Source organism: Platalea leucorodia, assembly GCF_965183815.1.
Source record: "Platalea leucorodia genome assembly, chromosome: W".
Taxonomy (NCBI): Eukaryota; Metazoa; Chordata; class Aves; order Pelecaniformes; family Threskiornithidae; genus Platalea; species Platalea leucorodia.
Window position 1 is genome coordinate 46,246,233 of NC_138859.1, and position 144,179 is coordinate 46,390,411.

The 144,179-nt window shown below is 45.7% G+C and overlaps 3 protein-coding genes across 7 annotated transcripts in view; 1 reads left to right on the forward strand and 2 right to left on the reverse strand.

The window, feature by feature from the left end:
* Nucleotides 1-1,308, forward strand: part of LOC309601886 (one cut domain family member 2-like) — a gene marked incomplete at both ends in the record, with an annotated part of 18,853 nt that extends 17,545 nt beyond the window's left edge. Inside the window, one exon of the mRNA XM_082335130.1 lies at nt 1,022-1,308. Within this exon, the coding sequence (XP_082191256.1) occupies nt 1,022-1,308 (287 nt within the window). The remainder of the gene's footprint in view (nt 1-1,021) is intronic.
* Nucleotides 1,309-22,759: 21,451 nt separating this feature from the next.
* On the reverse strand, nt 22,760-43,877 carry LOC309601863 (ferrochelatase, mitochondrial). Of its 4 annotated transcripts, none has more exons than XM_082335076.1 (11): nt 43,760-43,877; nt 41,449-41,554; nt 40,082-40,201; nt 39,557-39,705; nt 33,203-33,337; nt 32,581-32,687; nt 30,446-30,544; nt 29,554-29,661; nt 28,391-28,555; nt 27,899-27,958; nt 22,760-27,440 (listed from the first exon to the last, which is right to left on the reverse strand). In XM_082335076.1, the coding sequence occupies exons 1-11, from the start codon at nt 43,827-43,829 to the stop codon at nt 27,306-27,308; spliced, it is 1,254 nt and encodes a 417-aa protein (XP_082191202.1). In that variant the 5' UTR covers nt 43,830-43,877; the 3' UTR covers nt 22,760-27,305. The 4 variants fall into 4 exon arrangements, with proteins under 4 accessions (XP_082191202.1, XP_082191204.1, XP_082191201.1 ...); XM_082335078.1 differs by lacking the exon at nt 43,760-43,877 and adding an exon at nt 43,553-43,567; XM_082335075.1 differs by lacking the exon at nt 43,760-43,877 and adding an exon at nt 42,595-42,685.
* A 5,029-nt stretch (nt 43,878-48,906) lies between these two features.
* On the reverse strand, nt 48,907-64,375 carry LOC309601817 (asparagine--tRNA ligase, cytoplasmic). 2 transcript variants are annotated; one of them, XM_082334971.1, is made up of 15 exons: nt 64,286-64,375; nt 63,333-63,415; nt 63,066-63,131; nt 62,866-62,958; nt 62,333-62,422; nt 61,019-61,097; nt 59,941-60,011; nt 59,568-59,654; nt 55,761-55,982; nt 55,165-55,364; nt 54,572-54,707; nt 53,403-53,516; nt 51,764-51,895; nt 51,026-51,157; nt 48,907-50,383 (listed from the first exon to the last, which is right to left on the reverse strand). In XM_082334971.1, exons 1-15 carry the CDS (start codon nt 64,326-64,328, stop codon nt 50,252-50,254), a joined length of 1,680 nt encoding a protein of 559 aa, XP_082191097.1. In that variant the 5' UTR covers nt 64,329-64,375; the 3' UTR covers nt 48,907-50,251. The 2 variants fall into 2 exon arrangements, with proteins under 2 accessions (XP_082191097.1, XP_082191098.1); XM_082334972.1 differs by lacking the exon at nt 64,286-64,375 and adding an exon at nt 63,542-63,941.
* Nucleotides 64,376-144,179: the final 79,804 nt, after the last annotated feature.

The following is a 144,179-nucleotide window of genomic DNA, read 5'->3' on the forward strand; positions in this document are numbered from 1 at the left end:
GGGAGTCACCCGCATTCGCTGGCAGACAGGAAAGCAGCCCAGGGTGCTGGGGATTTCAACTGGTGCCCGGAAAACACCCCACAGCCCCAGACCGAGGGCGTTTTTGTTGCAAATCGTGCAGGGAGCGTGGGGAGGGCGGGGGCAGTTTCTGCTTGCTCAGCTCTTCTCTCCCCTGTAGTAACAAAGCGGGTTTGGGGGGTTCCTGCCTTCACCGTTGTGCCGGGGTAATTGTTTTAAGTATGCGTTTGGAATGGCAGATCAAAGCAAAGGCTATTTGTGCCAAAATATGGACAGATTTATTCTAAATGCATGAACAGCAATTTCCAGTTGTGTTTCCTCTGTCCTATACATTACCCGGGGGGGGAGTTTACATTATGGAATAGTGGCCTGCACAGTTTTGTTAAAAAACAGTAATCTGCCGTTGTTATATGCTATGGCACATGAGAAGTTTCTGCAAAGAATTAATCTTTGTCTTAGCTACTGCGGAGAAAAAAAGGATGTGCTTTGCGTTTTCTTTCCTAGACTGACATGAGATAAGCTAAATTGCTCATTGTAATGCTGCTGTAAGAGAAAAGCAACACATTTCTCGGATAGTGGCTTTATAAAAAGTGTGGAAAATCTCAAAGTTGTGCACCGTCCAGAAATGGCAAGTGAATTTGAGGGCTCTGTCTGGGGATGGTCGGGGGGAGCGCTCCGAGTGCCTAGGAATTCAGTGCCCGAATGCCTAACAACCAGGTGCCTGTCCAAAATAATTCCTGAAAACGCAGGTCTCTGGAATGCGAGCGCCAACACCAGCGTAGCCCCCCGGGATTCTTCCGCGCGCCCTTGGGTCCCGCGTGCCGGCGCGGCGCCGGCTCAGCTGGCGGCTGTGCACCGCTGGCTCTGCGGGTCCCGCAGGAGGGTGACAGCTCGCGCCCACCGCGCACCGGTCTCCGTGCCCGGAGCGGCCAGCGGGGTCTGCGGGCAGCCACGCGCGTCCTGACGCTCGCTTTCTCTCTGTCTCTGCCCACCCCTTCCCCAGCCTGCAAACGCAAAGAGCAAGAGCCGAACAAAGAGCGGAACAACTCCCAGAAGAAATCTCGCCTGGTTTTCACAGACCTCCAGCGCAGAACGCTTTTCGCCATCTTCAAGGAGAACAAGCGCCCCTCCAAAGAAATGCAGATCACCATCTCCCAGCAGCTGGGCCTGGAGCTCACCACCGTCAGCAACTTCTTCATGAACGCCCGGCGGCGCAGCCTGGAGAAGTGGCAGGACGACCTGAGCTCCGGGGGCTCCTCCTCGGCCCCCAGCACCTGTACCAAAGCGTGATGGGGAGCGGCCGGCGTGGTGCGGCACGGCGCGGCACGGCGGAGAGAGCGGCTTCGCAGCGGGGCCCTTCACTGGTGACTTAAAGCACAATCCTCCTGGAAACGAACCCCAGCCCAGCTGTAACAGAGGACACTTCTTACGGCTTTTAGTCAGTCTTAGCAGGCGCAAGTTAAAAATTAACCTCTTTCTATACAATACTATGCTCAGGATAGGCGTAGCAGGTCTGAAACATAGGGGAGTCGTTTGTGAGGCAAGTTTCTCCTGAGCCCCAAAGAGCCGCGGCCGGCGGGGTGCCGCTGCGAGCCTGGGCAGCCTGCCCATGCCCAGTGTTTGCCCGCAGGGCGCCGGTGCTGGCCACACCGCCCTGCACCAAAGCTCGCCGCCGTGGCGCAGCCACGCGAGAACGGAGCACAAAGTCTGACACGTAGACGCTAAAGAATCCAAAAACCTGTTTTTAAAACTCAGGCATGGTTTTGTTAAGTGTTTTAAGGGAAAAAAAAAGATCAAATTTCAGTTTTTGTTTGTTTTTTTTTTTTTTTTTTAGTTTGTTTAATTTAATCAGCGAGTATAGCTTGATCTCGGATCAGAAAAATTCAGTTCACTTGAGCTCAAAGTATCAAGCACAAAGCCAGTAGCTACAGGAATAGGTACGATCCCGGACTCACTGCAGGGATTGTTTCGAGACGCAGTCTCGCTTCCCGGGGCGGTAGGGAACACCTCCGTGACCACACGAGCCTCAAGCACAGTTTGCAGTTTGTCACAAGTTCCGTGTTTGTACCTAACGCAGATGCACACTCAGGAGGTCAATTTAACTGCTACAGTACATGGAGCAAACACAACGTTTTGAAAGATCTAGATTTTTTTAGGTCATTAATACGTTCTTTTTTCGTTACCAGGAATCTAGTTTCTCCTCGACAATGTCCTTGTTACTGAAACGTGTTCAGCGTTCAGTGTATTTTTGTTCATTTTTTTGGTATTTTATGGTACTTTCAAGCAGGAAAAAACCAGAAACAAGCCCTTCAGATGCCACTGACCATTTTAGATGTGCCGCATATGGCTTCAATATGCCATCTAGATCTGTTGCATCCCTAAGTTCCTTTCATCCACCAGTTACCCAAGCTGGCGGGAACACAGCACACCAAAGAGACAGGATTACTGCAAGCCAAAGATGTTTATAACTTGCCATTTTCTTCCCGTCATCGCTGGTGCGGCTGGTTGTTCGGCGATGGGGAAGCCTCACAAACTCCAAGCCCTCTCTCCACCGCCGGCAGCTGCCATGCAACGGAGCGGGCAGGCAGCGCTGGCAGCCGACGTCAACGGAGCCCCGGCCGCAGCCGCCGCGCTCGCAGCCACACCGACGCCGCGGCCCCGCCTGCGCCTCGCAGCCCCGACCCGCGTCGCCGAAACGGCCGCGGCTGCTCGATGTGCGCACTTACCAGTGAATGGCCCCTCCTGGACCACCGGCCGAGTCCCCGGCAGCAAGCCAAGCGCGGTCGTGGATCTTTAGAGACACTTGAGACTTTTTTTATGTACTACTTAATCGAAACCAAAGAAACGTTTTCTGCACCTACTTCTTCTGCAACAAACTGTTCCATTTAAAAATAAAATAAAAATAAAAAAAACAAGGAAGCACGTCAGGAAGCAAATGAGTAACACACTGTGTTTTGACAGACATCTTGGACATTTTAGGAAGCAGATCTCAAAGAAAGGGTTGACAAGGACGAGAACAAAGCAAAGCCAGTACGATTGCTGCTTCATTTGACAACTCAGTCATCTTAAAGTTGAAGATTGTCTTTAATTTGTGCCTATGCAGTTTTTTCAAAAGAACAAGGAACAGAGCAACCAAAACCTCAACAGCTACAATACCAAAGATGAGGATTCTCACTACTTTTGTTTCAGTTCGTTGTCTCCTCTTGCACGACTAAATGCATATAGTACCATTGATCTGTGTACAGGTAATCACTTCTGTTTCTTTGAGCAACCAAAAGGGTGGGTTTATTTATGTTTTTCCTGTTTCTGCCCCACACGGGATCTCTCCAAGAGCTGCATGGACTCCAAGTGCAAGATGTTGGGATACTACGCTGGTATGTCTCCTCTCTCCAGAACCACGTAGGAAAAACGTGTCGGTTGGGTATGACTTGTTTTGTCGGGTAGAGTTGGTCTCCTGTATGTCTAGAGCTTTGAACAGCCATCCTTCTGTATGTGAAATCGGTTGAGTAACCTACACCCTTCTTTCTCTTCCCCAGGGATAAAACTTGCAATATATATGTACCGATTTATGTCATTGTTAAGTGCCGAGCACCACCACAGCCTGGCTCACTGAGATCAGATCCCGATCTGAACCGAAATTGAGGTTTCAGCAGTTCATGTGGCAGTTCAGTCGTTCGTTTTGTCATATTAGACATGTTGCGTTGGTTGATCAAAGTCATGATGATCCAAATCACGGCACGCAGCCTTAGGTCCAAGTTTATCTTTAGAGCAAAATCTTCATTTTGCTCCGTTTCTGCCTTTAACGAGGGCTTCATTTTAACTACTTCGCAAAACTGCTGCAATCATTTTCCAGTGCTTACACTTAAAAAGAGGAATAAAATCCAAAAGCCTTGTCTGCTCAGGACAGGAAAGGTTTCTGAAAAGTAAATTCAGGATCCTCACAGCTAAACTGACAGCACATACCAGCTCTGGGAATCAAAACATCCTTCAACATAGATTTCCAGAGAGATCGTGCATGATTTGAAAACAATCCAAAGAAGCCTCGTGGTCAGACATGGAATAAAGCTGCCAAAAAACGGTTCAGGTCTGGGCTGATGCGTACCGACACCTCCGGGCATTTGAGTGAGAAGTTCTGCGTCAGCACGCTGTAGAGCAGGCCCAGCTGAGGTGGTTTGGTCATGTTGAAGTTTCACCTTCATTCCCACCCAAGAGGGTCCCCTCAAAACCAGCCTCTCCATGTGCATTTTGAACGTGGCATTGCCCTCATGGGAAATGTCTCATTCTGAACGTGTCCTCCCGCGATCTGCAGCAGCGTCAGGCGATGCTGGGTTTCAGTCGCTTTTCTCATGCTCCGTTCCATCGTGCCCTTGCAGCCGCTGCAGGAGATGACGCGCCACCAGTGAGACCCAGCCTGCCGTCCCTTACCTCCCCTTCCCTTACTGCAGCCGCAAGGCAGAGAAGTGCATCTCGGGTGAAGAGAGTCCCAGGCTTCCTCTAGGGCGTGCGCTTGGCCGTCGGTGTCCCACCCCAGAGGTGGGCACCACGGACGCTTCACGGTAGGGACATCCACAGACGGGCGGTTTTGCCTCCCGAGGCAGCGAGGAGCCTGCCCTGGGCTTCTCGTGAAGTCTGTGAGCAAAGACCTGGGCTTTTTATTTCTCTTCAGGGTTCATCCCAATAGCCGTAACGAAGTAAGTCCAGATCAACTACTGAATTATAAAAGTATGTATATTCAATGAAATCATTAATTTTCTCCAAATTGTGGAAGTTCTTGTTATGCAATACTATAGCTTAAGTTCTTGCCTCAATCTTTCAAATGTTGATCCGCAGTCTCACACTGGGAACAATATAATTCCACGGGCTGAGTAGTACTGACCCTGATGTTACTGCCCGCGCGGCATCGTTTGTTTAGCAAAATGCGTGAGGCTTCTCTGCGCTGGGGATTGCAAAGATATCAACGCCCACGCTTCCTCCATATTTGACAAAAATCATTTTCATTTGAACAGCTGAAAATACTGCTGCATTTTTTATCCCTGCATCTTTCATGGCCCTGTGTTACGTCTTCCATTTCACTGTCAACTCTGGTAGGCTTTTATGTAGCAGCTATCTCAGAAGAGGAGTGTCGATAGCATATACTGTGGGTAGATATATTTGTATGTACATGTATGAGCATAATATATGCTATATTCTGCCCATACTAAAAAAACTCAAATAGATATGTTACGTTTATATACCATATATTTATGAATCTATAGAGCCGTGTAATGATGTAACTTGTTCCTTTTATTTATTCTGATACGAAAGACTAGTATGTACAGATAGTATCCCAGCATCTTCCGTACCGTGTACTTGGAGTTACTACCATGGGCACATCCAAGATGAATTCAACTTTCAAGAAACCTTGGATATTGTTTAATCATCCGTGAAGGAACAAAGAATGTGCTTGATGACTTCGGTTGAATAGCTTTATTCTGGATCTCTCTTACCTAAAGCTGAATCCAAAGACCTGAGAAGGACTAAACCAGCAAACTACGCTCAAACCTGCATAAGGGAATAGGGATCTCCTCTTCCAAAGCAAGACACGGTAACGACATGGTATTGCAAAGGGTGTGCTAGCTTCGGACAAAAACCCATGTTTTTCTTGCTTGTCACAATACCTAAGTGTTTTTAAGACATGGGGAAACTTTATACTTGGCCTCCTTTATATTTATTAAGGGGAATTTTTATTGTTTAAATTTTTTAAAAAGGCAAAGCTTAAAATGGTTTTATTTTTTTCCAGACATTTGTGGGTTTTAACCCAATATATTATCTATCAATAATGTAATTTATTTAATTTAGTCTTAGAGTAGGTCCCGAAATCTCTGTTCAGTCTAAACACATCGAGTTTCATTTTAGCTTTAAAATTCAATGGGAGTTTTGCCTGAATATAGGCTGCGGGATCAGGCTCCAATGTTAGTTATTTGTAACTATTTAATTCAATGATTTATGAATTAATTTGGGATTAATTTTGCTTATTTATCCATTTTACTGTTGCAGCGCATCAGAGATGCGAAGCCTATGTTAGTAAATACACTTAAAAGTTAGAATTGCTTCACAGAGCAGCCAGGCTCTGTTACAGACGGGAGAAAAATAACAAGTTACATAAAACAAAAAAGGAGTCTAGTTTTGATTTCTTCTTTTAATTGATTTTAATCGTTGAAATATCAAAGTTTAAATTATTTAAGTTAATCTCTTCCCATCTGATTAGAAGTGTGATGTACCTTTATTATGGCACATAAAGCCTTCATAATATAACTTATTTATTTAACTTATTCATCATCGTCTGAGGATGCCCTTGTATAGTTTTTATTTTTTATTTAGAATTACCTTTAAAGCACTACAGCTGATTTTCTGTAAGAACAACAGAGCGAATTTGGAGGACAAGCAATGAATATTCAACCTAAAACTGTGCATTCAGAAACAATAGGGAAAAAAAGACACTGGGATACTTTGCCTGAACTTTGTGGCTTCTTAAAACTTAAGCTGGGGGCAAAATAATACACGCCAAGCAAAAAGAGAGAAACCCTTAACCTAGCTGCTTCCAAGAATGAACTTCTGTGTGTGTAAAAAAAAAAGAAAAAAAGAAAAAAAAAAGGAAAAAAGAAAAAATGAAAAAACCTTTCTATTTCTAGTGAGAACCAAAGAGGCTACCTCACTGACTTTTTCCATTTGTAATTTTAATCGTGTTGATGATACCAAAGATACCAAAGATTTCTTTCTCTGTGCGGTCTGCATTTTGCTTGTGCTCTTTTATAGTTTCAACTGTTCTCTCCTCCATACAGTAATGTACCGCTGCAACCCAGATACCCAAAGAAATACTTCTTGGGGAAGCTGCCAGTTCTGGTGACGACGTTTTCTGTGTTGCCCTTATGCCTTCCTGCCAGCCAAAAACGTTTGGAGACGTGAAACCATTTCACGTCCTTCCCCACGCCAAATTCCGGTGGATGGAGCAGTTGTGTTGACCTGGAGCTGAATCCAGGCTTTGTCCGTCAGCCGATTCCTCGGGGAGAGGGATCTGCACGCTGCCAGCTGCAGAGGTCCCGCTGAAGTATTTATGAGTGTGCATCGGCAGCAGAAAGTAACATTAGAAATTATTATTTTCAAGCAATACCATGCTTGAACATAATCTAAGGGGCTGGTCTGTGGGCCGCCAGGCTAGCAGACCCACTGCTGACGGCTAGTCCGAGGGGAGGGGGATTCTTCCTAATTTTGGCCATCTGGACGCCAAGCGGCAAGCCCTTGGCTGGGACGCGGGCCAGTTCTGCCTGGCCCCCGCGCCCACGCTGCGGCTCTGGTGAACCCGGTGGGCACGGCAGGCACAGCGGCTGCTCTCTCCTGCTAACATTTGGTTGTCGTTGTTCGCAATTACCGTTTTCGTATGAAAATCAATTAATTCTTTTTCTCAAGTTAGCAATGAAACAAAGCTACATTAAGCTCCATTAGTATCATGTTCCTAAGCGATTACTTAAAAGTTGGTTGCTTGTCTTTGGGGAATTAGTGGTGCCCTTTAGCATTTGTTTCTTTTAGCCTGTTTTATCCTGTTTATGCGACTGAACCAAATGCCCTGATGAGCTGACTCCGCTCCTGGGCACTGCCTGTCCTTCCCACCGCTCTGTACCTCCGCAGCTTCCCAGGGGCCCGTTCAGACGCAAGTTCAGCTTTTCTTTAGGCGCCCCGCTGATCCTGCCGTTAGCAGAGCCTGTTCCGCAGTAAAAACAACAAGGCGGCGAGCACTGGCTGGTAGGTAAATTGAAAAGAGAAAACCAACTCAATCAGATTGCAGGTATGCACTTTTGGCTGAGCTTAAAAGCTGGTTTATAAGTGTCTGGCCCTGCCCCGCATGGGTGCAAACACCTCGATTTAAGGACAAGTAAGGCAGGCGACGCTCACCCCAGCACAGCAGCTCCTGCGCTGGTGAGACCCCGCCTCGGCGCAGAGCGCGGATGAGCCGCATCCAGGGCGGGACGGGGGCCGTGGGCCGGCGCCGCCGGCTGCTGCAGGGGCTTGAGCCTTTCCCTAGGAAATCGGCCCGAGCAACGCCTTTGGATTCACACAGGCAGGTTACCAACAGCTCAACACAAAAGCTCCACTTTAATTAAATGTTGCCTTTTATTTTGTATTTCTTTTTGGTTTTAAGTCTGTATTGGAAAAGATAGGGACTTGACAAGTGTGCTTTTTATATCTATCTATATATATATATATATTCCTTCAATAAAAAGCTATAATGATTCTCAGGATGCCTTCTGGGCGTGGAGGAGACGATCTGTCCTTGTGGTAGGTGAAACCTTCCCGCCGTGCCCCTCGCACCCCCTGCACAGCACGGACGGGTGGCAGGCTGGACACAGAAAATCCCCAGAGCTGGCAGGGTCCTCTGCAGCAGTCACGTTTCTTACCAGACTCATGCTTCACTTGCAAAGTGTGACATTACCACGGGACGAGTGCCTTGCTTGAACCAAAGCAACGATTTTGCCAGTCTAGACCTCTCTGTGCTTTTTTTTATTCTTCCTGTGAATACCTCAGCTTCAACTGGGCCGCCGAATCGTACCTGGTGGGCTTTTTGTACTGTGGTGCTTTGCAATGCAGCCCTGCAAAGAACAAAACTCCTACTAATACCAAAGGCTCCTCTCCTGCCTCCTCTCCTCCTCCTTCTCCTCCTCCTCCTCCTCCTCCTTCTATTCTCCTCCTTCTCCTTCTCCTCTCCCTCTCCCTCTCCCCGTCTCTCTCCTCCTTCTCCTTCTCCTTCTCCTTCTCCTTCTCCTTCTCCTTCTCCTTCTCCTTCTCCTTCTCCTTCTCCTTCTCCTCTCCCTCTCCATCTCTCTCCTTCTCCTCCTCCTCCTCCTCCTCCTCCTCCTCCTCCTCCTCCTCCTCCTCCTCCTCCTCCTCCTCCTTCTCCTTCTCCTTCTCCTTCTCCTTCTCCTTCTCCTTCTCCATTTCTTCATGGTTCCAAAGCTTTAATATAAAACTGGGCATGTTGGCAACGCAGACCGTGCAATCCCTTACCGAATTTTCTCAGATATACCTCATAGAGAATAGTTCTTTAGAGTAATGTTATTATAGCGTATGTAATAAATTATTCACTGTTTCTTTTTGGTAACTGTGATTTAAAAAAGAAAAAGCTTTATACGTTTTAGGTTGTGCTTTTGTAATAGACGGAAAAGGTGCGCTTAAAAATGTACGTCAGTCTTTCTTCCCGTTGGGTTTTTTTGTTTATTACGGATTGGGGAAAAGTTGCAGAATGAGCCCAAAGTTTACAGTTTCATATTTTGCTGAAGAAACAATCTGTGTTAATTTGCTCTGTTGAAAAAAAAAAAGAAAAAAAAAGATTATTTTCTACGTTTGTGCTACTTGGTCTGAACAGCTAATTGTTCTGTGTGACGGTGTAGTATTATAATTAGCAACTGCCAATCAGCGCTACCATTTTTATGCATGAGGCAAAACCTTAGCAGTGTGATGCATCGTGGTTCTTAATGGCAACTTCCTTTTTTGAATTTGAAAATAGGTCTTTTGGTTTGATGGTATTTATTTATGCATGGAGCCTGTTATCCGTTAGCAGTTGTGGCGCAGTTGTGTATACATTTCAGCTGTGAAAACATGCACAGTTTTGCCTCATACGATTAAGAACTGATAAGAACCGATACTTAGATCAGTTCTCATCTAGCCGTGTTTTAAACACAGACTCAAACTGAATTCCAGTTAAATTAAATTTTTATTAGAGGAAAAGTTTGGCCGACTAGCAGCTTTTTCCCGGCCAATTCGACGCGTCAGTCAGTCAGTTGAAAATACGTCTTGCTCAAAACGGAGCCAACTGTGCGTTTTTTCCCAGGAAGAGGAGTTACTTTGGCTTTATGGCAGACCCACGGGCACGGCACGGGGAACCGGGCACGGCAGGCGCGGGGGAGCCTCGCCTGCACCCCTCGCCCCGCCGGTGGGCCCTGCCCAGGCCGATCATCCCCCGTGCTGCGACGCGGCGGGCGCTCGGCAGGACACAGACGGGTTGGGGGTCAGCAGCGCTCTCCCAGCCACGTCGCCTGTCACGACGGACAAGCCTGTCGTGGAGCGTCGGTCCGGGCGGCGCAGCCAGACCCCTTGCGTCGCTCCTGCCTGCGCAGCCCCGCTGCCGCGCTCCTACCGGGAGGGAGCACGGGCGCCGGCTCTGGCAGCCCCGTCACTCACCCCCCTCCGCTCTGGGTTCAGATTTCTTAAAATGTGTTCTGCCCCCTTTGATTTGTCCCTCCTGTCCTACACCGGTCCCACGCTCAAGACCCCCGGTCTACCAGTACCGCTAGCGGACTGGCAAACTGGTTGTCTTTTATATCTGGGTCCAGCCTCAGGCTCTTAAGGTAACCCTGACTCGCTGATCGTACTGGACATAAAGCCAAATCAACTACTAAATACACTTTACTCTGTGTGGAAGAGTGCCACTTGGGGAACCGGAGTACGAAAGTCGCAGTCTTCTAACGAGGCATCTGAAGTAACGTCGGTAGAGTGTTTCTATTGTCTGTCATTAAGGATATATTAGAGATGTGCTTTCATTAGTGCAAAGACACATATTTTCATTTGGCCTTATACGGTAGATTGTGATAATGAAAGCTTTGTAATATAGTCTGTTTATTTTTTTTTCTTATTTATCTGCCAAAGACAGTAATGGATACAAGAATTTTAAATAGGTTTTTTTGTAAGACAGTTAATGATTGTAATAGTGTTTAATCTTCCAGAAAGCTTTATATGTTCTTCCGCAATAAGCAGACTCGATATTTGTTTCGGCAGACTCGACTCATGCTAGCAGATCCCAGACACTACTCAGACGACACGCAGTTGTTGTAATACCTACACGCTGAGTTCACCTGCATTTTTCAGTCCAAAGGCAACAAGGGGTATGTGAGACGATGACAATGTTCACTACTGTGGCCCACAGTAGATGGTCCAGCTTGCTAAAATTTGCCAAGGTACTTGTATTATGAAATTTAAGGTATATTTTATTATGTCATTTTATGTCATTTTTTAACTTTGTGGAAGGTGATATGTTGAACTGAGTGTAAGCTGAGTTTTTCAGACAAATAAAGTAGCTAAAGAGTGAATGTTATTTTATCATTAAAGGGTTTTTACTCAATGATTTGTGCCAATAGATGTCCTTTATCTTAATGACAAGTATTACATTGCTTTCAAATTTTTATTTATAGCTATTGATGTAAAACCCACACACACATATTATTTGCCAAAGTTCAATAAAGGAGGAAAACAACGCTTTTGCTTCCTTGTGCGATGAAAAGTTCCTGTTTTTTTTCCAGGTGCCTTCCTAGAGTCTGGCTGCTGACGGCAGCCCGATCCCGCGCCCCGGGTGGAGCGGGGCTTTGCTGCTCCGGCCCCGGCACAGGCGCGGGCTGTTACCACCGTCGGGGTAAAGCAGAGCCGAGCGCGGCCAGGCTAATGCAGGCCCTACATCGCGTGTAAGGTCTGGCCAAGCATGAGCAAAATGTGCTTGAAAAAAGATCTGACACGTTCTTTGAACGCAGCTCGTGCAGCTCGTGCCAGAGACCTCGTAGCAGCCTTCCAGTACCCAAAGGAGCCCTGCAAGAAAGCTGGCGAGGGACTTTTTACAAGGGCCCATAGTGATAGGACAAGGGGTGATGGCTTTAAACGGGAAGAGGGGAGATTTAGGTTAGCTATAAGGAAGAAATTCTTCACTCTGAGGGTGGTGGGCACTGGCACAGGTTGCCCGGAGAAGCTGTGGCTGCCCCATCCCTGGCAGTGTTGAAGGCCAGGTTGCACGGGGCTTTGAGCAACCTGGGCTGGAGGAAAGTGTCCCTGCCCATGGCAGGGGGTTGGAACCAGGTGATCTTTAAGGTCCCTTCCCACCCAAACCATTCTGTGAATCTACGATTATAATGGAAGAGGGACAAACCAGAGCACGGAGAGAAGCAGCGTCGTTATCCCACAGATGAGCGTTTTGCAAACCTTCTCTCCCACGTCTCCTCTTGCACAGACTTTCCAGTGCATTAACCTTTACTCCTGCTTATCATGCGTGGTACGATGCATACACATTGACTTCAGTGCCACTGCTCGGGGCAGTGAAGGGACTCGGGGCTCTGGCATGGGAGTATTCAAGGTCTTTTGTAAAGAAAAATCCTATAATTATGCAGGCTGACTGAAAATGAAACGGAGCACTGCAGTCGCATCTGTTCACGCCATAGCTCCAGAGCAGAGGGTGATGATACGGCTTTGCTCTAGAGGCTGAGAGCAAGAGAAGAAAATGGGATGAGCCCTGCTGCCTGCTGAGCACCCTCCTTCCCACTGCAAGGGTCTCTGCCCCCCGGGCAGGGGGTGACAGCGCTGGCAGCGCTTCGGAGGGGAGGCGACGGGAACACGGCCCGTCTTTCCTCTGCTGTGCCGGGAGCGGGGTGCGGGACCCACGCGCTCCCACCGTTTTCCCCAGGCATTTTGATCTCAGCGCTGGTTTGGGGGAGGGCGTTGGGTTTGGGTCTCGCAGGTGGGACAGGCAGGAGCAGCTGCATTTATAAGCAGAGCTTAATTACTCATGTGCAAAATCCTCTCAGCCTGGCCAGGATGGATCAGGTCCTGTTCAGAGAGGGTCACGCATCTGAGGAACCACCCGTCCTTCAGCAACAGTTGCTGGCATCGCTGCCAGAGGGGCCCGCGCCGCTACCCAGGGCAAACCAGCTGAAGGGGGGACCAGCAAAGACAGAGGGCATCAACCTCAGCTCCTTCGTCCTTTTCCTTTTCCAATGGCCTCTGGTTTTCCCAATAAATTTCCAAAAATTGGTTAAGTCAGTGGTAATTCGCTGTCTACATTGCAGCAGTGAAGGCGTTTGTTAAAGAAGAAATCGCCTTATATTTATGTAGATCATGGAATTACATGATGCACTGCATCTTAATTTACCATCAAATTAAGTAAATTCTCACACGTTCACTCCCTGAAGCAGCACTACCGGAGGAGGCAGGAGGTTCCTCCAGCTGAAATTTCAGGGCAAGGAGAATGTAGCAGGTTTGCATTCATTCCTTCCTTCTACTCCAGCTATGGGCAAGTGTTTTTTGTTTTTTCTCCTTGAGTAATCTCATCATAAGTAGATCAAATGCAAAACTAAACGAACAAGGAAAACCACTTTCCTATGTTTAGCTGCTAAAAAAAACCCTAAAACATAAAAATGGCCTTTTCCTTCCTTAACCATTCGTCAGCGTTGGAAGAGCCGCTCCAGACGCCACGCCGCTCTCTGCCCCCCCGAAGGCACCGGCAGGGGCTGTCCCTCGGCCTCGGGACCCCAGGCGTAGCCCTGGGAGGGCGCGGGCGGGCGGGGGGGACGCTGCAGCCCCCCGGGAACCCCCGTGTCCCGTCCCCGGGGCGGCGAGCACCGTGTGCCGCACGCAGGGCGGCTGGCTGAGCTGCGGCACTGTCGCCGGTAGAAAGGCACTGTGGGTTTTATTATCTTGAATCTAACCTTAGCACTGATTTTTAACCTTGGGGTTAATGAAATCACAGAAGAATTCGTTTTCATGCTCATTCTCTTCATATCCCTCTCTCGACACTGACCCAGATTCTGCCATTAATTACATTTACGCTGCTTCATTTAACTTTGCTGAGTGGCTACCGGTGCAAATAAAAGCAGACCTGCCTCTTCAGCATTTTGTGTCAAAGAGCCCAGAACGCTGCCGCTCAGGTCTCCTTTCCACCTTCACCCTCTGGCGCGGGGTGCGGTGGGGAGTCCCGAGGAAGGGGAGGGAACCGAGCCCCCCGAGCCCCGCGCTCCCGGCAGCTCCCGCACCCACCAAGCATGGGCCTGAGCATCTCTGAGCACCCTGCCCCTGCCCCACGCTCCCCTCGCGCCGCCACGGCCGGCTGGGCCACGTACAGGGGCAACGGAAGCGAGAACGCAGCCTCACCCTAAGCCCGCTGTCCCCGCGCACCCCGCGTTGACCCAAACCAGACCCTGGTGCTCAGGCTCTGCGGTGAGAGCACGGAGGAACAAGCTGGGCTTAGGTGTGTTTTCCCGAGCCCCCTCCCCGTGCAGAGCTCCGGGCTCCTGCCATGGGTAGCAAACCGCCCTGGCAGAGGGGTCTTCTCCGAGAGAAGGCGGTGGTGAGGACCGCGGGAGCGAGTGCTGCCGGGATGGCTGCCGGTTCCGGGGAATGGCCGGGAGGGTAGCTGACCACGGGAAGGGTAAAAACACTTTAACAGCAAAAAGATAAAAGCGATGACATTGAGACTAATGCAGCCCACAATAGGTCATTTCCATTTCACTTGCGGGATCATTCCCCTGGGAATGCATTTTCCAGGCACTTAGCAGTGGGCACATCTGGAAGAAGGAAACAGGACCATTTCATTAAGCTGACAAAAAGCTGAAGGATGACCTGAGTGTGTGGCAGGATTTCAGCCGGGCTGCAATGCTGTGTCGGTACGGCACGTTGGTCGGCTTCTCCTGCAAATGCTTTAACTGCAGAAAATCCCCCGGGCAAAGGGACGCCTCCAGCTCTGCCGGTGCTCAGCTGCGCTGACACTGAAGCCGCTGGCCTTGGTGGGCACCGGGCTGTGCTGCAGCAGTGAGCGGTGCTGCGGATGCTGGGCATCACTCACTGACCCGTGAAACCGGGGTGAGGGATCCAAGCCGGCACTGGCAGACTTGCCGGAGCATCCGCAGCACAGCCCACGAGCGGCCGCGGCCAGGCCCCCTGCGCACACAGCAACATGCGCTTCCAGGGGACGGAGAAGCGACCGCGCTCAGCCGAGGAACCCAAGGAGGATTCGACGCTCTGGATCCTCCCGTTGTCCCGGCAGAAGCTCCTGTCCACACACTGCAGCCACGGCAGGGCACCCACGGCACCGGCTGTGCCCCGTGTGGCACCGGGGGACCCACACCACCTACACGAGACTCTTCTTCACCCACCTCAGTTTATCGGCTTATGTTTGAGTCACATTTGGGCCTGCAAAGCACGCCAGTATGAACCCAGAACGGCGTTAAACAGCTGCGGTGTGTTTCTTTGCACGCCCTCCTCCGACCCTTCCTGACAAGCCGAGGGCAGGGAGCACAGGAGCTGCAGTGGTTGGAGCGGCGTCCCCGGAGCAGAGCTGCCTCCACCTCCCGATTGCGCCTCTCCCATTCCCCTCCGCCACCTCTCCCGGTCCCCTCCGCCGGCTGGCAGCAGCTGGAAGCCTCCCAAGCCAGGAATCGCTGCTCTCTCCTTTTGCGGCTTTTCCCAGGGCCGGGCTGTAACCTCTGCGCTCGGGTCCATGCCAGACTTTGCGTCCCGTGGCGAGGGCACCAACTTCCCTGTCCCTGTTGCAGCAGCTCATTCCTGTGAATTCTGCTCGACTTGCTGCTTCTTAACCCTGCCGGGGCTCACACGATCGTTCCAGGTTAAAATACCTTAAAAACCCTCAGTTTTGTCACCAATGTTAAACTCCAAAACACCGCACTTACATCACGGGGACGCAGAGGCACCCAGGGAGCCCAGCCCGGCTGGTGCCCCTGCTCCCTGGCTGGGCTCCACGGTGCGTGGCGGGGAGCCCGGGGTGCTCCCCAAAACGCTCACCCCCAGCTGCCCCCGGCAGCACAGCCCGGCCCGAAGGAGCGGGCGTCACGCTCTCCTCCTCCTCCTCCTCGGGCAGGCCGGTGTGCGGCAGCGCCGGGGACGGCAGTGCATCCATCAGGCTGAACTTGACAGTAACGATCCGCTGCGTCGGACCCCGCAGTGATCATGGCACGGGTCCCTCCTGACTGCAGATGAAGTGCTGCCAGCGGGGTTCTTAGCTTACAGCAGTGCCATCTTCTTCGATCCAAACGCTCAGCCCCGGTTTGAAGCCTTGTAGGGAACCTGAGGGGAAAAGGCTGGAAGCCAGCACGCAGGGGAAGCTGCACCCCGTTACAAAGCGTCATTATAAGGCAGCTGGCTTTCTTTTGGGGGAAAAGAGCAGAAGATTGTGCAATGCCACTGATATTTTTTCAGCACATGTGGCATGGAGGTGCTTAAGCAAAACAACCGGGAGGAAAAAACACTTGTGCTAGGCAGCGCGGTGGGACACCGCAGTGGGATTGTCGATGCTCAGGTGGAAACAGCCAGCATCAACGCACACGTGCACACAGAGGAGAAAAAAAAATAAGATTAGCTCTGCCTGCCATAAGATGTACCCACTGGAAAAATGCCTTTCAGCTTCTGCACATATAAAACCTCTGCGAGTGACTCCAGGGCCCATCTCAGAAAGGCATAATGGCAGGAAGCCATAATATATTAAAACAGTAGATTAAAACAAACAAGAACACTTTGGATCATATTACACATCACTTTCCTCACGCCTGACAACAGAAGAAATCAAAGGCAGTAAAAGACAATCGTAGACCATAATGGGCTAATAACTCTGTGATAAAAGCGCTTGTGGGAGTTGGCTGCGAGGAGCCCAGCGGCCCGCAGGATGCGGAGCCACCCTGGAACCCGCAGCGCTGCACTCAGGAGCATTACAGCTTAAGTGCTCGTTTAAGGCTTCCTCGAAAATGCAACGTGCTCACTTGAGAAACGTAATTAGGCCTGGATTGCGGGTGATGTTCACACGTTATGGATCATCCTTAAAAATGACAGGAAAAGAATGACCGAGAGCTCTGGATTCTGCATTACAGCTCCCTCCCCGTCATCCCGGGAGAAAACCCAAGCCCCCGGCAGCGCACCCGCGCTGTGCCCCGCGGGGCGGCCCGGGCTGCTGGCAGCGGCAGAAGGGGAAGGGCCGGGTGCGCCACGGCTCCTTGGGCCGCAGGGAAGGGCCAGCCCTGCCAGGGCTCCCGGGCGGCCGCGCGGAAGGGGACGGGGCCGGTTCGCGTGGCACGGTCGCTCCGTAAGGCTTTGCTTCCTGGCGCTTTTCGGAGCACGAGCTGCGTGCACACACTCTCTGACTCGCCGTGCACACACACAGCCGGGTGAAGCCTAAGTTTGTCCCCAGACACCTTCACACGTACGCAGACGTTTAAAAAGATCTAAAGTGCCAGCAGCCATTAGGGCACTTCTTGCACTCTTAGCACCTCACGCACAAACGTCAACTAACACCAAACCCAGGGTCTAAACCTCCCAGTCATCCCACAGTAGCTGGCTGGTTTTTCCGTGCAGAATTCAAGGAGAAACTCCCTTCTCCAGGGTCCTCCCTACCGTTCCTCTCTCTGTAGCCCCGGGACACCTGGGCCCTGTGCTGGGACGTGGGGCCGAAGCTGCAGCTCTCCCCCAGCTCTGCCCGGCACCCTTCAAAGGGCACAGCCTTTTTGCGCTTTCTTGGCTGAGAAGCTGCAATCCCCCTTTCAAGCCGTTTTGGGCTACTGGGTCCCCGATGAGCAGTGAATTATTCCCAGACTCTGTTCTGCCAACCAAAGGAGCGACAGTCCTCTCCGTGAGAGCAGGCGGTTGCAGCAACTTCACTATGAACCATAAACCTGCAGTGCCGACTCGGCTGTTGGGTTGGATTTGGGGTGGTTTGCAATGGCTGCTAACACCGTTCTGGTGCCCACCGCTCCTGTGTAAGCTCCCAAAGCCTCCCCAGGGACACCTCTCGTTCAGCTCCGCATACAGCCGTCTTTTTCTCCATCCCTCAGCCCCAAATCCGCTTTGTCTTCTCACCTCCGCAGCATATTGTACGTCCTAGAGCTGAACTGAGCTGACTGCAGCATTGCTCTCGCGTCAGCTGGCATCACGGGTTAAGCGTTGACGATGCTTCCAGAGGTTACAACTCAGATCACCTTCCTGCTGTCTGCTCCTGGGTCCCACCGCTGGGTCCCTGTTCGGTCTCTGGGCAGGAGCGGTGCTCACACCACGCTGTCAGCAAAGCATCTCCCGGGCGAGACGCAGTGGATTAATGCCGACTTCATCCATCAGAGAAGATCTGTGTACCGCCAAGCAGGCTCATGTCCAGATCCCCCTCCATTTCCAATAATCCACTGGCAGGCCTCGATGTTCTGCAGGCAAGCTTTTCAGTCTCCACCAGTTACCAGGCAGGGAGGCATCGGTGCTGGGAGCACTGGGAAAGAGCCAGCTTGGAGCAGGGCACTGGCACAACACACTGCCTCCGTGCCAAACGTGGGGCATTTTCCTGGAGAAATGTGGAATATGGAAAATGCCTCAGGCATCTTTTGAAGGGACCTGGACATAACATGGATCGTGAAGGAGTCAACAGAGTTTGCCAGAGAAGATAGTTTGCCAGCAAAATCCCAGCGATGGGCTGCCAGGCAGCACTTTTTTTCCTTTTTGTGAAAGTAGCATTTTTCTTCCGTATGAGCATCCATGTCAGAGGGAGAGCATACAAATACACCGGCTCTAAGCAATGCTCAAAACTACAGAGCTTGTGGTTTATTTACTACAATACCAAGCCTGCCCTGACCGTAAAGCCAAGGGAAGGGAAGAGCTCAACACCTGCAACACCCCGTTGCCATCGTCTGAAACCGTGCTCCCCGTCACCTCAGGGCCTGGCTGTAGCCCCCTGGCATGGGAAGACCCCAGTGATTCAGCAGGCGCCAGCCCGGGTCTTAATTAAATTCCTGGTAGCTGCAATTAGCAAACACATTCGCAGGGGACATCAGGACATTATTTACTGGACATTTAAGTCCCATCTGTCCCCACTGCCTGTTCTGAGCCCACCTGACACAGCATCAGAGCGTTTCCAGCGATTTCACAGAAACATGGGGGGGTTTTGCCATGTTTTTCTGCATTTGAGTGTGTTCTACGCCCGTTGGAGCGGTTGCAGCTCAGACCAACGCAATGAGGCACTGCCGCGCTGCTGGGAAACAGCGCATCGTTTGGCAGGGTAACGCGAGATACCGTTAGTCTAAACCATACGCACAGGCTGAATAATCCCAAAATCTCACTTAATATCTTCAGTTTATCTCTCGCTCTGTTAATGGAAGCACGGTGCTGCAGTTTAATGTAGCAGGCTCTCTTCTGATTGAAGTTATGCTGACATAATTATTCAAGCAGGGATATTGACTTTGAATTATTTACCCCAGCCAAAATTACCAGCAGCAAATGATCTCAAACACCAACATAAATTCTGAACGCCTTGAGCAGAATCCTGCGCTCACATGAAGCTCTGCCATGACGGCGGCTCGGGCAGGCTCCCCTTTGCCAGCGGTGTGTTCGCAGGCCTGCGGTGCGAGTCCGGCGACGCCTGCGGTCCCCAGCCGGCTGCAGCATCCCCAGCAGCCCGGCCCCAGCCCCTGCTGCTCGGAGAACCATGTTTGATCCGTTCCTCTTCTCCCTCTCAGCTGCATCCATCTGCTCTGCGGTTTGAGGTCTTTCAAAGCCTTTCTGGCACTGCATTAGGTGCCCAGCATCTTGGCCCGGGAGCACTGTTTGGGGAGAGTTTGCTATTTATAATGGCTTTTTCCAGGCGCTGCAGCGTATGTGCAGTGGTTATGCTTTCAGCTCTGCCGGAGTACTTCTGCTCTCCGCCGCTGTGTCAGGTTTTCCTCGCCACCAGGGAGTGTAAATGTGTCTTCACATGCATTTCTGAGAGACCCTGGAAACCTTGCCATAAATCAGCCGGAGGTAATGTCGCTCGTTAGTACTTTGTGGATAATGTATTTTGACATCAAGGTAATGAGACGGAGGTTTGACTTCGAACTCTGCATCCTTTGCGATGGGTCCGGTCCTGGGAGGGACGAGCCCTCGCAGCCGCCCTTGGGGCCGGGGAGGAACGCCCGGCACCGCCTGGCATCAGCTCCGCTGCGCTTTACGAAATGCAGCGGGGCGTCCCCGTCCCCGTGGCGTTCGGCCCTTTTTCCTGCCCTGTGAGCGACGCGATCGCAGGCGCGGCCCCCTCCTCCGAGGACAACGGCAGCGACACCTTTAGCGCTTTCTCCCCACGTTACGGCCTCGTGATCTCTTGGCCTTTGGGGTTCAGATGTCAGTGGCGGCCGCTCCCGATGCAACCTCTGAGCCCGGGGGGACAAAAGGCCGCGTGTGTCAGAGACGATCCATCTCCAGACGATCCATCTCCGTGCAGTCACGTAAAGGACGCTGCACGGCCAGGCCAACGGATGCAAATTAAATAACCTTTGCCTGGCACTTACAGATGAGCACAAATTTAGCAGGAAAACAAAAGACACATTTTAGACCTCATCCAAATTTACAAATCCCTGTGCTCCATGTGCAAGAGCAGAACTTGCCCGTGAGGGCTTGAAAGTGATGAACTATAAATAAATCACTTGCCCAGTGCACCACGGGTGGCAGCGCTAAAAGATGAGGACTTTTCAGAGAGGACGAAAGACAGCGCAGCCCATACGTGCTCGGATGGCCCCGATGGTGGTCCGACCCAGCCAGGAGGTACAAATCAGTTCAAGCCTTCGACCAGCCCGTGCTGAGCGTAAAGGTGCGAGGACCCAGTTGTCGGCCGCAGTTTCAGGGTCTGCCCGCCCTCCACGAGGAAAGCAGCGAAACAGGAAAGCGGTGGACACGTTACCTCTGCAGTTACCGGCAAATACACGGGCCGTTCCTCGGACTCTGAAACTCTGCACTCGCAGCGGGTACGCTGGTTTTCATTTCTAAGGGGTTGCTGTAGGGTAGCAGGGAGTGCAGCTTACCTGCTGCTAACAGGACACGAATATTCATTCGTCCTCCTGCAGCCTAAACCCCCGACTATCCAACACAAAGCAACCTTGCTGCCAAGACAATCCCGTCACTTCCCAGGATTAGTTTAGGGAAAACATGCGTTGTGCAGCCCCGTGCAGCCGCCGGGAGCCTGAGCTGCCTCCGCCTGCAGCATCGCCCGTCGCTCGGTGACACCCCGCGGACGCCCTCGCCGCCGGCCCCAGCGGGGCACCGAGGAGCGCGGAGCCCACCTGCAGCTGCGGAAGGGACCCCCTGAGGTCACGGCTCCCCATACAAATCTCAGCAGAAACCAGCAACGAGGTGATTTACCACAAGGCGAGAAGTTGCCAAAAATCAGCTTCTCTGCCGCGAGAGCAGCGGAGGGACCCTCGCTCCTGCTGAATACGGAGGAACTTCTCTCTTCGCTGCCGCCTTCGGGAAATGAGAAGGTAAAAGCCAGCAGGCAGGCGCTTGCCACAGACTAACTGATGCTTGGCAATTTTTTAGCCTACTGTAACTTTCTAAAGGGAGAGGGAGCCAATGCTTCCAAACAGATTATTTGGATTCAAATAAATGGGATGTTGCTTAAGTTCTGCCATGCTTACTCAGCCAAATCTCCATTCAAATGCAAAATGGCAGCTACTGACTTAAATACCAGAGGGAAGAAAGGAAGTAAATTCATGGCACTCCTTCATTCTTCCCATCTGCCATCCGTTCAGCGGTCTCCCCATCACCATCTCGTAATGAGAGTTCACTAATGGACCAGCTTAAGTATACAACAACTCTCACCACTGTTCTAGAAAATAATCAATCAAGCACTTAATTTTTAACATAAGAAATAAGCTGCCTAGAGACTGCTAATAGATAACTGACTAAATTAACAATCACAGGTGGGATTCAAAACTAGTGCAAATCTTTTATTCACCATCTTCTTGAGCCCGCAAACCCCCCGTTTTCACAGAAAGCAGACTGACGCTCAATTCCACACCTCCTCCAAGCGCGTAGCCGGACCTCGGCACGAGGAGACCGCACCACTCGCATCCGTGTATTTTATGTCCCCCCCCATCCTGAAGCATCACCCCGGACACTGAGCGAGATGGCGGCAAAGGGAGCCGGAGCGGCAGGGTGAGGCGTAACACCCCAGCCTGAACACGCTCATCTGCGCAGGAACAGGCTGCGCCTTCAAAACAAAGGCTCAGGCTGAACCTGAGCCCCGACGCAGAAAACTACGGACGACGGCACCGCTCTCCGAGCCAGGGGTAGGCAGGTGCCCGTGCGAAAGCCTTGCTGCGCAGTTGTCACCTCCACCAAGGGACCAGCGTCACCGGTACCGGAGTTTGTTACCTCGGGTGGGAAGTCAGGGAGGTGAGGGCAGCGTGAAATTATCACGTCCAACGTTGGGTCCAGCTAACTGCTGAAAGGTTACGTATACCGACACTTCTGCGTGAGCAGAATAAGCAGCTTTGACTACCGAGGACATCAATTTTCAAAAAGGCATAAATATCCAGGTAACGGCTGCTGCTCACAGAACTTCATTAGTGAACTCTGCCCTCGCGCGTGCCCGCCTTGACCCTGAAGGACTGCGAGCCCAGAGGGCTGACGTGCCGTTATCTCCCCTGAAAACCTAAGGGACCGACCCACCACGGCTTGGCTCCTGCGGCCCGTCATTTGGCACACCAGGACCAGAGCGGCGTGCCTCAGCGGGTGCTGGGGCCCTGCTCCAGGGAACGTCAGTCGGCTTCCTTGGACCGAGCATTCAAACAGGGCTTGGCTGAGACCTGCGTGCAGCGGGAGCGTTTGGTGCACATCTGGAGGGCTCCCTTCCAGAGGTGTCCCGAGTGCGACCCTCTCGTGCACATCTGGAGGGCTCCCTTCCAGAGGCCTCCCGAGTGCGACCCTCTCGTGCACATCTGGAGGGCTCCCTTCCAGAGGCGTCCGAGTGCGACCCTCTCGTGCACAAAGCGAACCAGCTCTGTCACAGGGGAATCACCGCCTCACAGTTCACTGCTGATCCGAATCAAGACGCTGCCCCGTACATGCCCAAATGCTTTTGCTTTCTGATGCACAGAAAAGGAAAGGAACAGAAAGGACGTCAAATACCATCATAAAGGGCTCTTACTAAAGACACACAGCTCAGTCAGTTCTTCCAAAAAATTTAATTGAAATTCCATCTTTATGGCAAATGATACACAGTAAGATTATACAAATTTTTTTGTGTTACATTAAATGGAAGTCCTCGTGCAATCTGAAATACATATGTTGGACTAAAAGCAAGTATTTGTACACATCTGGCATTAAAAAATAAAAGCAACTTCTCTCTCTCTTGCATCTTACACTTCATATTGATTTCCAACTCTCTGGGTGTGGCAGAAAGGGAAAATAAAGTGAGCTTTCAGATATTCCTAGGAAAACCCCGGCCCCACTGAACTCGGCTGTAACACCCTCCTCCCCAGAAGGAGCAGGTTAGCTCACAGACGCTACCCACACACCTCTTAATATTGCAGCACCACTTTCGGAAGCTATCACCTTTTCTAAAATGCAGCCAGTAATAAGGGACATTTTATAAACTCCAAAAGAAAAAAAACTTCAACTCAACAAAAAAAGAAAAAAGCAAAATTGCAGCGAGTTAAATCAGGAGAACAGTCTAATCATGAGCAAATTCTTCAAATCATTCCATTCGCAAACACCTTTACTTCCCACTTCTTTCCTCAGGACAGCAAGGGCTGTTTCCGAACTCCTCTCTCAATCGATATCCTCAGGCCAGAGCTCCGCGGCGCTGGGAGTGCTGGTGTGCAGACTGCACCCCCCGCCCTCACTCCCGCTGTCAGGGCAGCCCCGGCTGTGCCGCCGCAAACGGCGCCGCCGGCGCGAGCGGGAGCGCGACCGAGCAGCCTGGGCACGGGGACAGCGACGCGCGCGGTCCCCGAGGGCCCCGCGGCTCGAGGCCAGCCTGAGGACTCGGCTCGAACCAGCGAAATCTGGGGATACAACGCTGCCTCAACACATCCCTCAAGCTCACTTGCAACTGGTTGCTTTTTGTCAGGGCACATGTAAATGATAAACACTTGCAAATGAAACGAAGTACTGCAAAAGGAGTGTAACTGATAATGAAAAAATCAAACTAGATTGTTGTCTGAGGACTAGAGTCTCCAGATGCTGACACCTCCATATGCTCAAATCAATTCAACCAGAGCAGAAAATGCTCGGGACCTGACGAGACTGCGTCCTGAGTTAATAGCACCAAATGTTTAAAGTCTGCCAGAGGGGCAAACTGAATGCATAACTGTAGGATTAAGACTGCAATCTCCCAAATGCAGCGGCTACACATCACTGGCAGAGTGCTGAAAAAGAAGGCACATGAACGGATGGGATTCATCTCACGTTAGACATACGCAACGCAGCTAACTACCGCCGAGTTACTGCACCACGCTCCCTTCACGGACAGAGGCAGCTACAGAGTGGAACTCATCCAACCCGGTGTGGACATCTACTTTGAGAGATGAGTAATTTCTCAGAAACGCGTATTACAACCATCTTTTGACCATAAATAGTACCTGCAAGACCAGCTCAGATGTCAGCACGTAGATCGGAAGCATCTAAAGTAAGGTCAAATGAATTCCACTGTTAGTTAGCATAGTCAGAAATGCTCCCAAACAGAAAAACCAGGATTAGACGATCTCAATGGCAGCAGAATTCCCACTGTTATTAGTCTCACTGTTATCTTGATTTCTATTAAAAATATTTAGCAGAGCTGCTAGCTAACTTGCTCAGGTAGTTTTCCAACAGGCTTTTGATGCTGTGCTAAGACAAAATAATGTGTGTTAAATAGGACAGAGTGATATTACGTGATCTGTTCAGCAAAATGAACCACCCCACCAACTCTATGAGACAAGATCCATCTGCTAAAAGCTAGAAAATTAAGTGTTTTGTACATTATGGTCTAATAGCAGCAATAGGCTTAGTAATTATCTCACTTGTGGTTAGCATACTAAAAAGTGAATTTTAAATACCTTTTATTACTGGGGACAAACATAATGCCTCGTAATTAGTGCCGGCTAATATTTTCAGTACTCTTTCCAGTATGGAAATAAAAAGCCAATCTATATTTATAGTATCACAATGTTCGTATGAAGTTAACCTTCACTTTCCAGCATCAGCCACACTTCTAAATGTGCTGGCCACAACCTGGATTTGGAGGTCAGTCCACCCTTCAGCTGGTAGGACAGAGGTACGAGCAGGAAGATTTTACAAAACAGATTTTCCACTGACCCATAAGCGTCAAGCAGAGAAATGGGAACAGAGACAGTTCTTTGTCCAACGAGAGACGTAAGGCCAGCGTTCCCTTCCCAGACACATTGCAGACATTTTTGTTCTTTTGACGTCGATTCAAAGCTTTTCCACGAGAATTTCACCCTTCCGTACACATGCGATAACCCTACCTACTCCACCTGAGCAAGGGCAGGAATCGGCTTTGCGTTCCTTTCTCCTGCCGAGGCAGCGAGCAGAGACCAAGAACGGAGCGAGAAAGGCAGAACAGAAGCCCCGGCTCCTGGCCCCCGCCACTGAAACAGGCGCAGGCACGAAGGGTCACGGAAGACTTCTTTCTGCTAAAGCAACGAGGGGCAGCAGTAACGTCGGAGGCTCTGGCACCGAAGGAATTTAACTCTGTCCCACCATAATCACACTCGGAAGCTGCAGTATGGCAGTGGAGAGACGTCAATCGACTCTCAAGACGTATGAGGCCACAGGCCCTAGCGAGGCTGTACAGTAGGGTTTACATCGCTCCATGGCAGTACTCGGCCCGCTGGCTGACCGACACAGCATCCATTCATTTCTTTAGTATTCCATGTGTAATTCTTTCAACATAAACCAGAAGATAAACCCCTGTTATACCAAGACGCCTATTTTCTTTTGAAACAACCCTATCCTTGAAAGATCAGCGGTCCAAACTGTTCATGCCTCCTAATTACATAAGCAAATAAAACTGTCTGAGCAGCATGGCATCTGCTTCTCAAACATCACGATGAGCTGAATCATCAATTTATGGAAAACAACCTGCATCGCCACATTTGTGGCATTTCAGTGCTAATGACGTCAAGTAAACATTTATACCCATGAAGCTGACAGCTAGACTACTACACGTATGGCTCAGTGCCACAGAACACGGTCACAGCTTTGCTCCCCCTTTGGCCCGCCCCGGAGGAGAGGTCCCTGTGCGAGAGGACACGGACTGAGGTGCTGCGGTACTTCTGCCCTGAACTACTCCAAGTGCCAAGCTCAGGCATGCTGCGTGGTGACCAGCCTTTCAGAAAAGCCCCCTCCTATCCCAAGTCTAACCTGGACACCGGCCCCGGTGCTGACAGTGAGGGAACACTGCCCTAAAAAGGTTCTTCACTCTCAAAAACTGCCACTGCTTAGGAGTGGATTCAGCAGTCCTGATGCACCCAAACGCCTGCCAAAACAAGCAAGAAGTTCAGCTGGGTGACGAGGGCCTACTCCCAGCCCACGATCAACGTCACAAATCTAACAGACAAAACTCGGCTTTTGGCAAAGGTACGCACAAGCACGCAGCTGCCAGCCCGCGGGGCTGCCTGCTCTCCGGCATCTGCAACGTGCATCACTCCTGACCTACCCGCTCCCTTTTAAATAACAACATCAATTCAGCGAGATCAATTGTACCTATGGAACCCCATAGGTATCCCACAAAAACCACAGCACTGTGGCACAGTAGAAAGCACAGAGCAGATCTATAAACCTTCTGGAGAGCAAGCCTGACGTCCTAAATTTACTTAACCAAACAGAGAAAGCCCTTTTTAATAATAATTTTTAAAAGCCATTTTGCTTAAAAGAGGAACCCACACGTTTCCATACAGGCCGCTGATAGCGGCTAGACTGGAAACACGCGCAGTTCGTTTCAATTGAGCACGTTCTCCAGCGTCACCCAAGCAGGCTTATTCCTTTCATTTTATGCTCTTCAAATGCAGAGGCTTTCCTGCAGATAACGAGGGTGTTTTTTCTAGAAAACGTAAACAAATCTTGTGCGTCCTACTATCCCAGCTAAGCTTTCACCAGAAGCTTCTGGCAGGAGAAAAAAACCAAACCAAAACAAAGCCTTATCTTTAGGTTCTAAAAAAGTATACGCATTATTTAAAAAGCATTAGAAGTCACTCAATCTTCAAAGCCATCTGAGAAGTCACTCTCAGAAGAGACGATCGGTGACTATGCTGGTTATACTGTACCTTAAGCAGAAACAAAACAAATAATTGTATGCTTGACCTGGAAAGCTGAAATTAATGCACTCATGACAAAATTGCATACAAATAAATCCCTGCATAGGAAATAGAAGCTAATTTGTAGAAAAGCTTTTTGAGTTTTTTAGTGCATACTTATGGGCTCATGCTAATTCCAATCAGAATCAGATGAAACAAGATCTTTTCACATCTCACAGGATAAACGCCCTTATTTCCCTACTTTCTACAAACTCTTCTCAAACAAAGAAAACATAAGAAAAAATAAAACAAAAGAGTCAAGTTCTCCTCACTGTTGCATGAGGTTAACATCACAGGCTACCAGCCCGTGAGCATGTAACAGCGGAGAGTTTCGTCAAGTGGTTTCTCTCCTTCGCGCTGCTTCGCCAGGGCCATTTCCCTGCACGACGCGGCGGTGCCCTCCCAGGCCGCCCGTCACAGCTGCTGGTTGGTGAAGAAGGCTTTTGTCTCCCTGCAGACGGGATTTACACAGAGCGGACAGCAGAGGGTTAACTGCCGAGAGCAGATTTCATTCGCCTGGATATGCGAACAGACCAAGTCGGCCAGAGCCTGAAAGACAGTTAATTAAAAATCAGAAGTGAGCAAACCTATCTGCATAAAATTAAAAAATGCTTTAACACGTGTCACACTGACTAGCGATTGCCAAACTGCGTGTCCATCAGACTACACGCTTTAAGCACTACCCTCCTTTACTTCAGGGGAAAATCCTGCTCTAAAACTGCATTGCTATAATATCTTAAGAGAAATATTTCATTAAAAGATTGCTACAAATGAATACAAAACTGTTTTTCTTTTTTGTCAAACCAAACTTCTGAACTTCTTTTTTTTTAAAAAAAAACAAAACAAAGTGTGGTAAAAGAAAACACTTTGTGGTATACAGATTAAGTACAGGGGTTTCCATTTTTCCTCTCAAACTCCAAATACTTTAGAACTACAAGGAGACATCCATAATTCAGCAGGAAATACACAACTGCAAACTTTTACAACTATTGCAACAAAGAAGATACCTTGGAGAACAGTGGATTTCCATTAAGAGACTCTGCTCTTCTGATATTTTCAACTCCGCACTGAATCAAAAACAAGGAGGAAAAAAGTTAAGTCTGCTAGATCCTTCACTAGTTAGCCTTCAATATCTCCCTTTCTACTTCATTCAGAAGTTGCCCCAAAATTATGGAATTAAATGCAGTACCATGTTTTTCAATACAGCAAAAATAGCTACGATGCAAAATTTCACTTTGCTGCCAAAACTTGATGATTCTTTTTTAGTAAGGACAGCAGTGGCTTAAAGAGTTAAATCCAGAAAGACAAATTCCCACCTGTTTTGTGTTGCTAAAAATTAATTTGAGTTAAGCCAGTTCAGATTAATTTTCAGTTTATAGAGAAATAAAATTTGCTCTAAATCGTATTGCAAGAAGCAACTACAAAGCAAATTTCAAAACAGGAGAAGTAATTTCAGAGCACCACTATCCAAACAGTTATAAAAACTATAAAACATTCACCTCATTGGCTAAAACTTGGGCATACTCAATATCCAGTTCATAAAGTGTTTCAATGTGGTCACTTGTAAACGCTATCGGGACCAACAACATGTTCTTCTTTCCTCTTTGGCACAGTCCTTTAATGGCCTCATCTGTCTGCGGACCAAGCCAAGGCATTGGTCCAACCTGTAAGAAAACAGGGAGGGAAATAAAGAAAACCCTCCCCTCATTCAATCATTCTTACAAAGAACACCCACGTTTTCCCAAGCAGGACAACACAGACCAGATTATGCTTAAGATGGAGCCAGTTATTTGTCTTTACCTTTTTTTGATAGTGCCTCTCACCTTCTCCATTAATTTTTTTATTAAGACATAATGTCCTGTCATTTAAATCCCGAAGAAACAGAACCTGGGCTCGCCTAAATGAGACTCTCATTAAAACAAATGAAAATTTATATAAAGGTGCGCTGTTTTCAGTTCAATAAAACCCTGACCACTACTGCACGGGGTTTACCTGCCTTTTAAAGAAGTTACCGTTCTGTAGCAAACTGTCCTTACCCCTTTACTATCCCTGAAGTATTCAGTGCTGATGTACCATAATATGCAACTTTAAGAACAAGACAAAAATGGCATGATAGGTGTAATCCCCTTGAGACATAAGGTTACTTGTACTACGTAATTCTGGTAAAACTTATGTTCCTTGCTATTTGCAGTAGTAATAATAAGGACAAAGTAATGCAAGCAGTCTTTGTCAAGAGTAATGAAGCCTGTTTGGATTAGGCTCATATTATTATTAAGAATGCCTAAATCACAGTAATTACTTCAGAAACATCGCTCAGAGATCCTCAAAAAGCAACACCTCAAAAATCCAGTGAGTGCCTGATTCTTCCTTCTGACAGACAAATGCCAAACTAGATGGTATGAGATCACAGGTTTTCTAACAGACACATCAAAAATCTACTTTAAAATGACACAATATACAAAAAAGGCGAGAAGCTGTGGGTAGAGTATCTGGGAAGACTGAATGTGAGCAAAAGATGGGGATTCTGTTCTAGCAGAAATACTTGCTGAAAATGGGAAAAAGGCACTGAGGTTCTGATCTTCTTAAGCTGGAAGATCATAAACTCCATCACCTGAAGAGCTTTACAGCGGCAGGTGGCTTTACAGCCTCCCTGAGCACATACCTTGGACTGCCACACAAGCCTGTAAGGGTTGGAGTAGTTCAGCTTCTCCATGACTCTATGGACTGTAGCTCCCACTTCTTGAGGATACGGATCACCACGGTTCACCACCTTCAACACAAAAACACCAGACCTTTTTCCTCCAGTGAACGTGTTTGGCCAAAGACCACCCCAAGACTGGGAAAGGCGAGCACGCTGCGCGTGACGCGGCTGTGCCCGGGACGGGCCGTACCAAGTGCCTGGCTCATCCGAAACAGGGAGCAAAAACTGCGTTCTTGCCCAGCAAAACCTATGATGAAGCTGCTTTATGAGACCATGTATTCCTCCTCCTTCGCACGATAAAAAGTTCTTCTGTCATCGTATACAGATACGCTTACATTTTGGTAACAGCACTGCATTTTTTAAAAATGATCCGTGAGCCATTTCACTGCAGTTGCTGGTTGCTGACAGAGGATCAAGTCATTTATTGCAACCTTGCAAAGATTTTACTTTCATTCCTTCAGGGAAAGTATTGTTACTGCTTTCTAGAGGTGAGAAAATAACCAAATTTTCCCCTCCATTACCATCCGGGTTTGAGCTGGCAAGTTCGTGAGGCCATGAAAGCAGCTGTACCGCGTCTGACCTAACCCAGCGCCCCATCTTCTATGGTGGCCAACAGCGCAGATCTGCGTAAGCGTGCAGGAGAGTAACCACAGCTCACGTGCCTCGCCTTCAGCTCTGCATCAGGCTTCCAGCTGCAACTCGCTAACTCGCCTTCATATTTCTCTTTCAGATTTGCCTGGCACTTCCACAACTGTGGCCCTACCCACGGCTGTGTGAGCCGCGTCCCCTTCCATTCGGCCCAGCCAGCGTGACTCTGGTCTAACAGTGACAGAAACGACCTGACGTAACTCACAGACATGGGCAGCGAGTGAGCCGAGAAGAGGATGATGACATCTTTCCTTTTGTCAGGTGGAAACAGGTTCAGTTCCTTCTGTATGTGATCGGTGAAGCACTGTTCAGAAAAAAAAGCAAAGACCTGAATCAGAAACGCTGAGAGGCATTATGTGATCTCCCACGACCCAAGACAGGCAGTTTCCATGTTCCAGGTTGCCTTAAGAACTTCAAAATTCCCTCTGGTATGCGTGGGGCAATAGCAAGGGACAGCACGTATTACATACCGTCCCGTATACAGTCTCACACGCTGCCCAGTCCCAACACACCAAAGGCCCCTGTGAACTTTTGATCATCCCAGTGGTTTTAAGGTGCTGGTAACAAACTGAAAGACTCTGACCAGTCCAACCCAGCTCCCCTCTGCCGCCCCTGACGAGCAGTTCCCTGGCCGCGGAGGGCACAAGCGTGCAGCTGCTGGGGCAGGGGGGAGAGGAATGGTGAATGGGCACAACCGCTCTCTCTCAGCAGCCCCATTACACTTGGACTAAATTAGAGTCCATTCGCAGGGCATCGGAGAAGAGCCTGCTCTGCGAAAGGTGTCCCCTAATGCACTGCTGAGGCAAGCCTGAGATAACTGTGTTCAGCTGCATCCAGAGTCCTCCACCTTGAGCTCAGCTGACGGCAGAGACCATGGGAGAGATGGCCGCCTCTGTCCATCGACACCTGAAACGCTCTTAGTGCTACACAAAAAAGCAGGGCAACACCTCTGACCCCTCACTCCCTCCGCCAGCGCTTGAGCTGAGAGCCGCAGCGCTGCATACACACAGCTAGGCTGAGGGAGCGCACGGAGAAAAGCAGCTGCCGTCACCGCTGGGATATGGTGCTGCAGGAGCAGGAGACAACTCAGCCTGCAGGGGCTTCTCTCTTTAAATGTTTTGCGGTGAACAACAGATCAGAAACATTAAAAAAAATTTATTTCCATTTCAACTTTCTAACCAGCAGCTGAGCCAGCCCTTTCAATTACAGCCTCCCCAGGCCTAAGGAAAGGCACATTGGTGGGCTTATTAAAAAAAAAAAGGGGTTGTATGTACTCTGTCTAATAGAAACCATTTTGCAGGTTCCCTGAAGATATGAAAGGTTCCTGAAGTCTGCTGAGGTGTTTCACTGAAGGCAAGGAGAACACATACTGAAGGCAGGGGGAGTGCATAATGACAGCGCACGTCCCAGGACAGCATCGCGCTCAGGCAGCCTGGCAGGGCACATCACACAGTGCGGGCAGCTCCACCGCGCCCTCCTTCAGTCGTTTTTATCACCCGTTCCACACACCACAAAAATTGCCAAACCCGAACTAGAGGAGAAGGTCCCCGACAAAGATAAAAATGCCATTTTCTCTGAAAAGGAAGGAACAAGAAGGTTTCCCTTAACTGCTCCTGCCACAGCCAGTGCCGTGCCTAGAATTACCCCTTTGCTGCCAGATGAGACCCTGGCAAACCGACACGATCTGTATCTGTGTCGGCCACAGACCTGCTCTGAGCAGGAATTTGGACGAATGACCTCTAGAGGTCCCTTCCAGCCAAGGCTGGTCTGATAATATCTCTATGCTTTTAAAACAAGAGGTGCGAGGTGGTCACTTTCACACATTATCACGCCAAAACATCCGGCATGAAATCACCACCCTTCTCCTGTAATTTCATACAGAGCAGACAAGACACATTTCATTGCCAGAACTAAAACGTACCCTCAAATTGAAGTGTTCCTTTTATTCTTCTTAAGTTGTTTTTTTTTTTAAAGAAAACACATAAACGCAGCCTAAATCAGCAAATAAGTTCATCTTTTAGTACAGTCTATAGCTAAAAATCTTGTAAGCTTTGTTAGAAGCTAAGACTTGATCTAAGTGAAGTGCTTCCTCAGAATGTTTCTGTTGCTTAACATTAAACTGTGCTTTTACTGGTAGCAAATATTTCTAAAAAGGAACCTCAATAAACATCTGTATTTACTTACTTCTTTGTTGTTTTAAAGTCAGCTGGCAATGCGAAGATACCAAGTTTCTCCTACATCAACCAATCTAAAAAAACCCCAGGGAAGGCCAGTTTGATAACGTATCAGACCTGCGCAGTTCACACCTCTCCTTTCAAAGGCTCTCATACAAATCCATACCTGAATAAGGAGGGGATGTGTGGGCCACCGGTCAATTATACTCCACTTCATCTTTGGCTTCTCCCCTTTTTTATTATAGTAGCGATAAATGGCATTTAAACTGCTTCCTGAAATGCAGAGAATTAAGAACGTAAGTTCAGCGAAGGCATCAGCAACTTGTCAGCTGAAAACAGTTTTGTAGCAAGGTATTATAATATTTTAAAATGCTACATATTTAAAATGCAACTGCAAATCAGAACTGATAGCCTCAAATGGGAACAATTATATCAAAGTTCATACAACGTACCAGTCAAGAACAATTTGCTAAACCATTCCTTAACTGAAGAACAATTATTGCTCTAGTTTCCATGATGAAAACTTACTCAGTTGTGTTCCTGAGCCTTCAGTTTATGTTATCTCACAACAGCAATGGTAACATAAAGCTATCCTGAATTAAGAAGTTCCTACCTAAAATTCGGAATGATAGGAAATACAGAGGACCTTGAGTTGGCACTGAAGCCAAGAGGAAGGGGCGCTCAGAGGCAGACGGGACAGCTTGCGCCGACGCTCCGCGCGCTCCCTCAAGGCTCGCAGACACGTGCCGACGTTCGCCTCGGTGCCCTGCCCCTGCACGGACGCTCACCTGTGGTAGAACAGCTGTACTGGGGGTACTGCGTGAAAGCGATAGCCCTTTCGATGCCGTCTTTCTCCATCTCTTCAATTGCTTCTTCTGTCAGAGGATGGACGTACCGGAAGCCAATGTAGTATTTGTGAGGCGCTGCCAGCCAAAGCACAGGGAAAGAAATTGCAGAAAACCCCAAGACCTCTCAATAACATGTCATTAGTAAGTACAAAGGACAGAACCAGACAGACTGAAAGTGTTGAAATAAACTTGTCGATAATTTTCTGGCTACTTTTCTAAACCACTGCCATATAAACACATCTTTCTTCGGCCAAGTATTTTTCTGGTAACTCACTGTGCTGTTACTAGAATTTAAGTGATTTATACTACTGCTTGCTTCTGCAGGAAGCATCACTTCTGCTTTTCCTTAGTTAGCAGAGGCATGGCTTCCAGACTGTACAGAGCTCTGACGTTTTACTGGGCAAGGTCTGATTTAAGGGATGTCTTGGTAAAAAAGTGTCGCTACAAGGTGCTAAATGAACACTACTATGCCCTAACACAGACCACAGCTACAGACGTGCTATGGGCTTCCTAACAGCTCAGCTCAACTCCCCTACTGAAATCAGAAGTCAGATGTTTTAAATACACCAATGTAATTAAAATGCCAAAACCTTAGGAAAGACAAGGCCTTCTTCATTCTGCCGTACAAAAGCAAACGCATTGCTTAAGCGGTTCACACATTGCAGGGAATTTTATTTACCTAAACTTTCAAACATAATTGGGCTGCAATTTTGTGTGCCAGCCCTGAGATATTGTGCTCCACAGGGATCAGCTTCAAACAGGAAAAGGCCCTGCACCTTGCAGACATTAGCTGCCTACAAGGCATTGCAAGAAAATCAGACCATTTTATCCCTTTCTTGCTCCAGGTGCCACCAGAGAAGTCATCAAAACAGGATGCCTTCAGTGCACGAGGGATTCATACGCCTTTGCTGGATCAGGCCCTCGGTCCCAGCGCCGCAGGGGCGTTCAGGCAGAACTCGCAGGTACCGACCCCTTGCTCCCCGCGCCCTCCTTGCCCTCCAACTCCTATTTCAGCGTCAGCAAAGACCTGGCTCGCTTGCATTTCCCTCACCTACTCAATCTTCTCCTTCATCGTTTTATGCAGACGGAATTCTATTTCACTTCCTTCCACTTCCTTGCCTCCAGTTAACCATATTAAAAAACAAAGCTAAAACCAAGACAAGGTGGAACCATCGTTTGATGCAACTGCTCTGGTCCCCATCCTCATGGGAGAAGATGCCTTCCCCCACCCTGGTAAGCCTGCTCCCTTTGCCCATAAACCCCCAACGACCGGGACTGTTGTTTGGGGCAGGAGATCGGTGGTACTGAATAAGGGACACGTGTTCTTTCATGCTGGTTTCTGGAAATCTTCATGCCTTTAAACACTTTATTTTGGAGGCAGTATTATTCTCTCCAAGGACAACATTTTAGGTTCTTCCATTTTTCATCTCTCATCTTTTGGGTGTTGCCTTCAAGGTTTGGGGAGTACAGTTTGCTTAGGGGGAGTGAGGGAGGGCAGGTTTCTTCCTTTGTTTTTGTGTTGCCTTTTTTTTCAAGTAGAGGACAGAGGTTCTTAGGAGAACAAAAGCAAAGTTTCTTTTGCAGGGTTTCCAGGTCACTAGCTCTGAAATAACATTTAACAGGTTTCTGAAGGAAGCAGATGTCCCGTGCTTGGTCTCCGCTCCATACATTTATACAGGATTCAGAAAACACGTTTCGTCAGCCCCAGCTCTCCGCAGGAGGCAAGAGCTCCCAGCTGGGAGCAGTAGCAAATAATGACCCGACTTCAGGAGCCCCGGGAGCCGGTAACCTCATTAACATTTTTAAATGGCATTAAAAACGAAAGTCTGACTAACTAGAGCAGAGACAGTAGGAGTTTAACCTGGGGAAGGACATACTGGGAAAAAACATGGCCAACTTGGAAACTTCCTGCAGTACTCTCACAGCATTACGTTTTGTCCTGGATCACAGGCAGCAAAGGAGAGATTTTCATGTCTGTATACATATTTATTTCCAGTAGTTCTGACTCTAACTGTAACAACAAAATAGAGTGACATCTCCTTCCACGAAGAGCTGCCAATCTAAAGAAACGATGTGGCTCCCTCATCCTGTGAGCTCTCATTCTGCTGACAAGGGAATCTCAGCTACAATACAGCTTGTAAGAAATACTAAGAACTGTCATAGTTAAAAACAACAAAAAAGCAAGATGTGCCTTCTTAAAACATAATTACCATTGCAAGACATTAGCCTATTTGATGCCAGCACTAAAAAAAAACCCCAACAATAGAAACGGATTTTCCTATCACCATGTTTGTGTGATTTATTCTTACAGACTACCGAGCCCACCCAACCCCACTCATTCAGGGGGAAGAACTCTTGTTCACTGTCAGACAGCTGCCTGTAACAATAAAGCTTCGTTTTAAAATTATATTGTTCCCAGATGACGTGGGTGAGGCTCTTTAGTTACGACTTTATATTAGTCCCATTGCCGAAGTGTACCGTGTCAAATGCATACTGCAAGTCAGTAAATCAGTAGATGGATTAATTTACGCAGGAGGGACTTTCACAGCTGGTTATTGATACTGCCTAACATGAGCTCTTCACCAACTGCAAATACACAGCAACTATAAACTCTGCGCCCCAAAAGTCAAAGTGAAGCAAGTAAGCAACATGTTTTTTCTTTGCCCTGTGTGTGAAGTCTTACCACAACTTGCGAGCTACTCATTAAGGGGGCTCGGTGCTCCCAAACCGCTACCTGTGAGCATGCGATATTCCGAAACGCGCAGCTCAGCCTGGAAGCACATCCAACTGCTTCAAGCTATTCTGAAGCAACACAGCACTCGGTAGGGCTGCAACGTTACTCAAAACGCTTAAGGAAACGGTTACCGCTCAATTCAATTGTTAGCAATGGTTAGCACGTTCAATTTTTAAACCTGCAGCTACTGATAGGTAAAAAAGGAGGTCTCTAAAGGACTTATCAGGTGTAAGAACTGCACGCAGGCGGGCGTGACTTCACAAAAAGCGGTCACCAAACAAAAGCAAGCGGGAGTGGTACGCTGAGAAAAGCAGATAAACTTTCTAAGCTTTATCTTCGGAACCTGGTGCAAGCCTGACCCTTCAGGGGCTACTGCTGCTGAAAACACCGCTGCCCTGGATGCCACAGCCCGGCGCAGTGTTGGCTTCAGGCTTTGACTATACTTGCGGGGACCACAGCTGGAATTAAGCTAGAGAGTAGCATCTGTGGAAAAAAGGATCAAACATCACCCAAATGAAGGTATCAGTGACACGTTACGTGCTGAACAAATGAAATAAATTTGGTTCTAGCCTTCCAAGAGCATTACTTCTCACCTTCCAGAGCCTTTTACCGATCTTCTACCTCTAGCCCTTTTCTACCCAAGTCTGAAGCAGGTGCCACAAAGAATTACAAAATAGCTAGGAACCAAATAACATGTATTGCCAAACATGGAGGGGGATTCCGTGACACGCCAGCACCACGTCAGCAAAGGTGACGGAAACTGAAGGGAGACGGCAGCTGGCAGCACCACGCGCTGTAAAGCTGCTGAGCTGAGGAGAACGGAGAGCTCTCCTCTTTGGCTTCTTGTACTCCAGCAGTTTCCCTATTAAAAATGTTTAGTGTTCCTACTGCAGCGGCAGGATGAGCAGTATTATCTGTAGCGAACACATCGGTGAGGAATTCAGCGGGCAGCTTGGTGATCTCGTTAATTCCTTCTACTCACAAAGGCAGTCTGCTGCTGCCAGAACAAAAAGCACAATGCAGAGAAACACCTTATCAGAACAAAGGCGACCCCCAGACAGGTCATTTCAGACAGACCAACCCTCACGTTACTGTTTCTCCTGGCTTTTGTCAAAGCAGTGGTGGTTCACTGTCTTTTTTTGTCTGTCCCATGAGAGGCAAGACACAGAAGATGGCCATCACCCTTGAGCTGCTACGTGAATGCATAAGTTTAATTTCTAGTGCTGCCACCCACATTTATTAACACCATGGTTTTAATGTCACATAGCAAGAAACTGTAGCGTAAAAGGTACTGTAAGCAAATGATCTATCGCCTTCAGCAAGCGGCAGAGGAGAAACAGACCTCTAGTTCATCACAGCCGCTAACCGAGCAACAATACAAGCTGAAGTCAAATCCAACTAACCACCAATTTGAAAGCAGTTTAGCTAAACTGGTGCAAATTCCACCATGAATGCATTTAACCTGGGTGAAAAATGACTCGTATCAATTTGGTTGAAGGTTTCAGGAGAGAGACTGAACGTGGCTGAATCACGGCGAATTAACATTATGCGAACGACCACAGTTGTCTGTGTTCGCACACCTAGCCCGTTGCAATTGCACGATAAATCGTGTTAGGGAAGCCCTTAGTAAAAGGACATTCACGGAAGCGTCTGCACCCGTTTCCCATCACACTGGTGCTACCGGGTGGCTTGGCACAGGGTAATCCATACAAGTCACAGCTCCTTGCCGTGAGGAAGCAAGGTTCAGAGAGATTCCGTGATCCAGAGAGAGGGCGGGGAAGTTGTATTCACCCTTCAAGTTTTCTTACCAGCAAGGAAGACCTGGCAAAGACTGTATCTACTTCCACCCAAGGCAAACGGTTAGGCCTTATCTCCTGCTCATGTCCTCAGGTGGGGCTCACCACTATCGCTCAACCAAGCCCTGCAACGTTCAGCTACAAAACCTTGTCTTTTCTTCCAACCAACCTCCTCTTCCATCCTGAAATCAGGCCTAATTGGTGTTAGTTCTTGTATCCATTATGAATAGTTACAGATTCAGACAAAGTTTCAAAAGCTCTGGATACATCCAAGCAATAATTGCAGATATTTCAGAGGAACAAGAGACATCTGCGGCTTTGGAGAACAGTCAGACTCCCAACACCCTGCCATGCAGCCACCTATTCTTTAGGCTCAGGCTGGCATAACAAAGGCAAATACAAAAGGCTCTATAGCGTTAAGCTCTGGCCTCAGAGCTGCTCTGTACCAGACAGTCCCTGCACGGCACCCTGGCCGAGCTGGCCCCCAACAGGGAAGGGCACTTGGAGGAAGCAGCAGGAGCAGGGAACGCCGCACCGTTCTCTGAGCCCTAACTGCTGGCTGCCGCGAGCGCGCGGCAGCAGAACGACACCGTCCTGCAGCTAGCTACAAGGAGCAGCCATGAGAAGGTGCTCTGCGTTTTACAGCAGGAGATCCCACCCCGCTGTGAAACTCAATAGCACCAGCGTGCAGAACACGAACAACCAGGAAACCCCAGATCGACAGATGTTTCTTACTCCGCGTGCGCACACACGCGCAGCCTAAGAGGAGCGTCCTTCTCCCACTCTACCTGTCCATAAGAGATAACAGCATTACATGAGATTACGCTGCCCCTGCCAACGGTCGCAAATCTCCACCTCATTTATGCTAGTGAGAATGCTACACTGCACACCCTTCTCCCATGCCTGCCTTATTTGTTCACATGAAATACATCCCCCCTTCTTATCACCTAAGGCTCAACCACTTGTCTTCAGTGTAGGCTTCTTCAAGCTCAAGTAGGGCTTACAGGGCAAGGTATGACACCTTGCAGTCGTACACACCAACGGAGACTCCTGTCACCTGGCTTTAGCCATCCGAAAATACGATACTTTGTCTATCATAGTCATCCAGACTTCTTCCCATAATCAAAGGGGAGAGGTAAGTGTACCTTTAGAGGGTGACCCCCCCATCTTTGACAACAACCTTAGGATGAACCAAACCACTTTCTCTCCAAGCCCTACTCTCTCTCGGTTAAAGGGGGAGCAGAGGCCACCAGTTTAGGCCAGATGCCCAACTTCCTGATGGCTGAAGTTACGCAAGATGAAACATGCCAAAAGCATCCAAGGGTGGGCTTACCCCGGGCAGCTTTTAAGCTAGTTACCTTGGGCACAGACAGAGCGGCAGCTGGACCGCAGCACGTACTGGATCCAGCCTGAGAAGGTGGGTAAATGTTCGGTTGTCGGCTTTTGGTGCCACACTGTGCTACTGCAGGTTGAACGAGTACCGACAGTACTCTCCAAAATCAAAGCCGTTCTCCAGTGCAGCCACAGAAGTGACCACAGCACAAAAATATATTTGTACGTGTGGGAACCCCATGCTTTTGCATATGCTTAGTTTTGAACGAGGAAGAACTTCTGCAGTATCTTTGTCATGATTTCCTAGTAGGGCTGAGAACACTGTTCACACTCACAATAAAAATGGAGAAGTAAAAGCTGCTTTACAAGCGTGTACTTTTGACACATGAAGCAAAAGAAACTTTTAACAAGCACAGCAGAGAAAAGAAGTACCGGTGCGAGGCGACATGCTGTCCAGCAGTTTCACCATGCCTTCTCCCTGCACCGCCGTCCACTTCTTGATCGGTGATCCACCTCCAATCCTGCTGTACTGCTCCTGGATTTTCGGTGTGCGGCGTTTGGCAATGAATGGTGCTAATTTACTAAAGCATTCAAAAGGCACACATATTAATATCATAACCCAAATCACCACCCTTTCCCCAAATCTCTCTGCTGCAGTGGGTTTTCCATGGCAATCTCCCCAATTACAGCCAACCAGCGCTGCACGGCTTGTTTAACCTTACATTGCGTCACCCTTCCCAAACCCCCCAGGTGAGAGGAAACCACCATCTGCAGTTAGAACAGAATAGAGCACGCCTATCTCCAGAGAATTATAACACCGTTTCTTGCACTGACTGGTCCCAAGATGAAACAGTCTTAAGAAATGCTGATATACACAGAAGTTAAGTGCCCGAGCCTACAGCTAAGACAGCAACACCCAACACTGACTGTAACGCAGGAGTGCACAGTGTTTCTCACTTTTGAGCTGGAAGCGTCATTAGATCCCTGTCCAGGAAGAGACGAAGTAAGAAATCATGCACGTCATCCAGCCGTTCGGGACCTCCCATGTTTAACATCAAGATTCCTGTTTTAGGCTTCCTGTGGAAGCAAGAAATATTTCAAATCCTAGCGACCTACTGCTTTATCATCATCATCATCATTATTATTATTACAAAACAATCAGCTCATCCTTCTGCATCTGTCTTTTGCAAAAGCAGCATCCTATTTAGAAGCTCATCCTGCTTATGTAAAAATATGACCTACAAGCATGAATAGGCAGAGAACAAGTATTTACATGATCTTTACTTTCTATAAAAACGTAATCACTTTGCAACACAGAGTTTAACTGGAAATACACCGAGACAATTATCTCGCAGCTGAAGGCTGTAAGGGAGGTTATAAAACAGGGTCTAAGGACCTCCCTCAGCTGAACGCCAGCTGTAGATTCCAGCCAAACCAAGCAGCAGCTCCCACAGAAATCAGACGAGCTACCCACACGGCTCTCTGTCTTCGTTACTTTGGAGACACAGCTCATCTCCCGAAGCAGCGAAAGCCGCAAAGAGCCATTCTACACCTAAAATAAGTGCAGGGTTGGTTTTGTTTGGGTTGTTGGGGGTTTTTTTCCCCCCAATGGGTTTTCTATCCAGGTGCAGGTCCAGCACGCTGTTCTAAGGATAACGTCCCTCCCAGCACAGCAGAGTGCAGCACATGGCGGTGTCAGCTTTTACACAAGTGGCTGCGGATCACAACTCTCACCCAAGAGGTGGATTTCCCCACCGAATCGTTGCCCCTGCCCAAGGGAGCCCAGTGACCAGGATCTCTCACCTCCTGAGCAGGCGGAGCCAAGGCTGCACAGGGAGTTTGCCCTCCTCTTGTTAAGGCCAAAGTCTTACAAAGGGGCACTGAGAGGAGCCTAGGCCTGCCCCGATGGGTTGGGACCTCAGTTTCCATTCCCTTCCTCCTGGAGTGCCTGTCAGGAGGTTGCTGAATAAAACCCAGGAAGCGGGAACGAGAACCTCACTTAATAATAATATCCTACTGTTTCTTCTTCTGTTGCTTCTGCGCTGCCTCAGGCCTTACCGTGGGCCGCTGCCTCCCTGCGTTCTGCAGGGAACAAGGCAGGCGATCCCTGCCCCGCAGAACTGCGAATACACGAGGCTCGGTGAATGCAGCCAGCCAGATAAAGGCAATTACACACACACAAAAAAACTAGACCAAGTCCTGCGACTGCCACGTTTTACTACATAACCAGCTTTGTTATGCAAGTAAAGCAGCATACCATATCGGAGCGAGACAGAGGGCAACGACAGCAGGTCACGCCCACCCAGACCTCGCTGCAAACTTACCGCACTTCTGGCTGAATTTGAGGTTTTGTGCTTTCTGTCACTGCGGCGGCAGTTGCCTGACCTCTCCATCGTACCGGGACCCTCAGGTGACTGCTGCTTTTGACAACTGGAAGAAAGATAACAGCACACTGATAACCTTGCAGCGGGCCAAGGGGCCTCTTCACCAAATAGGCACTAATCCCCCAACAGCCACATCAACACGCTTGGCAGTACCGCGCTGCTTGGCATTTTCTCCCTTAAGCTCCAGGTCCTGGAATCAAAGAAAGTTATGAAATTGCAAGCTTCTGCCTTTCTTTAAACACTTTGTGTACTAACAGCTTTTCAGACACCAGGCAGTAACCTAAAGCCAAACAAAAACCTCGCTAATCTTTAGGCTCAGATCCTAAGTCCAAAATAACGGGCGACAACACAAGAGAAACTACGCAGGGCTGACACGCTAAGGAATTAAGTATGTCAAGCTACGTCACTGCTAATGGTACAGACATACCTGGGCCAACTCTAGACAAGCAAAATATTTCTGCACCACCTCTACAATACAGGTTAGACATTTGTTAATTTAGGGTCCCCAGCAAACTTCAGCAACGCAGGTCAGCGCCTGCGAGCCGTAAGCACGCAGCTCCTTACTTTGACCCTGCATCGGGTCCACTGAGCAGCAATTTCAGAATCCATTTACCCAGGGACGCGGGCGGCCTTCTTTCTCGCTACCCAGCCAGGCGACTTCTATTATTCCTGGATTTCAGCATCAGCCAAAACCCAGGATACTTTAGAAGTCAAGTCTTCCCACATGCTGGTTACAGCCTGCTTTTTCAAAAGCACGCTTTGTTTTCCTCAGGAGCTCATAGTCATTACATGATATTTTTTAGCGCAACAATAGTGTGAATTGCCCAAGATGAAAAAAATTGTTAAATTCTGCATCCCCAGCTCTCCAGCAATCGTTTGATGCGACGCTTCCCTGGCCAGACTGCAGGAGTTCCAGCAGCAGTTGAGCCCCAATAGCACAGCCCTCCGCAGCGGCCGATCCCCCCGCTGAGAAGAGCATCTTACGGGTCACGGGTCCCTAATAACATCCTGAACAGATGCCCAACGCCCTCAAAACCTGCCGAAATCAACGACAGTGAAAAGCATCTTGCAAATCCAGCTTCTTACTCGGGATTAAGAGGGTGTAGCTGTGGATGCCTGGGTCTGCAGTGATATAAAAGGCCGCAAACTTCAATTCAAGCATGGCTGAGGCCTGAAAGACTCTTTTCAAATATTTATATTCTTCTTCCAGTTCTTAGGTTATTGCTTTTTGAAGCACTGACACTGTATGTTAATTACACAGAACAAGGAAAAGAGAAGTTTCAATGGCTGTATTGATCCTTCTGTGCTGGAAATAAATACTGGAAAGCATTTGCTTTACTTAAGGCGAGGTTTGGGCACATTTCCATCTGCACCATCAAGCACATGACACAGAACGCGCAGGACGCGCAACGACGATGATGATTCCAGCTTGACGGAGCATTGACGAAAGCGTTCTTTTATAAGTTTTGGAAATGGCATTATCGTATCAGCCTCCGGAGCCAAGGCCTGACAAAACCGCTCCCCGGCGCGCGCCCGCGCTTCCAGCGGCCGCAGGGAAAGCCCGGGAGGTCCGCGAAGCTACGGCGGGCAACGCGCTCCATTGGCAAAGAGCGAGGCGAAGCGCTGCTGCCGAAGGGGCCCGCGAGACCGACCGCGCGCCGCAAAACCTGCGGCGCGCACCTGCGCGCGGCCGGGAGCTACACCGCGCACTGGGAGCACTGGGGGCACTGGGAAATTGACTTGCAGCTGGCTGTGACCCGCACCTCCTCCCCACCTGCCCTTATTTTGGCAACGCAGCCGGCGAACTGTTAAACGCGGATGAGTTTCACGCCAACGCTTTGTGCAAAGGGAAATGCCTCGCTTAAAATTCAACTCCGGGCGGGGGGAACCAAACAATAAAAAGCCGAGCCCGACAGCAGCAAACGCCAAAACTCTCCCAGACGAGAGGACCGCAAGGATCGCCGCCCGTGCGGAGGAACGACCCCCACGGGCCCGCCCCGGTAACGAAGCCCGACCCGCTTCAGGGTGCCCGCAGCGCCCTTACCGACGCCACCCCCGCGGCAGCCCCGCCGGCTCCAGCCCGGCTGCGGGGCTCGGAGGCCCCGGCGTTACGCAAAGGCACCGCGCCGGCGTTGTGTAACGCCGCCCCGGCGCTGGCCCCCCGCGGGCGAGGCCGGCAGCCCTCAGCACCCCCCCCCCCCGCCTCAGCTCCCCCGTTCCCGCCGCTTGCGGACGGCGCCCGCGGACTCACGATGAGGCGCCGTCCGGCCGGCAGCAGCAGCAGCCCCGGCGGCGGCCATCTTGGCGGCGGCCGCCCGCATTCCCTCAGTCGCCCCGCCGCCGCCCCTCGCCTGCCACCGCCTTCGCCGCCGCCCCCCCCCGGCACCGCCTCCGCTGCCGTACGGCAGCGGAGGCGGTGCCGGGGGGGGGCGGCGGCGGCTGGGGTGCCTCTTCCACCGTCCGACCCCTTATTAGTCATTATTACTATTAGACCCCTCTAGTCATTCTCCTCTCCCACGCCCTGGCACCCGGGTGAGCCCCCTCTCCTGCGGACAGTCCTGAGGCTGCGGGGCTGGAGGTCTCCCTGCCCGCAAAGGGCCCTCGTCCATCGCACGGCACACGGACGCGCAGTTTGAACGCGGCGATCCCGCTCTTAAGTCTGCATCGGCGCAGGCGGCCGCCCACAGGGTACCTGCGTGTGCGACCGGGGGCATGTGTTCACCTGAGGTTTTACTGGAAGACACGCGTGAGGGTGGTCGGCGTGCCGGGGTGAAGGCAGGGCAGGACGCCCCGTGGGGCCACAGGGGCTAGGAACCGGTCCTGAGCGCTTAAACCGGGCCTCAGTGCTCGAACCCGTCCTGAGCGCTTAAACCGGGCCTCAGTGCTCGAACCCGTCCTGAGCGCTTAAACCGGGCCTCAGTGCTCAAACCAGTCCTGAGCGCTTAAACCGGGCCTCAGTGCTCGAACCCGTCCTGAGCGCTTAAACCGGGCCTCAGTGCTCGAACCGGTCCTGAGCGTTTAAACCGGTCCTCAGTGCTCGAACCGGTCCCGAGCGCTCGGCACAGCAGCAGGTGCCGGCAGCGGGCAGCGCTGGCTGCGCCAGCACCCGGCATCGCTTCCTGCGGCACTGGCGCACCTTTACAACGACCGCAGGAAAATTGGTACCCAGAGCACGGTACTTGCTTTAAAAAAGCTGATAAAATTAGAGCGACAAAACCAGCACAGGGGAAGCACGGCCTCTCCCAGCCAGAGGCTGCGGCAACTCCTGCACAGGGAGCAGGGCCGAGGCGCTGAGCCAGGAGCCGGCCCGGCACAGGCAGGGTAGTGCCGGCGCTCTGCCTTTGCTCCCAAGTGACACTCAACCCTGTGCACTGGGAAAAAAACGCCTAAATTATTATTTACTGTGATGGGCATGCTTTTGCTCTGCAGACTGCAATCTTCTCTAAGAGGTGGAAAGAATAGGCTTTTCAAAGCTCAAACTCTGCATCTGCCAGGGCACGGCGGGAACACTTTGCAACAGGGTTGCACCTCGCACACAGGGACACGCACCGTGTTTGCGGTGTGCATCATTTGTGAAGAGATTTCCTTCGCATGCTGGGAGGAACAGCGCTTCTCGGCTGGAGGCCAATACCCGCAGACCTGGATTTATGACCAGCAGCACCTCTGCGCACCGTTACGGCGCAAGTTGTGCTCCTCTGTCACGGTCACAGCCCGGCGCGGTTGGCGGGCGCTAGGAATCCGAGGCGGCTGTTCGGTGGGCAGGGGGGGGCGGACAGGGGGGCACTGCTGGCCCTGCTGCTGAGGTGCTCCGTGCGCTCTGGGGCTCTCGCTGCTGGCCCTGACGCCGTAGTCCTTGCCCCTCTTTTCCACGTCATCAATTTAGACAGCAGCACTGCAGGACCTGTGCCCGAGGAGCAGGATGGCCGGGAAGAGCTCCAGCTCAGGTGGAACAAGGACTAACGGCAGCTCACAGAACGGACTGCGGTGGTACAGCCCCGCGCCAGGGCAGGGCCTGACTTCTGCGTCGGGGCTCCTGGCTCGTCAGACACGCTGGAGCAGGAGCGCAGAGCTTGCCTGGTAACCTCCGTTCCTGGTAGAAACGCAAAGGAACAAATACCAGCACAGTTATCCTGCACACGAATGTTTGATTTGCATCCCACATCTTCTCAGCGGCACTGTCAGTCGCTCCGCGGACAGCTTATGGAAGCCGGGAAGGGCCGGGGGTGCGACACACCTGCAGCCTGCAGCTCCTGCAGCAAGCGGCTTCCTCAAAGCCCGTCCCAAGGCTTCCAGGCTCGGCGCACCCCACCTCTCCCCGGGCCGGGCGCACCCCGCGGGGCGGAGGCACTGCCCCTCGCATGGCTGCCCTGCTTACTGCGGGGCAGAGGGGGCTGCAGGCCCCCCACCGGCTCCCGGTGCTGGGACAGCGCCTTTATCTGAAAGCAAAACCTTACGCTAGCCGGTGAAAGTCTCCGTGCTTGATAAAATCCTGAGCTGTCCATAAATTTCTACTCCTCTTGGAGCTGGGGGAGAGGCGGCTGGCACCTCATCGCACAACAACGGGGGGTTTGGCAGCTCGGCTGCCTGGGCAGAGTAGTGGGGAAACCAAAACCCGCCACGGGATCGGCTCCTTTCCCGGTCAGCAGGTTCTCCAGAGATCTGCCGTCCCAAGGCAGAGCCAGCTCTCGCCGCCCAGGGCCTGGCAGCACCACGCTTCTCGCCCCCCCAGCCACTGGCGGCTGTTTTGGTCCCGGCTGCCCGGTGGGAAAGCGAGCAAAGAGGAGAAACACCGCGTCTGTGAAGGATGCGGGGCTCTCTGGGATAGTTAATGCCACACCACTGGCAAGGAAGGTCACAAGGTCCTTGCAAAGGGTGGCCAGATGAGTTTCAACTTAGATAAATATAAAATAACGCATGTAAGGAGATGTGAGCTAAACAAGGCTACACGATAGCGATCCCAAAGCTGCCAGTTACAAGGCTGAAAGGGCCTTGGAGCCAGTGCTGGCAGTCCCGTTTACCAGTTACCAACCCGACTGCGTGGAGATACCTTGAGGGAAAACGAAAGCGAGGATGAGGAGAAATCCAAGTTCTGATTGCACTTTTTCTCCTCTTTTGCAGATTTGTTTACTCTTTCTAATAAAAATAGACCCAAGTATTCTTGTGTTCCGGGCAGCTGCAGTGCCTTTCGGGGAGCTGTTACTAACGACCGCGATTTGCAAGGGACGTAAGCCGCGCAGGAATTCGGGACGGAGCCCGGAGGAAGCTGCTGCTCCCTCTGGTCCCCAGAGTCCTAACAGCCGCTGAGACCAACAAGCTGCCTGGCTTCCCCCAGCATCTGACCAGTATTGCCCACGTATACAAAGTGCTTGGATCATTAAGGAGGACGTAAAACATCGAACTCGGATGGGAAGGACCTGGGAACGCTGCTAGCCCAAAGCACATGTGAAGAAGCAAACGTGATTAAATCAGCCCTGAATAAGAACTTACAATCAGAAAGCTTTACTGACAGAGAGCCTAGAAAGCAGCTTTCCGGATAGCTGCCAGAAACAGCCAGGACCAGCACCAGTTTTAAATCGCTGGAGACAATCGAACTCGGCAAATTTTGTAAGAACACAATAAGAAAAAGAAATAAGGCACCATACAAAACCACAGCTGATGGGCCACCATAAAACCGAGATACATTTGTCATTTTTCAATTTCTAAAAGTAATTTTTTTTCTTAATGATCAAAAACCTGAATTGAGCCTCGATGATAAATCAGGAACTACACCAATCCTATTTAACGTACCGACGGTTTGTTTTGGAGCGGCGTTTCACCATTACCACATTCCTGTCGACTAGGTTTCAGTGGCTGCCCAAGGAATTTCTCCTTCTTACTCCACCGGTGGATTTGCACCGGCTTTGCTCCATTCGGGGATCTTTCCCACGCAGGAGGTTTGCCCAGCCCCACCTCTGCTCCGCCGGCGATGATGGAACTGCACAGCAGCCTCCCTTCCGCTCGACAGCATCTTTCATCCCCGTCACCTTTTAAGCTCCTTATCTGATCTGCCTCTTCCACGAGCACCTCTTAAGTCCTCAGACCTTCCTCTCGCAGCTCCCCTGATACGGAGGTGTTTAACCTTTACAAAGCAGCTCAGCCCTGCCAGTTTTAAGGATGGAAAACTGATTGCCAACAAGCGAGCTTTTTCTAGTATCTGTTCCCAACCGTTTTCCTCCCTTCCCATCACTTCAGGCACTCGAAGGAAATTTTTTTATAAAAAGCCTTTATGTGCTCATAAACGCTTAAATATTCTGAATTACAGAAGCCTCTTGAGCTCTTCCCCCATGCCCCCCCCCAAAAATCCCAGCAAAACCAAACGCCAAGGGGGGGATTACTACTTGGTGGCACGTTCACCTGTTGGACCGGGGTGATTTTTCCTGCAGCTCACCGATAGTAAGCTGTCAAGTATGTAAGTTCAGAAGTAAGAAATTGCTAGCATTTCCTTGCAGTCAAGCTTGTTAATTTTTCTCCTCTCCCTCTAGTTTATGTACTTAACACATACGCAACGATACCCCAAACCACAGGAAATTTACGGCTGACTACACTTTCGCAGGGATTTAAAAGTATCTTTTAAGTTCTATGCTCAGACAAAGAACAACCCATCAAAAACGGAGTAGGGGAAACGTGAGAGCGAGCTGAGGCATGTTACTGTACGCGATTTTCTTCTATTGTGGCTACAAAAGGAGTGGAAAATAGGTGGAAAGGGTGACTTCAAAGAGAGGCGAATAAGAAAACTATCCCAGCAACGCGCATTTCTTAGAGCGCCTTTCATTCATCCCCATGCAGCCTCTACTCACCTCCCCTGCTTCGGAGCGGCACCCCTCGGGTCAGACAGCGACGCCGCAGCGGCCCCCAGCAAACCCCGACGTTCAGCCCAGGTGCTTGAGAGCTCTGGAAAGAACCTCACTTCTTCCAGCGGTACCAGTTGGCGAGGCAGATGCTAACTCCGCTTACAAACCCGGCCCGGCTTGGGGCAGCTGCAGCTACAAGCAGCAGCAGTCACGGCCGCTCCCCCTGGAGCCGCTGCCTTGGCAACCAATTCTTCAGCACCGCATTTCTCATTTATTCTCTCCAGGACGTTTCAGCTGGGCAGCCAAGGTGGTTTGTCCAAATTATAAACACGCATGCCTTTAAGTTAACTAATGGGGATTTAGTCTAAAAAGAAAAAAGCTAGTTCCTTTTTTTTTGGAATATGTGTTTACTGCACTTGAAAATTCACTTTTCCCGTGCTTTTGCCCACACCGATGTTGCCTACGCCAGGACAGGCTACGTTAAGCGAGTAAGCTGTAAGGACTAAGTGAAAGGAAAGGAACCGACATCGTGGGTCAAGAACTACTGTCTTGCACACCAGCTCGTGTTGCCATAATTTATTGGTTGCTGATTCAGACCAGTTTACATATGTAACATGCAAGATGAAGAAAACCAGTCATTTATTACAAAAATATGGATGTCACACAGCTCAACAGTTCTATGAATGGCAAATCCAGACCAAGGCTCAGTGCAGGTAGCAAGTGACGCACCTACCCATTTTTTTTCTCTCTCGTAAAAGAACTCGCTTTATTTATGACTAAAAAGCATACGGATGACTCAACACATTAAATATTTAATTAATCCTATTTGATAACTTGATTACAGCCAGACAATCTGCTCAGATGCAGTAGCACAAGAGAACATGGAGCCAGCTAGGAAACAAGGAACTGCCCTACTATGAAACCACACTTTAGCACGAATTGGGAAAGCCCTGCTTGAACTACAGTTCACCCAGAGAGGACAGCAAGTCAGGCAGCACACAACGCTGACATCCAATTGTATTCCTAAGTTACCAGTTTCTTTGGGTCCTCAATCAGTCATTTCTGGTTTGAAAGAGACAGCAGAATCTTAACTGGGAAGGCACCAAACATCCCAGTGCCCCCCAGCTACCCCAGTGCTCTGACAACGCGTCCCCTCCTGCGGTAATTCAGCACAGGCTGGGTGTGCGTGGACCCGCTGTAGCGCTTCATCCACAGGTATCGGGGAGGAGTAGCCAAGCCTGCCGCACCATCGGCCTCATCGCTGCTAACCAACAAATAACCTGGAAATAAAAAAACCCAACCCACGTCTCTTGCACTGGAATTTTGTGCTCAATACTACATACCTTGCTCCTAAATAAACAGAGCTTCCATTAAAAACAGTAGGAGCTAAAAAAAGTGCAGCGCTTAATATAATTATTCTCATTTTTGTACTCTGTTGAGCTCTAAGGATGATGTCTCTTCATACCATTCTGAGGTCAGTATTTGGGAATTTAAAGAGCCTGAACTCCTGATTTCTCCAACAAGAAGCCACAAGAGAAAACAGATTAAAATTAAAGCAAATTAAAAAAATAAAAAAATCAAATGCCCAGCATATTTTCTTTTAAGTCACCAAAATTAAACCCAGAAGCGTATCTCATTTTTTAAATGACAGCTTATCATGATCTCCATTTTATGTTGATTTGAGAGCATAAACGCACCTAACATTTTTTTTTATTAAGGCTTCTTCCAGTTAATTAGTAGCATTTTCCTTTAAAGGGGTTTGTTTGTTTTCCTTTTCACACCCTAAATTAGTATTTGTATTAGCAACAGGTTGCAATAAGTCGTCTTCTCAGACAGGCTGCAGTACAGCAGTGTGTATCGTTCTTTTCCCAGCGTCAGTTGCTCAGCTTTCTAGGAGTGTATCGCAAGGATGGCTAAGGTTTGCAGCGCTGGACGAAGCGTGGGTAGAGACAGACATCTCGGATGTGGTGTCTATTCAGAATCCAGGTTAGGAACCGTTCTAATCCCAAACCATATCCACCATGAGGGCACGTACCGTATTTTCTCTGTGAAATTAAAATCGGAAAGTAGGTATTAAACATTTTCTTGTTATTTGTATTATAATTGCAGTAATACCACCAGAAAAAAACAAAAAAAAAACCCCAAAAAAACAAAAACCAAAAAAGCCACACACCACCGCAACAAACCCTTCCAAGATTATTTTCTGAATGGTGAGGAAAATGGACTATGCTCTTTTCAGGCCAGATATTTGTGCTTAGTTGTCCTGAGTTTCCTGGGGCAGCGTAAGGACTAGAAGAGGAAAAAGGAAGGTGAAAAAGAAAGTCTTAACGATTCTTTTTCAACCACCTCCTTTTCCTCCTCCCCTGACACTAGCTAGAGCGTAGCCATTCAAGTCTGTAAAGACCAGCCTCTCTTTGTCTAACAAGAAGGGCTTCACAAAGATTGCAGACGATTTTACGAGAGGAATAGGCCCGCACAGACCAGCCTAATGAAGGTGATCTGGCAGGGGCAGCAATTTTAACAGAATGGAAACTGTCACCCATTGCATTTTGCCAATGGTTAAATGACTATCCACTCTGGGCCACCAAAAATGTGCTTCCGATTTTGACTGCATCATTTTAAGAGCAGATTAAAAAAACCAAATCAAATATATCTGACAAGCAGCACATCTAATCTGTTTTACAAACCTGATCAGTGTACCAGTAGTACGGCGTGGGATCAATGCCCTCTCTCTTATAGCCTTCGAGTAGCTCCTCGCTGTCCCAGGTACGCATAGAGCCTCCAACAATTTCGCCAACATTAGGCATCAACACATCAACCTACAAACACACAACATGAGATCAAACTGTTACAATTAAGATGCCTGCAGGAGGGGGAGGAAAAATAGCCCAAACTTAAAACTGTATTTCCATAGCACCTTTTACCATGTCATTTTAAATCTCCATGACAGGAAGGAAGGCAATTCCTTCCAGACCCAATTTATAGATGGAATAAACCAACTGACTAGGTGCTCTAACTTAATACCCAATGCTCTTGGCCACGCTGACCTGCAGAACACAAACGAACCCCGCCCAAACCCCAAACCCCGCGGCATTCCGAGCAACCACCACTCGTCCCGGCTGCCAGACAGCAGGTGTTCAGACAAGAGAGTCTCCAAGAAGTCACAGAAGTATTGCCATCAGACCAGCACTTACCCGCGGTCAGTGCAGAGCGCGCTCGCTATGATCTACCAACATTTCATTAGCACTTCAGAGTTGCGTCATTTATTTCTATAGGATCAACAAGCCGCGCCAAGAGACACCCGAAACAAAACCTGGTACGAATTCTCCAAGATTTTCCTGGAGAACTTACTCCTTTTATGCTCACTCACGCTGACACTCCCCACTCTTCAGAAGCCTGCAGCACTATGTAAAATACCAACTTACAGATTCAGTAAGCCGGGAATCATCATGACAGCGCTGCATATAGAAAGACTTTATCTCTGCAGGAAATCGGCACAACAAGATTGGCTCATTAATGGTGTCTGTCATCAATCTCTCAGGAGCTTCAGGAATATCCTAAGGTTAAAGAAGGCTTTATTATTATTTAAAACCGAAACCACTCCAATACCTCGAGTTCCACATGTATCAGGCGTGAAACAAAGACAGTTTCAGACCACACGTATTCACACATTCATCCTAATTACTTCATTTTTTAAAACAATCTTATCTTAGCAGAAACTATATTTATACATAAAAACATGTGTCAGGAGGAAAAAAAAGTCTGTTCAATTAAAATCCAAGGCTTCCCAGTGTTTCAGACAGAAAACTGAGGAAAACCTAACCTGAAGTGTAGGCTTTCCAAACATCCAGTAAACACTGAAGAGCCTAATCTCCCTCCTCCCCAATACTGTTTTCCACAAACCTTAAGACTAAGGAGTTTAAGTGTTTCCTTGTTATGTACATCGGCTATTTCTCAAAAACCTCAACCGATCAGTTACATAGACGAGGTTATTTGGTTTTTATTGAAGTTTTCTGACTTAAATTTCATGAACTGTGAAACACCTAGCAGAAGTTTCATTTTGATCAATGCAGCATTTTTATTGTTTAAAAACTGGGGAGAAGTCAAGGATGACACCACAGTTACAATGAGAGACAGGAACATCGCTGATGATGTGATCGTGGCTTGTTAAACAAACACACTTTGTTTAGTCAAAAAACTCTGTCTATCCCTAAAAGGTTTAATTTGAACTTTTATTTATTCAGCCAATGGTATCGTACTTTTCTTAGATTCTGAGTTATAGTCAGAAGATTAGATTTTGGCAGAAAGGAGCCGCCTATAGCACGCACAGCGAGGGAAGCGCAAGGAACACCGGCCTCGTGCAAGGGCAGCTCACAACGTAAGTGCCAGCCCGCAATGGGGGACAGGAGGTAAGAATTCTTATTTCCCTCCGGAATCTGAAGTTCAGTGCAGTTTGAAGGCCTCTCCCTCCCTTCATCTCCGATACAGATGGGAAAAACAGAAACAGCAAAAACCACAACACATCTGATTTTGAGCTGCCAAGGTTCCCTCAGAATATGCTGTGTAGACTTTGAAGTTAAATTATATGATCTCCTCCTAAAAATCTCACTTCTCTTAAATCCTTTGATGACTATGGCTACACCACCAAGTCCTCCTGAGCTCCTTCAAATAATTTTGTCTTCCATGTTGGAGAAGAGCCAGACAGGGAACAGATGGACAGATGACACCATAGATTTTGATTCCCATGTTCAAAGACATTATGTGAAAACCCAGCCCACGCTTGCCTTCCCCAGTACGACATCACTACGTCTCCCAGCACAGTTCAGACAAAAACCCAGGCCCCACTGAAGCTTATAGCAAAACTCCCTTCAACTTAAATGGGATTAGAATTTCACTCCTTATTCCTGTCATTCCAAACAAGACACAACAGATTCACACAGCAACAGCAAGCCCAATAGCATCCCGGTCCAAACACACCGTTCTTCAAGGCCCTTACACACCCTCAGTGCAGGGCCAGGGGATTTTATGTGGTTTTAATTCCTAAAGAGCCTCAGAAAGACTTACTTCCCCAAACTCATAGTAAGTACCATCTTCCTTCTTCACATCATGTTCCTTTAACCACTCAATGGCTTCGGTATAATTCATTCGTCGGAAAGGACGTTTAGGGGGCTTGAAGCCCTGTAAATGAGTAGACAAAGACAGTTGTAAAAGTACCATTTTTCAAGAAGAATACTTTTCTAGTTGATCAGCAAGTCCACTTCCAGACTTGAAGCATACACATTACTCTTTCCAGCTCACACATCAACAGAGTGCTACTTATGAAAAAAATAAAAAAAAAAAAAAAATCAAGCTCGGCACTGAAAAGCCAGAACCAAACGCAACCATCTTCCAAGCCCAGTAAAGCTCACAGAAGAGATGCTGAAAAAGATGGCAGGAGAGAGGAAGTATTTTCAAAGCTGTTTCCTTTTCTGTATGAATTCATTGCACAGGTAGGCGTTTCAAACTGAGCCGTTAGCAGAGGTTCCATGCACAAGGCCACAGAAGAACATTTTTGCTTCCCTGTGCACAGAACAGCTTCATAACCCGCCTTTTTGAGGTGGGGTGTGCTTCCGCTGTTTCCTACCCCCTGCCCCCTGTCTCAGCCCAAATTTAAAACGGAACCTCCCAGTGTTCATCAGGGAAACAGGTCAAAATAACAGGGATGACTGAGTTTGTATGCGCTCCGAGAGAAAAGCTAGCGATGGAGATGAAGTTAGCAGTCTCTTAAAGCCATCTTCTTTGCAAAGGCAACAGAAGACAAAGGGTCTCTAACAAATGAAAATGGCTTTACAGAGCTCCACGTTCCAGGGCAGAAAGTAAAACACCAGTTGTTTCATTGCTCCCTTGTGCTCAATCTGCAAGTACCAGCCAATCAATATTACGAGCTCTGGGATAGAGGTTTTTATTCCACTGGTACAGTACACATTGCAATAAATCCCAGCACATTGCTGGCTCCGGGAACTTGCTAGCAGGGAACTTCTTTCCCTGCTGCCCCCTGCTTCTGGAAGAGTCATTACCAGCCTCGCAGCATTTTCATTCCTTTGATGTTATTTATTATTTTTCTTATTATTAATAATAGTAAGCACGCAGAGCTCACTGCCATGCCCTGCCTTCCCCAGACGAATATGCTGATCAGGAAAGGCTAAAACTTGTATTTTCTTGGCTATTCATGACCGTTCCACATTGCTACCTACCGGGTTTAGGTCATACAGTAAGCTTGATGCAGGTGATTTCAAGACTCTGTCTACTACATCACAAACCAAGCTCTCCAGACGGTCCAATAAATCCTCAAAACTTATAAAAGGACATTCGGCTTCAATGTGAGTGTACCTGAAACACAACGTCACGCCATTACAAAACCACACACAAGCAACAAATCTTTAGCTATGAAAAAATTCTCATGAGGAAAAAACACCCACAACCCAAGAACACACTCTTTTGTCCCCTTTTTCGTTTCTCGCACTTCTACACTGTAAAGGAAATAAAGCCATAAAAAAAAAATAGGGAAGACAACAGAATGAATTGTACTTTCTAAACAGGCAAAGCTTCCTAAAAACCTAACAGCTCTGTTTCACCCAGATCTTCCTTCACTAAACGTCAACGTATTATGACCAGCTGGACACTCACCAAGACAAGGCGTTACCCCCAAATATACTTCTGATCAGTCTTTCCGCATTAGTATTATGCTGTCTGCTCACTGTACGTTACATCATCCAACTGCCTGCTACTCCCCTGCTTTATAAATTCACTTATACATAACTAACAGAGACATATACTCTCTCCATACTCTGCCAAGTGTCTGCGGGTCCTGGATTGCTCAGCTCTGTATGACTGAGCAACACAGAAGACATCTCCTAACGCTGGAATGCAGGTCTCCAGATAGAGCTGGGACGATTGTGTTAAGTATGCCTCTTCACCAAAATAATCCAGTTTGAATAGGGTTGAGCCTCCTTCCACCTGCGTCTGGACTAAAGTTGGTGGTGTGACCTGTTAAAGAACAAGACTGTCATTACTTGAGTGAAGAATTAAGGGCAGTGATGACAACACAAGAGCAGTGATGTAAGGCACACTCTTCCAGAACGCCACCTGCCAAGCTTTTGTATGCATGCACATAAGTACTTTGGTCTGATATCCTTCAGCACCCTAAAAAGAGGTATGCAGGCCGTTTGTGAATCACCCTGCAATGCTTACACGCCTCAGAAGTGGCTACGCACCTTTGAGATTAAGTCTACGAAAGCAATCAAATAATAGCTTCCTAATAAACAGCTTTTCTTTTGCCCCTTTCAGGTCAATTAGAAAGTCTACACAGTTTTTCCAGGAAAAAGATAGCCTTGAAGTCAGGACATGAACGTAGCACTTGCTGACAAAGGAAAATATACTTACTTCATAATATCCATTGGCAAAGAAATGATCCCTGAAGGCCTGTACTACCATGGAGCGCACCTTGAAGATTTTGGACATATTCTCGCCTCGGATCATCATATGCCTGTTGTTAAGTTGCACATCCACCTCCGAATCCTCATTGAGTAGATTGTCAGCCCCTCCTGCTGGGGCCAGACCAATAAGCTCCCAGTAATCACAGTTCAGCTCGTGGCCTCCTGGAGCCTGCCAGTTTGAAGAGAAACAAAAATCTCAGAAGTCCACTTTTTGCCCCTTGGATGTCACCATCTGGCATCGCGGCAGAGACGTTAATCCAGTTTAAACAAAAGATGCTAAAATCCTAATTTCAGTATTTTCAAAGTGACTGCTTTGCAACTGAGTCATACCATGCCTGGAAGGGCCATTTGTCATGGGCCACCATGAGTCTCTCGGACTTAACGTGAATGGGATTGCGTACTACAGGCAGATAATGAGAAGCTTCCGTATACATTCAGTTTAAGTACAGGATATCACAGGCAGCTGGGTTTATTCAGCTGGAAGAACAGAAAGCTAAGCAGGGGGAAACTACTTACTACCTTCAACTATTTAATGGGCGGTTATAGAGAAGATGGAGCCAGACTCTCTTGGATGTGTCCAGCAAAAGGACAAATGTCTCAAGCTGCAGCAAGGGAGATTTCAATTGGCTATAAAGAAAAAAATTCTTCACAGGGTGGTGAAATGCTAGAGCGCAGACCAAGCCAGACTGCAGTCTCCATCCTTGGAGACGTTCAGAAACACATCTGGATAAGACCCTTGGCAGCCTGACCTCACGTTATATCTTCAAGAAAAGAGTGGACCAGGTAACCTTCAGAGGTTCCTCCCAATCAAAACCATTCTGTGGTAACTTACACTGTGTGCTAGTTTTGGCTGGGATACTACTTCATAGTAGTTCACAAGGTGCTACAGCACAACACACTGGCACAAAGAACCTTCCCGTATGCCTTCAGAACACTACTCACACACACAGAGAGAAGAGTCCTCCCGTCTATTAGAAAAAAATGCAGACCCAAGACTGCAGTACGACATTCAAGGTAGTTTGTTCTTTGTACTATTTGACCCACGTTCTCCTACTGGATGGCAAACTTCAAAAAAGTTGAAAGAAGCGGCTTAGATCACGACAGAGGAAGAACGAGCTCCCTATGGGTACTTCTGAGTTTGTCTGTCAGAGACACCTGAGCAATCTTTCTGCACTAGGTGGCATCTCGCCACAATGAGAAAACAGCAAGTTTCATGCTGGCGCATCTCCCCTGTCCTGTTGGCTGCCAGACGGCAAGCGGAGGTCCCCGCGCCAGGGCTCAGCCCCGTTCGGCTGCCCGGGCTGCAGAACAGACCTCTTCCTTTCTGGTCTCACCAGCTCCCCCGTGTGGGTCACAGTCTGTCCCCTAAAAGAGTGCTTTTTTCATTCACAGCATTTTCAGGGTATAAATGCAGATTTGCAAATCTGGTGGTTTGGGTTTTTTTTTCCACTAAAACCATTGTATCGTTGCGACAAGACATGAAAACGTGACGTGTTTTCAATGTCCGAAACATTATGAGCAGTAACATACTACGAGTTACTTATGATTACCAAACTGCACAAAGCTGTTCAAAAAAGCGATCCCTGTTTGGCTGCATTTATTTTTAGAAGTCCTGGTAGCGTAAGCTGCGAAGGAAAGGAAATCTTATTCCGACTGGCAAACACAACAGGGAGTGGATTCCCATTTAACTGAGCTTGGCTCTCTAATCTCAGGTTGATCTCTTGGGGACAGGACCCTGGTGGCAGGGCCGACTAGAACAATTAAGCCTATCCAAATTTCATTTGCAAAACATGCCAGTAATGGCCAACAGTACACAGCTTACAAGAATATTGAATTATCTACAAAGCACCACAAAAGGTTAACACTTTGACCTTATTTTACACACTACAGGCAGCCACAGTGAGGGGCTACTTTGCTCAAATATCGTCTAATACATCTTGGAAACATTGCTTGAAGCAATATAACACTCCAAACTGATTTTTTTTTCCCCCCAGACTTTTTTCTTCTGTTACCTTACTAGAGTTAGTACATTTACTCAAGAGACCAGACAGGAGAATATAGATTGCCAATCCACACAAAAGAACAACTGTCACCGCAAGAGTGGATGACAATTTTGAATACATATCTAAAGGAAGAGGTAAGCTTACAGACTAGCAAGATTAAACATACATCTGTCCTCTAAATCTCAACATTACTGCTTTGCTTTCTCCTTCAGAAAAAGAGAGAAATTTACTATAAGCAGCTATCAAGAGCTCATGTCTTAAAAGGATGACTCAAGATTTAAAAGAACAAATGTGGCCTGAGCTTGCTTGCTTATTCTGCATCACAAGTTAAGTTTTGCAACAGAGACACAACTTACTTTTGTCTCTCAGTCATCTCTTAATAACCAAGACACAAGTCTTAAAATAATTTTCAATAAATATCCTGATATAGGCCTGCATGTCCTGATGAGAGGCACTGTCACAGATAATGGTTCCTAAAAGCTTCTCTCCTGCCTTCAGTCTGAATCCTTGTTATGGGCCATCCTTCACGCACAGCTGCTTAGCATGGCTTTAGCCCTGACTCCAGATTCAAACAATTTTCCAAACAGTAACAGTTTGCAGATCTAGACTGGAACGAGAAAGTCACAAGGCATAAGCAGCATCATATTTTGAGACCTAAAAAATCACACCTGCCCAGTCCTTTATCCGAGACCACCATTATAAACCAAGTTTTACCAAACAAGTTACAGTGAACTGCCTAGTTCATACACCTGCCAAGTGTTGGAGGACAACTACAAGATGGTGAAGAGCCTACAAACCCATCCCAGTAAAAGAACAGAGCTAACTCCAAATTCTTAGCCTCACAAAAATCAAAACTGAATAAACCTCTTGTTAAGGAAAATAAAGCCATGTCATTTATTTAACATAATTTTCTACTACTATATTCTAGGAAGTATCTATGGGACCTACCAGGGGAAAATTGCTTCAGAGAAAAGCAGAACAGTCACATAGTTCACCTGTCACACACTGAACTGTGGGTGACAGCAGCGGCTTTGGGAGCTTTGTTCTTTTCTCTAAACCAAATTCCCACCAAAATCATCTAATAATTATTTCCACCTCTGCTTCTCCTTCCATCAGGAAAATGATAAACTGTTGTGCTGACTTTGGCTGGGGCAGAGTTAATTATCTTCATAGTAGCTAGTGTGGGGCTATGTTTTGGATTTGTGCTGGAAACAGTGTTGGTAATTCAGGGATGTTTTCCTTACTGCTGAGCAGCGTTTACACAGCCTGAAGGCCTTTTTTGCTCCTCACCCCAGCAGCGAGCAGGTGGGGGGGCACAAGGAGTTGGGAGGGGACACAGCTGGGACAACTGACCCAAGGGCTGCCCCACACCATATGACATCATGCTTAGCATGTAAAGCTGAGGGAAGAAGGAGGAAGGGGGGATGTTCGGAGTGATGGCGTTTGTCTTCCCAAGTAACGGTTACACATGATGGAGCCCTGCTTTCCCGGGGATGGCTGAGCACCTGCCTGCCCATGGGAAGGAGGGAATGAATTCCTTGTTTTGTTTTGCTTGTGCACGCAGCTTTTGCTGTACCTATTGAACTGTCTTTATCTCAGCTCACGGGTTTTCTCACTCTTACTGTTCCCACTCTCTCCCCCATCCCACCCAGGGGGAGTGAGCAGGCAGCTGGGTGGGGCTTAGTTGCCAGCTGGGGTTAAACCATAGCAACTGTTAAAGAGGAGGAGAACCCAAACACCAACTCCCATACCTGCTTGCCTTCAGGAACAAGGTTCAGCACACCATACACTGCAACGCTGCTCTCCGTAGAGAGAACTAGCCCGTTGTAACACTGACACTGCAGAGAGAAACAGAGACAATGGCACAGTTAAGGCAATTTTTTTTTTTAGTTTTCCTACGCCATCTATTGGAGTCACAGACAAGATTAACTCATAGTCACTTCTAAATAGTACTCACATTGACCAAAAAAAACCCTCTAGTGGTAGGAGATACAATTTAACAAGAATACAACTTAATCAGTAGGTTTAGGAGAACTTCCAATTGTCTATATAAAAGAAAGACGGATGAGGTATGAACATTTCACTTATTTAATGACAAAACAGAATTAAATCATCACAACTCACCAGTTCATCTGAAAGGACACACTGAAGAAAACCTGTGCCATCTCTCAAAACAATGAACATCAAATTTTTTCCTAGTTAAAAAGAAAAAAAGAGAGAGCCTCAGCTTCATTCACCAATCCATTTGAACAGACCCACTCCCAAGACATATTAATAACTGATGTGCAGACTATTACAGAAGGACTGCAATCACATTTTTCCATTTTAAAAAACAAAGATGCCTCAGGTAAGCACTGAATCATAGCACAGTCATAGAAGCCTTTCACAGAGCTGTACTTTGTCAAACAAGTTAAAATAAGTTTCAACAGACATCAAGAGCAAAGCGTGCTCCAGCCTCAACAGGGCGGGGATTGCACTGCCACTCCATGACTGCAAACGTCCCGCTGGAACCTGAGCGACCACAAGTCTGTCTGCAGAAACGCTGAATGCACAGGCCCAGGGTACACCTAATGCGGACAAAGTGATGTCACCCTGGTCACCTGCCTCTCCACAAAAGCATCCAATCACAAAAATAATTTGCTAGGAACTGCTCATGATATCCAGATCCACAACCACTTAGTCAAGTTCTTCTGCGATAATCTGAACAAATACCTGTGGAGTCAGAACCACCTCTGCCGTGCACTTCCATGCCCCGACCGATGCCACCTTGCTAAATAGAATACCAATCATTTTGACAGCAAGTATTACTTGCTAAACTTACTTTAAAAGAAGTTATGCTACTTCACAGAATTTTAAAATTCCAGTTTGGTGATGTCACTGTGAGCAGATGCTAGTTAACTCCTCAGTCTACAGGATTAGTTTAAAACACAAAATACGTCTTTTTAAGAAATTCTGGACTGGCCTCCAAACTGAAAATCCCACAAGATTTCAACTAAGAAATGTCTATATGCTCATAGATCATACAGAATTTTCAGTGCTGTAGTGACCACTGTGATAAACCAAAGAGGACACCGAACTGATGGTTTAAAAATATAAGAAGAGGTGCTGTCTGATTCATCCTAAGTGTCCAAATTTTGAAGGCTACTGAATTTCTTCCATCTCTCTGCACAGGTTCAATAACTTCTAAATGCTTGTGGTTTACCTTGCCTCCGTAATCTGTGAATCCAGCCAAAAACCTTCACTCTCTGGCCTCTGTAAGCCTCCAGAGCATCAATCTTTACCTGTAAAGCAATGAAATAGAGAAATGATTCACCATTTAGACAGCATTTTCCACATAATTACTTAGAATACAAGCGTATATGGCATCTCCCTCCCCCAAATGGCTCCTCCCAGCAGCACCTGAAGCAAAATTCCATCCAGGGCATAGGCACAGCTCTCAATACTGAACAGCTGTTTAGTAAGGAAAGAGTATTTTAGCCAGGACAGGCAGTACGTTTGAACGGCGCTTCCAGACTTCACACCGAGTCCTTTCTATTTAGCAGGCTTACTTTACCATGTAGAAACTAAGGACTGTGACAGCTTTTAAAGAAGCTCATTTTGCATTTGACCAAAAGGAGAAGTGAAAACACGTAACAGCTCACGCCTTAAGACTAGAGTACTTGGATCCTACTGGAAATCCAAGGTGCATTAAATCACCAAAAGACTTGGAAAGGATGCCATTTTCTGGCACTCCGAATGCACTCTGAATTAATTTCTAGAGGCATTCAACAGATGAGTTCAGTTAGCAGTCAAAGCAGCAGAGGACCTGGATCCGACACAGGTCCATCTAGACACGTAGCTGAGGTACTGACGCTGCTATAGCCAGAACAATTAACCCAGCAGGCACCTTCAAAACGGATCAGCCTCAGGCAGCCAAGGACTGCTACAGTGCACCGGTGTAGAAGAGACTGTGATTTCAGCACAGTGGGGCCCGGCTGGTCCTTTCCCAAAGAGCAGCCACCAGAGTGCAGGGCTCCAATCAAAACCATCTTCTGCACAGGGGGTATACAAAAACCCATCACAGAGCCACATATGCAATGCCTGCTTACAAAGCCAAGGACTGCACCAAATCACCAAATCCAGCAGGACTCTACAAACAGCCAAATAAGAACTCAATAACTTAGATTGCATCCTCTAACCAGCACTGTTTCTTCACTCTCCACCACTACAATAATCAAACAAAGCAAAACTAATGAACTTGTTCAAACAGAAATATGGTCTCTACCAGCAGACAAACACAGACACAGAGAAGTCTGATATGTGAACTAAGAAACTCCAGATACCCATCAAGTGCACAAGAAAGACCAAAGTCTATATACTAGAGGACACAGATAACCAGAAAAACAAAGTTACAGTTACGGACAGCAAAACAACCTTCAACAGCTGCCAGAGCCACAAAGCAGAGACAGACTCAATCTTTGTGCAGACAAGACGCTGTAACACAGGCCACGTATCAAGCGCACTAGATCTTACTCACACATTTTGGCTCTGGAAGACTAGGATCGTTCTTGATAACAACCTTCTTAGCTTCCTCCAGGTTCTTCTCTCTCCTCAAGAGATCTTCTGCCTGGTTTAAAAAAAAAAAAAAAAAGTATTAAGTAGCTGTAACCAGGCTTTGTAAGATTGCCACTCTTTACAATTACTGGAGACTACAATCTACACTTACAGACACAGATGTCATAAAAAGCCTTGCTGTTACCCTGCTGAGGCCTAAGCCTGCCCTAATTCAAGACCCGGATGAGAAACAATGCACAGATGCATTTCATGTTTTTTTCCAGAAAATTTAAAAGCAATAGATTGCGATCACTCAAACCTCACCCAGTTTCAGCCATGTGCTTGTCCTAATCTAAAGAAAGGCAAGTTGTAAATAACGTATGTATAGAACAGTGACACAGATGAAGAACAAATTGGAGCTTTTTTGGAGCTGTGGGAATGACAACAATGCTGTTTAATCTTTTTGGAAAAGAAAGGTGGTATGCTTCCTCCAACTTGGCATCATCTGCAACCTACCTCCTTCTTCTCCTTAGCTTCATTCTTCATTTGTTCCCTGTGCCACAGCTTTTTGACATTTTTCATCTGTGACTTTGAAATAATGGCCCATCTCTAAATCAATCCAAGGAGAGAGCAGAAGATAAAAGATTACTTTTGTGTCCCTTTACACAACTGAGCATTAAAATAATTTCTACTAGGAAGCTCTAATGCTACAGCACCTCGTTTTCTTTTTGCGAATCCACGTAAATAGTAGGAAATGGTTCCTTTCCTGCTGTCATCAAAGCCTAGAAGGGGGAGAAAACAACAGAATCAGTGGCACTGCAAGTGCGCTAAAGTCATCCTTAAAGAGGCTGAGCAGACATCCTACTTCTGATCCTTCTGGTCAGAGCTGCAAAAACCAGTACAAAATTTACATTTAGAAATACAAGGCCAATCACTTGAGCTAAAGCTCTTCAAAACAAACAGCAGGTGTTTTCCAGAATTACCTTTAAAACAGTCTTGAATGGTTTCTTTTGCGTCCCATCACCAGTGGAATCATTGCCCTCTCGTTCAGAAACATACAGCTCTTCTGCAACACATAACAAATACAGGCAATTACTCAAGATAAGCAAAATTATCAGCTAGGGAAATGTTCAGGAAGGAACTGGACACACACAAGGATATAAAGTCTTCATGGTTATCAGCAGCGACAAACCTTCAAAAACAACCAGCTGGTCAGACAGGGTAACAATTATTTAATGTTTTCCATTCTAAAAACCGATCCATGCAGTAAACGCGTTACGCTAAAGTCCATTGTGGACTCCCAAGATACTGAATTCTTGACAGTCACTGGCTGCACAGCAGGAACCAGTCAGAAAGCAGCCTTTTACAGAAATAACTTCTTCTAGGCATGCAGGGAGACAGTAAGTTGAGGAAAGTCAGAGTTCAGGTCAACATTTAGCTCGCTCGGAGCCAAGAAACGAACCAGAAGTTAGAAGCCCAGCAAACCCCTCCTCCCTGCGCCAGCGCCCGGACAGCAGCCGAGGCCCGGGCACAGGACCCCTGCAGGCACCGCGGCCCAGGCGCCCCCGCTGCGCTGACGGGCTGCCGAACCCCTCCGCGCCCGCCCACGCCTTTCGCTCCAGCGTCCGGGCGCAGCCCGCGTCCGACCGCAGGGCCGCCGCAGAACCCGCCTCCCCCACCGGCGCTGCCGCGCTGCGCCAGGCCGCCCCTCGCCAGGGCACCCCGCCAGCCCGCCGCTCGCTGACCACCCCACAGCCGGCGCCCCGCGACGCCCACGCCCCCTCGGCCGGCGGCCGCCCGCCGCTGCCGCCATCTTCCGCCTGTGGCGAGGGGCGCGGGCCGGGGCCGGGCCGGGCCGGCCCAACCGCGCCGCGCCGGGCCGCCGGGGCGCGGCCGAGTCGCGGCGCCGCAGAGGCCGCCCGCCGCCGGGCCTCACCCAGGACGAGGGCCGCCGTCCTGCCCAGGACCTCTCCCGCCATGGCCGCCGCCCGCCCCGCCGGAAGTGCCGTCACCGCACCCCCACCGCCCTGAGCCAACCCGCCGCCGCCTTGCATCAGCCGCCCGGCCCCGCCCCGCCCCGCCCCAGCCCTCGCGGGGCTTCCGGTGGCGTCAAGGGGCCCCGCCCCCGCGCCTGCCCAGGCGGGCGCTGACGGACGTGACGGAGCGCGCATAGGACGCAGTGCTTGCGCAATGCGGGCGCGCCACCGCCGTCACGTGCGCGGAGGGGGCGCGAGGGGGGCGGGGCCGCCCCGAGGGGGCGCGGCGGGAAGCCCTGCCCCGCCCCGCCCGGGGTGCGGCGCACCGGCGCCGTCCCGCGGCTCCCCGCGAGCGCCCTCACCCCGCGGCAGGGGCGGCGGAAGCGTCCGAGCGCCGGTTGAGGGCAGCCCCGCGGCGGACGGGCCGTTAACGCCACGATCTGTTCTTCCCCGAGGTCCGCGTTGCGGTGTCGGTCTCCGGCTGCGATCGCCGCGGGAGGCGGCCGTTGGGCTGCCGCCGTTCCCAGCGCAGCGGCCTGCGGGCGCCCGCAGGCGGTGGGCGCAGTAGGGGGCCTGCCCCCCGCAGCGGAGGGCCCAGCAGCGAGCCGCACGCCATCAGATCGCTGCTTAGACGCGTTCGGCAGTAGAGAGAGTCCCAGAAAAGCTGTCTGAGGAATAGCGGCTGTTACCTAGAAACTCAGAACCTCCCTTTCAGCTCCTCCAAGTCTCAGACTTTGGAAAGCCTGGTTCAAAATTACGCTGGTCTTCATAGTTCTGTATTGGATACCCTGTCTTTTTGTCCAAGAAATGAAACTACGTTGCTAAAACAATCTCGTAGCAGAGTGAAGTCTGCTATTCCCTCCTTTGGTACTGACAGCAGGAACGTTTCCTCACCAGGGGAAGAACACTTCGGCAGGCTCAGAGCCTGCCAGCTCTCAAGCTCCCTTCTCATCTACTTTTTCTTAACTTTTTGGTCACCCTTCGAACACTCAAACCTTAGCTAAAGCAGCTTTGCTTTTCATGACCAGTCAAAGCCAAACAATCATTATCTATGACAAATGTTTGTCTTTAGTAAGTCTCATTAGAAATAAATATACCCACCTCAATTTACATATTTAATATTTCAATATTACACCCGGTTTTAGAGTCCAACACGTGGCAGGGTTTGTTGGGTTTTTTTCTTTTAAAAAAAAGTCTCAATGAGAGATTAGCTATCTCCATTTCCTATTTAAACTCCTCTCACGCTTCTATTCTTACCCATATTAGAAGAGAAGCTGTAAACTTTAGGATATTTATTTGCATTAAATTTACATTCCATTAAACAAGAGCCGTGTATCATGATTTTTACTATAAAACCGTTTCAGTCATCAACCTTAGTCCGGGAGCTGGAAGTAGATAAAAGTGAAACATTCATACATCTCAACTGGAAGAGTAGAAGTATGTGCAAATGTAGAGAGACTCTCATACAAACACTTTGTACGTTGTAAGAACTGACTCACTAGCAACTGAAGTATGTTCCACCTACAAGCGACTGTTTTCTAGTTAGCCGTCACTGACTGCTCTATCTAAAACTGAAATGACCAAACTTTTGCCAGCTCAAAGGGCAGCTTGCCAGAGATCAGATATATCTGTCCATAAATACACTGTATGAGTAGACACAAACATATTCTACAGTTGGAAAGAGAGGCAGAGGAACAGAGAGCAAGTGAGAAAAAAACCCTCTGTTAACTGTTGACTCGGATCTCTTTGTTCCGGGGGAAATCAAGGAATTGGCTATGAAAGGAATAATGGCAGAGCACTCATACTAACCAGATGCAAAGAACCATCTCTCTCGATTTAGTGCAGCAAGCTGTAGTCAACCGTTGAAAAAAGAAAGGAAGAGAAACCACACCTATAAATGTCAGAACTCCCAATAAAATCTGACACTGACTAAAGTTTATCACCAGATATACCTTAATCTCAGCTGCACGAGTTCAGATGAGAATATCTAGGGCCCTCTCAAAAGACCGATCCTCTGATTTGCCACTGTGACCGTGCAATTTAATGAAACGGCACACACAGGGTAGCTGCTACTGAGCAGTTTCCTTTCAAAGACAAAATATGAAATGTAGCTGCAGTTTATACCAACATATTATTAAAATATGAAAAAAGTTTGCAATTCCAGACATCACTAAAAAAAAAAAAAAAAATTACAATGCTGGGTTTTCATACCCTAGCACGCATATCCTTCACTTTCCCATTAAACTGAAATCAGTTGCACAAGGATTAGTAGCTCCATAGAAAACTCTTGGCCTTTCTATGTTTCCAGTAGTCCAAAACCAGGAAGTTCTGTGATAAAACATAAAAAATCTTCATTTCCTTATGCCATTTGGTTAAAAAAATATCCTGAGTTTGTTTAAAAATTTTTTTTTTGTGCAATTATCAGGATAAAAAGCTTCTCCCCAAAATGCAGTAAATCAGCTTGTTTCACGAGCGTCTCTGACTTCCGTCACACTGTTGCCCAGGACTGCATCTAAAGGAGCCCGTTTTTTCCGTATGCTGCGTCCAGAAGCAATAAGATCGGCATATCCCCGCTGATGGGAAAAAGCATAAGCGGAACGACGGCCAGATATCCCTCGGCGAAAAGCACTCTGCCTTCGCATCCACTGTTGCTCTTCTGCCATGTATTTCTTACGGTTCTTCTGAATCTTCATGCATGCAAAGACAGATTAGTTTATGAATTAGAAGGGGAAAACAGCTTGTTTGCATTTACTGTCTGGGGAAATAACCCACTACTTTTTTACATCCTTAAACTGCTTAAAAGGAGGGTTTCTCTTGTTTAAATTTGATTTTGTTAGAAACAAGAATATATGCAGTAACACATCACGGTTTCAGGAAGACTTACTGTATTATTTTGACGTTCATTACTTTCATTTATCTCTAAGTGTCTTTCATTGAAGTGGACTGAAGATATGCAATTGAAAGCTGTTCCTGTATTCTCATGCTGACGCTTTTTTAAATATCTTTTTCAACAACACTACCGCGTTTTAACTATTTTCATACCCATATGCTATTTGCCAGCTCAAGGAAGAACAGAAGCAAACAAAACCTGTCCACTATGTTCTGAGAGATAACAAAGGAATGCCAACACAGCCCAAATAAAGACAAAAGTCAGGCCATCAGTAGTTTCAAAGTAGGTTTCTGTGGTTTTACAAAGTCAGGTGCTCAGCCAAGACAAACGATGAATTAGCCCACGCTGAACTGTGTGCTGAGCTTGTACGCGTACCTCTGCATCGCACAGAAGCGCACAAGGAAGATACCGGGAAATACGAACACATCAAAGTGACGCTCTGCTTTGGATGGCAAAACGTCGCAGCACCAGTCGTCGCCCAGCTAGCAGGCAGGCTCGGTCTGCCCGCTGGAGAGCCCTGCTGCCACCCTCCCTGGCCACGGGCCCCGAGCTCCAGTCTCGTGTAGCTCTCTGTAGGGCACACTCACTTATTTATCTCTAATATTAGCACCAATACTGACTCCTGTAAGTAAATACATGACAAATTAACCAAAATAACGTCAAGACTTCACTCACTCTATCACTTTCCGAAGGCCAAATTGTCCCTGAAAAGAAACGCTGTGCCACTACAGGAAGTAAGCAAATAGCAATTGATAAAATCATGGTCAGCCAGAGGTACGGTTGTCTCAGAGCATTTGGAGCAGTTCCTAGGAATAAAAAGAGCAAAAATTAGTTTATGACACGATCAAGTAAACTAGTTCTAAAAGACACGTAAGATACTAAAAGCCACAGCTTCTTTCCTGAGGGCCTAACATTCAGGTATTCTGTTGTGTATCACAACATCAAGCTTTTATTCAGAGACTCTGCTATGAAGAGAGCGTAACAGGAAAGAACTTCATAAAGCACTTCTATTACAACACATCCACATTCGTGTCAAAGCCCTTTCAAGAGCTATGGGAGGCTGCAAGACAAAGGCTTGGCTGAGATGCATGGCGTTTGTCCTGCTTTAAAACATGCAAAGCAAGAAAAACTCCTCCTGGTATCATTAGTACGTGTGCGGTCTAGAAAGCAAGCGATATTTAGTAGCCAAACTCTCGATCTCATGGAACTTTCTATCAAACTAAGTAGCAGCCCCATCTTTATAAACTTTTGAAATGCATAAAGTATTCAGGTAGAAGGAAGTTATAAAAGAAGTGTAAAACATTACTAAAGGCCAAAGAAAAACATTAAATTAGAGGCAACTACCTTTTTTCACTTGGGTTCAGCTTAAAAATGAGAACATAAAATTGAGGGGGCTTGTTATTTTGGGGAGGATATTTAGATCCAAGGCAACATAAGAAAGATTTGTCACTAGGAAAATTAGGAAGCATAGTTTTCCTCAGGAAAAAATTGCTAATGGCTGCTACTTACACCTCTCCGGACTTCCAGCAAAATCCCAAGGAGCTGCTATAACAACATTTGGCTCTGTCTGTCTTCGGGCTTTTATGTTCCACTGATCAGTTAGAGCAACCCGGCAAACGCATACCCTGCCAGATCATCGCACTCCCTTCACTTTAAGCTGCCCCACCAACTTTAACTTAGTTTTTGTTTGCAGACTCCTACTGCTGGGCAACGTCAAGTTCCAGCTCATTTTCATTGAAAGAAAAGAAATATGCCAGTAAAGCAAGACGGCCCCAAACATAAACAAAACCCTTCCTTGGAAGTGAATTAGTAGTTAACATCATTTCCTTTCACAGGCATCAGCTTCATGCCATGACATTTTGGCCATAGTTCTGCTCAAGTTACAAAGCTGTGTGAGACCGGACAAGAAACGCAAAACACAAGGACTGACCTGTGAAGGGAAAGCCAGAAGGAAAGAGAACGTGGATTCCAGCACTGTGGAAGTCAAATGTGATACCGAAGTAAAGTGCAATACTGCCAAATACTGAAAAAGCATAAACAAAAGTCCAGTAAGACGTATCCAAGCCAATCTGAAAGCAAACAAAAGCTCCAAATGAGTTTGTTAACTCAAAATAATGTCAACTACTCTGAAGACTGACAGCGTTTTGGTCAAGTCATCTCTCATCCAGTTAAACATCCACCAGAGAGAGAGCATCACCAGAGAAGAGAGAAGGCAAAAAGGGGAAGCTTTTCACATGTTGTTACGTTTTTAGTAGACCAATTTAGAAACATGACCAGAAAGTGTTTGCAGAGCAACAGAGATCAGGAAGCTAAGCTTACTTGCCTGAAAATTGACGACAAATACAAGAGAAGATGCTGCTGTGACAGCAAATGACTGATAATCTGAAGGTGCTTCTCCATCTTGGCCCATACTTTTAAGGTAAGCTCCATATGGTATGAAGAAAATTATCAATGAAGTTACAGCTCCATGAAGCAAACTTAAGAAGAATTTCTTGTAGTTAAAAAGTAAATCTTTCTGTCCCAAAACATACAGTCTAGGGAACCGAAGACTCAATTTGTCGCTCACATCCTTAATAAAGGGCGAAAAGAAAAAAAACAAACAACAGTTGCTGCAATTTCTTGTTCTCAGTGCGAGCACTGAAGAGTAAGAAGCTCAACTATACAATGTCCCCAAGGAAACGGCAGCTTTCTTTTCTCTGTCAAAGAGCAGTTTGGGCAGCAGGACTTTGCACACAGCAATGCATGCAACTAGGGAGAACCGAGTCGGGAGGACATCTCTCACAAAGCTATCACATATCCCGTTTCCAGGCTTCTAAGTTTTTAGCCCACTATTTGCAAAGACAAGAACGTCTGCAGTTGCACACCTCTTTACAGCTCTGTGCTGTGTTGGAGTCCTTTCCCTACATGGTGAATAAGCAGAAGATGGGGGCTATCGTTGCGTGCCCTGACTTTAAGTCTCTAACAAATAATCAAGTGAGTGCTTAATTTGGTACTGAATTTATTTCCTAGCTTTTATCACAAAAGAAAGCAGAAACATTGATTTGCCTAATCAGCAGGTAAGCCTTATATGGAAAAACAAGTGGAGAAGGCCAAAAGCACTTGTCCCACTGAATTAAAGCCAATGCTACACACCAAGACTTCCTGTCAAATACGGTCATTTAAAATTGTGCAGTCCCTACATCTTCAGGTCAGAAGGGTAAGCAAGGAATATCTTTTCCATTAACAAAGCCACCTGCTGCTGTGCTGTGTGAATGATGTCGTGGAACAGCAGGCACTTAAGAGACATTTTTAACAAACATTAATAGCACTGAAGAACTCTGACCCGATTAACTTTGGCTATTTCAGTAACCCTCTGCTTATTGTCTCATTACCTCACACACTGGGAAGAGGAATACATTTTTAAAAACCAAAAGACCAAACAAAACCCCCAAAATGCCTTGTACATAAAACAAAGCAACCAGCTTCAGCGTAATTAAAGACTTGACGTTAGATGCCTTTGGATTCATCTGTTGTTAACAACGTGGAGAATACCTGGTCAAGCAAGCCAACTAGCAGAACCGGGAGACTAGAATACAATACGTTGTACAGCGTGATGAACCAGTCTTCATAGGCTGTCTGCAAGGAGAGGAGGAATTTCAGTAGTTAATTATTTTTTTTTGATTGCACCTTTTCCTTCCAATTCCTGAGAAAATTCACATGTGCTCTACTATAGCATTAAATTATCTGTCTCAGTGTTTACCCAAAAGGCAAGCAGCACCTTAGCTCACAGCTCTGTTGAAACTATTTCTAGCCTGTATTGAGCTGTCCCGCTCCTTACAAACCATCAGTGCTACCTGACCTGGAACACTCTCAAAACCGAACACCTCACACTAAGTCTCAGTCTGGTTTATAGCTGCACTTGTGACCGTGATGAGCACTTGGCATCTCACATACAAGTTTGGGAACCCTGGTTTCTTTTTATGTTCTTTTCTTGCTCTGTCCTAGGCATCCACAGTTTCCATCACAGCAGACAGCATGAACCTCAGGCAGGGCTGCTTGTCCGTGACTACGGCCCTGACCCTCCGTGCTGCTCCACGCAATGACATCTCCCGTCTTTTGGTTATGCCCATGGAGATGCATCTCAACTCTTAAAGTCCTTTCAACGCTATAGGAACTTCAAACACTGCCAGTTACAACAAGCACACTTCAAGCCATTCTAGCCAGCAGTTCAAGATAAAAAAAAAAAATTGAGTTTGGTTTCCTACTGATACAGACATGCACCTTCTCACTTCACCTCGGAATATCTTAAGTAGCAGGGCTGGGAAAGGTTTCCCAAACCACTATGTAACAGTCTCTTCCTCCCCTCCTCCCTGTACAATCATGATACTGACTTTAGAGTTCCAAAATCATAACCAACTGCTTAGCTTGTAACTAACTAGCTTTGTAGTTACAACCTATTCTCCTGCAGAAATTATTGATGATAACTTCAGGTTCCCATCACTTCCCAGGTTAAGCCTTTGCTATTCTGCACTGACAAAAAGGAAGATCTGCTTGTTAATATTACATGAGCATGCCTTCTTACCTGGGCAGAAAAGCCATTAAAGAATGAAAACCAGATGTGGACTAGGGTAAAAGCAAAGTTTTTGTAGAAGAAATATCTTAGAAACTTGCACATCCTAATGTAAGACCATCGTCCGTGGACTAGGAGCAGTCTTTGGAGGTAGCGGAATTGCCCAAAAGAGTAGTCACTTGACATGACGGCTTGCATCCCTTCTTGGCCACTGATTCCAACTCCAATGTGGGCAGCTAAGGTAACGAAACAAACACTATGTTGAACAAAGGGAGAGGAACAACACGATCGAGGGCAAATCTTCTACCAGTTCCTATTCTCTGCTTCAGGTTCTCCTGCCTCACTTTATTTCTGTATACAGAACAAAGGCTGCGTTGAAGACTAACACAACGGAGCATAAGCCCTTCCTTGTCCTGCTGTTCACTGCTCACGTCTCCACCATTGCGTGGATTGTCTCTCAGTGCTTGTTCCGTCAGAATGGACGCTGGGAAATTTCACCAAGGGAGAACTAAGCGATGAGACAGAGCAAGCAAACGCCTGAACGAACTGGCTAGGCAGTTTACCAATACATTCCCAACATAAACCATATCCCAGAAGTTTCCTTCTCAGTGGGATTTCTCAGGAAGCAGTTCAAAGAGCACCAGTTGCAATACAGCACGGCTAATGCCTCCAAGCAAGGGGCAACTAAGCTATTGCTTTGTTCTTTATATTACACTTTTGTAACCCACAACATGATAACAGATGTAATTCAAGTCCCTTCTCAGGGAATGTCTACAGAAAAAGCTAAAATACATCAGCAAAAACCACTAACCATTTCATAAAGGGCTTCCTCAGAAAGGGAAAGCACAGAGATAGAAGCTAACAAAACCCAAGTAACGTTAACGTGGGCAATGAAATAGATGGTAGTCTCTTCTGAACAAAGGGTAATAGTGAAGAGACTGCAGAAGAATGCCCAGAAGAGATCTTTCCTACCGAGAGAAGTTTTACAGCTGCCTTACTTTTAATCATGTTCACATCATTGGCACCGTCCCCAATAGCCAGAGTAATAGCTTTCTTGTATTTCTTCACAAGCTCGACCACCATGGCTTTCTGCTTTGGAGTCACTCGACAGCAGATCACAGCCTTGCATTCGCAGGCCAAATCAACAAAGTTCTTCTGCTGCTGCTCTTTGTAAGCTTCAGCCTTTCTTCTGTTCTCAGTTTGCTTTTTTTTCTCTTCTGCTGTTCTGGGGAATTTCAGTTTAAGTTTCTTTTTCTTCTTTTTCTTCTCTAGCAGGATTTCATTCTGTGTAACAAAAATATTGTATGTTTCCTTCTACACTATTTCAAATTGCACTCCAAGTACTGCCTATACAACACACTTAACTTCATTATGCTCCCGTCACCCATTTATAGCGTTTTAATAAAATGCTCGTGCAGAGGAGTGAACAAAGAGCTACGGAAACAATGAAAAGAATGTACTTGCTGGGATTAACAAAAGCAAAATGCTTGTATTTAGTGTCACAGCACTTCTTGCAGAGTTCAAAGGAATGGGAAGTTCTGATGGGAACTAATTCACTTTTGAAAACATTCTGGTATTTAAACGTCCCTCTCTCTTATTTCCCCGTCTCCTAAAGGAAGCACGACCCTGCCCAGCACATGTGGAAGTGTCCTATAAATACCCGGGTTAGCTCTGGGGCAGTTCAGCTGGAGTAGGGGGTAACAGAGACCTGCAATTTCATCTGATGCTCCTGCTAGATTAGCTTTCGGCATCCCCAGCCTGCTTCCTATGGCTTATACACAGAGGTACATTTCTTTCTACAAAATAAAGGTTTAAGGCTGGAACGCTGAAATGCGGCAGATGGTCCTTAGCTGTTCACTGGACTTTCTCCTTTACAGGTCTCCCTAAGAGCAGCCTGCCAATAGCGTGGGTAATAGTCACTGAATTACTGCGAGTCACCTCTCTGCTAAAAGCTCTTTTCTGCTTTCTAAGCTCCTGGGAGAGCACTATATTGCAGGACTGAGAAGGAAACTTGTCTTTTTTTTCTACCCTTTCACTCCCATTTCTCATTTCAAGCACAGTTTCTGTGGTTATACTGAAGCCATGCACCATGTAGCACTGGCAGTAGCTCTTTCTCATCTTTTTTCCATTAGACCAGAATCCCCATGAAGAATAAATGCTGATAATCAGACTGTGCTTTTGCAGGGGCTTGGCTTTACTTTGATGGCAGCTACCAGGGTGATTTGAAAGGCCCAAGACATTCCTTCTTTTATTGAGCGCTATTTTCAACTTTCAAAACCAAAAGCATTTCTGAACCTAAATATCAAACAGATGTGTTCAACTGGCGGCACAATGGCCAAAGAACTTTCATTGATTGGTTTAGCAAAGCAGACAAATGAACAGAGTCCTCAGTGAAGGACACTGACTTGGTGGTACTCCCAAAATCTCACATACACAGGAGAGTATCTTTTGTACGTACCAACCAGGAGCCAGTGATTATTAACGCACGATCTCTACTACCCTGGAAGAAGGGCTCGTTCATTCTTAGAGAGGAATATGTACTTGATCCAGCTCTGTTCCTCTGGTTTTCCAACCTAGTTTGAAGAAGAGCACTGGAAAGAGAGGTGGATACTATTACAGAAAAATCAAAGATAAACTTTAAGCTAGATCAGTCCAAAACTGAAAATCTGCAAGAAAGAAATGCAATACATGCTGCAAGGACTTTTTTTGCCATATATTAGGTGATGTTGTAAGCAGTGCTAGAGCAACAGAGAAAAGAGGATCATACTGGTTTGATATCCTTGCTGTTTTGCAAATAAGGAAAAATTTGGAAAAACAAATCAGGGGTAGTTGTGACACTGTTACAAGGCCCTAGTTCTTCTCCCAGCTCCATGTTGTTTTCCCTTGGGTCTAACCATTTTGACAAATTCTTTATGACTAAGCGCTGAATACCTTGTGATCCATTGCGTCTTTATTGCACAGGTCTGCACTGCGTACAGGAGCAGGGGATAGGGTGAAAGACCAACTGGGGTGATGCCGGAGTTCAGGGCCAGGCAGCAAGAGCAAAACCTGGCAACTACTCAAGATTTGGACTAGGGAGAGATCTGCTTAGCCACTCCAGGTGGGCTCCAGACTTGTTTGAACCACAGGACAAATTTAATGTCAACAGTTGTTGACCTACAACATATAACCTCGTGCAAACAGGATATCACCACCTCTACCCACAATTAAGAGGTTGCCTTGTAAAATCACAATTCCATAAAAAGCAAAAGAAGCAGACAATGTACAGCTGAACAACTGCCAAGAAATACTGTTCAGTCATTGAAGAGTCACTGTAGGATAAACCAATGTTACTGCTGGGTTAATTCTAAAAGTGGAACGTTTTTAATTCCCACAAAAGAAATCTGTGCTTTTCACTTGCCTGATGTCCTCTCCATAGCAGATTGTTGTTTCATCTGTTAAGAGTTCACAAGAAAATCCAATATTTTCAGCAGTTTCTACAATAAAAAATAAGAGAGGAAAGTATTTACTTAAGGTTCTGCCATGAGTAGCTGTTGGGAGCAGCCAGAAGTACCTGAAGTCCTTTTAAGTAATTTTTGAAGTTTCAGTACAAGGAGTTTCCTTTCATCACCACAGTGTGGATGAACAGGGGAAAAAAAAAAAAAATCATACATAGCACAGAGAAGCTGGGGGAATGCTTGTTAATTATTTGTCATACATTTGTCATACAACAACTGTGTGGCAATGAAGGTGCAGTGGGTGATGGATTTAAAGTCAACAACAGGGAATTATATTCCCTATGCAGCATTTCCTATGAAATGTACGTTACTGTGGTGGAATGCATTGTCACAAGATGTTTTGAATGCAAAAACTGTTAGTGACCTGGAAAAGTCTATCAGCCAATTTGTGGAAAAAAGATCTACCAGGGCCTACTTAAGTCGACGGTGGAGCTGCTGTCTCCATGTCAGAGAGCCATTACACCAAAGGCATTGCAAGAATCAACCACAGGGTACGCCACACTATCTTGCCCTGTCCTTACTCTGGATTCCTTGAGCCAAGGCTGTTGCCAGTGTCAGAGAGATGCTGGTCTGGCTGCACCTCCATCCAGGCTGTAGGACAGCCATTCTTACTTAGAAATTTAATGCCATTTTTGGAACTGACTTAAAATGTGTTGCCGGACTGCACACTAGCAACTACCAAAAGAAAAGCAGATCAGTGTCTGTCAGCAGCACTTGGAATTCTTTGAAAAGTAAATTTTCACTCTAAAAAGACAAGTTTTGGTATCTGCCCTCAGAGCCAAGCAAGCCTGATGTTAAAAGCGAGTAGTCCTGCATTTGCCTTGCACTGGGAAAAGCAGTAGCTGGATGTTTCCCTAGAGAAGACAGTCACAAAATCAGTCATCTAGGCTAATCTGTCGGAGGAACAGAAGTTACACAGAAGCCCATCCAGTACCTCTGGACTGGGAACAGCTGGGATGCAATTCTGCATGTTGGAGAAATTCCTCCGGTTTTGATTTAAATGGACTTTCATACTAAGCTTTTCTAGAAACATATGCTTTATTTCTAGTCTGCATTTGTCCCAGGTTATCTTCTAGCCCTTATACTGTTTTTACTAGCTCTTTGGCTGTAAGTAAACCCACCTTTTTTGTCACCAGTAAGCACCCAGATTTTAATGTCTGCTTTTGAAAGTCTGGAAATAGTTTCTGGAACTCCATCCTGTAGTTTGTCTTCAATAGCTGTCACACCAAGCAGCTGGAAGATTTTTGAAATACAGGTATTTAGTAGGATAAACATGTTTAGAAAACTGATTTATTTTCAGTAGAGAATGAAACTATTCTGGATATGTCTTCAAGCCAAGGTGCAGCTCAAGCTAAGAATTCAGTAAAGAAACTCTTGCATATAGAAGTGACCACACTGAAATACACGTATTAAAATACATTTCCCTTCATCCGATTGAACTCTAAAATTTGGTGTGGCTCTAAAGCCAAGGAAATACTGAAAAGATCTAAATCAAAATGTCCTAATAAACAAGGACAATTTATTTTCAAAAAGATCTGTTTCTTCTTCTATAAGAATAAAAGTACACTAAAAATTGAAAGCTTGACTTACAATCAAGTTTTTTTCTATTTCCTCATATACTTTGTCCAGAGCTTCATCACGATTAGCTGTAGCTACACTGGCCTCCATGAACTTTTTATTCCATGCTTCAAATTCATGATGACTAATGTCTCTATAGCACAGGCAGAGTGTCCTAAGAGTTTCATTTGCAAAAATCTGAAAAATAATTTAAAAAGCGCATCCACAAAACAAAACTCTTCATTTGCAGTCCAGACATAAGAGTTAAGATCATAAGCATTTGGTAAGTCTGTTAAAACAAATCTGACTGCACAGTTAGTCCTGGGTATTTCAGAAATGCCAAAAATTAAATTATAGCTAACAAGGCAGTCTGAACTGAAAGACTGAAGAGGTGACAAATAGAACAGTGTGGTGATCTGGAATGCTGATAACTATGAAAAAAAAAAAAAGGCACATAGACAAAATTCAAGTTCACTTCTCATGAAAAGACAATGAATGCATTTTTAAGAACATGCATGAAAACTTATATTGCTTTGATTATTTCTCAGGTTTGGGATGACTTGTAGAACCAATTATAGGTCTGCATTTGTTTTAATAGCTTAGGAAAAGGAAATTAATTAGATTATAGTCAGAAATAAACAATTTTTAAATTAAAAACAGCATATAAAATACAAACATACACCTAGTGCTTCTTCTGTCTCTTCTCTCTTTAGATTCCTTGGGTGCAACCGTTCATAAATTACTGTATCAGCCCCTTTACAATATAGCCTGATATTTCCACCTGATTCTCTTACTGTGGAGTAAAATAGGAGAGGTTAGACAAATGTTAGAGTACAGTTAAATAAAGGAATAGTTTCAGATTAGATTCTTCAGTCTACTGCTGTTAAGTACCAAAACTACAAGATCACGTTTCTTCTTCATCATCTCTAATATTGTTCAATTAAGTAACTTGGTTGACAAGTGCATTCCTCTTCTCTTTCATGACAGGAGAGGATATTTAAACTCCCAAGGATTATGTTTTTGATAATGGTTTATAGAGCATTAACATCTCAATTGCCCATAGGAGCTGGGGAGAGACATACGCTAGAGGTATGATGCACCATAATTACAGCCTTAAAAACAACAGATCTCTAACTGATTCAAGGCTGACTTCTTTAAAGATAGTTGAAAATAAGACTAAAGAGCTATTTATACCTCCACCTGCACACCTAGTGTTCCAATAGTTAGAGGAACATACGATTTGTTTGTTCTCTGGGGGAAAAAGGGGAATAAATCATCTTTGCAGCATTTCTTCAAGCTTCTACTAAAGAGACCTAAGATTGTCTTCAGCAGAGGCTGCATCTGAACACCAGAACTGTCTAATGGACACATTTGCACTTAATTACAAAGCCTCTCTTTTGCTATACAGAGCTATGGGGATTAAAATCTATCATAGGACTGTCTGTTACACAGCTGTAATTCTTGACTTCAACTTCCCTTGCACTTACTTTCTCACCTATGAAATACAAGTGATCTTTTCTATAAAGGTGGGTTGTAATCAGCTTACCAATGACAGACATCCGTTTTCTATCACTGTTGAAATCCAAGATAGCAAGGACATCGTAAGTTCTTTCAATCCCCATTTCACTTATAGTGATGGTATTTTGTGTTCGTGAAAGAAAAACATAGCCAAAGTTTCTGGCCGCTGTGACCAGGGCCCCTTCGTCTGGGGAAGCTGCTTGGTAATTGAGCTGACCTGTATCATTGAAACAGTGAAGAGAGGAGAAAGCCAGGATATACCTCAGCATTACAGGGGCACTCGGACACCACAGCTAAAAAATTCACACCCGTTCTTTAGAGTACGTGAGAGCTGGGCGTGCAATGCCACATCCTTTCCTTTTCTGAAGTGAGGTCTAATACACGGCTGCAGCACCTGGGAGCAGTGCACACAGAGGAGAGGGACTGGGGACCCCCTCCTTTTTATTACGTGTGCCTTCCAAACGGGCAAGTCACTGAACCCTCTTCCCTCCAGGTTTATAAGCAAAGACTGTAATTTCCCTGCCTCAAAACAAATATAATTTAAAATATTTTAATTTCTCAATACATTCATTTAAGCATTTTCAAAGGAAGCTCCAAAGGACAAATCCTTGGCCCCAAGACACCATTGTAACGTAGTGGAAACAACCCCAAAAGGATTAGTAGGAAGAGCAAGGAAGGACAGGAGACGGCCGGTTACAAAGACAGGAGGAAAGCAGTATTACTCTTCAATGTTTTAACTGAATCTTCCAACCTTGTTTTCCCATTCATGAATTCTTCAATAGCCGTCCACCTCTAAAATGAGTTTCTGTCACATTTTTGTTATTCATTTTGGTTATTTGCTGCCAATACTCTTAGGACACACATACAAGATTTGTATACGTCTACGGGGCTGTGCTTCAAGGAGTAAGAGCATGAAGCCCTCATGCTGAAAACACTTGTTTTTCCACACTGAAAACAAGTGTCCAAATGTGTTTGTACTTTCGCATACGTATGTGGAACCAGAGACTGTGCTAGTGTCATTATCATTTTGAGGTTCATGCTTTTGAGATTTTAAAGATGTGTTTGAACAGAGAGAAGACCCATCACATGAAAACACAAGACCTCTGTATAAACTGTTCCCCTACCTTTCTAAATCTGCTGTTATTCAAGATGTGCATTTGCCACAACTGTAACTGTCATAAAGACAGTCCTCCTTCCATAACGGGTCAGGTAAGTTCAGCACAGGGAGTAGCACCAGCTCTTACTTTTGTTTAATTAAGCAGCCTAGCACTCCTTCTCACGTATGGGATCAGCATTAGTTTTGAATCTCTCCCTTATGCAACTGGATTTGAATTATTGTTTCCCCTTACACAAAAAAACCCCAAAACAAACCCCAAACATACTCACCATCGGAAGCGTCAACCATGACTGTATGACAAATAGCAAGCAGAAAAAAGAACTTTTGAATTTCTGGGTCCTTTCCAGATTTTATTTGCTCTATCAGATAGTGATCATAGAATGAGAACTTTCCATCTGCGTACGTGTTCCAGCTGAAATCCACTTGCTGATAGAAAATGGAAGAGAGAGTTTGGGTTACCTCATGCGCAACTGCTTTGCGCCTACCTGCATCTCTTCATACTTTGGCAAGGGAACACTCCCTGTTCTACAGACCGTGGGGACTTCAGCGCCAGGTCGGACCGACCTACCTCTGGGTGGCTCTGAAGCTGCCCTGCTCCATCCCGGCAGTCTCCTGCAATGCAAGCACCATCAGTTAGAAGGCACAGGACAGAATAACAAAGTTTTTACAACTCATTCAGAAAGTAAAAAAATATATAGAATATCTACTGCAATAGAATAGCTCAGATTTTAAAAAAAGCAAGTTCTTTCACAGCCACAGTACCTTTGTATACTAGTGACACCAAAGCAAATACAAGAAAAAAAAACTGCAGTGGAATTGTCATAAAGCATCCATGTTGGCTTAACACAGCTTTCACGGTCAGAAATTCCTCATCTCTCTTCAGAGGTAGGATGTTTCAAAACCACATGGCATTAGCACGCTGCGTTCTTCGTTATTTGAACCGACCAAGCAATAGTTTTGGAGCACATACGCTGCGTATTCCAAATATTGAAATCCAGACAAGATTGGAAATGGAAGTAACTAACACCGAAATTAAAAACTGCTGTTCTTATTCAATTTTCTTATTTGTTTCTAGATTAATTTTGTCCCTGAAGCATTTCTACCAAAAGTAAAGCATTCTGTAACTTATTCATTTCTGACATTTCTACCGGGAAGTTTCCACTCAGGTCCATCAGTTTCCCCTTTTTAAAGGGGAAAACGGTGGGAAAACGCCAGCAATTCAATTTTACTGGAGCTTTACTCAATGCCAGGGCTAAATCGTGGAAGTTCAGTTGAAACTAAAAAGACGGGTATGCATCTGATTTCAAACAAGCATTAAAATCCCTACTCGTTCATACAGACCGGTCAGAGGCTGCCAGCTGTGCTGTACAGGGACTTGCAGGGTCTTCCCCCCGTGCTCCTGTCACAAATCAGAGCTCCTGTGCTAGCCATGGTTTTCACTACAGGACGCAGCAGCGTGGCACAGACTTACCGTATCTTTGGCCGTTGATGCAACATTTTTTAAACGTCATGATGTTCTGTGTAAGTGTTCCTGTCTTATCAGAGAAGATGTAGTGGATCTGCCCCAGCTGCTCGTTCAGCGTGGTGGTTCTGGCCTTCGCGGCCGTGTCCTTCTCGGGGTAATACATTTGCAGGTCCCAGTTTATAAAATAGCTTTGGCCCAAACGAATCACTTCGACACTAAATGAAATGAAATGAATTTTCTCACTCCCAGCTGCATTGCATATTTCAAAATAATGACATGTTATCAGATCCAGGGGACTCTGACTAGTTTTCAGGACTCAAATTGCTTACATTGCCCAGGAGCTTAAGACAAAGCAATCACATTTACCCGCGCATTACAGAGTGCCATCGCCCCTACACAAGCCACTCAAACTGATGTCGGACCACACAGCTCAGCTTCAACAACACCGCAGTATCTGGGGAAAAGCCTCTACGGCCTTATCAAGGCAAAAGTAACAACAGTGCTGCTCCCATAACAAATAGAAATCCCACTTGGGAATAGCATTTTAAATACAATTTGGAGAAGAGCGAGTAAGAGGCTGGATGACTTCAAATATGTTACAGACAGGTTTGTCAAAGGCAAAATTATTCATACTTCATGGAGCAGTAAGGCCTCTCTTTTGAGAATAAATCTGGAAAAGATGATTTTTCTATTTTAATTTTTTTTCCAAGTAGTTTTCTTCATGCACTGTCACTGCAGAATTGGACTGAGAAGTTAAATACTAGCAGGATCAAGTCTCCAATTTTGTCAGAGATCACTGCTTGGGAGAATTTTTTCCTTAGTCGAAGTATAGAGCAGATATGCTTAATACTGTAAGAAAAGCTTGATATCTGTAAATTCTGAGTCAAAGATCCTTGAGTGATGACTTTACATGAAGGCAATACAGATCACTTTCTTGTAACGTCTCAGTGAAGAGGGTGAGCGTATCCAATGTCTTTTCAGTAAGACAGAGAGTTAATATGCTTTCCCAATCCAATGTGAAGCTGCATTTGTTACCACCAATGGGAAATTAAGTCCATTAACCATTAATCTGTAAGTTAAGTAATTCAACCCTATCACCAGCTCAGCTATTAAAGGCCAAGGTATTTACCTACCTCACATAGAGGGAAATGGGAACCATGGTGTTCAGAACAATGATATATCCCCAAAAGTTAAGAAAGCCTCGATACGGAGGACTGAAGTCTTGTCCATCGTAGAGGTACCAAGAGGAGTTGCCAATCTGCTGCTCCCAGTAAGTGTGTCCAATGGCAAGGCCAGCCGACAGCAGGATGAGGACGACAAAAATCTACAGCGTACACAGAGAGGCCTGTGACACTTCAGAAACATTTCCTCGACTTAAATCCCAACGGTTCATGTTCAGAATAGAATATTATGTGTATTTGTAAGTAAGAAGAAGGGGAGCAAACCTTTCCCACAAAATGGTCTCTTCAAATAATCTGGGTTGTAAGTTTAGTCTATCCCCCAAGCATCATTTTCATGTTTTTACGTTTAATTAAGCAGGCAGCAAACAGGGTATGCGAACATGCTCGGTACAGGGGCAGAACCGCAGTGGTACTGAGTTAAGTGCCTCCGCCTGCCAACAGGCCAGCTCCGCTCTCCTCTTCCCAGGGAATCACACCCACTAGAGTGCGGGTTGCAGCACAGCGAGTGTTCCGCATACCCACACCCCACGGGTGCTGACCAAGGACAAGAACCACGGGTGTTGAACCCTTCAGGCTGAACGGACCTCTGGACCAGGGTCCTCAGGTCTCTGGCCAGCAGTTTAGTGCAGACAAACAGAATCACCTGCAACACCGGGTTTGAAGCATTTTTCTGCATCACGCCGGCTGCCCTACACCTGCAGTTTAGGGTTGCAGATTCCACCAACAGTGAGGCACTGTTTTAGATTCCCTCCTACTTCATCCCAACTCATCAGGTCAAAACAAAGTGGAAACATACTGATTACACCAGAAGAAAAAAAACAAGTTTCCTAAATTTGCATTCACTCTATTCACCTTAAAATGAACTCAAACATCTGAATTTTAAACAAAAAGGCTTACAGTATAAACCATGTAATTCATAAGGGAGTCAATTTTTGTCCTCTTAAATCTCGTCTTTCCACTATTTTTCATTATTTTTGTATCAGCACCTAAAAATAAAGAAAAAAAAAAGAAAGAAAAGATAAAATATGCAAACAAGTGCTAGTATTACTATTTTACAAAACTGGGACATAAAATACAGTTGATGTTTAAAGATGTCATTTCACTCAATAGGGCATGCTTTTAGTCGGTGAGTATTACACATGTTCAATTCATAAATACCTGCAAATATGACCAGTCCATGGCAGAAGTCTGTATTCCTGATTTTACATCCACGTAACAAAATCTTATCAGCATCCAGTGAATAACTCATTTTTCTCCAGAATAATGTTCCTGTAAACTTATCCAGTCGGTTATTAGGTTCTTCACATTCAATTAGACCTAAAAAATTTGGAGAAGAATATGTCTAATATACAACAGTTAAATAAAAATGCATTGATTTGTACCCACCATAGAAGAAGCTTTACTTCATGAGGTGGTTTTTTTGAGAAAACGAGTGCTCTGAATAAACAATATCTTTGGAATTCAGGGTGTAGAAATATTCAGTGCTGTATTGCTGATATTTTAAATATGGTATCTTAGGGTGGTATTTTGCTTTCCAGACAGAAATAGCAGAAAGAATTCATTTCTGCACCAAGACCAGTACACACAGCATTTACTGCCAAATAGGGCACTTTTTGTTCACCTTTTCTTTTAGTGTGTCTCAAGTTTTAACAAATGCCTGCCTACAAGAGCGTGTGTCTCTCTGGATCTTACACTCCAGCATGAACATAGTGTTCAGTTCATTTTGCCATTGAAGTCTTACTAGCAATGATCCCACAAGGGGAAGACAACCTTCAGGCAATATGTCGCTACAGATACACATTGCTACACTGCACAGGTACCTGAATATTACAGCTGAAAAAGTGACATTTTACGTTGACTCGTAGGACTTGCCCTATTCCCACTGCCTACTTTATGACTGGCACTTGGTGCTACATATTTGCACCTCCATCCCCAAAACTGAGCTCATCCTAAAATTTTGGTTCATGCTGCAGTTACCATTATCAAATCTGTGTTTCAGAAATAATAAATAAATAAAGGTAAATGTCAGCATAACTGCCGATTGCTACAGAGGAGCACAGAATGGCAGTTTCGGGCCAAAACACTGCTGTCTCTAGCCCTGAACCCTGTCTCTCATCGAGACTGGTGGATGTGCAAGGAAGAGTAAAATTACAGGCGCAGGCCGCTGAAACGCTTTCAGTCTCACAGCAAGTTGCAGCCAACAGATCTCCTGAAGCAGAGCCAATGTCTTTGTGGGCAGGCTCTCCTTCCATATAAATTTGCTCAAGAGATATTCTTTGAAAGCACCAACTTTTTACATCCACAACATCCTTTGGCAAACTGTGAATTTTAGCTTAACTATGTACTGTGTGAAAAAGGTCTCCCTTATGTTTATTTTGAAATTGTCAGTTGCTCATTTCGCTTCGTGTTCCTTAGTTCTCATACGGGAGGAAACCAGGAACAGTCCCTACTTGCTTACTTCTCCATGTCACTCTGTTGTAAGTCTTTTTTTTTTTTTTTTTTAAGCATTTGCCATTTTAGAATGGCTAAAAAATTCAGCTTGAAAGAAAACTCTGTGCCAGATCTCAGTAAGAGAAGGGATTCCTGCCCTTCACGTTTCCACAACATGCACAGAAAGCAGCTAGATCATAATGAAAACTATGAAAAGGACAATAGAAGATATTTTCCAGATCCAATCCCAACAGCAAACATACTTTTTTCCAAAGAAAACAGGCAGGCAAACACAAATAAAGGGCTCCATCACCTCCACTTAGTATGCCGTAGCTCATTCATGGCCAAGGTCTCATCTTCAGACAGACTGTATTTTGCTCAGCAGCACAGTTTCCTTTGTGCAACTTGCTTACGCTGCCTTGTGACAAAAGCCAGGAAGCCACTCACTCCAGAATCACAACCACCATTGGCAACGCTTCCATCCCCACCCATGTTTCATCTACTTGTACCGTAAACTGCTTGAGCAACGTTTGAATAGTTGTAAGAATATAACTGTACAAACCATTAAAGTCTGCCATCGCGCTTTCTTCTTGAAGACATCTGTGTGTTACCTCAAGTGCCATTTTGAATTTTAAGTTAGTCTCACTAAGAAGAAAGGATAAAAAGGTCAGTTTATTAAAAACACGGATATAGGAAAGGAGTTTGAACAAAACTAAATTAAGCAAATCAATATGCCGTAAGTACCAACCTCCTACTTTGAAGCAATGGCAAAGCCAGGCATTTGCACGGATATGAAGCGTTCATGAACCACGTGACTAGTTCTTACACTGGCTGCTTTTCTTCACAAGGGAAATCTTACCCCTTTACCTCTGCTCACTGTAGATAAGTGAAGCTTCCCAGAATCATTATTTTACTAATGCAATAATCAAGTTTGAAGTAATAGTTATTTGAAAGCAATATTTAATAACTGATACTGTTACAAGCTCCAATAGAGAACGAACCTTTTGCACCACAAATAGATCCTTGTTTTGGATGATGTTGTAAGTCATCATTTTTAAGATTACTAAAGGTTGAGTGAGGAATACACTGCTCATTCAGAAAAACTGACATTTCACCTCATTAAGTGAAGTCTGTATCATTACAGACTTCTCTAAAAGAATTCAGCACTAGCTTTTCTGACAACGTGAACTAAGACAACAATGAGAAAGCAACATGACAGAGACAGTAAGATTTATGCTATCTAAGCAGTTTCTATGAAAAACTTCCACAGAAAAACATGTATTTTTGTTTTCCCACTGACAGGGACTAAGAAAAGTTTAAAATCATAGAAAAGTCCAGGTAGGAAGAGACCTCTGGTAATAAACAGTCCAACCTCCTGTTGGAAGCAGGATGTTCGATGAGGTTATCCAGGGCCCTGTCAAGCCAAGCCTTGACTGTTTCCAGTGAGAGAAATTCTACCACCTCTCTGGCAACCTATTCCAATGGTAAAAATTATCCACCACGAGAACAACTATTCTTGCATGCAGATAGAATTTCCTCTGGAGCTACTTATATCCATTGCTTCTTATCCTGTCAATGTGCATCCTTGTGAACAAGTATCTTCTCTGTAACTCTCTTTGAGACAGTGGAAGACTGATTAAATCACCCTTCTCTTCTCCAGGCTGAATAAGTCCAAGTCCTTCACCCTTTCTTCCTATGTCATGTTCTCCAACACTTCAGACATCTTTGTGGCACTCCAGCGGACCCTCACCAATTTTTAATGATCCTTGAATTGTGGGAATCAAAAACTGGACAGTTTTCTAGGTGCGACTTAACAAGTGCCAAGTAGAGTCTGAAATACACACTTCTTGCTCTTTTACCAGTAAGCCAAAATTAAATCCAAGAAATCCTTAAATAGACCCTTACCCATCTAGTTCAGCTGTCTCTACATAGCAGAGACTGTTTGGTTCTGAGCTGGATAGCAGCAAAATATCAGCCTAGAAACACAAACAAATAAGCATCAAATAAATCTAAGTCAAGATTCGTACAGAATTCTGTAGAAACATAAAACGTATCTAAAGCACTTACAGGAACGAAAGTATTTTTCCTCAGACGAATGATATCACCAACTTTAATATCTTTCCATTTTGTGTTTTTGAACCTAAGATCAAGACAGTTTAATAATTATTACTATTTAGTCTAGAACACTATGCGCTCTATACATCTTGAAATATTGCACTTTCCTTAGTACAAAAACATTACATCTTGGTAAGGTGTGTTTTTTCTTTTCGGAAACTGCAATTTAGTTGGGAGTCTATAACTTAGAAGTCAACCTCCCTGTTCTCTTCCCTCTTCACCTACGTATGAATTTCTATCCTTCACTCCAAAGAAGCTGCTCTTAGCACAGATTTAGTGCCACCGAATTAAGTTTAAATTACTCCTTTGGGCAATTCTCTTCCATTTTAAATTAGGTTTTCACACAGACACGTGGAACAGTAGAGAACAAAAAGCTCAACTTTCCCTATCATCTATGGTTTAACATCTGTAATGAAACTTAGTAACAAGGCAACAAACATTACTTACAAAGTTAGGAAGGGAACAGTACAAACCTTCCATCCCTGATGACTTCGCATGTCCTGTTATTAACCTCGTTGTCCATCCTGTGACGAGCCTGAAAACCAGGAGTAGAGAATGTACTCCCTGCTGTGTATCACAATCAAACAAATGAACAACACTGGGTTTTTTTGCTTTTAATATTAACAAAACATGTTTCTTACAATGTCATCCACTAGGTCTTTGATTGCAGTTATTCCCAGCACCACGAGTAAGGGCACCAGTGTCGTATACCATGACAGGGTAGTTATTTGGGGAATCGACTACAAAAGACAAATAAAATCAGTTCAATACAGGATTATCAATCAAGCTCAATTCAGAGACATTTAACAGTGGTCTGACTATAACATAAGAAAGAAAACCAACACATCAGAAAGAATGTTAAGTCAGGTTGTGAAGATGAACAGAACTCTCGGGGGAGAGTTCGACCGTGCTGCCCTACCTCAGCACCGGCTTCTCTTTAACAATTGTAGTTGCTCATATTTTCTGTTGGAGCTTCTGATTCATGAGTGGAACTTAAGGGCCATCATGTTTTACAGAGTAAAACAAACATCTTTTCCCCATGAAATTCATGAACTCTGCAACTAGCTCATCCTAGCTAATACAAAGCTAGTGTAGGTTTTTCCAGATTTCTGTTAAGATGGGCTTAGTTTCTGTAGTAGTTCAGATACAGTCCCTTATGAAGTACCCTGCCATTGCCTGACAGTATAGCACTGAATTGTATCGTAAGTATTATTCAGCTCAGTAGATTAGCACCTCAAATTCCCTTCACAGTTAGTATTCTTTCTTACCTGCAAAATGAGAAGAACGAGGAAATAAAAGTTGGCTGCTCTTTTAAACTGTTCAAACAGATTCAGTGGTAAAAAAGTGATAGGGTTGTACTTGTATGTCTTAATTGCATTTCCCTGTTGAAGAAAACCAAATGTCATTCACAACAGCAGATTCTTCTTACATTACAAATGTACACTGCACATTTTTAAGTAAAGCATTTTACTAGTGAAATCTTTCTGAAGAACTTTGTTAAGAGACGTACCTTTCCTCAACAGTTTAACATGGGTCAGCATCTTAATGAAAAAGGTCTGTTTCACTGACATTAACAGGCCCCAAAAAGCATCTCAGACTGAAGCTTTAGCTACACCGAGGACCACCGGGCACTGCACAGTCAGTGTGGAAAGGTTACAGCCTCTCCCCAGGTAAATGACACAGTGCACATGGCACTGCCAGATGAGCACAGAGAAAGGGAGGAAACTTCAGTGCTCTCCTCCTCCTCGCCAGTCTTCCCTGTAATGCCTTTCAACATTATTTGCTACATACATGATAGTACTATTAGGGATATCATTGGTCTCAGGCATCAAACTACAAATAATGAATCCAGATACAGAGGACTGTTAATTAGACTTACGCAGGAGGGACAATGGCAGATCCAGCAAAGGTTAACTCTCATGAGCGTCAGTCCCTACCTAGTCCAAGCATGAAGGATTTCCATTTGAATAGCTCCAGTTGTAGCAGTTTTACTATTAAACGTTCATACTCATGCATGAGATAATCCAAACTCCCTCAAGTCCGTAAGGCGGGTACCTCAGCAGGTACAAGGGAACCACATGAGCCAGTGCATCACAGATACAGCTGGAGAGTCCACGTGTAACCCTGCAGCCCAAGCCTCTGTCACTCACAACCAGCACCACATACAAACACCATAGCTTTATTACTTAGAAAAGTTAAAAGATCAGGAACGGGATGGGGGGGAATCAACCTGTTGTCTTGATAAATGAGATAAAAATGTCTCCTTTATCATCATTAGGTGGATTTAGAATGATACTGTTTAAAAGATCAGACATTCCCAAATGTCTGTTTTTAAGACTGTCCCAGTCTAGGACATTGCTTAATACTACAGAGACTCCTGATACAAAAGATGACACCTGTGCGGATGTTTGCAACAGCCGTAGTTGAGCAGGTAAGAATTTGGACTGAAGACAACTGGCTTCTAATTCTCTATCTCATCTTAAACAAGTCTCTTGATACCTTCATTTTCCATTCACAAACCCAAAACCAGTTATACTTCCCCATCTTCGATGGAAATCCTAAGGAAGTGTTAATAGTGGCTTTTACACTAATCAGCAGTGGTTGGAAAGATCTTACTGAGATTAAGAAAGTATTCACCCTGACAAGTACTATTAGCATATAACTGAGATAAAGAAAACTTACTGCATATTTGCTTTTTTTGAAGCACAGAAATCTTGTTCTTTTAAACTGGGGCTGTTTGTAGAAGCGTTCATCATTTGCTTTAACTTGCCAGCTGCACTCTGGAAGAGACAAGGCAAAATGGGTCAACACCTGGTTGTTACAAACCTGAGGGAACAAATCTGCCCGTTTCAGATTTTCTCTCAAATGCCGCGTTTTAAAGGTACTTTCAATTGAAACAAGACTGGTACCTGCTTTTTACATAGTCTAAAAAAAGGTTTTCAAGAAGTTTCCAGGCTATTTGTCTTTATTAACAATTAAAATATAATCTGAGGTAGGAAGAAGTGGTGATTAACAATTTGGAAGTTCTATGAGAAACAGAAAACCTGTCAGAGTAACATTTAGTCATGCTAAATTCCCTTCTTTCCCCTCTTTTGGTTTGCTTTTGTTACACCTGTGAAGCACTAAGCACCCAAAACAGGGTTTCTCAGTCTTTCTAGAAATGAAAACGTCCACTCAACTTTTCAAAACAATTATTTCATATAACCATACTGTGCAATGCTTTTCATTTACAACCATAAAAAAAGCAAAAATCTGAAGCGCTCATTTTATTTCTTCAGCCATCAATTTTGTTTGATTGCTTGAAAGCTTGGGAACATGAATTGCATTTTGCGGTAAAATTTAACAAAACTAAACAAGCCATGTCTGCAACAGTCTTCTGAAGTTCTGGACCATAAGCTGATAAAATTGCTTACAAAGCAGCTGAGCAATCTTGCCTCCTTCTGCCACCTTTGGTATTTAGCATGTAAAACCTGACTTGACGTACAGCCTCCCTAAGGAAAAAGTTTCCAGAGGACCTGCTAACAAACCATCCATCTCTACCTTAAGATCCCTATCGTTAATTTAAGTCCTACAAAGTCCATCTTTAAATGGGGTTCGCCTGGGACCTTCACAGCTTTTGGCTGACCACCAGGTACTATCAGAATGCCTCCTGCTGCCAAGTTATTTTCCATGCCCCCCCTTTCACAGGCTACCTCTTTTCCTCCAAGATCCTTCAGACCCCTTTCCTGCCCTCAAGCCTGCATCACGGATAGCCCTATTAATCCTGCTACCCACACCCACAAGTTCAGGCCCTGCCCACATCAAAGAAACTCCCCGCTGAACTCATTCAGCAAGTTTTTAAGCCATCTGACAGGAGCGCTTTGCCTGCCTGGGAAGGATGAGGCAGACGGTATTCTGAAATCCGCCTTTCCTGACTCATCGGCCAAGTATCTCACCCTTTTTTCCAACCCACAGTAATTGTCCTTAATGGGCGCTCTCTTTGGTTTCAGGGGATTCTCGTGACCTGGGCGCATCCAGCACCGCAGAGCCTGGATGGGGTGAAACTCCCGGAGGCAGAGGCGTGGGGTGGGGTGGGCACAGGCTGCCAGGACCCGCAGGAAGCAGGGAAGCAGAGCCCAGGGTGCTCCTGGGCTGCTGTAAGGGCCGCTGTAAGGTAGCCCTGTCTGATAAGGCTGACTCAGACTTATAAACTCAAATCCAGACACAAAGCCTTTTTTTTTTTCTCCCCATCCAACACATAAAGCAAGTTCTCATTTGACGTATCCAGGATCTTCACTGTGACTATACAGCTTTCATTTCCAGCATATTGGTTGCAAGCTGAGAAGATAGTAGAGACATATTTACCTTGCTGTAGCACTTGTATTTAAGATTGCATAAATGAAAACATACAGCAGATGGTGAAGATACATTGTGCCTCCCCGTCAGGGCTTACATAGAAGTGCTGTGAGTCACAGGGTTTTAGCTGCCTTACATAAAATTTACAAAAAAATTACTGGAGGACCAGGTTTTGGTTTAAAAGAAGATAAGCATTACTGAAATGCATGAATTGAGAAAGTTATTAATGCCAGGACTGAAGAAAATTGTAAACATGCCTACAAGAACATTTCTTCACCGCATTCACAAAAACACTGCAGTGTTGATAAAACCCTACCATCCCAGATGGAAAACTGGCAAATTAGGTCTTACATACAACCTGCAGGAAGGAAGCTCCCCGGAATTACTTTTAACTGCTTGAAAGTGATATTAATACCTAATATTTGGGAAGCTGCATCGGTAATTCATCATCTTTAAAGGAACATAAACGGAAAACCATCTTTGTTGAGGGGAAAAAACAAGAAGCAAAAGGAATGAAGTTTCTGTAGCACTACCTGAATATAATTAGCTACTGAACCAGTCAGCAGACTCTACAAGTTCTGCAACTTATGCCAGAAAATTATCGATTAACCAGAAAAAGCAGGCAAAGAGGATTTAAACAAGCAAACAAAAAACCCCAAAGGATCTAAAGAGGAAAAAAAAAGAAAAATCTGACAAAGTTTGTCAGCTGCTTACAAGCTCTATGATTAGAGTACTGGCCTACCAAGCCTGCATGGTAACATCTCTTAACTCCTTAAAGCTTTTGCCCTAGCTTGGAATTCAAAGGAACTCTGCCATATCCATAGCTCTAGCCCATATTTTGGATAATAATTTGGGTAATGCTAACTGTATAGACAGGAGAGACTTGTGGTTACACTGAACTAGCGGGAGCTTTGAGCCCTTTGGAGGGCAGAATCAAAGCTCATCTCCTTGCTTTCAGATTCTCTCCAATTCACCAGCATAAAGGAAAAGCCATGGTACAGTTCAGAAAAGAAATTGAAGGTACAGGAGGTCCTGTTTTAGTTTTATTTCTCCCTTTTTTCTTTTTCTTGTGCTTATACTAGGCCACAAAGCAAACCTGTGGTTGCTGGTGTACTGTGTCTATGAAACAAAATGTCTGGATAAAATAAGAGGAGGGAGCAGGGTGAGAGAGCAACAGTTATGATGAAAACTCAAGAAAATATGACGGATTATGAGAGGCTAAGAAAACTGAGTTTATTCTATAGACTATGTTACCTCAGTCATCGTAAAAAAAACCCCAAAACTAAACACGTAATAGGTGGTTGTAAAATGAAAACACGTAATAGGTGGTTATAAAATAAGAGGTGATCAACTGTTCCCTATTGCCACACAAACAGGAAGAAATCTATATATATTAAACAGGCAGTGGTTAAATAAAAAGTACTCACATTGCAACACTGAAGAAAAAGGTATTTAGGTGAGTTACAGACTTCCCTTGGACAGAGGTTAAGAACAGGTATGTCTAAAACATGCCAGAGAGGTTCCTACGCTGGCGGCAGCACACACACTGCACTTTACGGGTTTCTTTGAACTCCTACTCACCTTACCTTTCTGTGATTCTGAAACTACTGCAAATAAAGAAAATCATGAGGCTACAAAATTAGCATTGAAGCTGAAATCTCATCTGCGCAAGACTTAGAAAGCAGATATACATGCAAACCAACTGACTAAACACAGCAAATTGTCTTATGGTGGTTCAAGTTTCCAGATGATGAGTACAAGTTTCTGAAGTTCTGTTCGAGCAGTTCTCAGACCAGAGGCTACGTACATCTAGGCCCTGCCTTAATTAAGATGAGGTCATTGTGCGGATCACTAGCTTTACACAACAAGCAGTGGCACAGAACTCTGGTTGCATATTTGAATGAAGCTGATTTTCGTTCTGACATTTGTTAAACTGAATTGACATCAATTACTTCTCCCCAGATTCAGATAAGCCATTCCAAATCCTGCCTAACAAATAAGCACAACAATAAAATTGATCCATGTGTGGCTTAGCCTCTGTATTCAAGATCATTTGCTACCCAAATCAAATTTCTGTTGTAATGTTACCTTTTTTCAACGGCTCTCGGCTCTCCTTGGCATCTTTGTTGATTTGGTTTTGTCCTGGTTCGACCGCAGGCTGCCGACTGTCCAACTCGTCCTCCGTTTCATCGTCACTGTATGGCATCACCTCATCATTAGGCTGGGAATCCTCCTCAAAAGTGGTCTCCAAATCCCTTTCTGAGAACATGCTGCTAGCGCCCTGCGAGCATTTTATAAAAGTTAGGGAAAGGAGTTAACGTAGCAAGTGCTGGAAATGATGTCTCCATAATTTTACTCTGTTGATGCTGGTCACCAAAACCCACACTTGAAACCAGTTTCCCTGGAACAGCGTAGAGCACGGGCTCAGTTTTCAAGCACAGACCAAAGTCATGAGGCAGTTATTTTCACAGCAAATCCCTCATTACTGTTCTGCTATGTGTAATTACATGTGCTCACATGACAGACTAAGGAACGCCCTGTGCTCGTGACGCAGCACACCTTGAGTGGGATGTAGGAATTACGGAGCCCACAAACACCTGAATCCCAGCGGCCATTGCACCATCCCCTGTGGAGCCACAGGAGCCACAGCCCCGCTTGGCCACAGTGGGGCCAGGCATCGGGCACTGAGCACCGGGCCAGCGCGAGTCACGCCATCGAGGGCTGGCGTCACGCAGCTGCTCCTCCATCCCGGTCTGCCCAGTCTCACCCAAACCAGTCCGCACATCCTCTCCCCTCCCCGCAGGCTGAACGTCAGCATTTCTTATTGCAAGATCCCACATCTTGGTGTCCAAATACCCAAGGAAGTTCACAGCTAATTTGTGGTTCAACACACAAGACCAGTCAGTTGAAGCTGTGATGTGTGCATGCATACCTCTGTCTGAAGCTTTTCAGAGAGTGCACGTGCTCCCTAACCCTTGAGAACTATAGCACGTTATGTCCCAAATTGGGATCTCCACTTTCTGTAAAATTTATTTAAATTATAGCTGTCACTTGGGCTGTTGCAGTTGGCTGTGATCTCAGACAGCAGCAAGACACACAATAGGGGATCCCAGCCTCCTCCAGCATTTTTTAGATCGCTGAGACAGTTTCTACAGCTTAAGCTATCTGCTGCAACAGACAGCATCCGATTAACTGCTTGTAAACAAAATCCAGAAACCATCTACTCGTGTGTAACTCCCCTCCAACCAACACCTACAAGTAACCACCTGCACAATTCCTAGGTGGTCTTCGTCTACATTTGGCCAGTTAGTCGCCTTGCTGGGTGTCCTGGCATTTTAACGACTGATGTGGCACAAGGGTTCAGGTCATTCTGACGAGCGCGTCCTGTTCATTTCTAATCATGCAATACCCAAATTTGTTGTACTGAAGCTTAAATTGCACTTGTTTCTGCAGATCAACACTTCCAAACAGGTTCTGTCCTGTCTGTGCTAGGCACCACGACGACTGTAATAAAATTAAAAACTGTGAGGAGAGGAGGGGGCTCCATCACCTCAGCCATTTCTGCCAGGGCCCCGAGGGCACCAGGAAGCCTCTCTGGCTCCGACCAGCCTCGCACCGGCCCCCCACACCCAGGGGACCAGGAGCCACACTTTGGCTCAGCCCGCAGGCCTTGTCTGAGCTGCATCGTAGGAGGGCCGGTCTCCAGCTCAGCTGTGGCCACGTCCATGCCCCCTTCAGCTCTGCCTTGACACTACGGACCTCTCTGGCCATCACTGGGCCTGATCCTAACCCATCAGCTTCCCGGCTTGACCCTGGACCTGCCTCATCACTGTGGCCTTACGGCCTGGACTCTGGTTGGACCTGGCCACCGTCTCGGGGTCTGTCCTGACTGCCTCGAGAGCCCTGGGACCCCCGTCTGCTTGCTTTCCCATGGGGAGCAGCCCTGCTCTTGCTGCTCCCTGGCAACTTCAAAATAAAACCAAGTTAAAGGATCGCTGAAGCCAAGTAACATAACGTGCACACCTGTATGCTGACCCATCTTGCAAAAGGAGCCTGGTTTTGTGAAGGAGGGCCAGGGCCACCCTATACCCCATATGCTGTTGAAACCAGCAATCATTAGGGCTGACACCAAACCCTGTCAACATCCACGCTAGTTTCTGTTTTTGCAAAGCTGAATTGTCTCCCGTCCTTAATATCTCTTACAAGAGAGACATAAATATTACATGAACACTTAATATGGTACTCAAATGACACGACTGTTGGCCGGGAGCCCAAAGCATGCAACACTCATGAGCCGCAGCACTGCAGTGCTTGCCCAGCACACAGGCTAATGTTTCAAGATTGCCAGTTTACAAAATAAACCAAAACCACCAGGTATTATATGAACACACAGTTTGATGTAATATGAATTAATACAATTTCTCCCAAGACCCACTCAGACTGTTAGAGGCTGCTCGCTGACGCAATTAGCCAGGAATATGACAGCTAGGCTCTAACACAGTTGCGGAACGTGAAACTTTTGTGAAAAGATCACTTGTTTTCCTGAATAGCCTTGGAGTCAGGGAATTCACCTCAAGACGCAGGAGACTCAAGCTCAAACTCAGGCACCTCACTGTGGTATTTTGGTTATATCTCATCTTTTGACCTCTTTTGTTCCTTCTCAGCTACCACCCCATCCCCATAAAATCTCATATTTCACCTGATATAGAAAGGAAGAAAAGTATTAACCAGAAACCTGCACCAAAACTTTATTTCCAAAGCAACCTACTCATTAACGACGTAAGACACGGGGCCAGGACAACTTGCACAGACATCATGACAGGAACCGGTCCGTGATGCAATCCATGCAGCTTCTCGTGGCTGCACAGCCCTGGCTATACAGCTCAGCTGGCTAGACAGCCCTGGCTGAGCGCAGTGCCGCGGCTGCAGGCGGGTGGTTGCCCGACCCATGGCAGGGCGCAGGGGCCCCCAGGTTACATCAAGGTTTCATTCTATCGGCAAGCCAGGCAGACGCTGCTGAACTGGGTATCAGTCTTGCCTCTTAACAATCCTGCAAACTCTGACTGGCTGAGCAATACTTACAGCCAACACAAACACTGACTTCTTCCAATTTTTTTCTGTCCAAACAGGGATATGGACAATCCTGCCCTTAGCCCACAATGCCTTAGCTTTGCAAGCAAGCCAGGGTCAGACTCTTCAACCACATACCTACTTTGGGGTTTACAGACACTTAGGTTTTCTTTGCACTGAGTGTCTCTTCAGGAAGAAGAAATTCCTTGTTTTCAATCCCAATTTGTTTGAATGTTAGACAAAGTCCCTTTAGAGAAGGATGTAATGCCCAGTTCCTCTTTGAAATAGATATAAAATAGACATGACTGCAAGAAGCCCTGCAGTAGTCAAGGATTCTGCCCTGCTAATACCTTACATGGGGACTGCTGGAGGGGAAGACTTGAAGTTCCTTACGTGCACAGTCCTTAAAACAAAAAACACCACCAGGTCTTTGAATCGCTCTCACTCTAAGACAAACAAAATAAGCTCATGCCCCTGGCATGCAGAGATTCAGCCTTCAGTCTATTAATCTTTACTGATTAACTGATTAATGATTAATGAACTAATTAATCATGCAAAGAGTTAGATGAGATGTCAAAAAAACCACTGCATTTGTTTTGTATTATAGATGCATAGCTAAATGGAAATACCTACAATACAAACAGAAGCAGCCTGTGATGCTAGCTGGGAACACCAGTGCAATGGCTTGTTGGGGGGAAGTTCCAATTAATTGGATTCAGTTTACCTCCTCAAAGAACTAAACTGCCAACTGGAAAACCCCGCTAATAGAGGAGATCTCATTAACTGTAACCCTGCAGGCAGCACAACTCTGTCCGCTGAGCTGCTCTGCGCTGCAGGCACTATCACTTCTGCAGAAGGCAATGAAATCGCGCACACATCAGTGATTTCAGGCAGCATTTGCTAACCCTGATACCACGAAATGCAGAGGGCACCGTCTCTGCACCCAAAGACCTCATTGCTAACACCCCCAGTGGCCGGCAGAGTCTCCTGGGAAGCATCGCTGCTCTGTATGTACCCTGCCCTCGGGGACCAGCAGCGGCCGAGGGGACGGTGGTCCGACTGATGGGAGCACAGGCAGGGCTATCGGTGAGCGCGCGGCAGCGGAGGAGCCCGGGACTGGCTAGGAGACTGCAGAAAAGCACTCGCAGTCGGAAGAGAGCAGAGAGGTGTTGTGGGGCCGAGGGTGAAGGAGTCCTCCAGTGACAGGGTGACAAACTGGTTTAGAGTTAAGTTTCTTGACACCTAGTCTGCATGAAAAGGGCTAGCTGGGACGTCAAAGCGATGTCAGAAGTTCAGAGGAAGGTGGAGAGTGATCATGATGTGAAAGAGGAGATGGGAGGAACCAAAAGCAGGGAGCAGCAGGGATGCCAACTAAAACTGAGCCAGCAGGGGATGGAAAGAGAGGAGAGCGCACATCCCCCGGCACCTGGATGCAGGATGGACACAACGGAAACCAAACGTGAATTAAACGTGACAAGAAGAGAGGTGGCTGCTACTGATTTTTGCAGCAGTCACTATTTGGAGGAGAAAAAAAGCACCGCAATTAAAAAAAAAAAAATCTAGAAAGGCTACACCATGCAGGAGAAACAAACTATTTATGAACAATGTTGAAATAAAATAAAAGCAATGGTCCATTCTTAACAGAATCTACTCTCAGAAGACAGACAATTTCTTATGTTTCTGTGCACTGCTTATGCTCAGACTTGAGCTGAAATAACAATCGCTTACAAATTGCTTGTAACAATCGCTTGTCTTTCAAGTAAGGCAAAAGAAGGGCTTGGTTTGCTGGAGCTGGGGGTAAAACTGTTTCAAACAAGATCCCACCTGCTTTTTCCATTTCACAATAATATAACCTGAAATGAACACTGCTTTTACAGATCGTGCATTGACTGGACTAATTAAAAAAGCTACAAATAAATAGGCTTTAGAAATTTCTCTGAAGGCATCATCTCTCACATCGAGCTTAGATTCAACTAATAATTAGTAATGTTTGAACATATGCAGTGGGAAAGAAAAATAATTAGCAAAACAAAATTCCAACACAAGAAAAGCTGCACAGTTCCTCTCAGAGACAGGATGAGCATTTCATAAAATGAAATCTATAAAAATGAAATCATAAAAGATCTACTTGACTATGTGTAATGCAAACTACACATTTAAACCCCAAAGGATCCTGCTGCGTGGGGACTCAGCTATGCATTTTCAAGGGCAGCAAACGCCATCCCACCAGCAGTGTTACACACAAGTAACTTTCCTAAATTCTGAATTAACTTCTAATGCTGCCAAAATTTACAAAAAGAGCTTTTGGTGCCTGTGGAAACAGTTCTTGGAGGGCCTGAGATGGAACAACACAGTTGTTACACAGTGCTTGATAAAATACTCAAAGAACACCTAAAACAGTTGGTTGTATGGTCCGTATTTTCTAGTTCCTGACTTGAAGACAGGGGTTTTCACTCCATCTCAGATAAGTCAGAAAAGCAGAAACCCTTATATTAAACAAAACTTCAGTCTAGAGAAAGCTTTATAAGAAATCATGAGGTTTCCCCAACAGCCCAGTAGCCACTGGCTCTGCAACCACCCACCAGTACCAGCCAGCCCCTGGGAGCGGGCATGCAGAGCACCGACAACCTGAACTGCAGCTGCATTAACCTCGCTGGCAGCGAGACGGCCAGTGAGGCAACAAAGACCGTGTCCCTCGGCGAGGCTGGGGTCGGCTCTGAGCCCAGGCGGGCGCTGAGCAGGGCGGCCACGCTTCCTGGGCCGGTGGGAGGGGATGGTTAGCCCCCGCTTCTGGCACGGCAGGCATAAACCAGGCTAACAGTCTCCTTATCGTAGAAAATTAAGCTGATCCAACAGCAGGGTTGATGTATGGGGAGGTAAAGGAGAGGAAAATAGTACTAAACACAAGTTTAATTATACCTGCCTGAGTTTATTTACTAAAAGGGCAGAAAGCTCAGGTGCAATTCCTACAGTGCTTTGGTCACTCAGGTTTTGTGTCTGCTTATGCTTCAGGGCAAGTACCAGCTAATTGGGAATAACTTCAACCTTATAAAAAAAAAAAAAGCATTTACTGCACTTGTTTGAAGGCTGTAAACAACAACAACAAAATCTTACTCTAAATTCTTCTCTGGAGAGCCACTGCATATGTCACTGTTGCAAGAACTTGGGGTCACAAGAATAATGCCACAAATCAGACAGTCACTCAAAGTGGCCCTAAAACAAAGTTACAGATCCATCTAGAACAAGGCATATGTATAGTAAAAGAATTAAAATGCTACTGAATTTGTTATTTTTATTTATTGTGGATATAAAAACCTACAGCGTGAAGCAGAACAAGCCTAACAATTGCATACCTGTCAGTCATCAGTCCCTTCGCAACATGTGCACAGCTTACAACCTGCCGTCGTCTCCTTAGCATGCTGTTCTGCACAACAATCTCACATGTTCATGCAGTGCCTAGTACAACAATTCCTCAAACCTTGCCACGGACTGTTGTTTTAGAACATAACAACATCAATACTTTAAGCAAGAGTTATAAAACAAACTCAAACAGTACAAAAAGCAAGCTCAGAGAGACCTTTCTGAACTACTATAGGTCTCGGGAGTTAAAATAGGACAAAAAAGCTACATCAAGATGTTTCACTGATATTTAACTATGTATTAAAAAAAGTAAATAAATGAAAAGCCTGATCCTCAGATATCTGGGGTTTGTCCCGTATTTCTTCACTCTAGAAAGATTACAAGAGCTACTACATATTTAAAAAAAAAGGGGGGGGTGGGGGGTGGGACATGGACAGGTAAATGCAAACAAGCTTCCTGCCTCCGTACGCCCCGAGCAAAGTCTTTGTTGGGCACCCGTGGAGAGGATCGCCAGAGGAAATCTAACCAGCAGCTGGCTCATCACTGCCTTGGCAGGCAGAAGGCAAATACTGAAACTTCCATAGCTGCACCAATTCTGCATTTATTGACTCGTGATCACCTGCCGAGCCATTAACAATGTAATCCAAATACAAAGCCGTCAAGCTTCACATCGTTGTGAAACAAGGAAACGCATTTTGCCAAACCAGTAGGGAAAGTCTTCTCCAATACAACAGCAAAGCCATAGTTATAAAACACAGTAACACCAATGTCCTGTTCAGTAAAATGGGAAGGTATTTCAATCTCTTTTGGGAAACTCCATCAAACAGTTTAAAGCCAGTACTCTACTTGGAGCTCCAACAAAGAGCTAGTCAAATGATACTTGTTCTCCTTGTCAGCAGTGTTGCAATAGAGTAACAGTTATAAAAAAAAAAAAAAAAAGTAATTTTGAAATTTCTCCACCCAGGTAGAACTTACATGTTCACCAATTTGCATGTTTTTAAAAGCTTTCCTATAATTATTAGATTTATTTCTTTACTATGTGTTACTGGAGAAAGAAACATTGAAGAAAAAAACCTACTCACAGGAGGACTGAATATGCACTTCCAAACCTACAGCTGGATTGCCATGTCTAACATTAATCTCTGGAGTGAGGGTTCCCCCCCAGGACTTTCTAGCAGATGCACGATTACTCCAATTACGTTTTCCCCTAAGAGACAGAAGTAATTATTCTGCCATCTTCAGCTGTACCACATTGCTCATCTTGCCAATAGCCGAGATTTTAAGCTAAAAAGGGAGCGTGAAACAAAGACAGCCTGTTAGGTGAACAGAGCGGCTGAATGGACGCTTGCAGGACTGCAATTCAAACAACCAAAAAAGAAATCAGAGCCCACAGAGTTCTTTGATGGCTCTATCAAAGCAGACACCTGCATTCAAGAGACTCAAGCCCCCACCCCAGCTTATACCCCAGTTAGGTTTAAGAATGATTTTTCATCCATGGGCAAACGTTTAAAGAACTTCTCTAACAATGTTTGAGTACTGAAGTTTGTAATTGAAAACACAGTTCACGATCCACTCTTGGGTAAGGTTGCAGTTTTGTTTCTTTTAAAATAACCTGGTCACCGATATCAAGTCCTGTGCAAGCAAAACAAAACAACCGCTTCCTAAGGATCAATTTATCCATCCTTTCTGACAATGCAGATATAAAGCAAGGTATTTAATCCACATACATAACCATTTCGTAAACCTGACTGTGGCAAAGGGACTCTGTAACACCTACGTAGTGCATCCCGAGAGACGACTGGGGTAATCCCCACTTCTTCACACCACTAACAAACCCAGCAAATTCAGCAGAACTCCAAGGAACAGAGACTGCTTCGGAAAAAGGAAGCTCTGCGTTGCACAGCAAAGCAGGAGGTACACAGAGGCGCACGTGTTCCGTCTTAAGGCGAGCATTCTCGATCTAAAAAGACAGCAGTGGGCTTCAAACAGAAGGAAAAAAATCACCTTAAAACAGAACAGAGGCAATAAACAGCACAGTTCAAAGCATATGGATGGTTCATGCAGTTGACATGCAAAGATTTTTTTTTTCCACCTGGTGGCAGCAATTCATATGGTTATTATTAGCAATTGCTATTTTTAGGGAATAAGAAGAAGATTCCCATGAGTTATAAGATGAATACATCCAATGCAGTTGCTTAAACGCAAGATGGTTTTATACCATGAAACACAGAGGAAAGAGTAGTAAACCACACCAGGAGCCCAACTTCTCACCACACAAATTCTCAGAGGGTTCTGTAAATATCAGGGAGCCGAGAAAATACTATTTGTTTTATTTGTAAAGTGAAATTCCTACAGCCACAAAAGTAGTTGCCACCCAGCTTTCCACTGGCTGGTACAAACAACAACTGAGGTAACAGCTGTAGGTGAGCATTACCGGACATCCAGAAGAACTGTTACCTTGGGACACTGCAAGGCAGTCCACCTCCCAGCCTGACAATCATCAAATTGGTAACATGGGTTCAGTTAATGCTTCCACAGTTCTTGCTCGCTATTTAATCCTCACACAGCAGCAGTCAGAACTGAAGTCCTTCGATGGCAGGATATTGCATTTCTATTCTCACTTCAGTGATCCCAGCCAAATGCTTTACTAGAGTATCGTCCTTCATTAAAAATGTATTAATCAACTACTCTACCGGTAAAAAGTTTCTACAAGGGAACAGGCAAACATAAAACTAAATTTGCTTCCAAAATATAAGAGACAGAACAGACATGAAATTTTACGGGTAACAAGTGCTTGGACAGGCAGATAGAAGTATCTTCTGAACAACTCAAATCTTCTAGCTAACCTTTATAACATTTTAAGAAAAAAAAGTAGTTACTTGAAATAGCATGAATCAGCACAAATGGGCCAAGGAAATAACCTTCATTCCAAACCCTACTAAGCTTTGGTTAGATTGCCATGCAAATTACATGCTTTAAGCTCATCAATTTATATAGCTACTTCATACATAACAGTTATATTTACTTCATTGAATGACAACTTTAAATAACTGAACACCCCCAAAATTACATCTTCAAGGGGAACAATGTCTATCAGTCATTTGTTCTGAAACACACTGACTTTTGTATGCATCCTTATGGTATGCCATGACTGTGGTAAAGCCCAGCTCTTGAAATGCCTTGGAGAAAGGCAACCTCAGGAGTTTAGATAACTACTTTAAGCCAGCTGTGACTGGAGGCATGCTCTTGCTCATCTGAGGCAGTCTCCATCAAGCACCATCAATGTAGTACATTAGAAGTGGGGGAAACTGAATCCCAAAGCTGAAGCCACAACTCCTCCAAGCCAACCAAGTACACTTTGCACTAGGCAAAAAACCATAGCTTATAATTCAGAACGTATCATAGACAGTGTGTGCCCTTTCGTATCATCCTAAGTGCTCCCAATGACTATTGGAAACGGCATGGCTTGGTGCTTGGTACAACTGACAAGCAGGCTCTGCCCAGACATTGCGGACAATTACGTTGGCTGGCAGCTGACGCAGAGGCACGCCCCAGCGCCCAGGGCTGCTTCAGGAAAACAGAACTCTGAACGCTTCCACCACGCATTGCAAATGGGTCAGCTTACAGCCAAACCGCTCCAACGGAAATACATCCGAGCTGAGGAAACAAGCAGAGGTTTGCTTGTCTGTCAGAGCTCCCACAGCTCAACAATTCCACCTACAGTAAAGACATTCTGGGGCAGGCATGCTTTTCTGAAATAAGTATGCTCAAACCACACTTGAGAGCGTAAGCTAATCAAAACCAAGGTAGTAAGGAAACAAACTCCTGACCCAACACGCCTTCTTCATTGCACTGTGACCCTGGAGAAAGTTCCCACCTTGAAACGGCCAACACATGCCTAACATGAGGTGACTCAGAATTCTCATCAAAAAAGGTTAAAATTCAAGTGATTAAAACATGGCTACAGATAACAGGCTCATGGCGAAGTAGTGCACCTACAAATCCCAGGACACGAGAACATACATCATACCTGACGAGTCCGAGATCTTCACCACACAACAGAACCACAAAAGATTCAAACAGCGCTTTCGGAGGCTCAGCCTATCACTGCAACATCAGAAATCCTTGGGGAACCTGTTTTGTAAGCAACAGGTCTCATATGAGTCAGTCTGGTTGTATTATCTATGGCTGTCCTTCACCCAGCCCCAAGTTTTATACACATTTGCATGTAGAAATACACACACACACAATTTCTAAATATAAAGTATATACATTTTGATTCACAACAGTACCTCATCTCACAGAAAACATTTATAAAAAAGGTCTTTTCAAGCAATTTGTGACCACAAATTGTGCAGAGGCTACTTACAATTTAGTCTGAATAGCAGAGGTTCATCTCACTTTCCGCAAGCATTAGCATCACAAAGTTAACATCTTGTTGTATGTATTGATTAGAAATTATGCATCTTACACAATCTGTACCATACCAGAGAATGAGCAATAACATCAGCATTAATATCCACCAGAGGAAGAAGACCTGAAGATGGTTACACTCTAGTGAATAATTGATTTTTCCTCATCTCCCCTTACCACCAATTTTGAAATTTTAGCGCCAAGATAAAGATCTGGGAATACCGCATTGCAGACAACTGATGGAGAGTTGCATGTACACAGCTATATGCTAAGGCGCCGTAAGCCCACAGTGCCTCGCTCAAAACTTGAACGTTATGTTTATCAACTCACCCATGTTTGAAGTGGGAAAAGAAAAGTGCCATAGCTGCGCAGAATAAGGACACTGGAGAAATAAAGACATAAGAAAACTTGCACTGTTATTTCCCACTATATAAACAAACTGCTTTGGCAAAACACGTGTACTAGAATAAGGCTATTCTGCCAGGAAGAAATGCCTTGGCACAGTACTGAGAGACAGCTACGGCATCTCTTTCAGCTTATACTGCAATCGGAAACACACACACCCAGCCCTGTATGATGTACCGAGGGCAACCACTCATTAAAAAAGGTGTTTCCAAAAAGGTGTTTCAGCTATACCTTTTTAACTGTGAGATCAAGGACTTAACAAACTGGACTACTTCCAGCTCCAAGAGGTTTTTTTATTGGCATCATACACAGCCAACCCTGTAATATCCACAGATCCTTCTTTTACAAGGAATCAACTCCAGTCCCTCTTCAGATGCCATAATGACCCTAATTACCTGCACCATCAGGAGGTAAACACCCGTGTAAAACCGTAACACTTTGGTACCACCAAGCTCTGTGAAATCTTACTTTCTCCAAAAGCTGTTCTTTCCAAACTTGGTTGAAAGGAAGTGACAGTTTCTCCAATGAACATAGTGAAGCCCCAGCCGAACAAGCTGAGGCACCAAAACCCTGAAACCCCCTGCAGAGAGGTGACCGGAAGGAGGGAGTACAGTTTTGTATTGTTGACAGATGTCCAAGTCCAGTCTTGGGGGGGAAGAAAGGAAAAAATCCCACAGCATCAGCAGAAGAAGATGAAAACATGGGGGACACCAGCTTCCAAATGCCTTCACTCCTAACGCTTCCCATCTCAGTTCTGCACGATCGCACCAACTGGAGAAAAGCACCTCATTTGAAAAAACAAAACAACACACCTTCCTCACAGAGGAAGCACTAGAATTAAAGTAGCGGCCATTGTGTACTCACCAATATAACTACCTATTAAAATTTTAAGAATGCTATGTATGAAAATGAATATGAAGGACACTCCAATATAAGTACATTGATCACTATGAGCCAACAGGACTCTACACAAGGATGATATTAACTAGTCACCAACAATTTAACAGAAAATAATAACAACAAAGAGAGGCCCCTAGCCTACAGTCCAAGTTGCCCGAGGCTAAGCAAGGATGGTTGAAGATGGGCCACTTGCAGAAACAAAATAATAATTTTACCCATTATCTGCATTAGGATTTTTCATTAACAGATATGCAGACTTTCCATCACTTAAAGTCCAAGCCAAGCCAAGTTATCTTTGCAGAAGATAATAAAGTTGGTAACCTTTGTTCAAGCTGTAGGTTCAAGTGTACTCTGAAGGGGTTTCAACCTGCCTTTTACAGAGATCATTGTGTTGCCTTTCAAGGTTCATGTTATAAAACAGCATATCTTTGTTTTAATAACGGAAAAAAGAATTCTTTTTGTGCACACATAAACCGTGTCATATGGCGTGGAAGATTTTTTGGAACTTGAAATAGAGTTATTTTCCTAGATACTACCCTCCCCCATCAAAACCAGCAGGTATTTTTAACTGTAAAAAATAAAGGTTACTTCCTGCTAACAAGGTTGGAGATTACACAGTAATACACCTTTTCTGTCAGCATCTAAAATTGACACTAAAGATATTTTCCTAAACTGACCTTTATCCAACGCAGTTTGTCACTGAACCAAGAGGCTGCATTACAGAGGTAGCTTGAAACGCTTGTACCGTCAGCGCACAGAGACCTCCAGCCGCGCAAGAAGAATCCTCTGTATCAGACTTTAAATTAGGCTCCATCTGTAACGAAACAATGTTAGAAAATGGTTTCTAGGCTGACTTGCACCTCACGACACTATGTGCATGCAATAACAAAAGAAAATTTCTTTTGGGCAAATAGTGAAATTAACTTGCCTTGCAAAGCTTTCTTAACAAAAAGAGACATTGCTGGTTAGTTCTCCAAACCCTTCCATACTACCTCCTCTTCCTCCTCTCAGGCAGAAAGTCACTTTGGCAAATGACCTGGTTCTTTCCTTGATTTGTCTCCTGTTTTCTCTACACTGCTTATTCTCCCCCTGCCTTTTTTTTTTCTTTTAGATGTTGCTTTTGCTTTACGTCTCCCTGTGCATAACTGTACACCATTTTGTAAACAAAAGCATCCATGAACTTCCTGAAACTGTCCATCTCTACTATCAAATTAAAAATATATTTCTAATTTATATAAGAACACGTGAGGAAAAAACACACGGCACTGAACACACCACTACGCGTTACAGAATAATTTTGTAAGCTTGCCAAAAAGCAAAGGTGCAGCAGCAGTGCTCTGTCACAGAGCACAGCACCTTCAAAGCAGGGATGAGAGCTCATGCACCGTCAGTCTCTAGGGATATAATGAGAACCATGTTCTTCACCTCTGACAAGTACAGAAACACGCAGAGGTTAAGTGATTTGCCCAAGGCCACACGCTAAGTCACAGACAAACCTAGGGTTAGGTTTCAGAAGCTCCTGGCTAATATCCTGCATTCAATTGCATCTACACAAAGCATCTCATTTAACAGAGGCCAGATAAAGGAAACAGCCAAGGCAGAACATCAAACCCCCTCATAATTAAAAGAAAATCAGTCAAACCCCTCCCCACATTTAAATGCAGGTAGCACATTACACTCAGGCCCAACATGATTACCTAGGCCATCAAAATAAAAGCCACAACAACAAAAGAGCATGGAAAATAAGTTCTAGCTAATTTAAATAGAGGGCTTCAATGCAAACCAAGCAAGTGGCTTTTTGAATTCACTATCACAAACTGCAAAACAAGGGACTAGAACATTCCCAAGTTGTCTCACAAGGGAGAATTAAATGAAGAGAACAGTTTAGAGGTTGCCAAAAGTAATTTTTATGATACCTACAAGTTATCAAAGAGACAAATACAGTTTGGGACAGATACAAAAGCAACCACACTCTAATGTGAACATCAGTAACAGCAATGCAGAAGCTGACAAGGAAAAAAAAATGACCAAATACCACTTGACACCTGAACCAGACTTTGAAGAGAAAGACGAATAAAAAAACAGAACCAAACAGAAAATTGTGAGCAAATCTGAGCCAGTAAAGACACTTATGCAGGGAGTTAAACCCAAGGACTCCAGCAGCAGTGAGGTGGGGACTGTACAAGAACCAGGTCAGCTCTAAGTCCCCCTGACTTGCCCGGGGCCCTCTTCGGCCATTTACATCCAGACCCCCCACCACACGCAAGACAAAAGACACCGCACTGTTACTCATTACCAGAAACTATTTATCGCCAGAAGCTCCCTGTACAGTATGCCTTCTTCAGTTTCAAAACGTTTCTGCTGACATTCAAGCCAGTGATGAAATCCTTCATTAGCTGCTCCATTTAACACAGTTCCATTCAGACTCTAAGAGAAGGGATGCTATTTAAGCTATAGACACAAAGAAGTAGGAAACATGACTGAGATACTGATTTTTTGGGGGGGTCAAAAAATGCTTTTCATCTCCCAAGTGAGTGACTGACCTCAGAAGTAACTTTTCCAGTATTTTCTGTTGCAGAATTACGACGATTCCTTAATACGGACACCTATTACTGCTCTAAAGGCTGTATAACACTGACTAATAAGTAGTCACCCCACAACCATGAAAGCTATTTTCCTCATTTATAGATATGCAGGGAAAAAAAAAAAAAAAAAACCACCTAGAAGCAGCGCAACTAACCCAAGGCCACAAAAGCAAGTCAATAAAACGGCGGTATCTGCCAGTGCTCAGGAAGAAAGCTAAGCTGCATTTGTTCCCCTGTGTCTTACCTCCCAGAAAATACTTATTCTTTCCTTAACCCAAAGTTTCAGACTGGGGAGACTCTGTGGTAAATTTGATGATCAACTGACGCGCATCTTTTTGGGTGGGGGAGAGAGAGAAACTGCAGTCACCGCGAGGGTTTAGATCGACACTGCCGAAACGTGCTGTCCCGTCAGGCACAGGGGTGAGAAGGGCCCCTTGGGCGTGCGGAAGGTGTCGGCAGCCCGGTTGGCACCCGCCGCAGCCCAGGCAGTAGCCACCGCAGCCCGGTTGGCACCCGCCGCAGCCCAGGCGGTAGCCACCGCAGCCCCGCGAGCAAAGGCCTCACCTGGCAGAAGGGCCCTCATGCAGACTGCCTCGGCACCAGCCGCCTCACAGCCCCCTGACGAAGCCGCTCTTCTCTGAATTAATATTTAATTGCTGACATATTCACAGCGCGACTGGACCTGCCCAGCCCAAAGGGAAAAGAGCGCCCTGGGGCCCAGCCCCGCCCGAGCAACCGGCGGCTGCGGCGGGAGGCAGAGCCCCCGCCGCCTTCGCACCCCGAGCCCGCGCCCGCAGATCGAGGCGTTTCAGCTCCCAACGAAAACCCATCAGGCTTCAGATTAAGGAGGAGATCTTTTGAGAAAGGAAATCGTTTCAGGTCGGCGCTGGTGTCAGCTCTGACCTCTCCCGTGGTGGCAGGTGCGGGCGGAGGCGGCGGGGCGGCCTCTGACAGAGCTCTGCCCTGGAGCCCCCGCCCCGCCGCCCCGCGCTGCCCGGCGGGGCTGACATACCTGCCGGACGGCGGCCCGCTGGGCGCCCCAAGCCGGCGCGGCCGCTCCAGGGGCTCCCCCAGCGCCCCGGCCCCGCCTGTGCTCCCCGGCACGGCAGCGCGCCTCGCTGGACTTCGCTACCCGCGCGGAAGCGAGAGGACGCGGGGCTGCCCCGCGGGTGTGGCCGGGGACCGGCCCCGCTCCCCTGGTACCGAGGCGCCCGAGCGGCGGCAAGAGCCGCCCGCGCCGCCCCGCGGAGCCGCCGCCGCCCCTCGAGGGTGCAGCCGGCGGAGGCAGCGCCCGGCCCCCGGGAGCGGCGCGGCCCCAGCCCGCCCGCCGGCAGCACCTGTGGGCGCGGGTCCCGGCGCCGCTCGCTCGCTCGGGGCCCTCGCACGCCTCCGACGGCCCCGCTCCCGCCCGGCCTCCCCGCGGCAACCGCCGTCAGACCGGACGAACGGGTTCCCCCAGTTCGCGGGGCCGGCCCCGCCGCGCAGGAGGAGGGGAGGGGCCGCGCCGGCCCCGGACCTGTCCCTGTGCCCGTCCCCGTCCCAGCGCGGCCGCTCCCCCCGGCCGATGCCGATGCCGCCCCCGCCCCGGCAGGTGAGGGCTGGGAACGCGCCGCCCGCCGTGGCGGGGCCGGGCCGTGAGCGGGCCCCGCGCCCGCCGAGGGCTGCAGACCCCCCGCCTGCGGAGAGCCCCCCGCCCTCGCGGCCTCGGGGAAGGCGGGAGGGGCGCCGTGTCCCACACAGGCGCTGAGAGCAGCGGGGTGGGCCGCAAGGGCAGAAAGGTGCATCGTGAGGGGAAAATGGTGTTAGCGGTAATCAAGGACAAACACAAACCATCACCGAAGACAAAGAGGCGTCTCCCCCCTTTGTCACGGTACGCCGTGCAGCAAGGCCGCCCCCGGCCCTGCCCGCGCCGCGCCGTCAGCCGGCGGAGGTGCTGCGGGCGCTTCGCCAGCAGCGCCCTGCCCCGGGGGAGCGCGGCACTCCAGCGCGGGGCCACTCGGGCGGTGTTGTGGGCCACCTCGCCCCGAGGGCTGGCGAGCAGCGGCTCCTGAGCGGCGGCGGGAGGAAGGGGAGGCAGCCCCAGGCCCCCGTCCCCGCCGAGGAAGGCCCGGCGCTGGTCAAGCAGAGCGCAGCTCTGTCGCTTCAGGCCTGCGCTGAGGGAGCCTGGCCCCAGCGCCGGTGGCGACTGACAGGAAAGGAGCGCCATGCCAGTGGCGGCTGGGTGATGGCTGCCGCCGTCTGCTCGTCACCCCGCTGCGTGCGGGAGAAGCGGTCTGTCTGGCACAGGGACCGCATTCGGCGCGTCCCAGGGCGCTGGGCCCTCCGGGGTGCTGCGGCCTGGGGGAACAGATGCCGGGCACCAAGGAGGCACCGGGCCTCCCTCCCGGTGTTGTTTTAAGTGACAGGATTACTTTATCCCATCTTAATTAGTAGGACTGTGCAGCGCTACAGAGAAAACTTTGTAAGAGGTACAGGACTTTAACCTTTTGGCCTTGTAAAAGGTCAAAACGGACTCCTGGTTCCCAAGTCCTTTTAAGGAAGGACTGGAGAGTTGGAGGATGCTCAATCATGATATTGTTAAGACTTGAGACTGATAGTTTTGCTTATTAATTAAGTAACGAATAAAGCTGTTACGTTTAGAGTTGACAGTACTGCAATTCTGCTACATGCTGTATCTATTTGCAATCCTCTTCATTGTATTTTTCTTCTTTCAGGCTGCAGCAAAATACATATAAACATCTCAGGAGCCTTCTGGGAACTCGTCAAAGGAATGTGACAAGATCTGGCTGTAAGTTTTAATTCAGTGAGTTTTCATAAGCCTTAGTATGTGATCCTGGATGCTGCTGTACTTGGCTGCTAGTTCCCCTGACTTGAAATCTGGAGATTGAGAGTTTTTGCTAGTTTGTTTGTATCCTGGGTTTCTTGATCGGGTCACCCTGTCTCAAAGGCCTTCATGCTATTGTTTTGCTGCCGCACACACAGACAGGCACCCACCCTGTATCTGCATTCATGTGGCAGCCCTGGCAACCGTCCTGGCTGCAGCAGGTGCCCCAGAACAAACAGCACCAATGGCCTCATCCTGCTGGTGCTTTGACCTCCATGTACGCTGGTGCACACAGAATAGAGAGTCCCTCACCCAGGAGACTATTTAGAAATGGAGCTTAATGAGAATTTGATCAGGCAGTTCTTCCCCAGACCACCCAGATCCCTCCCTTCTCCACGTGTGGTTTCCCCCCGACCATCCCACCCCGTGCTATCCCCAGAGGCTCTTCCCTGCATCCTGTAACGTGTCTCGTGCCCCTGAGGCACTAGCCCCATCAGTCTGTATGGTGATGGTGACCTGCCGTGATGGGTGTCACCCCTGGACCTCGGGGCTGGTAGCTCTGCAGTGACAGCCCCGGCCGGGGCTGTGCAGCAGCTCTGTTTCTCTGGCTGGGTCATTTGGATGCCCCCCTGCCCCATCTCCTGTGCTCCTTTGTGTGTGGGGAGATGAGGTTTTTAGGGCATAACCTGAGTTAATTAACTCCCACCCCACAAATGTCCTGGGCATACCAAGGCCCAAGGGCAATTTTGAAACAGTGCAGAGTGCTGATAGGAGCCAAGAAATTAACGTTTGGACCAGGTATCGGGAATGGTGGTGTTAGGAAGGGCTGTTTGTGAAGCTGCTGATGGTAGCCCGCACCAGTCTTTGTCACAGGAAGAATTGTCTAGACTTTTTATTGTTTTCCAGAAATCTGTTTCCTGGAGTGCCATTATAATTTAAAAGTTTACTATATAGCCCAGCTTAGAGCAAAATGGTCACTAAATGTTCCTAAAGAATAAAGAAATATTTTTTTAATTATTATGAAATTTTTACATGCACTTTTATTCACAAATAATACAATTTATGGCAAGTGAAATGCAGATATGTTTACTGATCTGATTAAATAAAAAAAATGGAAAATATTAGCTGTCTCTTGAAGTAATGATGGGAACTGTAACATAAGCCAAATGCTCTGGTGTGTAATATGCTCCTTCTGCAATAACGCTTTCCATTTTTCGCTCCGTGGCTGGCCACTGTAAGTTAAACGTGCTTCTATCATGTTTTCTTTCTACACCAGTACAGCTTCTTTATTTTCTTTTAAATGAAACTTTATTTATTTTTTATTTGACCTTATTTGTATAAGTGAAACCTCCAAAACTCCACTGGAAATAGTTTCAATGCATTCTGTTCTTGGTTTTGTTTTCCGACACCTCTCCTGGCAGCTCCGTTTTTAAAGCTGTGTATGCTAATGCAAATGGGGACTAATCTACCAGCATCCACAGTACTATATCTTGTTAAAGACAGCGTAAAAGCTGCTTGTTATGATATCATAATACCTGTTTGTGATGTTTGGATCCGTTCTTGTGCGTGTCTCTCTCTTCTATGCTTTGTGTTGCCACTGTTGATGTGTTCTGCGGTACCTACAGACACTGTGAGAACTCCTGGGCGGAGAACTGAGTTGTATCGCCGGGCGCTGTGACCAGATTGTTGTTTTGTCCTGCTGATGTGATGACCGGGGAGGTTTGGGTGTGTTGGCAGGCTGAGGCTGCTGCCACACAAAGTAGCTGTCTCTGCTCTCGCATCCCAGTTACACTGTACCATCTCCTTACAGCGCCTTGCTTGTCAGCGGCAAAAATCTTGTGCTGTCACAGTAAACTGCATCAAGGGGATTAATGAGGCTGAAAAAATCACTTCTGTTTTTCTGCTGGTTAAAATTTCTCCAGGGCTGGTTCCCTGATCCAGGTTGTTCAGATTATCCATGAACTCAAATGTTTCCATTGTATGGAGCAGAGAGCGGTACAGTGGTGGAGGAACACAGTTGGGGAAGTTGCTCAAAATTGGAAAGACATGACATTTGGGCAGCAATACTGGTTTAAATGCACACCAAGTACGGCTTTGGGGTCTTTGCTATGTTGTCAGTTTGCATGGTTTGGGTTAATTTCTCCTCAAGAACCAGCTGCTCTATTCCAACTCCACTTCTTACCCACAGAAGCTAGTGTCAAAGCTGTGGCTAGCGCTTGCAAGAATTTCCAACGTTGTCACCCGTTTTAAAACCACCTGCCTCTTGGGCTGAAACTTTCCATATTGATCAAACCTAAGTGGAATGAAAAGCTTCTTCATCCATCAGAATATTTTAGTAATGCAAAATCCTCTTGTCTTTCAATGAGTGAGGAGGAAACCTAATTCCCTGGAAGGCATCCGGTTTGCTCCCCTTCATGCAGGCCCCCTCCTGAAGAGGACATTACCCATGTTTAAACACGGTGAGGTTCAGGTGAGTGTGTCCAGGAAATAGTTTCCGTGTGGCTATAGTGATACCAGCATCTGATCTGTTGCACCTTTGTTACTCGAGTCATATTACAAAAACGAATGAGAAGGACCACAGTAGAATTTCTTCTATTCTTGAAATGAGAAATGTACTTTCTACCTTAACATACATTCTTCGTTTGGCATAACACTAGTCTTATCATTGAACAGGTATACAAGCGGGGGGCGGGGGGAAGAAAAAGCATGGTATCTTGCAGTTTTTTTAATCAATACACCATCAAACCATCATATCTTTTGATCCCTTGCTGCAGGCTTAGCTAATAAAAGTGTGTTTGATCATTATGTATATGGGAGAACCTGGCTGAGGTTAGCACTGTATAGCTATTCATTTGGGAGTAGCTGTTGCAGAAATAGAATCTGCCCAATTGTGGATGCTGCTCTATAATAAAAGCGATCTTTGTTTTGGACTGACAGATATGTAAGAGATTGCTTGGTTTATTTTTCAGTAGCAACAATACTCAATTTTCCTGTGCCAGAAAAAGTCTTGTTCAAATAGACTATTTTTTCCTAGACCTAAAATGCGATGCTGGATTCCAAAGTTGTGTCTTTCAGCACCTTTCTCTTTTGCTACCTGCCTCAAATTCCTCACACAGGAATAAAACCAAAGTTAATTAAAAATCAGTAACATTTTGGCTTAACAAAGCAGCAGAGGTTTACTTATGCCTTTGACAGTTCCATTTTTGTGCAGGAAGTTAATTCATGTCCAGGGCTGAATATTTGGTTTCTACATCAGTTTCCATTAGGTAGCTGTATGCACAGCTAGGTTTGCATGACGCCCTTCCAGGAAGAAGATTATAGAGATAAAAAGGCCCCTTAACAGTGGTTAATTGCTAAGTAGCGATTAATGGCCCAATCCAAGTATTACTTTTTACACTTAACAAAGTAGTGGTCCGTGCTTGAAGGAAATGCAGCAGCCGTTCTGTAAATTGTGGGCATGATGAAGGAACTTACGCTGCTGCCGCTCACCTGATCCCGCTTGGTCCCAGCAAATGTCTCTAATTCTGTTTCTGGATTTTTCTCCTATATACTTCCTTCCTCTCCCTTACTCCTCAGTCTCCTCTTTCACTCAGGCCCCTTTGCCCCAAAATAGAAACATGCTCTAGTCAAAAATACACTCATTTCTGCACCATTGCTCCTTCTCTCTTTCCCTCCCTCTACTCCTGTTTGTCCCATTCTGTCAGTGTTTGGGACTTACCACGTCAGGTATGAGATTTCCTGGGAAGCTGGGAGGACTTACGCAGAAATGGTTCTTGCCTACCCTCTCCTTGCTGCCAGTCCAGTGGAAACCCAAGTCCCGCTGCTGTGTCCACGAGTATTTCGGCACACGGTATGTCCCCGTCCCTGCTGTACTCCTGCGTCCTGATCAGCCTCCTGCTCTGCTCTCCGCTGGAGTTTTTAGGAAAGGGAGTACAGGGGACAAGGCAGCAGCCTGCGGAAGGATGTAACCCCCCGTAGCAAACCGGTGCGTCCTTTGCCCTGCTGCACAAAGCCTTGCAAAAGGAGCTACTGTCGCCTGAAGAAGTTAACCTTGGCATCTGTTAGTTGCTGGTGGATGGAAAGCAAGTTTGGTTTTAATAAACATAATCACTTAGAGATAAGCAAACTGAAAACAAGCACAGCTACAGTAATGTTTTGAATATAAAGGTGCATGACCTGAGTTTGTTTGGTTTTGTTGTGTTCCTCATCACCAGAATGTTTTAGAACTTCAGGAATTAATTTATTTTTTGAGAAGTGGGAATTACAGCCACATTTCGCGCAGGGAAAAAAAAAAAGACACAAACACTGAATTTCTTTTTCTTGAAATCGTACGAGCAGTTTGTGGCTTAACTTGAAATCGCACCCAACTTTCCGAGTATTGGTCTAGTCTCTCAAAACCAAAAGCTATCTTTTATTTTGATCATCAATACAGTCCTTCTCAGAATGAGCTGTATAAAATAAGTGTATAGTATTACAATAACAGCCCTTGGTTGTCAGTTTTAGTGTTCGGGTTTTTTTAAAGCAATGAGCAGATCTTGGTTTAAGTAACTGAGCACAGTCAAAGCAGGGTTCGCTCTTGCTGATAGCTAATTGTTCAAAAACATTGATGGGCACTTGATGTGTACCTAACACTAATAGTTGTTCCTGTTTATCAAGGGTTATACATATTGGTAATGGTATGTTTAAGCAGTTCCGTAACACATATTTATTCACATTCTTATTTGGATCATTTCCTAATATGCAGAAAACAGGGCATGATGTGGCTTTTCTTTTCTTTCATGTTTTACATATAACCTCATGTTTGAAACCTGCCATTCAACTCGAAAAGCTTTTTTGGGGGGGCTGAGAATGGCATTACCGTCAGGGTATTAAACAGATAACAAAGTTACGTCATCCCGGCATGTTCTCGGTTTACTTTGACTGGGTTTTTGTTAAACAAAGACCAACTGTAAGTTTGTGAAATGACCAATTATTTCTGCGCCAGCCATCATCTTCGGAGACAGATTTCTTAGTGCAGAAGCCATCAGCTGGTAGGACTCTCTCTTGCAGCGCTCCAGGAGAGACGAGGTCCCCAAGCCTCGCAGCCGTCCCGTGGGGCCCCGAGCAGGACGGTCTCCACACCCGGCTATGGTGCCTCTGACAGCGCGGCTCAAAGCCTTTTGCATTTCCAGTTTGAGGCCTCGCTGATTCACAGGCAGTGCTATAAAAGCGATCTTTTCCCTGTTCATCTTTCCATTGGTTTCTCTACCAAATAATCCAAATTGGGGGGGGGGGGAAGTTCTCTATATCTTTTAGCTAATCCGGAGGCTGTAATTTAGACAGCAATTTTGAAAATTATTACTTTGAGGAAAATGTGGATGCTGGAACTTGTATTGTTTGTAAAGACAGAACATAAATAACACTGTGATAACACTGTATGCTAAAGTAGATTGTGTGTGTTCTATGTTGATAAAATTGTGTGAAAGATGCACTGGTCTGCCTGTTTTGAAAATGTATAATTATAGGATCTCTATAATTATTACAATTATACAACTTTATGTTGTAATTTCACAGGCAGCTTTGGACAGGTTGGATTTTTTTTTCCGTATTCATAAAGGTTAATCTAATCTGATTTTAAGTATTTTGATTTAAGGTATTTCTGATTTAGATGAAGATTTGGCTGTGATATTTTTTCAGAAGTACAAGTTTTTATTTGCTGCGACCATTGTTCATAAAAGCTGTGTGGAGGTTTTTCTGTGTGCCACAATTACATGCAAGATGCATGTTTTTAGATCTGTTTGTTTGGGATATTTTACTCAGACCTGCTTTGGTAACTTGACTAAGAAATTTCTACTCTTAGATTATCTTTTCCGAACGGCTTACATCCAGCATGGCAGAGATCCAGGCTGAATCACTAGGCACACTTTGCAATGCCACGAGTGAGCACCAGACCCTCCAAAGTGAGGCAGTCATAAACGTAAAAAATAGAATTGTATCCATCCTGTAATAATGATAACTTTATGGCTCTAATGGTTAAGGCTATAAGGAAAAAGAAGGCTTGTACAGAGAGGTAGTATCTTCTTCTAATACCAGCTTTTGTATGTGAAGAACAGTCAGCTGCTGGGGTACATAAGCCCTTCCTCAGTTCCGAAACAGGAACAGAAGACTGCAGGCTAAGTGCAGCTTGGGGACAGTTTGTGGGGCTTAACTGAACTATGTAAATCCTAAATTAGACTGCGGGTGAGTGTTTCTTACCTGTACCTAGTCTGGGGTTTGCTGGTTCTCTTTCAGATCTGAAGACACGTTTGAGAGCCCCAAAGTAGTCTGCCTACTTATACTCTGTGGGTTTTTATATAACTATTTTTCTCCTCCTTCTCACTGCATATTGCATTAGTTAATTAGAAGCGGAAGATAGGCAGTGTTTAACCATTTGTTACTTGGAGCTAAAGCTGGAATGAGGCATTTGTAATATTTATGATTTTTTTCCTCTTTCTGTTTTTTTTTCACCATTTAAATTAAAAGCTTTCAGACAAAATTGATAGATTAGAGGTCTTCCTAGGTTAAAGCCCTGTTTCAGTGTCAAAGAGGCTGAGTCCAGATCTTTTACTGCTTCAGCTTTGGAAGATTCAATATCCTAAAGTCAATATTTGAAAGTGAAGGAACCAAAAAAAATCAATAGTAGACAGAACTCTAGAGATAATTCTCAGGGCATAACAATACCCATGCCTTCATGTCTCTTCACATAGTAATGTGACTTCAGATGGAATAGTAGTCATGAGAATCAAGAAAAGGGGGGGTTTCATTTTGTGCCACAACCTTAAAAATTCTTCTAATAACAGAATAGTCTCAAGTTTTGCAAGGCGGTTTTTTGTGGGTTTTTCTTCAAAGCTTGTTACTGTAAAAATGGAAGTGGCATTAACTGGATGGGCAAAGAGACTTTTCTGCAGCAACTTATAATGCAGGGACTCGGTCATCTCGCAAACGATAGCAGCAGGTATTGCTAACCTTTGCTTGCTCACAGGTGACTTGTGTGTTTGTAACACAGGTTTCTTTGTGAAGGTCATCTCTGTGTAGATACGTTTTCCTGCCCGATGTTTTGCACTTGCTAGAGAGAGCTCTGCTTTAAATGAGGTATCCTTTCCAATTTGCTTGTTAATTAGCAGTGTTGGGGTTAGTGCAGCTCAGCAGGGAATTCCACAAAGATGAAGTGCCTGCTAAACTGCACTTAGAGCGTGCCTCATTAATCCCTGTTTTAAGGGATGTTCTCTTATATCATGCTTACACACGTAAAGAAATCCTAATGCAATTTTCGTGGCATAGTCATAGAGATGTGGAGGAAGTTTGACCCCTGCATTCTACAGAAATAGAAGGATCATGCTCCATTAATAGACTGGTAGCTGTTGCTTATTTGTTATTTGAAATTAATTTTATTATCCATTTATTAATTGATTTATTAATGTATTAATTGAATGGATTAGGTGTATTTATTAATTGAAATACTCATGGGATATTTGATAACGATATCGTTTTCCCACTCTACCTGCAGGAACGGGACACCTGAAGGTGTCAATTAGATGATGTACAGATCTCTGTTTCCTTTGTGCAGACGTTGTAGTGCGGCTGTGAACCGCTTCGCAGCGGGAATCCTGCGCAGGGTGGACTCCTCCGCGGTGTGGAGTTCACGTTTTGCTCATCTGTGTTACATGCTGTAATAGGTTCGGAGATACCCAAATCCGAGGGTTTTTTCCCTGGTGAGCAGTGTTGATGGAGCTGTGCGAGACCCCGCTGCCTCCTCGGTTTTGCCTTGCTGTACCTGCGCATGCCTGAATTTCTTACTCAAGTATTTGTGTAGTTCCGCTGGCGGTGCCAGTGCGATTCCAGCTTGTACTAGTAACGTATGTGAGCATTAATAACGTGAAGACTCAGTGGTAAGAGGCTGTAGTATAAACTGTAGCAGCTTTGCAAGAGAGCTTAAAATAACAGTGGGCTCAATTTATAACTGTATCCATTACAGAGAATAAAATTAATTTCCAATGCCAACTATTCAAAAAATTTTGTTTCCTTTACATTTGCTTTTCTGACTATGATCCATCAAGTATATACACGTGGATTTTATGGGAGTTCCTGTTTCTGTAAAAAAACCCTCTTTGCAGTCAAGCAAGCTAGTGACATTTCACATGAGGAGAGCAACTTTTGTCCCAAAGTGATCTAGTTGTAAAATCAAGGCTTAACGTTTCTAACAGATACGGAAAGAACCCTTGACTCCATCTGGCTTCTAAATCTACAATGATATTGTTGGCTTTTACAGCAAATAATGTTTAATCTCGTCTCCGAAAACTATACAAAATATTTGAGATTTATTTTTATAAACCACAAATAGAAAGAATAAGTCAGTAGGTGATTTTTGCAGAGAGGAAGAAATGTATCATTCAAAACCACTTGTTTCTGTGCATTTTATGTAGTAATGCTTTTCCTAAAGTGAAGGAGGTTTTTAGGAAAAAAAAAAACAAAACAACAAGAAAAAAGAAAAGACTCAGCATATTATCCGTACATATTGATCGGCCCGAGTAGAGCATTTCCCCGCAGTGGTGCGGTGCCAGCCCTGGACAGCACAGCGCGTCGCCTTCCCTCCGGCACCGGGACCAGCGTTATTCCCCCCCGGCCAACAGATGGAGAGCCGCGCCGCCGACTTCCCCGCCGGCAGCTCCGCAGCGACATCCAAGGCCTGACGCTTCCGTTGGTTCTAGGGTTGCTGCGGCTTGCCAGGGAGCGCGTTTGCTCCAGAGGCAAGGTTACGCGGTATTTCAACAGGCCGTAAATCTGCGGCTTCCTCACCCCGCAGGTCATGCTGTCTTTCCCCCCAGTGTCTGCGAGTTCTGGCCATTTCCTTTATACTGGCAGTAGCGTTTCTGCATCCCTGCGATGCGCTGGATCCGCAAAATGACCAGGCTGAAAACGAATTTGGTCTCCCCACCCCAAGAAAAAAGCTTCATCTTCAGCTGGATCCCTTGCCTAATAGAGCTGATCGCAGGGCTGCCTGAAGGGTGGCCCCGTCGGAAAGAACTGGCAGGAATGGGCAGACACAAGAAGAGGGAAGGTGCGGGCACCCGCTTTAGCAGCAGCCTGGCTTTATGCAGAATAAAATAGATTTTTCTTGAATGAGTGGAATGACAGAGATGGTTCCCTGGAAATTTGGTCCTCTGGAACTGGATTTGCAATATGATCCTATTGTCATGTTAAGTAGCTTTGGAAAATAATTGTTATTTGCTCGGAAGGTTTTTATGAGCTCACCTTTAAGACACTTAGAAGAAGGCAGACTTTTCAGGGGACAGGTACTGAACCACCTGGAGATTCAGTCTAAGTACAGGCTCGAGCAAAATATCTGAAACTCAAGATGGCTACCTTTGTTGCACACTTTTGAGAATCTTGACCGTGAAGTTTTAAAATAATGCTTTTAAAGCATTAGCTATATTTACTGTCACTTAAGATTAGTTCAGGAAGCAGAAGGGAATGGAAATCCTGCTCGGTTTGGACACATTTGAGACATATGTTCAGCTGTTGCAGTGCTTTGTGAGTTACTGAAGTCTGTGAAATTACAAATGATGTTGGTTTCAATGATAAATTCAGAATAGTAGAATATACTCACGCTCTCACAGAAATATTTGGAGATGAAGGACTCATGGATAAGACCAAGGAACTGAAAAGCGAGTGCCTGTTTTCATCGTATTTCCTTTCTGAACTGGGGAACTTGCCTGTGACCACCGTTAGGATTTGACTCTGTGACAGCATGCCGGGCGAGAGGATGGTGCAAAGGGAATGGGAAGCAAAGTAGGGGCTTCTCCGTGTGCGCCAGCCAGCATTAAACCGCTCCGGAGATGGACAGGCAGACATTTGCTCCTGCACCTTGGTGGGGACCCAGTTTGGACCTTTGTGGTTTTTGTCATGCAGGTTCGTAATTCAGTCTCTAATACAGTTTTCATGGGAGGTAATTTATTTTTCTCTTTCTTGCCCCCCCCCCAAAAAAAAAAAAGAGCTGAAATGAATTAGTCGTGGAGCCATGCAAGTGTTCAGGCGCTTGGTATTTCAGTGGGAAATGGAGTTTTGCTTACAGATTGGCCAGCATTCGCCATCTGTGTAAAGCAGCGTGGGGACCATTCCGCACACGTGGTCTGCGTGGCCCCTGCCTTGTGCGAGTGCCGCTGTTTGTTTCGCTGGTTGAAAAAGGAAAAGATGTGAAGACTGTCGTCCTGTGTTACAGACTTCAAGTTTTACATTAGGCCTTAGATTTTCTTACAGAACTGGACCCTTTTGAAAACTGAAGTTTTACCATCAGAGTACACTTAGGAATTTTGCCCTTTTTTGTTTTTGTTTAACTGCAGAAGGATTTTTTCTGGTTTTTTCTGCTTGTGAGTCTGTGTTTCCGCAAATCAAAATTCAGTATTTTCTGTCACTTTTCTTTTCTGCAATCTGTATAGCAAGCTGTCTTTTGTGATCTTGATGCGTCTTTCCTGAAGGGAGCCTTATTCTTGTTTAGCTTAGGCGTAATGTATTTCATTGTTCATCTCCGAGCGATTGTTTTTGTATATTGTTGGTTTTGTGACCCGCATGGTTGGATGCACAAAACTCTGCACATTTTGGGTAATTTGCTGCTTTCATACTTTCTGAGAGGAGGTAACGTATGTTGGCTTGACTGCAGCAGCAACAAAAACCTGCTGTTATTTTATGTAGCTTACAAAGGCAATCCGGCTTGTGCTTCCCTGCAGCTACTGCTGGAGGCGCTTCTATGATCAGAAAATACTCTAACATTATTCATAGAGTCCTTTGTGCAGGGTTTACTTAGGACCATTATCCCAGATGGTATGCATTGGTTATTAGTGTACTCCTGACTTGCTGGCCTGCCAGAAAGATGGGAGAAACTAGTCTGCCAGGCAATTTTAGCAATAATTCTATGAAAATTCCCTGTAACAATGGAATCCCCCAGGAGAAAGAAAGGTATTAAAGCAATAATATTACTTACAAATTCAAAGTATTGTACAAACATTAAATAACCCTTAAAGCAATTCCAAGAGGTACCTTCTAGTAAAGTAATTTCAGTGACTTAAATGCTACTGCACACTCTGGCAGGCATTGAATAGGATTACAAAGAAGAAAGTGGAAGAATACCGCGGACAAATGGTTGTGGCTGCAGGCTATGCATCCAGATGCTTTTAATGGATTATTATGTCGTGGACTCGTGCCCTACAATTGCTCTCTTGCCACGCGGTCTGGCACGTCTGGACAAGCTGCCACAGTTTTAAGACATAAAAGTAATAATAGGCTATGTGGATTTTTTTTTTTCTTTCTGTTTCAAGAGTAGTTTGTAAGGAGGACATCCAGCACTGTGTGATAAATCATACCTTCACAGAGATTTCTAGCAAGGGCCCCCTGGACACGTAGCCCTGGGCAACAGGTAAGGAGCCACTGCCGTACGCGGGACCAGCCCGCGTTTGTGCTGCCGCAGGGCAGCACCGGGCGCTGCAGTTGGACCTGCACGGTTCCGCTCTGGACTGGGTCTGCCGTTGTCTCTAGGATTCACAGTGTTTATCCATCACGTAGCAGCATCTCTCTGTTTTACCAGAGGCATGCCATGTGAAAGTGAGTCAGTTTGTTTGTTTTTAAGGGAAGTTACTGCTTTTAGCAACCTCTCAAGAGTCATTTTATGTAACATTTTCATGAGTGGGCTTATATCAACAGCCATGGCTATATATATTTTAGAGGCATCAGAATAAAGTGGCCACATATAGTCTTTCTAAAAAACTTGTCATGGCATCCTTTTTCTTTTCCTGTCTTATAGCTTCTGTGGTACTTTTGCAGGCTGCATATCATTTTTTGTGGGTACTGAGCTTTGTGCATAACTTCAACACACGTACCTACAAGGAGAGTCAGCAGGGCAGCGGAAACTTTCCCGCTGGGTGTTTTGTGCTGTTTAGCAATTAGCCAGCGCAGCACACGCGTCCAGATGAAGAAGGATTTCAAGTAGTAATGGCAAGTTTGCATCCATTTAACCGTAGTCAAAAAATCTGTTCAGTCTTTGCTAAAATATAACAAGACGGGAAGCACTGATGTGATTGACTACACTTCGTGCACAGTGAAAATAAATTATTTTGGTCTTTTTCCTCTTTCTGTGTACCACATCTCTACAGAAAGGTGCTTTATGAAAGTTAAAATGCTGTTCCCTATAGACATGGCTTGAAGCCTGAAACTAAGGGGAAAGTATTCCATAAAAGAAATTACACAGCAGAGCTCATGTTAAGTTCCCTGAGCTGCGAGAAAGGTTGGTGTAAAAAATAACGAGGGGAGGAAGAGGTGGTACCTGCCAACCGGCTGTGCTAGTAATAGTTGGGACCTTGGGGTGCTCTACTCACCAGTGTAACTCTTAGCCCATCTTTTTAGAACTAGAAGAACTTGGACTGTAACATCTGGGCTCGTCACCATTTTCATACGGGGTGAAGGTGGTGTTGGAGCCTTTGTACACAGTGCTGCAGCGTGGCATCTTCTACAGCTGGCTCAGTTTTACGTTCTCTCTGAACAAAGCAGAGAGAATCACATGTTTAGTGCTGTAATAAATGAAAATTCATTCTTATCAGACATCTACACAGTAAAAATGTATCCCCCGTTGATTTTTTTTTTTTTTTAATAGGCATTTGGAGTAAATTCAAGACTTAATATGCAGAGAAGCATGAGCTAACTAGAAATTCATTCACTCATACTACTTTAAGCCCCCATTACTTCTTAAAATGGCTGATTTACGATGTTAGAGGTTGATAGCATTCTCTGCTAAACTGACATGATTAAACTCCCAAAGTAAGCAAAGTAGAAATGCCTAAGCACTAGATTGCTGGTAAATGTGATTTATGCTTTATGTATGGTGTTCTATAAAAATGTCAGCAATTTTAATGTAGACACATCTGCATTAAATTTTTGCAGCTTCTCCAAAAGTGCTGCTATTTGGACCAAAAAATATTCAATAATATATTTATATTACATGTGTGCACCCATGTAAACATGCATTCTCTTTTTCTCTTTGTTGATTTGCTTAGATACAGTGTCTTGGAAATAGACCCTTTTATTCCAAGTTTCACAGAAGGAAGCATGTCATTATTAGATTTGTTGAATTAGCATCTATTGACTTAGCTTGCTTCAAAGGCATATTTATTTTAATTATTTCAGCTATTGCTGCTGCTTAGCTAAACCAGATTGTCTCTGGTATACAGCCCATCAATCTGGGCTGCTTGCGGGGGGATGGTATTTAGAAGTAACATGTGTAGGTCTATCTTGAGTATACTGTGGCTTTCAAACCATAAAGATATGCCCATCAAAGCATGAAGATATGCCCATCAAAGCATAAAAATATGATTGAGGGAAATAACTTACGGAGACAGGGAGTCTGGGAGAGAGAGAGAGAAGTGGAAGAGCTGGGGAAATCTAGTGGGAAAGAGAAAAGAGGGGATGACTCAAGTGGAAAAGACAAGACAGAAGGGAGAGGAGTGGAGAAGGAGAAGGCGTTCGTTCTTACTCCGAGACCAGTGGTCTGGGGAGAAAGAGGGCCTGTGTGTTTGGGGAATGCAGACAGCGATCAGCGGTAGGACGAGGGCTAGGTGAGGATACTGGGAGTGTGGGGGGATCCAGAGGTGGTGGAGGGAATACCAGCTGCAGGCGCTTTCAGCGGGCGCAGGCCGGCAGGCGGGCGGCTGGGAGGGAGCCAGCCTGTCCCACCATCGCCGCTGCCGCCGCGGCACCTGCGCCCTCGCGGCTGCTCGGCCGTCTGCCGCAGCCCCGCTCGCCTGGCTGCGAGCAAGACCCTTCGTCCTGTTCTGCACAGATGCCCTGTAAAAAGCGGGAAGCACACAGAGCAGCTGGGGCCAGCTGGCACGTCTGGGTTTTCCTAGGAGATCTGAGATGGGTGGTATCTCTGCACCAGTGAAATGTGTGGTGTTCCTGGAGGGAGAAACCTGCCTTACCATGGCCTTGGCGGAAGATGATGTCAAGAAAACTTAATTTCATCCCAGAGTTTTTATTTATTTACAATTTTAAAGAAGGATGATGGTTTCTGGAAAATGGGGGGGGGGGGGGTGGTGTCAGTTTGTTTGTTTGCTTTGAAGCCAGAGAGCTTTTGCTGAGGTGCTTGTAATGGGTGGGTAAAACCACAGGTTTTTTAATCTTCTAATTTAAAAAAGCCCAATAATTCTATTTAAGATAATTAAAAAAGAGTTCATATGACGGATTAGCTTTGAGACAGAAAATCATAGGTATACAATAAAGCTATGGCTGATTAAGAATCGGGCAGAACCACGCAGAAATCTATGTTGACTATGTAAAGAAAAAGATGTATAGCCATCTACAGAGTTACGCATACTTAAGTTTTTAACAACACAGAAGACTCAACACGTTAACTAATGTCTTTTTTCTCTCTATACTAATCCTCCTCCCACTCGTCAAGAAAATTAAGTGCAAAGACTTACACAAATGCCACATTATAAGACGACTTATAGAATAATTTAACAGATCTCTGGAGAATTATTCCTGGCTCTTGCTTGGGTAGGTTGAAAATTGGCTTCCTTGTAGTGTTCCACCTGTAGCCTCAGATAAAGAAAAAGTTTAGGTTCCGGTTGACACCGGCCGATTCACGCTGCCTGCAGACAGTGTTTGCCGAACAGAATCCTCCCAGGTCGTGTGTTTCTTCCCCAGAAACTGGAATTCTCAGTTAAGGCCCCACTTCCATAGCAATGCTGCCCAGCTGGTGACCCCGTCATGCTGCTGGAAAGCCTCGGAGCTGCAAGTCACTGGTAATAAACAGTAAGGAAATAATGGCATAAACTTTTCATGTATATTGTACTATTTTCTGTCTTTCAGCAGCATGTAAATGGCAACCATCTTGCTCTCAGAATTACTGCAGATTACTGTCTCGGCAGAGAAGCTCTGAAGAGCCTGACTTTAGTGGATTGAGATGTCCTGTCCCCAGCTTCCCTCTGCCAGATGTTACCATCCCTGTAAGTGTCAGCAGAAAAGACTGTGTTCAGAATTTAAAAAATAGACAAACAAAAAATGTTTCTCTGGTACAGAAATGCAAACCTGCTGAACCTTAGGTGGCTTAAGACTTAGTATTTCTAATGGATTTGTAGGTCTCCCTTGCTGATGAAGATTTATCTACAGATCTTTCAGTGTCAGAGAAGGAGTTTGCTCTTCTGAGGGTTGTTTGAGTCAATAGGATATGTGGTCCCCTCCCTGAAGAGCGTGTCCTGCCATTGGCATTATCTGCTATCTGGAGGGTCTTCTGGCAAGAAGAGGTATCACTCACTGTATTCTTCTGGCTCTTCTTCCAAGCACACCAGATGGAGATGAATATAGAAACGCCAGGAGAACAGTCTCCACATGATGTTTAGCCAGTCAGGACTGGATGTCGTCCGGAAAGACCAACATCCTGAGTCATGAACTCCTTCTCAAACAGAGCTGACACCCTGTCTCTCCTGCAGCACACAGTGTTTCACCTTTGAAAATACCAGAGTTGTTTTACTCTTTGTTCGCTTGGGTTTATGGTTCTAGTGCATTAACGTTTGTACCACAGGGAGTGCTAACAAGACTCAAGAATGGGAATTGAATAGATAAGGATACACTGCTACTAATACTTTGTCTTATTTCACAAGAACTTATGCTAAGTTTGTTGCCCCAGCTGTGCTCAGCTTTTGCTTTTTCCTGTGCCCTTGGTGGTGAAAGGAAATAACGGCTTTATCTCAGCCGTGAGCAGCGGTGGAGCTCAGAACAGACACCGATACTCCAAACCCAGGCGCTGAATTGGTTCACACATAGTTTGCATTACGTCTTACCAGCGCCCTGGCTGGGATGTCTGTGGATCCCAAGTGGCTGCACAAGTAAGCTAAAGTTCAGCTCCTCCTAGCAAAGCAATAAAAGCTGGGCTAAGCTTGTTCGTCATTCTCCACAGGTTACAATTGCATAATTAAGCTTCTCGCTTATATCACTAAACTCATATAGGTGATAATTCCGTGCACTGATGAAGACCTTGTTCATCAGTGGATCCTTGTTAGTGTTCCACTGTCCTGCACAGATGTTTTGGGGTGCTGAACATGATATCTTTATGTATCCACTCACCCCTCCGCACACTTGTCCTCCCTCGCGTGCACATCTGAGCGTTCTCTGTATGTGTGGACCTTCCTAGGGAGACCAGCGTGGGTTGTGTGGAGGTAAAGCTGCAGTCTGAAAAGCAGACCTTACATTTCTGGTGAAATACACTGACTGTGAATTCTAAAGAATTTGGGGGAGAGCGCTTCCTTGTATAATCATCTTTTACTATACCTCACTATCCTGTACTTTTAATCTTATCTGTGGAGGAGAATAGGCCATTCAGATCCAGTCTGAAAATATTTACGTACAATCCTGCAAGGCTTTCAGGGTGATTCTGAGCTGCAGAAACATCTCCCCCAGTTTTCCACTGGAAATGTTACGTCCCAAGCTAGCAATGTAAATACCTAGAGCAGCATGAATAAGTAAAAATGACTGGAGATGTTTTATCTGTCAAAGATACCTTCTAGTTCTGTTTTGGTTTGTTTCTGAGCCAGTAGAAAACACTCGTAGAGGGAGCCCCAGTTACTGACCTGTGTTTGGAAGCGGAGAGCTGGGCGGCACAGTCCTTGAATGAAATACCTCTCTGCTCGGGCAGAAAGGCCTGGCTTGCCTCACAGCCGTTCCCAAATGTTTATGAAGAGAAGGACGAGGAGAGGGATTAGTCCTTGCAAGGCAAGGCGTGGTGGAGGTGATTTGGTTTAGCCAAGTGGCCTGTTTGAAATCGCCCCTGGTGAGCTGTGCTTCTTCCACCTCTGCTCTCTTTCCTGGGAGCCACATCAAAGGGGCTTGGCTTTGCAGCCCGTTCTTGTACTTGCTCAGGCACAGAACCTGTCCTTTAGCTCTGCTCCTACCCTCCCCAGCCCTTCCCGCAGTCCTTGCTGGTGTTGGGCCAGCAACATCGCCCTGCCCCTCCTTCCAGCTGCCGCTTGCGGATGCTGCGTTTCCCCAGCGCTGCTGCAGGCAGCGCTCCTTGTGCTACCACAGGTTTTCTGACTGCCAAACACTCGACTTTTGCATGACACCCTTGCAGCTACTGTATTTCTTTAAACTTATATAGCTTATTATTTTAGTAGGCTTGATTATAATCTCAGTCTTATTTTCAGGTAAAATAATGAATATGCTCCAGTAACACTGAAGGAATACTTGCTAGAAGATACTGGCATAAATTTGCAGCATTTCTACTCTTGTCTTTGCAGGATGGATAAAATGTTTCCCCTGCTGCATACACGCAGTACAGAGTCAGCAGGGACACCATCTCCAGTGAATGAGGACCGAGCAGAAGTTAGCTGAGAGGCGTACAATCTCAATCGATATGGCTAATAGCTGCTGCAGCAGATGCTGCCGCTTCCACTGCCAGCAAAAAGCTGCTGCTTTGATGTTGCACGTTGTCAGGTCAAGGATTGAGGGGCCAACACCAGAGGCTGACAGGTTAGGAAAATTAATTCCACTTTTAAAAGTCTTTCAGTCCGAGAAAGTGCTTAGTTATTAATGAGTCCTCCGTGGCTCTGCAACTCTGAAGAAGGATATTGGGAAAATATAAACATGAAGTGAAATCCTGAATTACTTTAATTTCTACACAGGCAATATTCTGAAATGAGAATTGAAATACCCACTAAAGCACCTAACAAAGGAAGTCAAATTTCTCTGTACCAAAATCTGTTTTTGTCTAAAAAATCAGTGATTTTCTTAGCAGCATAGAGGATGAGCAGCTTAGGAACGCTGGACTAGTCCCACGCTGTATTTAATACAGGATTGCATTTTGAAGTGCTCTGGTTTGCAGAGCAGTGGTGGTCTGTGAGTCCAGGGTTAGGTACAGGGAAAGAGCCCACATGAACAGGAAACATAAAAAGGGTAATTACAGATAGGAGTATTGGGTGGTTTAGGAAGAAAATTGACTTGACTGCTGTCCGTGAAGCCAAGAAGTTTAGGAAATGCTGTAAAGAAGTGTAAACTTACAGAAATAAATAGTAAGTGTAGATAAGGTTTTAAGTCAAGAGAAAACATCACAGGTTTCACATAATGTGGTTTTGGCCATTTTTTGTTTGCCAGATTAAGTGTCTTAACTCCCTGTATGGTTGATGAAGAAGGAAATGTCGATGACTGTGAGCGGTTGGGTGGATTGAACTGATTCCTCTTCAGAGCCTAAATTTGCTGTTTGTGGTGAAGAGCTTGTTTTTCAGTGGGCTGACATCCCAGCCTGGTCTTGGCCCGCCCCATCCCTGTGGCCCTGCCTGGCCATCCCGGGCCGTGTCTGTAGGCATGGCCGTCATTTCAAAAGAAAGATCATTTCTATTATTCCCTATTTTGCAGGCATGTTTAGGAGAAAGACATCCCTGCTCCGAGGTACGCAAATACCAGCCTACTGAGGAGGCAAAAACAGGTCCAGAGGAAAGTAATTCTATATTCTGCAGAGTTGATTTCAGTGAAGCGTTAGACCTGTGGGACAGTGGCAAGATCCCGAAAAACCGGACCTGCCTGGCCCGTAAGTATGACCCATGCAAACTCCTCCTTTTTCATGATGAGACTTTTCAAAATAATTTCAGTTTTTATGCTTTGCACAATATTTAATCCCACTCCTTTCCTTCATTGTATTCCGCGCGCATTTTGAACCTATGTAGCCGTACATGCATCAGCTATGTGACTCACTCTTTAAACATTACTTAACCCACAAAGATGAATATTGATTTTGCGTAACATATCTCTGGCAGAGAGTGTTATTTGCAGAAGTTTTTGTGTGAATTAGAAGAATCTGGGATACCCTTTGTAGACTTGTTTCATGCTTCAGTGTTTGACTCACGACTCTGTAATCTGGTATCATCTTCGTGGCTTTATGTACCTCTCACCCGCCTACATCTCAGATTTATTTTCCTCCTACTCACCCTTTTGCTCACTACACTCCTCCCAGTTCTCCTCTAACTAATCCCTTCATTTCATTTTCCTCTTCTCTGTTTTGTTCGTTCCTTCTTCTTCTTCGCTCATCTCTGGTGCTTGGAGTGTCTAGCAGGTAGGATGCTTGGCCGAGGGTCTGGTGTGGACTTCACAACCAAGGGTGAAGTGCCTTTCTGAGCTGCTTGAAACACACTGAGTGCTTCCATGAGTATTTTGGTATATGAATTTTCTTAACTGTTATTCCTTATCCCACGCCAGAACTCTCTTGTAATGTTAATCCTAAGTAGCAAGACTTGTAGATGGCTTTTGTCAGCCTTGTGGATATACTTACAGATCTGTGTAGGTAATAGTGGTTGTTATGACAGCTATCACCAGATATCCCCGTGATGCGTATTCCTGAAGTGCTTATTTCTCATGTGCACAGAATGCTTGGGGTTGAGGAAACCTGCTGTTATGTGAGGTTGTTTAGAGATGGTAGCTCTTGGAAAAGGAGCTGGTAAGTAATCAGTGAGGGCCATCTCCAATTAAGGCTCCTGAAGTACAGTTGCTCTCTCGGAACAAGGAACTGGTGCGATTGCCTTCTGCTTGTGGTACATAAAAAGTCTATTTAGAGTGCACCGCATCTCACGTTTCTTCTTTATTGAGAAACCAGCCTACAAACCCTGGAATTCAACTACTGAGCAAAAGTATCATACTGGCGTCAGAATACAATCCTTGTGAAAGATGAAGCTAAAGTAAAACAATTTTCAGGCAGATAGATCCAAATAAGCGATGTATCAAAACTGGTTGTACCTTATAGTCAAAATGTGGAAAAGCTGAATAAAATAACAAATCAATTGGGTTTTTAAAATGCATTCCATAATTAAATTCCAAATGTAATCTAATATTAAAAAGGGTGTGTAATCTTCTAGCAGCATGCATACTATTCGTTTAAATATGGCATCAAATGTCTTTGTGGCAGGTCTTTATAAAGGATACTAAAAAAAAGGTATTTTCAATTAATTATTAGGAGGTTCTGAATCTGTGTTTTGAAGAGAGACAGTGCTTCTCACAAATCGTCTTCACCTCCAGTGTCTGGGGAAAGACATTTTTTCATAGTAGATTTGCGCCCAGAGCAGCGTTGATGAGGCAGGGATGTTTCAGCTGTCGCTGCGCAGCGCTTGCACAGCCCCAGGGTCGCCTCTGCTCCTCACCCTGCCCCGCCAGCGAGCCGGCTGGGGGCACAAGGGGCGGGAGGGGACGCAGCCGGGACAGCTGGCCCCACTGACCGGGGGGTGTCCAGGCCGTGCGGCATCGCGGCAATAAAAGCTGGGGGAGGAAGGAGGACGGGGACGTCGGGAGCGATGGCGTTTGTCTTCCCCAGTCACCGTCGGGCGGATGGAGCCCCGCCGTCCCGGGGTGGCTGAACGCCTGCCCGCGGTGGGAAGGAGAGGAGGAATGCCTCCTTTTGCTTTGCTTGCGCACGCAGCTTGTGCTGTACCTGATAAACTGCCTTCGCCTCAACCCACCCGTTGGGCACGCCTGGTTCTCCCGCGTCCCGCTGGGGGTGAGCGAGCGGCTGCGGGGGCTGCGCTGCCCACCGGGGTTAACCCACCACACACACCTCCTGCTGCAGCACATGCACAGTACTGTATGCTGGCCCAGCTCCACGTTCATTCAGCTATATTTTTGGTGTAATCTCATTAACAGGCAGACATACAGACTGCATTTATGGCTAGTATTATTGATAATCCACAAATGCATTTGCAGCTTGAGTTTAAGTGAGACAAACAGTGTGAGAAAACAGACAGAAAATATTTCAGATCTATTTTACACATCATTAATTTCATGGTATGCATCCCAGTTTCCTCAGTCTGCAAATGAACTGTTTATAAAGATAATTCTACTAACATACAGATGACTGATTAATTTTCATGCTGCAGTCACACTAATGAAAATTCTATCGAAATACTTACAAGCTTCTTTTCCATTCTAAAATATTATTGCTGCAGTATTCATTGCTATAGTAATGCCACGTTTTAAGATTCTTTGAGAAGTTCATTTAATAAATTGTGCTATTACAATTTTCTTTGGTTGAATGCACAGAAATTCTTAAAAGCAATACGATACTAAGTGGAGCCAAACAGCTCATTAAACACTAATATCTAAATGTCTCTGCTTGAGCTGATGGGATTTATGCCATATCCTGACAATCACTCCATGGGGCTGGAGCCTAATCTTCCATCCCTTTTAGAGTGATGCTGCTGTTTTCTGTGCCTGAGGATCTTCCAGGGTCTGCAGGCTGGCTTTCTGCAGCCGGACAATAGAGAAGGCAGGTGACCTGCTCCTTACAGAACTTTGCTTTGCTATAGCTGGGAGACAAATAAACCCTTTGGCTTCACAAAAAAACCACCCAACATAAGAATAATTGTGCTTCTCTTAGTGTAGCATGTTTTATTCAGGAATATGTATTTTCTGAAAGATTTTATTTGGGGACATTATCTGGAGGAAACCACAACGGGTCACTTTTTTCCACATCTTCATAGCCCTGTATTAATAAGCTTGAAACCTTGTTTAGGAGCAAGGTGTTTCCAGTAGAGCATGCCTGGCCACCGTGAGTTTGTCAGCGTTGTTGCTGCTTTTGCTGGAAGTGAGCTGAAGGATGTTGGCTTCCATGAGATTTCCTGGGTTGCTCCGAGCCGTAGCACCACTGGGAGGCAGGGCAGATAACAGCTTTGAGGGAAGAAACAACTATGAGTCCTTCGTTTAAAAAAAAGTAATCCTTTTACTGTTTTCTTGGACTTCAGTAAAATTAGTTCCTGTTTACACCAGTGTGTAATCTGAATGAAGTCCTCAGGCTTTCTCAGATCATTGCCTTCTCTGCAGGCAGCAGCTCAATGTACAAATTCAAGAACTACTATAAGAGGTGTGTCAGTTGGTCTTAGATGGCTGAGACAGAAGACAGAAAAAAGGCTGGTTTCTCCGTGATGTAGAGAACCAAACATTAGAAACTGTAGGGAACAGTAATACAGATTTGCATTTCTATATCTGAGGCTTTTCATGTGAAGACCTCCCTGTGCCTTGGAAATGCTCCAGAGCCTCTGTTAAGATTGTCTCAATTTACATACACAAAATGAAGGCACAGAAATGGTAAAGTCATTGCTATTGTTGAGAGAGGGAGATAAACCTCTCTCTTTATGATGGGAACAAAGATAGTGGGGGTGACATTTCTTGACATATCCCCTTGAAGTAGTTTGCATGTTATTAACTGTATGCTTGTCACATTTTAAAGGGTCTAAAAGGTCATGTTTTGGGGATCACTGCGGCTCCTCCTGAAACTTCAGGCATGGTCAAGCGGGGCTGTGACTCTGCCATGAGAATACAGAGAAGGTTGTGGAAAACATCCATTTTGACTGACCTGCCTTGAATTCTACTAGACGCAAATTCCTGAGGTCTTATGAATTTGAGGTAAGCAAACAAATTCTCATTTATAAAGATGACATTAAAAAAGTAGGGAGAGCCCTAATAATGTATCTCGTTATCAATATAAACTGGTGTACACTAGGAGGAGGGTTGGATTATCTAATTAGCCTTCCTAGCTTCAACTTTAATGATTTTCCCCGTCAATTCCTACATTTCTCACAGAAGAAGTTGCAATATATCCTGCATTTCTTAGTAGACTGCCTGCACTAACAAAGTAGGAAACAACACTTCTAATGGGTATTAATGTAATGGTCTTAAAATGGAGTGTGTGTGTCTGTGTGCACATGCATGCAAAATTTCAGCTTGGTCAGAGGCAGTCATAAACAGTTCATCAAAAGAGTGGATGGCAATGGCTGTAGTATTTCTAATTACTGGATCTAGAACAGCTACAACATAAGAAGAAAAATCAGATAAGGGTGCACAAGACTTGTAGAAAATCCCATCAGATAAATCAAGATATATATGACTCCCTGAATATTTACGTTGACCCAACCTGGACTTTTCATAGAAACAGTAGAGCTCAGTATGAGTGAGAACAAAACCGAGTACCACATGAGTGAACAATACAGTCACTAGTATTTGCAAATGATAATTGCTTTGCCCTTCAGGCAGTGATTAGATACAAATGCTTTTAGCAAGTCCCTGTTTGCCTCATGGCTGTTGACCAGGACTTCCCGTCTGTTGCCGTTCGCAGCAGTTTGGTTGCAGCTCCTCTCTGCCTTCATCATCGCGATGCAGATCATGGCACTTTCTTGGCAGAGCATATGTGGATGCCCTTTATTAACATGTGGAGTGTTGAATACGCATGCACGTGCTCTGTAATTACCGAACACCGCTTTGTACCGCTTTGGATAAATGAGCTGGCATGCTGCTACAAGCCACTCCTACCATAAGCACCCTTATTCTTTAAGTGTCTGCATGCACCTGGCCCTTACAACATCTCTTCATTTCATTCACGGTGTTAGCAATAAACCTAACTACCTGGTAGTAAGGGGCAGTTCTGCTATAAAAGCTCTTAAAATCAAGAATTTCAGTGGTTGTAAAAGCCCGTTGAATTGATTTTGATCAAGAAAAAAATATCAGATTGTAAAATATATATAAATCTCCTGAGTTATGTCAATAGGATCTCACGTAACAGTACATGAGTGATTGTACTTAGCTTTCGTGTTGGTGTGGTTATAAAGTAGAATTTTTAAGCGTCCCTCTCCTCCTGATTTGCTCTTAATGTTAGTTTATTTTAACAAAATGAAAGAAGTAAGGAAGACAAACCAGATACCTATGTATGGAATGCTTGGAAGAGTCTAGGAGCCTTGGCTCCGTGCTGTAGGTTTGGTCTCCTTTGAGAAGAGTACAGCCTGGGTGCGAGGTGAGGGGCAGGGGTGTGCTGGTTGTCTCCCACTACTGTGTGATATCTTTTCACCTCAGCATAGTGGGCTTTTTTGAAATGTATGCAATAATCATTACCGATGGAGACAAGATAAAGGACTTCAGGAATAAGGCAAAAGAGCAAACGTGAAGGACTGATGTAAATAACATTGCGTGACACCTTAGTTTTGTGTTTATCACACGAGTCATTTAGAGTAGTGAAAATAAGATGCCATAAGATCTGTGTGGGATGGAGGCAAATATGCTCTAAATCGAAAGCAGGCCCTCCTAACACAGAGCAGTTGAGAGGTGTGATCTGTGAGCCCACGGCGCAACAGAGAATCGCCACCCTCTGCCTGATGCTGCAGCCAAGGCCAATCCAAAACACCCCCAAGAGTTCAAACCAAGTGCAGTTTGCACACAAAACCATAGCTGGAACCATATCGGGGAAAAGGTTACTAAAAGCAATGTATTTCTTAATAATTTAAAAGGTAAGAAATAAAAGTTACCGACTCTTAGGATAATTTGTTCATGTTCTCTCACTTGCATCCAGCTTACCTTTTACTTAAACAACAAGCAATGCCATGTGCAGAGGTGCACACTAAACTCCCGTTCTCTTTCACTCCTTTTTTGCCGTTTGTAATTCCTGTTATCTCCAATCTGAAATTTCAGTGGGACTGTTATCACACCTCTCTGCTGTTTTGAAGCGTCCCTCTCCGTGCTGACCAGTTGTCCTGGCTTGGGCTGGGATAGAGTTAATTTTTTTTTCCCTAGTAGCTGGTATAGTGCTGTGTTTTGGATTTAGTATGAGAATAATGTTGATAACACACTGATGGTTTAGTTGTTGCAAAGTAGTGCTTACACTAGTCAAGGACTTTTCAGCCTCTCATGCCCTCCCAGCGAGAAGCTGGGAGGGAGCACAGCCAGGACAGCTGGCCCCAACTGGCCCAAGGGCTATGCCATACCATATGACGTCGTGCCCAGTATAGAAACTGGGGGGAGTTGGTTGGGGGGCAGCGATCGCTGCTCAGGAACTGGCTGGGCATTGGTCGGCGGGTGGTGAGCAATTCACTGTGCATCACTTATTTTGTATATTCTATTATTATTATTATTATTATTATTATTATTATTATTATTATTATTATTATTATTATTACTATTATTATTATTTTCCCTTCCTTTTCTGTCCTGTTAAACTGTCTTTATCTCCACCCACGAATTATAATTTTTTTCCCCAATTCTCTCCCCCGTCCCACTGGGCAGGGGGGGAGTGAGCGAATGGCTGCGTGATGTTTAGCTGCCTGCCAGGGTAAACCGCAACACCAGTTGATACCACAGCCATTGCTGGAAACTGAAAAATATTGAAAGAAAGGTGGGAGATATTAGCATATGTTATATGCTGAGGATAATGATTCCTCCTACAGCAGCTTCTGTGATTTCAAAAAGTAATGCAGAACAGCATACAAAAAAAAATTAGTAAGTGCGTGACCCTTTGATACTCCTATGGCCACACACTATTCTGCGGCAAACTCACTGTGGGTGTGTGTATGCGGAGTAGTGACACCATGGGCCAAACGAGCAACTGGTGCAAACTCCCACGGCTCTGTTTGCTTCGGTGGAACTGTTACTCCTCTGCTCCGGTTGTGTGTTTGTCCTAGGCCTGGTGGATTGCAGGAAAACCCCTCTAGCACAGGCACCCCTCCTCGTTAGACAAGCCCGAGGGACCCTGGTGCACACCACAGCCTGTCCCCCAGCTCCCTGTTCTTCTGGGAAGAAAATTAACCCTATCCCAGCCGAAACCAGGACAGGTGTCAAGACAAGACCCAAGCCCACACTGTTCCTCGTGCTCAGGGCCTGCCTTAGGAAGGATACCCAAGCCTGCGGGATGACAAGTTGCTGCAGCACACATTGGCCTCATCCCTTGATCTGGGCGGTGGTAGGAGCAAAAAACATGAGTACACTTGCTGTGCAATCTAGTTACCAAAAGCTAGAAGCCAAAGAATTAATTAGCCGAGAGAAATAGCTGTCCTTCTGCTTCTAAAACCTCCCAGGAGTAGCAGAAGGACTTGTCATAACTTGGATAAACCCCTCCAAAGCTACTCTGCTGCCACTTTGCACTTAGAATGGGAGAAGCCATTCAGCACCCTACAGACACAGCAGGAGAAATTACTGTCATCTGCGACACAAACACTGATGTTAGAAACCCAAAGTACAGGGAGAGATCTCTGCCCTGAAACAAGTGATATGCATGCCTGATTTGGAATTCAAATGGGACGGGTGGGGTGGTTTTGCTGATTACTGTTTGGGGCAGAAATGATAGAGGAGAGGGGATTTAGATAGGTTGTGCTCCTTCCCAGAGCTTCCCAGCTTGAACACAGTAATGTGTGCTTCTAGAAAGCTCGAGAGTGAGGGATTTTAGACAGTGCTTGCTGAACGAGGCCTGTGAACAGGGAAGCTGTACCTGGTGCCCAACAGTACAAGACTATGCATTTCTGAAAATAAGTAAGTGAATTAGCCCATCTTGACTTCTTCTCATAAATTAAGTAACCTACAATGTAACCTTTTACCATTGGTCAAGTTCAAACAGTGCAAATTTCCTCACTGATAAGCCTGCAGAGAATGAGCAATATAGGCAATGATCAGGAAACTTCCATGAGACCTAAATGCACGCATCCCTCTTCCCATGGGCAGGGCTCCAGAACTCGAGCTGCCCCCTCTCTTCCTCCCTCCTTCCAGTTGGCCAGAGCCCAGAGCTGGTTGTGTTCAGCTGTATAAATGTTGTTTATTGTTGAATTCTTAACAGTGAAAAGCAGCTTTCACTGCAGATAACTTGTGTACGTTGTCCCGAGTGTTGCAGACCAGCTTCAGCCTGGTGGGGGGAAAGGAAGCTACTGCTCAGCTTTTCTGCATTTGCAGAGATACTGCTTAGGGACGTTAAGGCAAGCTGGAATTGCTGAAGTCTTACTGTCTCTGTTAATCAGACATGAGATGCCTAAAATTGAGTGCTGGAGGTTAGTGAACATTGAAAATATTGGCTTGGGATTTTCACTGTGGGTATGCCGGCCAAAAATATCATTGCAGTATCCTGGGCTTGAAATCCTACCCTCGGCAAACATATTTCAAGCTTATACAGAGTGTACCACCATGCCCATGTGTTAGAGTGGCGGTATGCCAGTTCTCAAGGTGGTACACCAGCTTTAATAGGATATATGTGCTAAGAAAAGACATATTTAGTAGGGCAGCCTTCCTAATGCTGTAAGTACCAAATCTTCAGCCAAAAGTCCCTTTTATAGAAAGCTGCAGGCTTGTTGACCCAGGATTGTGTTTGTCAGTGCTCTTACTCCCAAATAGCCAACCTGTAATAGGCTAGGAGGGGATCAAAGAGGTTGTGCTATAGCAAAAAAAAAAAAAAAAAAAAAAAAAAAGAGGACGGGGGGATTAAAGAGGCAGGTGGCCTACAAAATCTATTAATAACACAAGGGACAGCAGAACATGGTTGCACAAAACCATAGCCTTGAGGCACAGCCTATTAAGGCATGACAACGGCAAATAATGACTTTTGGCCAAGATTTATCACAGCAGCTGAATAACTATCTCCCAATATACAAGTTATGCATTTGCCATAAAATGCAGGAGGCCAGCAGAGTTTTTAAATAAATACTGGCTTGAGCATGGTGTATTTTCAGTCTTTAACCATGTGCTCGCCCCCAGGACTTTATCTAGATCCATACTGAACGTAATGTTTGCCATCACTTTTGACTTGGCTATTTAAATTGGCAAAAGCAGGCTTGCCATTTCTCGGTGGTTGATCCTAATGAATGGGTCACCTGCCTCCGTGCTGCACTCCGATGACAAATAAAAGGAAATTGATAAGAAAAAAGCCTGCTGTTACCATGAAACTTGAAGCTGGATTGTTAGCGGGTGCATGGCAATCATTCACAGAAATCCTGCATATTGTCTTTTAAAGGTTTTGGCCAGTGCTGTGCACCTGCCAGTGTAGGTGGGCAGAAATGATGCATATGGGCATTCACGAGCATGTCCTCTGTTCCCAAGTCCTTTCCTGCATGGGGGACAGACGCACCTTCCTGCCTGCAGCAGACCCTGGCAGAGTGGGGGGCTTATCTGGTGAGCTGCTTTTTTCACCTGTTTTCTAAATCGGGCTATGGATCCTCTGCAGCTAAAAATGTAGAAACTAGCTGTCTGGTTTAGGAGCAGAAAAGCCTTTCATGTGGAAATTCAAAAAGGGAGATAGCTGAGCTTCAGGCTCACTGCTCGAAGGGCAATAGCATCAAACAACATCTTCTGATCTTTTTTCAGTCTTATAATGCATTCAGCATGGTAACTGAGTACACAATTGATGACATTGTCCATCTTATACTTGACCTAAAAATCATACGTGATACTTTACAGAGAAATAAAAATGTTCCAGGGTCTAAAACATGAATCCTTCCATCGGCTATGTATGGACAGGATGGAGAAGAGGAGCCTCTTCTTATTTTTAAGTCAAGACCCAACCCAGCACTGCTTAGAACCAAAAATGCTGAAAAGGATTTTTTAAGGGATCACTCTAAAGGTCACACAGTGACTCAGACTGAATACCTTTTTAGATGCAGAAAGAGATCCAGAAAACTGGTAGAAAAGGTAATTAAAAAGAAGAGTCAGAAGGGCAGACTGCATGCAGGCAGGGTGGATATTATTTTAAAAAAACTGTATTAGAATTTAAGGGTATATTTCTGATTTGAAAGAACCTTTGAAAAGAGCAAAGAAGCCTGGATAAACAACAAACTTCTTTAAGTAAAAGGTTGTATCTCCCAAATTTTAGATTGTGCCCAGTTGAGGAAAGGAGAAACATAGATTTGTTGTGTTAAACATAAAATCATAATAAGACAATCAAGACCAGACTGTGAGGTATAAAGCTCATACACGTTTCTCAAACACATCAGAAAGCAAGAAACCTTGCAGCATCACTTGATGGCCGCCATGTAAGAGAGTGCCCCACGATAAGGTCCTGGCACTAAAGCTGGCTGAAGTCTTTGCCTCAGTGGTCACCGGCGGAGAGCTCAAAGAGGTGCCGACGTTGGCAGCCTCCTCCCCAGGGAGAGCTCTGCGGGAGGTGTCTCCCAGTGGCCGGTATCTGCAGAAGAAGCTCTGGAGCAACGCCATGAGAGCAGACAGCAGCGAACTGCTGGAGTCCAGTGGTTGGAGAGACTGAAGTAAGGCCTTGCTGAAGTGCCGAGTGCGATAACAAATCGCTCTTCATGGAGAGGAGTGGTGGGTGACAACGGTTTCACCAGTTTTGGAAGGGCTCCGGGGGGAACCTGGGAACCACCCTCCAACAGGTCCAACTTCGTAGACAAATCAGCAGAAATGGTAACCTCAGTAAACACATGGGCAAATACAAAATAGCAGGAAAGACTCAACAGCGTTTGGAGTGGGAATTTGCCTTCATGTGTCTGCTACATCATTCTGAAAAAGTGACCGAGCACGCGGACAGGAGCGATCTGCCTGACAGAGCTGGGCTTTATGAAAACTTTCAAGATGGTCCTAGGTGGAAAAGGAAGCTCCTTCCATGGGCCAATAGCTGGTTATAGAATAAGCGCCAGGATGATCAGTTTTCGCAATGCAGAAAGATGACAAGCAGAGTTTCTTAGGGGTCTGTGCTGCAACCTATTATTAGGTATGCTTGTAAATAATTTGTTAAAGATCATGAAGTGAAAAGTTTTACTGGTGATTATTAAATTATTAGAGATAATTTTTAAAAAAGCCAGCTGAGAAGAGTTGCACGATCATTTCATGCTACTGAATGAGTGGGCAGTAGTACAGCAAGATGACATTTCATATGGATGAATGCAAAGTAACACAGAGAGCCAACCCCAATACAAAAATTCAGTGATATGTTCTGCCCTACTTATTCAGGTTCTTAACATTGCTGTAGGCAGGTTTATGGAAACGTCAGCTGAATACCCTGTAGTTGTCAAACACAACCAAAGCAGCCCCTCCCAAGCAGGCTGGTTCACAATAACGAGGAAGGAAATAGCAAACTGAACAGAATACACTAAAATGCTACAGTATAAATCCCTTCGTGCCCTCACCGTGGTCACATCCAGTCTTCAGCTCCCCAAATCCTAGAGACTAAAGCCTAGAAAAGGTGTAACAGGCTTAACAAAAGGTGTGACAGGGCCACAGAGATGAGCAAAGATTAAGAAAATCTTGTGTACTTGGAGGGACTGGGTGTGCCACAGGTCTACAGCCTAGAAAGGAACTGAAAGAACGGGTTATGAGCCAGTAAAAGCATAAACCTCTGGAGAAGCTAAACAGCTGATAATTATTCCCTATTAACCATAATATAAGAAACAGGAGAAATAAAATTAAGTAGTTAAAATTATAGAGAAGCCTGCAGAAGGAGGTAGTTTTTCATACAGTACATTGGAATTTGTTATTCCACGATAATCCCAAAAATTTACATAGGTTCCAAAGGGATTTTGACCAGTTCAGAGAAGAAAAACCTATCAAACTCTACAAAATACAAAGACACGGACTCTGGTTGAGGAAGCCGTTGAGCTGCCAGCTGCTGGAAGCTGGGAGGTTACGCGGTAGAAGTGTCACTGCATGCTTGCCTTGTTTGCTGCTGGCCGCCGGCAGAGACAAGACACCAAACTGGATGAGCCTGAACATTAATGCCACCAGTCTTATGGGTTAGGTGGGTTTTTTTTCCCCGCAAGGGGTGAACAGTACAGAGAGCGTGAGTGAGGCCAGCTCACAGGGAGGGCAGCGGGTAGGGCGCCGAACGGGCAGCAGCCCTGCCTGGTGGCACATGCCCTGACATTGCTCTGTAGACGCCACGGAGATTAGAGGCTATAGCCCTGAATCAGGCAGTGCTACGGTGAGTGTCCTGTATGACTCATTTGAAACAACTGTATTTCTCAGTGAATCTGTTAAATGTCTCTGTGTCGAAATCTATCATCAGATCTCATCTTTTGGTCTGTTGGATGCTCTCCCTCACCTACCACCTACCTGCAGCGGTGAGCGTCGCATGGAGATTAGACTCATACGTTGCTGAGCGAGCCTGACAGGATGTGTACATTTGAGAAATGTTACTTTTCATCACTTTTCCATAAAGGTTTCAGGTTTCTTTTTTTTTTTCCTCCCCAGGGATGTCTGCCTGGGATTATCAGTACCACAGTCATCTGAACCAAACCAAGATTTATTAAACGCAGACAGAACGTGAAATCCAAGTGAAAGAAACAGTTCGCAGAACAAATCTCATGATTATTTGCATTTCTCATAAACTAAGCAAGGTAAGACATTCTCAGCTTAATTACCAAGAGAAACGAAAAGCCTCCGTGACAGCAATACTCTGTCTCTCATCAGCTTGGGGCCTTCTGCCAGCATGACACTGCTCTCTGGGGACATGTATCCTCCATTCACCCAACCTATCAAGTTACCCCACTGACTGGAAAACTGACGTACCAGGAAAGACAGTAAACTGTAAGGATTTCCTGTATTGTCCATAAAACAGGCCACTGACTACATCAAAGACCTTTAAGAATAATTAGCAGCCACTTTTCAAAGCCTTTGTGATACCACACCTCACAGATTAGGCCATACAGTTCTATTAAGACTCTGTAAAATATCCCAAAAATGTGGTGGTTTTTTTTCCTTTCCTGTAAACTCTGAATTACTCATAGAAACACAGACCTTCTCTCAACTTCTTTCATGTTAATTTTGCTTATTGGCTCAAATTTACAAAGAAATAGAGAATTTTGAAATTTGTCATGAAGGTAAAAAACCTGCTACTTCTGAGAAATACTGTTCCAGGAAACATTAGAGACATGCATTTTCAACCCACTCCTTTGGAGATAAATGCACAGAACTATATTGCTAGCACAATAACCAAAATTAGGTTATATATTATATTCCTTGCTCTAAGAGGAAAAGACTACACATGGTAGAGTGATCCTAAGTACAAAATTGGCTTCATGGACTTCAGTATTTGTAAGTTCAGGTCGTAACTAGGAGCATGTAGAAGTACCTAAAAATCATTCTTAAAAACAAAACAAAAAAAGCCTCCTTTCGTTGATGAAAATCAAGCAGATCAACTCACTTTTCCTGAATAATCCTACATTCCCTGTAAGCAAAGTAGATTGACATGAATTTTACAAAGTTTCGTTGTCCATTGAAGAAAGTAGTTAATTAGCAAGAGAAGAGACAACTTGAAAAACAAATGCTTTGTTGAAATGAGATAAAAGTGAAGGAAAAAAAAAATAAAATGTTTGATCTTAGGTGACTTATGGTAGATTTTATTAAATATTTATTTAAAAATTATATAATCTTCATAGCGGTCTCAATATGCCACAGTAGCATAAATACTAATTCAGAAGCGGAACAACTTTGTAAAGAAATGCCTGACAAAAATAATTGTCAATGCTTATACTGATTTTCTCCTGGTGGTTTCCCAAGAAAACACATTTTTCCAGTAAATCTGAATGTTCTCAGCTTTGTTTTCCTTAAATCTGTGTTTAATCCATCTTCTTGTCACCCCTGAATAAGGCACTGATTACATGACAGTTCCCTTCTCCCATTAAGAGAAAAGCCATAGGCCTGAGATGGAGGGATCCTCAAGTGCGTTAGCCAGCGCCGGGCCCGGGCAGGATTTAGCAGCGCAGCGCCAGTTGTACCTTGCAGCTAGGGGGGTCTAATGGCTTGCTGCTGCTGCTGCTGCTGTTGGTCTGCTTTCTTTCCGTATGGCATCCCCAGCCACGTGCTTCTGCTGCACCTCCCTTGTTGACACCGGCACTCATCGACATTGTGCTGGATCTTGAGTCGAGAAAGAAAATGATTTGTCTTGCTTTTGAAATTGTTTTGATTATTTTGCATTACCGCTGACATTAGGTGGGAGGTTATGAAAGCAGATCTTTATGTATAATGTATCAGCACTTTCTGCCTGTCCCTGCTTGACGTACATCCAAAATGTTCAAAACCACAGGGAAGTTACAACACAGTAAAATCCTGTCGAAGGAGGGGCAAGCATCTTGCTCATGCCTCAAGTATTATATTGTTACTGGAAACTGAATAACAATTAACCTAGCCAAAAGTCAGGTCAGACCTTTCTACCACTGGAGACAGTTAGAAAAATTCCACTGACTGCAGAGACGGTAAAGCCTAGCACAAAGGTGAGATTAATCCACCCTTTGTGTTTAGTGGATAATACTGATGAAACGGATTGACTTCAAAAGCTGTTTCATACTTTAACATTATCCGCTGATGACATACAGCTAAAGGAAATTTTAGTGTGGGATTTTTAACTGGTTGACACAAATGTTACCGTAACTAGAGGACACTCAGTCCAATCCCAACAACGGGAAGGTTTCTGTCTTTTGAGGTGTTTACCTGGGTGTTTTTACCACACTGGACCACAAACTGCTTAAAAAGGATATCTTGATATAGGCCGGGGGATTACTGTTTCATCTTCCTAAAGTAATGAAACCAGGAAAGAACAGAATTGAGAAAAAACCCTAGTAATAAAATATTAAAAGCTATTTATGTTTTATGGGAGTCTGATTCAACTTGGTTTATAACTTTGATGAGTTTTCTGTGACATTTTCAATAACACATTACAAAATACTAACATGTTTTTAAATAGTTAATCTTTTACATTCAGAACCAGTTTCCTGTGTTCAGAATCATATTCAGTCCCTAGACATTTTAATAATGCTTTAAGAAAGATACACACTGAAAATATAGATGCAATGTTGTCATTCAAACATAGACCTGATAAAATATTAAAATTTCTTATGAAATTTTTCCAGAAAAAAGAGAAAAATCATCA

Bases quoted from the DNA above. Each gene is read 5' to 3' on its own strand.
- LOC309601863 (XM_082335075.1), bottom strand. From the start codon at position 42,670: ATGCTTGAATTGAAGTTTGCGGCCTTTTATATCACTGCAGACCCAGGC. The intron at 41,555-42,594 runs GTAAGAAGCTGG...TCTTTCTTCCAG, and splicing joins CTACACCCTCTTAATCCCGA to TTGTCAAAAGCAGCAGTCAC. The intron at 27,441-27,898 runs GTATCTTCTTTG...ACTGTCTTTCAG, and splicing joins GAAATCCACTGTTCTCCAAG to GCTCTGGCCGACTTGGTCTG.
- LOC309601817 (XM_082334971.1), bottom strand. From the start codon at position 64,328: ATGGCGGGAGAGGTCCTGGGCAGGACGGCGGCCCTCGTCCTGG. The intron at 62,423-62,865 runs GTAGGTTGCAGA...TTTTTAAACCAG, and splicing joins AAGCTAAGGAGAAGAAGGAG to GCAGAAGATCTCTTGAGGAG. The intron at 50,384-51,025 runs GTTTGTAAAACA...TTAATTTCACAG, and splicing joins ACTACTGGTACACTGATCAG to AGAAAATACGGTACGTGCCC.